Raw genomic sequence first — 144,179 nt, 5'->3', positions numbered from 1 at the left:
TCTTTTATTATGTATTAATTTCCTTAATAAAACTCAAACATTTTTTTTTTGAACAATTAAAACTCAAACATTTAAATATTCAATTGTCATTCTTTTATCTTTTGATAAAATATCTTTTTTAATTATGATTAATGCACATTAGGATTATAGAAATCAATACTTTTTTAATGATTTCAAAAAAAAAAAAAAATTGAAATTACTGTAAATAAAAAACTATAATAATCATTTATAGGTTTGTTTGAAGTCTAATTCGAAATGTTTTTGAGGCAAAATATCATATGATCCAAATATAAAATCAAACACGGTTAACTTTGACTTGGATGAATCTTTTGAAGAAAAAAAATCCAATCAAATATAATGCACTATAATTTGGATCAATATTTACATATCCAAAATAAAGTAAAAGAAAACTCTTTTAATGTTAATAACATACAGGAACAATAGATTAATAGGTTTGATAAAAAACAAGATTAAACTAATAAGTATTAGTAAAAAAAATTGGAAACCCTTTTCATTTCATTTTATCACATTTCGTTTTATCACAAGTTGATAAAATTTGACACACACACACATAAGAGTAAGATGAAGTATCAAAAAAAATAAAAATAAAATTAGCAAATAATAGATTAATGTAATAGATTTGTAAAAGTTTAGTCTAGTGGTAAAAAGACATATCTTAGATATTAAAGACATATCACCAAATTAAATCAACTTTTGATAAAATGAAATTAACCGCTTTTTCAAAAAAGATTAATATAATTATTTTAAAAATGTCTTTAGGTTTAAATTTTTTTAAAAAGATCAAAGTATTTTTATTCATAAATATTTCATTTTTTTTAATAAAAAAGTTAGTAAACAAATTAATCAATTTATTCATAAAAAATTAAATACATTGTACATAACAATTATTATTAAAATTTATCATTGAGGATAATCTTCTCATCAAAGCTAATTATTATTTAAAATCTTATAATAAAATGACTTATTTGAAGACATCATTATTCATTAAGGAAAATATTCTCATAAAAATTAATGTTTATTCAAAATATTACAATTTGATGACTTGTTTAGGAAGTTTGTATCACGTTAATATTTTTTTTGGTTACAGAGGGAAATATCGATTAATATATTTTATTAAATAATTATATTTTTATTATTACTTTGTTACTTGTATATAACACTATTATACGGTATTGTTTGAATAATAAGTGTTTTTTTTTCTAACATTATTGATAAAAAACAAATATTAAATTTTATATTAAAAGTGTAACTTTTGCAACTTTTAAGAGATTAAATGCACAATTTTTTTTTTGAATTAAATTTTATATTAAAAGTATAACTTTTCCATATTTGTTTTGCAATCATTAAAATTAAAAATATTATAATAGCTCACATTATTATTGTGAATATAAAAATGAAACAATTTTACATTTCATTAAATTCTTTCAATATCAATACTTTTAATCAAATCGTATTTTTATTATTTGACATATATCAATGATTTGATCTCTTTGACATTAAAATATTTAAATTTTATTATTTGTTTTATTATATAATACCTGAAATTAAATATTTAAATTTAAATTAGTTGATTTAAATCCGTATTATTTGAATTCAAAATGTTTGATTTTTAATTTGATATGAAATATTTGAATTAGAATTGAATATGAATTGGATTAGAATTGAAGCGAAAAATAAAGTAAAAGAACAGAATAGTATGCACAAAAAAGTACTGTTTTTTTTACTTCAATTAAAAATTAATTATAATGTGAAAAAAAATTAAATCAGTTTAGAGAGGGAAAATTAGAGAGGTTGGTATGGTAACATAGAAAGAGTAAAACTAGACCTAATCATGTTAATTAAATAAAAAATCTTCTGCTGCTTAAGTAAAAAATTAAGCAAGAACATTGTATGACCAATGTTTCTACTTTCATTGTACTAGACAAGTCCAATCTAGAGACCCCAATATTTTGAACTTTATCACCAAATTTTCCCTCCCCTTTGTACATAACCAGGCAAATTTCATATGTGATTAACAAACTCATGTCCGTTTTCGCTTCCACAATTTATTTGCGTGTGTGATTTCGCAAGATTTGAAAGTGTTCGTTTTCGCTTTCATTGTGCCTTGTTTATTGAATTCTTTGTCTGGTTACATTTCTGTTGACAAGTGAATTTTATAAATGACAAAAAAATCTCGTAGTCACTGATTTTAGCTTCCATAAGGCAATAATTTGATCAAGTATGAATTCAAAAAAGCATTTATCCCTTTTAAATAAATAATGTATGTACACTGTTTGGAATAACCAAGACACAAAATGTCTGATTATAAGCTCACCAACAAAAAACTACACTAGAGAAATGGGAAAGAGATTAATATAAAGAATCACTTATGTTAGCAACATTAGTACTAGTAGATATTGTAAAATCAAGGACAACCTCCTAAGGCTTAGGAGAAGCTATATATAACTCTTTCAACATCTGTTATTAGTTGGAATTAAGTTCAGCTCATGTGTTGGATCACCATTGTTCACTGCCTTATTTGGAGATTGATTTTTCAGGCCAAAATACATTCAGTCCCTTGCCTGTAAGTATGACCAAAATACACTCAATTCCTTTATCAAATCTTACCATACATCTAAATATGATGTGTGAAGCTAATTAGCATTATAAAGTCCTGAAGCATGCAATAAAAAGAAAGCCGACTGAAGTTTCTATATGTTCAAATCAAACTGAAAGTTTCTATATGTGTGTTAAAATCAATCAATTTGATAAGGCAGAAAATGCATATTAAAGTATTCGCTAAGATATGAACTATGTTTACCTGGAAACCAACGATAACCAGCAAAGAGATATCAGTTAAAGGAAATTGAAATCTTCAGCAGCAAACTTCACTCCTAAAATATGCTCAACAAAATCAATAAAATTAAAAAAAAAAATCGAAAATGCAAATTAAAAAAAATTAAACTATGATGAAGAAAATGACCTGAATTAGAACATTTGTAACTTTAGTTGAGCAGTGAAATATCTTTCATGTATAAAGATTCTGGTGCTCATTCTGGGGGATGGGTTCCAAAGAAGTCAAGATTGAGAAATATATAAAAATACTTTTGAATAAAAATAAAGTGAATTGAGGCAGATAAGGGGAAATAGAGATCTTACCAGTAAAATTGAATTTTGCGATGGTGATTGAGGCAGATAAGGGTAAACGTCTCTGCTTCTTAAACATCAATTAACTCTATCACTTAAACTGTATATTTGGAATATGAGCTATCTTGTCCCAATCCTCCCCTGTTCCCTCTTTGCATCGTTCCTCTAATGTTGGGCAATTAATGATAGTCAGAAGCTCAAGAGAAGTGAGGTGTCGAATACCCTCCGGCAAGCATCGCAATCCTTCACAGCTATAAATCTGTAGAGTTCGAAGGGATTGAAGACCTTCCCAATTTTGCTCTGGTAAGGACTCCAACTCATTACAACTAATGATAGACAGAGATTGAAGAGAAGTAAGGTTTTTGAACATCCCCTCTGGGAAGGATGTTATTCCTTCACCTTCATATAAGATAAGCTGAGTAAGACCACGGAAGGTAGAGATTGACCTCAGTAACTCATTGTTACATCCCTCAACATAGAGGTCTTTAAGAGATGGAAGACATGGCAGTCCAATTTTAGGGCAATAGGAGATTGTCAAGTTAGAAAGACAAGGAAACATCTCCCCTCTTTCCACTTTCAATAACCCCTCTATGTTTGGTAGGCGTTGTAAGTAGAGTACCTCCAGAGATGGGAAAACCCTCACCTCCATACCATCCTCAGATTCATCATCATCCAAGTATTTCAGATTATTCATACGATATACTCTAAGATTTTTTAGAGATGGTAGTTTACCAAGTAACTGAAGCAGCACAATTTTGTTGCAATTCCAAAGATTAAGAGAAATTAAATTACTAAGAAGGCTTATCCAACTTGGTAACGATAATCCTTCATAGAAATTTACTGTCAAGGAATTGAGATTTGAGTGAGGTTGAAGCTCTTCGAGCACTTGCTCAGCACTAATTATAGATTCCTGTTGCGATATCCACGACAAGCATAATTGATGAAGGTCTTTTTTACCCATCAAATTAGCCGCTTCAGCTTCAGATAACCTGCCAACATTGTTTAATCCTTGGATATGCAGTTTTCCACCGAGGTTTAGATCACGTAACTCTGTCAAGCTATTCCCTTTCTCTAAACTAACAATGTACACACTTAATGTTCTTAGACAAGATAATTTTCCAATGTTAGGAAACATTAGAGACAAAGACCGACATTCTTCAATGACTATATGCCTAAGATTTTGTAAGCAAGCCAAGCGTTTTGGAAGACAACTCAGTTTATCACAACGTTTTATTTTCAAGATTTCCAGTTTTTGTAAGTTGTAAATTGAGTTAGGCAACTTTTCTATGTCAAGATAAGTAAGTTCCAAATACCTTAAATGAATTAAACTCCATATTGGGATCTGCAGAGAAGATGTGCTTAAAACACGGAGAGAGCTGCTTAATGGGAAGTGATCATCTTTTTTTCTAAGAAAATAATATTTCTTCATGTCAAACAAAGTTCGCAAGGATTCAACTTTTTTGAAAGCATTTTCATCGAAGGATAAAAAGTTGTTGCTGTCAAAACCAATGTGGTGTGTGCTTTTTGACAAATTAGTCGTGTTTTTATTCTCCAAACACATACATTCTTGCCCCATTACTGATTGAGCGAGATCATGGACAAGATCATGCATCTTGAAAGAAATGTCTCCAGAATATTCATCCATCTTGCTATCTTGAAAGAACGATTTTTTGTACAATTCCTTCCAAACCATGTTTCCAACATCTTCAACCTCTAAATTCCTCTTTGCAATAAATCCATTAGCCATCCAAAGTTGAATCAATTCTTCCTTCAGGATTTCTCTATCTTTGGGAAATATAGCACAAAAGGAGAAACATTGCTTTAGGGTTGGTGTTAAATAAAAGTAACTCAAACTCAAAGCAGGTAAAATAGATTTTTCATGTGGTAAATCCCAAAGCTCACTGTCTTTAATATCAAGCCATTCCTTTTCTTCATTCATTGAGACCATTAAACCCCCCAATGCTTTTGCTGCAAGAGGCAATCCATTACATTTCTTTACTATCTCCTTTCCAATTTCCACAAGCTTTGTATCCTCTTCTTTGTTACGTTTAAATGCATGTTGTTTGAACAACAACCAACAATCACTATCAGAGAGACCAGACAAACGGTGACTTTCCCATGTCCCCATGATTGATGCAACATCCTCATCACGAGTGGACACTAAAATGGAACTACCTTTTGATCCACACGACAAAACAGATTTCAAACGATTCCATCTATCTTGTGTTAACCCAGATTCCAATTGTTCATTTTGATTCCACACATCATCCAAAATCAGCAAATATATTTTCCCTTGCAACAATCCTTGCACCTTTCCTTCCATTACAGCATAATCAAAGTCAGGACACTTCTCTAATGTGATAGATTCTATAATAGAACACAAAATCCTCTTTACCGAGAAAGTCTCAGAAACACAAACCCAAATTTTTTTTTCAAAATTGCCACTCACCCTAACATCATTGTAGACCAATTGAACAAGAGTTGTTTTTCCAACACCACCTAAACCAACTATGGGATAGACGGAAAGGAAGTCAGAGTCCTTCGCTTGGGTGAGAAGAAACTCAACAATCTTTTCTTTATCAACTTCTCGTCCAAACACTTTTGGTTCAGCAATAATGGAGCCGGTTTGGCGCCCTTCAGCTACTTGATCTGGGATTTCCCTAAGAGTTCCACCCATCTGTAGAGAAAACTTGTTCTTACGTTCAGCAATATTATCTAACCTCCTTGTAATCTCTTTCAACCTGTTACCGATCTCATGGCGAAACTTGATGTTCTTTGGTTTGAAAGAGGTAAATCCTCTCAGTCGACAAGACTCGATCGAGTACTCATCAAGGATATCATCGAGCACATAAACAGCATCTTTGAGGTCTTGTAACCATAGCTTAATAGAGAGTTCTTTGAATTGTTTCTTCTCAGCATCTTCAAGAACAGCCTTGATGTGAACTAAGTTGTCTGATAGCTTTTGAGCCTTTGACTTAATTCCAGAAATGGTTGAAAATTCATTTTGATGGAGAGCCGTCAAATTTTCAAACACAACTCCAAGCAAAGCGTCGGCCATTTTTTTGTGAAAACAAATTAAAGAGTTGAAAAGATAAGAAGACGAGAAATTTGTTTAGATAGAATGAGTGTTGAACCAAGCTGGAGGACCTTTGAAAATAAATGCAATGAAAGTAGAAAGTCAGCATGTAGGTGCTCACAAACAATTTACAAAAAATATATTAATGTCGGCATGAATGAAAAATATGTAAATGTTAACGTTATTGGGGCCCATTATTGATTCTATTTGTGTAATTGTGTCTTTTGCGTTGGTTTGATACTTGAGCACGAATAAAGAATCTACAAGTTCATGAATCTGTCAATGGAGACAATAAGATGTGGCCGACAGACAGAATAACGATCTTCAGAAAATGTTTATGAATCTAGTGCCTGCATTTTTTTATGGGTTTTTCTAACCTGTGCAAGATTGCACAGGATAAGAAGTAATTAATGCATCATATTTTATGGGTTTTCCAAACCTTATTAACGAGTCTTTTCCTTGAAAATTGTTTTTTTTCCTTCTTCTCTTCTCTAATACATTTTCTTCTTCTTCCCTTAAAAGACACATTCTACAAAGACATTAAAACATTTTATTCTCTTCTCACGTCACTCTTCAAGTTTGAAATATTACAGTTTTTTTTTAAGAGATTACAGATTGCTTTTATAAGCTTGAAATATTACAGTTTCTTCTCACGTCACAAAAGCTTTGCAGTTTGCTTTCATTCGTTTGAAATATTACAGTTTGCTTTTAAAAGCTTTGCAGTTCCTTCAAAAAAGAAGCTTTGCAGTTATACGGGTTAGTGCAGTTTGAGAGGTTTGGAATATAGTGTACTTGAGCCCAATTTTGGTTCTCCCGTCAATTTGAACACTGTGAGAAGAATTAGCCAAATTCAAAGCAAAAGAAGAACCAGAAGAAATTATTACAAAAGATATAATTCATGTTATACCTTGATTCCGATTTGGTTATTACCTGCATTGGAATGAATATTAGAGAGAGAGCTTTTAGAAGAAAACAAATATGAGAGAGAGAGAGAGAACAGTTTTTTGTTCTTACTTATTGGTGCGGTGAGCGTGGAAGAGAACGAGTTTTAAGGAAAGGCTAATAAATTTTGTCAAAAAAAAAAAACAAATAAGAAGCTAATAAATTGGCTCATTAATAGGATTTGGAGAAACCCATAAAATATGGTGCATTAATCACTTCTTATCCTGTGCAATCTTGCACAGGTTAGAAAAACCCTTTTTTTATTTACGTTCCATATAAAATTTCATTCAAGTTGGTGAAACGTCATTCACTTATATTTAATCTTTAAAATTTCATGCCACTAGTATTTAAATTTAGTACTTTGGGTCACGGGCGGATCTGATTTCACAATATTATTAGTGGGGCAAATTTTTTTTTTGTCAAACAATTAAATAATATTAAATTTAATAAGAAGATATATTAAAAATAGTTGTAGCAATCAAAATTACAAAGAAAATAATCTATTTTTTATTTGTTGAATATAAACTAAAATTATATAATTACTAATTGTTCTAAGAATATCCCTTTCTATATAGGTTACAAGAGATGAATCAAATGCTCTAACAAGATACCCGTGTGCGCTTTTTTTCGAAGTAATTTGCAATTGTGTAGAAATTTTATATATATATATATATATATATATATATATATATATATATATATATCTTTGTATTGATTTTTTTTTTAGAGCATATCTCTTTGTATTGATATATGAATAAAAAATATAGATATATGTGTATAAATTGTACAAAAAAAATATTTATTTATTAAATATGAGTACAAATATAGACACATTTATAAATAAATAAATAGGTTCTCTTATTAATATATGAATACAAATATAGACATCTGTATAAATTAAAAAAATAACATATAACACCATGTTAATATATGAATAAATATATAGATACATGTATAAACATAAAATAAAAAAAAATAGATATTTGTATTAATATATGAGTAAAATTATACAATAAATTAATAAAAATATATATAAAAAAAAAAAATTGGTGTGGCACTTGCCACACCATGCCATGTTGGGATCCACCCCTGCTCTGGCTAAGGACGATAACCAATTGTTTATGGTGCAGGACTTGTTTTATGCATTTAATAATGTATAGGACAGCTTGAACAAGTCTATTGGACAGCTTAACAAGTCTTATCTATTTTACCAATTTTTCAATAAAATATTGAGAAATGATATTTGTACAACCACTTTATGACAATTTTCTCTTTCATACTCACATTATACTTTTATTTTCTCTCTTCTTTTTTCTCTCTCCATTGTTCTTGACCAATGAAGAGAGAGAGAGAGAGAAAGTTGTCACAAGAGTTGTCTCAAATGAGTGTTCAAATATTACTCCTCTAAAATATAATATGCATATATGTACTGCTTAACAAAAAGAACACCTTGTCAAAAAAAAAAAAGACCTTTCTATTTATTTAATTAAATATAAGTTTCAATACGATTTTGAATTTTTTTTTTTTAACAAATTAAAATGAGATATATTATAGACACCAGTGACTCCCTGCACAAGGTGTGAGAAGGAAAGACACCTGCAACAGTTACAATAATTACAAAGTCAAGGTACTAATATTATGCACCATCAATCCAAGCAAGGAGGTCATTCACCGATACCTATCTATCTACTATAAATAAATAAATTTAGGAAAACAAGTTGACCAACAAATTTATTATAATAACCTTACTTGTGTTTTTTATAACTTTTTTTTTTCTATACAAAAGTTCTTTTATTTAAAAAAAAAAAACTTTTACACATTTTTATTCATTATAAAAAGTGATAAATTGTTATTTGTAAATTTTGCCTTATTTTTGTTTGTCACTTTATTAATTTGAGATTATTTTATACAGATGAGTTATTACTGAACGTCGTTCGAAGATACAATTCATATAATGAGGCAACGATCGTTGTCATTAGTCAATTTTTTAAGGCTTAAATATGTAAGTCGTCCCTATAATTTGGCGTGTTTTTGGTTTTTGTCCCTGTATCTTTTTTTGTTCTAAAACAACCCCTGTAAGTTAATAACTTTTTGATTTTCGTCCCTCCCGTCAACTTCCATTACAAAACGCACATGTGGCAAACGGAGGATGACATGGCAGTGCCTGACGTGGCAAACTTATTGATGAGTCACACAGTGCGAGGGACCAAAACCAAAAAACGAAATTTGTAGAGGGACCAAAGCCGAAAAAACAAAATTCGTAAAGGGACCAAAACCAAAAAGCGAGAAAAAAATAGCTTTCTTCATCTTCTTCCTTCCACCTCTTATACATCTTCATCATTGTCTTCATAAATCATCAAAAAACCCAAGAGAAAATACTCAGAAAAGAGATAAAAAAAAAAACTTCAAAATCATCATCTCCCTCTCAATAGACAACTTCTCACAAACCCAAACAAAATTCCCATTGACAATGGTCAGATTGACATCTCAACACTAAAATCCACAATGTTCATAGTCCCACTAAACTTTTATTGATAATATCAAAATCAAATTATAACAACAAAATCCTCATTGTGAATGCTCGAATTCCCAATATTGAAAAATTCACAAAATTCTCAAATTGAAAAACCTAAAGAATGATTTTTTTTCATTACCAACTCTCGTCTCATCATTGATCTCGCATCTCTGCTATTTCTTGGTCACTCCAAATACTTTCTTCGTCAATTCTTTGAACTCTAATCTCATCATTTTTGTTTCGAACATTTGGGTTGTGTTCTTTTTTTCCGATTGATTTGGAAGATTGTTGTGTGAAATTGGATTATAAGAGAAAGGTTCAAGTTTGATATGAATATTCTTTTCATTTGAAGATCTAGAGGGATAATAAATAGAATTGAAAAATATGTTGGAATGTTGAATTGAGATAAGTTTTATTTTAAACGATTTTAAAGTGTGTGAAATTGGATTGCACGTTGAATAGTGGGTATATTGGTTTAATTTGATTTTGTTGTTTGTGAGAAGAAATAAAAGAGAAGTTATCACATGAAGGTATAATTGAAGGTGTTGGATTGAGTTTGTTGTTGTTTTAAGTTGATGGATTTTTGAATTTTGAAGTGATGAATTTATGTGTTTGTTTGATGATGATGAAGTTTATGAAGACAATGATAGTAATGAAGAAGAAGATGAAGAAATGTAATTAAATTTGAATTTTTTGTCTTCTCGTTTTTTGGTTTTGGTCCCTCTACAAATTTCGTTTTTTGGTTTTGGTCCTAGAAATAGTCAAGTCCATCTACAAATTTTTGTGTTTGTTTGATGATGATGAAGTTTATGAAGACAATGATAGTAATGAAGAAGAAGATGAAGAAATGTAATTAAATTTGAATTTTTCGTCTTCTCGTTTTTTGGTTTTGGTCCCTCTACAAATTTCGTTTTTTGGTTTTGGTCCTGGAAATAGTCAAGTCCATCTACAAATTTCGTTTTTTGGTTTTGGTTTTGTTCCCTTTACGAATTTTGTTTTTTTGGCTTTGGTCCTTCTACAAATTTCGTTTTTTGATTTTGGTACCTTTCACTGTGTGACTCATCAATAAGTTTGCCACGTCAGCATTGTCTGCCACGTCATCCTCCGTTTTCCACATGTGCGTTTTTGTAACGGAAGTTGACAGGAGGGACGAAAATCAAAAAGTTATTAACTTATAGGGGTTGTTTTAGAACAAAAAAAGATACAGGGACGAAAACAAAAAATACGCCAAATTACAGGGACGATTTACATATTTAAGCCATTTTTTAATTATAATTTTTATATCTTTTAAATTAAAATGAGAATAACTATAATATTCTAATTATAAAAACTAGTAGAAAGACATGCACTCATGTGTCCGTCTTTCTGTTTTTTTATCACACTAACATTTGAAAATTATGATAAGTGTTTTTTGTTATGAAATTTGATTTTGATTAAAAGTAAAAATATAAATTCTTTTTAATTTCAAATTATAACAAATCAAACTAATCACGACTATCCATTTCAATGACATCAACAATATAACAAAAAAATATAATCTAATTTTTTTTAAAAAAATATAATCTAAATTCTTTTTTTTTTTTTTTTAATAAAACCAACAACAATCTTTATTATAGAAAACATTGTATAAGTGTATAATTGGGATAATGAAAAAGTAAGTATAAATATACTTATCTAGTCTGTTACGCCTTTAAAGGATAAAAGAAAAAAACTGAACATATTTACACTCATCGTGTTTGTTATACTTCATTTACTCTTATCAATTTGTTATAGTTGTTATTTATATTGAAAGTTGATGGTTATTTTAAAAAGAGAAAAAGTCAGAAAAAAAATACAACACACTATTTTCTTTATATATATAGTATAGATGAGAATAGTTATAATATTTTCATTAATTAATTTTATTGCTATGTGGACCTCTAATATCATTCTTGTATTGCATCTACATCGTTTGTGCATACACATAATTAAGATATGAAACTCTCGAGTCCCAAATAGAAAATCAATTAGACATCTATTTCATTAGTTTACATATCAACATATACAAACTTTGTTTCCCATATCACATGCTCTACCTCGTTAATTTGTCAAGTTTTAAAAGCTGCTTCGATGTACTCGAAGTGGCTATAAGGTCCCTTCTAAACAATACGAAATCAAAAAGTTACTAAAACGAACTAAAAAATGCAACATAGGTTTCTCTACAAAACATTGTTAAGAAATGTCATAGCTAAAATATGCACCTAAGAAAATGCAATATAGGTTCTTATGTGGAATATATTTTTATAAGTCATACAATGTTCGCAAGGATTCAACTTTTTTGAAGGCACCGTCATCGATTGATAACAAATTATTGGAGTCAAAACTTATGTGATGGGTGCTTTTTGTCAAACTAGTCATGTTTGCATTCTCCAGATACATATATTGTTGCTCCAGTATTGATTGAGCAAGATCATTGAAAAGATCACGCGTCTTTAAAGAAATGTCTTTAGAATATTCATAGATCTTGATGTCTTCAAAGAATGGTTTTTGGCACAATCCATTCCAAGCCATGCTAGCAACATCTAGGACCTCCAAATTACGCCTAGATGAAATAAATCCATCAGCCATCTAGAGATAAAACAATTATTCCTTCACGGCACAAAAAGCAAAACACTGCTTTAAGGTTGGAGTTAAATGAAAGTAGCTCAACCTCAAATCAGACAAACTATAATCATTATGTTGTAAAACCCAAAGTTCGCTCTCTTTAATTTCAAGTCATTCCTTTTTCTTTTTTTTTTATCACTACTTCATCACTCCTAACTCATCCTTACAAAACCGGTTTGTAAGGTGAGGATTGCCTCCTCTATATAAACTCTAATTCAGAGTCTTATCTATCCGATGTGGGACTTGGATTTTTCCCAACATATTGTTTGAACAAGGATGAGTTTTACAAGTTCCCATGATTGTCGCAACAACCTCATCAGGAGTGGACGCAAAAATGAAACTACCTTTGGATACACACGACAACACATATTTCAACATATTCCATTTCTCTTGGCATAATCCGAATTCTAGTTTTTGATTTTTGTTCCACACTCGTCCAAAATCAACAAATATATTTTACCTTACATCTAAATTGAAGCCATCCCACTTCTCTCTTATGATAGGTTCTATAATAGAACACACAATCCTATTGAGAGAGAAAGTCTCATATACACAAACCCAAATTATTATATTAAAATTTCCACTCACCCTAATATCATCGTGGATCAATCGAACAATAGTTGTTTTTCCAATACCTCCTAAACCAACTATGGGATAGATGGAAAGGAAGTCAGTGTCCCTCGCTTGGGTGAGAAGAAACTTGACAATCTTATCTTTGTCTGTAACGAATATCGAGGCCTAACTCATATCCTTGCAAAACCGGCTTGTACGGTGAGGAGTGCCTCCTCTTTATATACTCTTCTCAAGAATCATATCTATTCAATGTGGGACTAAATCGCCTCAAGTGTTGGCCTCTAACACACCCCCTCACACTTCATCGCGGTCCCAACGGGCCTGAAGCGTGGACGATGCAAGCCCAACGATGGACCCGATAGGCTTTGATACCATGTCACGAATATCGAGGCCTAACTGATCCATACAAAACCGACTTGTACGGTGAGGAGTTCCTCCTCTTTATAAACTCTTCTCAAGAATCCTATCTATCCGATGTGGGACTAAATCCCTCCCGAGAGTTGGCCGCTAACATTGTCATCTTCTCACCGATACAATTTTGGTTCAGCAATAACAAAGCTGGTTTGGCGTCATTCAGCTACTTCATGTGGCCTTTCCCTAAGTCATCTACCCTCTCTTAGATGAAATTTGTTCTTATTTTCAGCAATCTTATCTAATCTTCTGGTAATTTCTTTCAACCTATTGATCTCATGGCGAAATACAATGTTCTTTGGTTTGAAAGAGGATGAGCCTCTAATTCGACCAGACTCGATCAAGCACTCATCAAGGATATCATCAAGCACATATATATCATCTTTGATTTGTTGAAGCCATATCTTAATAGAGCGGTCTGAGACTTGCTTATGCTCAACATCTTCAAGAACAACCTTGATAAGATCTAAGGTGGTTGATAGCTTTTGAGCATTAAACTTGATTCAGGAAATGGTTGAACATTCACTTTGAACAAGAGACAATAAATTCTCAAATGCAACACCAAGTAAGGCCTCTGTCATATTTAAAAAACGCAACAGATGAAAAGAGAAGAAGATTATAAACTGTACTGTACAATAGGCTCTGAAAGTTTAAGCAGCTGGCTTATGGTGAACCCACTGGCGTTGCCAGGACCCTGGACCAGGGGGTTCAAGCCACGAATTTAGATGTTTTTTTTTTTTTTTTTGGTGGTTGAAGTTCGAACCCCGGACCTTGCGTATATTATGCATTGTCTCTACCAACTGATTAAAAATTGTAATCCTTCATAAAAAAATTGTAATCAAAATTAAAAACATTATACAATTTTTCATTATGTGGTTTATCGATTTTTTTTTTGGTCCCAAATGCGGTTTATCAACCTATTATTCATGTTATCAAACTCATCTCTCAATATAAGTCATGAGATAATAATCGGTCATCCATTACCTCCTTATTTTTTTTTTTTTTGTGGTGTAATACATCCCATTGCTTCCATTTGATTACACAACATAGTCTTTACAATCTTCATAACATAAAAATGATCATGGCTAACTTCAAAAGTTGTTATATTAACATATAAATTTTTTAAATTTCTTACACTAACCGTAAATTCTAATATTTACCATTTAACATTTAGAAAAGTAATATCATCAATCACCAATAATATAGAAAAGTAATATCATGAATAATTTAGAAAAGAAAAAGTTTTTTAACAAGGTAATAAAAGTTTTTTATGAAATATGAGTTATAAATAACACTTGCGCGCATCAACCAATCTGATTCGTATGGGCTTGGTGGTATATCTTGTTAAATTCAATAGCAGGAGATTCAATCTTGGTATTTCAGTAAATAATTATTATAATATAATAATAAGGGTTTGTCTAACATGTGCAATATTGCACATGTTAAGATAACTAAAAGTAGTCATTTTTCATTAAAAACCAACAATTATTGATTAAAAGCTACATATTTAATATAAAAAACACAAGTTCCAAGTTAAAGTTACTACTTTAAACTTCTTAACATGTGCAAATTACATGATGGAAAAACCCATATAATAATAAGAAGAAGGTAAATATAGTCGACAAGAAAAGCTGAATTGCATCGGTAATAACTAATGGCGGGTTCCAGCAGGCCAGCACATAAATAAATCCAATAGAAAAAAGATGTGTGCCTAAATCTACGAACATATTTTAAAGTCAGATGCAAAGGAGGTGCAAAATAGAAAATTGAGGGGATTCAACATAAAAATATAATAGCATAGTAGGTGCAAAATTATAATAGTGAGGAGGTGCATGTGCATCCCCTGAGGTGAACGTGGCTCCGCCACTGTCAACCTATGAAGTATGAATTCAAAGAATATTGAGGAAGCAATAACGAAAACTAATTCAGTAAGTTATTTATTAATAAAGACTAAACTACGTTTGTGGTCCTCTAAATTTAAGGTTTGTAACATCTGACGTGACAGATCTAAATCGATAAAATATATAAAAACTTATAATAATAAAAAAAACTCATCATCTCTCTTTCTTCAACCAAGTTATTTTTCATTGTATAACTTAAATGACTAATGTGAAACAAATAGAGTTTTTTTTTTTTTTTTGATCAAGTAGTTTAGTGGCTAGATTCACACATATTATGTGTGGAGAAGTGGCGAATTCGGGGTTCGAACCCCGGCCCCTGCATAAATTATCTCTGATAGCTACCAACTGAGCTACACTTATGGAACAACTAATAGAGAGTTTAATTCACGGTCTTGCTAACGAGTGTCCTTAGGACACTCTTTAAGAATTTTAAATAAAGAAATTAATTCAATGCATATATATATTTTTGAAGAATTCAATGCATATATTTAAAAGGTTAAACATTTAAATTTTCAATGCATTACTCAAATTTTTCATATAAACTTACTATTTTAAACTCTTAAAGAATGCTTTTAGGTACTCACCAACATTTTCCTTAACTTATATACATCAATGTACAAAAGTTTTACAAATACATTTAATAATGTATTGTCACGTGAATTAAACAGATATGATAAGTCATGTGTTTTTAACTCATCAAATTATCGTCGAATCTATTAGTACATTTCTTATATAAACTAGTGAAAAGACGGTCATGAAATACATTCAATTGATTTCCTTCTATTTTTTCCCCCCTTCCCATGTACGAAAGGAACATAAACCACTTGTAATGAAACCATCGCCAACAAACTTTTTTAAACATATTGTATCTTCCTTTGATCTTATTTGACTATATCACGTAATTATGAACAGGAGAGTTGCAAATTTGAATAAGAGGTGTTAATGTGTCAAGTATGAGTTAAAAATTTATATTGGATGAAATGATAAATTTTGAACAACATATAAGTGAGATGGAAGGATATCAATTTCACTTGTGTATTTTTTCTTGGTCTAATGTGGTGATAAAACTCAAGATAGGATCCCTTGGAAGTCCCAAAGTTATGATGAATTATTTGTTAGCTGGTGGGTCTCATTTATTTAATTTTTGTATGTTAAATTTTAGTTATTGGAGATCGTTCATTTTCATGCTATTTTTTTATTCAACCTCACTTATTTCAAATTCCTTCATTTTTTGTCTTTGGTAGAACTTCACAATGGAAAAATGCATATGCCGTTTTGCTAAGTTGACAATATACACGCTTATTTAAAATTTTAAATTTGAGTCTAATTTTTGGTATATTAATTACTCTAAATTCTTCAAGAAACCCATAAAATTACCAGCAACAAACAATATTCCATATACTCTCACGGTCAAAGCACACACTCCTTTTTTTTTTTTTTTTTCATAACCATTTCTCTCAAGTTAAAATTTCTTTTTCATCTTATTTCTTTTTCTGGTTTAGTTTCTTTGTTCACATGAATGAGAGGAATAGAAACATCTCTTCATAAAATCACCGCAAGTCTTTTTTTTTTTTTTTTACAATGTTGTGACTAAGTATAACTTTATTTGGTTATGTTACCAGATTGCAGATGTAAAGAGTCTCACATTTAAGAGAGAAGTTAATTTGTCATATATGAGTGAGTATGTGGTAAGAATAATATAAGTGAGATGACTCATACATAATGCTTTAAGGTTTTAACTGAACATGTGGTGTTCGTCTCACTTTATGGTTTCTATTGATGTAATGTGATTGTTCAACTCAGTTTATGTTCCCCTGAAAGTCACAACATTATGATAAACTATTTTATTTATTTTAGATGCCCGTTGTTTAAAAATTTTACTTATTTTTTTAGTCAATCTTTAGTATTTTATAGATTATAAAATTGTAGACGCGTAATACTGAGTTGACAAATTAAATGTTGAATGCTAGCAACATTCACTTTTGCACACTCTCTTTAGCACTCACTATTTTATTGGATGAAATCAATGTATGTCTCACCACTTTATGCGAGTTCTATCTCCAAAGTGTAGATCCGCAATGATTTAAACCAATAAGAAAGTGAGTATTAGAGAGAGTGTTCAAAAGAGAGTGTGCTAGCACTACTCTATTATACATTTTAAGCGTAGATGTGGTGTTAGTCTCACTTGTGTGATTGCTATTATCATAATGTGATATTTCGACCAATTCTAGGCTTCCTTTGTAGACTCAACATTATGATGAACTATTTTGTCGGTTTTTCGATGTTATTTGCTATTTTTTGAAGAGTTAATTAGCTAAAAGGTCTCTATAAATATCAAGAATTTCTTTGTACCAAAAAAAAAAATTGAAGAATTTCATTTTTAATTTCTACAAAAATAAATCGCACATCTTGGCCCTTGTAAAATTATTCTGTCAGCATTATTTTTAGTCACTGTAAAATTTTCCGTCAACAATTTGGGCTATAAAATGTTCAAAGGAAAATGTTACAACGATTAAAAATGTGACTTATTTCTATGGACTAAAACCAAAAAAAAATCTTATTTATATGCAATATTTTTTTAATTAACCTTTTTTCTGTAAAACTTTGTTGTCGGATGTCATTAGCTTTCATTGTATTTTTGTAGTCAACCTCCATTATTATAAATTCCTTCACTTCTAGTCTTTGGGGGATGTGACAATGGAAAATCCAGATGAGTTATGATGAGTTTATAAAATATATGTTTATTAGACATTTTAAAATGATGTGATGTTTTTTTAATAAAGTCATACTCTTTGGTAATACTAACCCAAAAATATTCAACTTCTTCAACAAAACCATATAATTACCGGTAACTCAAACTATTATATACTATCACCGATAAAACCCACATTACATATTTTTCTCTTATTATTTCTCTCATGTTCAAATTATTTTTTTTATCTTCTTTCCTTTTCTAATTTATTTTCTAACTTCTCATGAAATAAAAGAACGTAAATCCCCATGTATTAAATCACCATCAACCCACCTTTTTTTTTTACCATCAAATGACTTCATCTGATTTTATTTGGCTATATTACAAAATCACCGATGCGAAGAGTCTAACACGTAAAGGAAGAGATGTTAATATGTGTTATATTAGTTAAAGTTCCAGATTGCATGCAATATTAGAAAGTGGAAAACATATAGTGAGATTGCCCTTGTATCTAATGCCTTTAGAATTTGGATGAAGGTGTGATGTTAATCTCACTTGTGCAATTTCTCTTAGTATAATATGATTATCCAACTCAATTTAGGCTCATGAGAAGTCTTGTCATTACGACGAATTGTTTTCTTCATTTTTTGATGTCATTCGTTTAATCCTTACTTTCTCATGAAAGAAACGGGAAAAAAGCTCCTTGAATGAAACCACCACACAATCCCATAGTTTTTAGCATGTTGTGCATCCTTCTGGCTTTATTTGGCTATTGCTATGTTCCGTTTAAGCAAACATTTAATAATCAAAATTTGTCTTGTTTTTTTTGTCCAATAAGATCCAAGATTTGTAGCAACACCAAAGTTACTCAGAATAGACTTTTTCCTTCCTTAACTCCTTAAATTTGTAGATCAGAGTTCTTTGAACACCCAAAAAAAATTAATAGCAAAAGCATTCAATATTTTGTTGTCCGATTGGAAATATACAACTCTACAACGTATGCATTCATTAAGATATACAACTTTGTATGTATACATATACAAATATTTATGAGATGTTATACAACTTATTAGTTCTGTAAAATATACAACTCTAAAATATTTGCGGTGCCCCTAAAAAGAATATTCTTTATAGTGTTGAACTTCAATCCTTGTATTGTAGTCTCGTGCTTCTATTTTTTGAATGAATTTAAATAACTGGAAAAAAATAGAACAAATCAATAAAATTTAGACAAACCCAAAAAATAATTGGTCGAAGAACAATCAACATATTTCACTCCTTTCTAAAAAAAGAAGAAAATTGAACAAAAAAGAGACATAGTCTGAAACATATAGAGAGATAGAAAGATGTTTGAACATTTTTTTTTTTGAAGGGAGAAAGATGTTTGAACATAAAATGATGGTTTTTAATATAATGCAAACTCAGAAGAATTAAGAACCAAAGAAAAATATGCGAGATTTAAAGAAGTCAGTTGTAGCAATATTTATAGGCACCATGATGAAAAATAGGGTGGAACCAACTTTGATCGGGTTGATATGATAGATGTAATTATATTTTGGTACCACGATAATTTTTTTAAGAGTTTGACAACGCTATATGGAAGAGAAATAGGAAGATGGAATGATTGAAGAAACATAAAGCATATGTAGATAAATGGTATAAGTAAAGTGCAATTTGATTAAATAAAAAATATGATGCAAATAAACAAAACAACGTATTCTGATTGGATTATTAGATAAAAGATGCCACATGCTACATTGTTATTGGTTGAAGTGTTAAAATGTGACGACGTTATAAAATTTGATTGGTTTACTTATTTGTAGAAATATACCTTTGGTAAAATACATATACAAAACCGTTGGAAAAAAACATTTACAAACATATACTATATAAGTAGATATACAGTTGATTTTTTTTGTTTTGCAAACGTATACTATTAAACAGAATTAATAGGCTTACTTATTTTTAAAAACATTTAAAAATTTATACTTATTTGTTTCATACCATTAAACATAATTGATTGAGATAATATATGCATTTAAATTAGAAACTGATTTTTTTAAGGGTTAAATTAGAAACTGATATAATATGTATTTAAATTGAGACATTAATTTCTATTAAATATTGAGACGTATTTTTTTTTAAAAATGCAATCAATCAAATACTTATGTTTCCTCCATTAGAAAATGAATTGTATAATACAAATATATAATATTAGTCTTTATATTATATTTAATTGGCTTATTTGTTTTTTGATACCGTTAAGAATTATTATTTTTGACATACCATTAAACCAATTTTTTCGTTCATATCATTTTTGTGGCAATTGAATTTTTTTTGTTTTTTTTTTTACCATGTTAATTTTTTGTCTCTGTAACATAATAGAGTTAAGATCATTTTTTATTTTTTTGAAAAGATATAATTTAAGGTAATCAATTAGTATGGTAGATATTGTTTCAATTCAAAATAAAAATTGTGGAGATTTTATTTCTTTTTATTCCCTATGATTAATGCTAAATTACATTGACATTGTCTTGTGAAATGGATCATATGTGTAAACAATTTTTATGAGAAGGATTAGACATTGATGCTCATTAGAATGGAGAAGTGACACACGTACATTTTAAAATCATGAAGCCAAATTTTTATAATAGAGATAAAGATTGTTTGGAGTATAATAATTATTCTCAATTAAATTATAAATATATAAAATGAATAAATGTTTTTAGGAGAAATAAATTAAGATAATATTATATACCAGTTCTCAACTTGAGAGCACTCACCCGGTCACAGTCGTCGTATATTGGCAAATAAAATAACTCTAATTTAGGTACTTTTAAATTATGTCTAAAAAATGAATCTATATAATATAAATTTAGGACATATTTCATAGACTTTTATGGAAATGAATTACTATTGTTTTGGTGTTGCCACATGTCCCTTTCTTTTTTACAAATACTCTCACCATATTGATCCTCACAAAATGCTCTCACCACAATCATCCTTACATATTTGTATTTAATGTTCATGTATAAAAGGAAGTTTTACAATATCAAATTCTATTACTTGAATTTATATTAGAAGAAATCAAACATTTCGAATTCAAAAAGTACAAATTTGAATCAAATAATTTTTTTTAATAATCAAATAGTTTAAATTAAAATTCTTTCAAAAAAGATAGTTTTGAATTAAAATATTTGAATTCAAAGATTAAAATAAAACAATCGATTGAATTATTCAAATTTGTTTTTTATTAATAATAACGCATAATAGTGTTTATTAAAAAAAAACACCAAATAATGTTAGACATTTCTTACTTTTTATTTTCGTAATAATGATATTAATGGTATTAGACAAATTTTTTTTTTTTTTAACAAAATAGCGTTTCAATTAAATTTCTTATTAAGTGTGTTGCTCTATGTCATTTTTTTTTTTTAGTGATAAAAATTTAATTGCTCATTAAATGCTATTTCCATTGCTATGATATTTTCCCATTTTAATTACTCTAAACACCAAATTGAGTAATAACTTTCATCCTGCTCTATTTCAATTTTCGGTGTTTATTGCTCATTAAAATTTACTTTATTCTATTTCCATTAATTGCAAACTTATTATTTTTTTATGATATTCTATTTCCTAAATTTATATTATATAGATGGTTGATTGGCAAAGAATATCAAAAACAATAATCATGGGCTGATTGATAAGGTTTTTATTAAACTGTTCTTTCTTTTCAATAAATTTCATTGAAATGTGCTATTTTTATTTTAGGACAGAAAAAAAAAAAAGGGAATTGAAGCTGATTAATTGGAATTAAAAATTAACCTCAAAAAAATTAATTGGAATTAAATACGTATCATTAAGTTCATTAGTCAAAGAATATCATAAATGGATGATTGACAAAGAATATCAAAAATATGATTTCAGTTAATTGTATTTAACGGACTTGCTAAAATAAACCTTAAGTCATGGGCTGATTGAAAAAGTTAATTACGCTGCTTCACAAAAAAAAAATGTATTACTTAATGACTAAGATATAAATTTAAATATGAATTGTCGAGTTGAATGTGAATATTTTACGAAATTATCCTGTAAAATATACTATAAATTAGACATCTTGGCTAACACTTTCTTCACATCAGAATTTCAATTCTCCATTTTTCTTTCTTTCGATTTCGTATCTCTCTTTACACTTCAAATGGTTCAAAAAATCAATTATGTTTCTGATATTTCCCCTTCGAAAGAAAATTGGAATATCATGGTTCGAGTCATTCAACTTTGGTTTGTTAGGGATATGAACAAGGACAAACTGTCTATTGAAAATGTTTCTGAAATCATTCAGTTATTTTAATCATGTGTCTTTCTAAAATATAGTTTTTTTAGGTTTATTAATAAAAAATAATAGTTTTTCTTTAAAAAATATATAAACATTCTTTGTATAATGAACAGTACATTAAAATTGGTCCATAAACTATTGATCGAGCAAAACAAAGTTATTCCAAATTCCATTGATTCCGGCCAACTAATTTGTAAATTCCAATAAATAGTTATCCTTTCTTTATAGGATTTAAATGATAATCAATATTGTTAATAAGCCTATAATCATACCCATTAGTTTGCTCGGTCATTTTTTATATTAGCATCATTGTTTGCTATTTCAACCAATCATTTGTCATTTATTTTAATTTTCTACCAATCAAAGTTAATTATGTTGTGATTATTTGATTTCTTTGGCTATAAATAATCGTCTTGAGACTCATGCTTTTCACTAACACTACTTTCAAAATTCAACACAAATAGTATTTGAGAGTGTCGTTAGTAAACCAGTATTTTCTTGGTTTGTTAAATCGGTTTTGTTTTCTTATTCTTTTATTGTTTATCATGCTCTCATTTCATAAAAGGTTTAATTTCTAAAATTAATCATGTGAGAGAATCAAAGGTGATTGATTGTTCCTATTGTTTTGTTTTGATTTTTTTTTTGTAGAAGTTTTGTTTTGATTTATTTGTGAAGTGATAATATCTCCTTCTTTTTTTTGTTGGTACAACACAATCTTCCATTCTTACTTCTTACTAATCATTTTTAAAAATTATAATATACATTGATTTCGTTTTAATTCTAATCGATCTAATGGATGAATTTGTAGACTTCTTATTAATCATTTTTTTAATTGTCATGTTAGGGGTGTATAATTCTTGCTATTATTTGCTGAACTTTGATTAACATTTTTGCCAAACTTTGATTTACAGGTCGAATCCAGCATTAGCAGCGCTACATGTTTGAGAATTTTGCCAATTCTTGCTATTGTAAACTGAATTTGATGTATATATCTTGTGTATCAAGAGTATGATGCAAAGGGAAAAATGTATTCTATGAGTAACGTTGTTGATGCAAATCTTATGTATTTTTTAATAAGAAGGAGGAAATTGATAAAAAAGATGATTGAATATTTTAAAGAGAATTTTTTATGTGCGCGTATCCAAACATTATTGATTTGGTCTTGTGACCAAGAAAAAATACCTTGTGCTTTTTATAATTATATGGTGATTGACAAGTTTTATTTTGCAATGATTTTAATAATACTACCTTTCATTTCATTTCTTTTTTCTGTTATCTCATTTTAATACATTTTTTTTAAAGCAATTAATACATCTTTTTTGTTACAAAGCTCATTTAATATTATGTATAACATACAAAGAAAATGATAATCTTTTTATTTTAATTTATAATCCAGACATGTGTATTTAAACATATCAAACTTTTTTTTTAACAAATCATAATAGATTTTTTTTTTTTTTTTTAAACAAACAAAAGGGGCGCAGATGAAGAATCAACTGCAACACCCTAGATATATAAACATAAAAAGAAACAAGGACAAAAGGAGAAGGGGGACCTAACCAAAACCTTCTCAAATGATAAAGGCAACAAAAAACAGGGGCCAAATGCCAAACTTAAAAAGAACAAGAAAATAAAAGCATACAAACAAAGGGGAAAAGAAAACAAACAAGAACAAGAACAAGGAAAGTAACTCATAGAAAGCTCATGAATCAATCTGGTAACCTACTTGCGGAGCGAGTATTGTGAATCCGAAAACCCTTCTGCTTCTTTTTCTTTGTGGATCGAGACGCCACCTCAATGTAGGGCTCTTCCGAAGCAGCAGTGCGGTTCCTCAGATAATTGATAGCGGCCTCTCTTTCTTCTTCATCAGTGTAAAGTTGAGGCACAAAGTTCCTATCATCATTACCCTTCAAGAAATGTGGCCGCAAAATCTCCAATTCATGAGCGACGTTTGGTTTAAAACCTCAATTCTTGAGGAAAGTGTGCCACACAATGACGAGGAACCTTGAGTGTAGTCTAGATTGGTGACAACATCACTCCAATGACCAACAATGCGTAAATCAAGATATTTGTCACTCTGTTGTTCCTCTCTGTGTTGCTCAGCCAAATCAGAGGTGAGTATCTGAATTGGTTGCACATTGAGACCATCTGATATCTGAATTTGTTGCACAGGATTTGTACCTATCAAAATGGAATTTAATGTATTAAACAGATGTTATTTTAGAATATATGCGATTCAATGTTTGGGTGAAACTTAATCCCTCTTTAATAATAAGTTCTACTTGAATAATTTTTTTACTCTAAATATAATTATGAGCTCATTTGCAAAAAACTAGGTGCTTTTTTTTTTCATCAAAGCTGTCCCTTTTTTTTTTTTTTTTCTGAACATAAATAATGCAAGAATTCATTACCCAAATAAAATATGAAAGTTAAAGATACAATGGGTATTTTCCTTTAAAAATAATACAAAGGGTATTATTAAATTTTACGTATGAAATGTACACATTAAATTTACAAACCAATTTTTTTAATACATGCGAAAAAAAATTAGAGGTGCTTCTAAAAAACGATGGAGAAATTATATAGGCAATTCTAATATGCTCATTTATACCGGCGACCTCGCTTGAACGGCTTATTAACTAGAACCCATTTGTCTAAACACGTCGTATATTAAGAACACTCATTATAATTTATACGATCGAAGAAAATGTCAAATTAAAGTGAATAAATGAAATATTTTATAATTATTCTACACATTATTATTCAAATTTGAATTTGAATTCATAATAAATGTAAAATGAGGACTCGAGATAACTAAAACATACTAAACCATGGATGTAAATGACACGACTTAGAGTGCATATATGACTTTGATTTCCGTTACCATTTGATGCAAATCTTAATTCTATGAGTAATTCAAAATTCTTTCTTAAATTTCGTTTTTTGCATCCATCGATCTTAATTCTAACAAGAAACTCATGTTAATTGTTTGTAATTACTCACTCCGTCCTTATATCTAGGTACCCATTTGATTTTCTTTTTATCCCTAAATGTAAGTCCCTTTTCAAATTATTAGATACATTTTTTTTTTCATTAACATACCCTAATTAATACTACTAACTTGCATTGAAATATGAAAAGTCAAATTTAATACACACACAAACAAAGGAAAATTTGGTAATATTAACACACAAATATTGAAGCTTTTAAAAGTTTTAAGGTAAATAATGAATTAAGTTTCGATATACTTTGGTCTAGTGGTGTTGACTTAAGTCGTCGGAGTGTGTTTCCCCTTAAAGTTTCTGGTTCGATTGTCTATGATGCTAATTTGAATTAACTAATTTAGTTTCTTCATAAAAAAATGTTTCGATATACTTCAATATGCAAATGATACTATATTGATTAACGACGGATTATGGGAAAACTTGTGGAGCATCAAAACTATTTTGGAAAGTTTCGAATTAATATTTGGATGACCCCTTTATGGAGGTGGCATTATATTTTCTTTCTTGTAACATTGATAGTGTGTCGTTAGTTATGCTTTTAAGTATTTCGTTAGGTGCTAACACAAAAATTGATTATGATAATAAATTTATTGAAGAAGAAACTTTTGTGGTGGAAGGGTCAATATTTGTTTATACGAGGTAGGTTGGTCCTTGTAAATTCGGTGTAAGTAGCTTACCGCTTTTCATTTTGTCTTTCTTTAAGGCACCAATAAAGGTTGCGAAAGAAGTAGCTCAAATTTATAAAAGGTTCCTTTAAAGTGGAGGTTTGGAACAAAGAAAAAATAATTGGGTATGTTGGGATAAGGTGTATCTATCTAAATAGAAGGTAAATAATTTACATGTGTTTAATTTGTAGGTGCCTAATAGATTCAAATGTTATTTGGAGTGTGTTAATTTAATATGTATATGGTCTGATAGGAGTATTAAGCAAGAGAATGGATTTAATTTATGCTCAATTGGCAGTGATGTTGAATCGGAAACAAATTATGAAAAGTCAAAAATTTACTACCATTAACTCACAAAACAAAATATTGAATTTGAAAACCCCATAATTCAAAATGAATATTTTTTTATATTTAAATACTACATTTTTAATTTGAATTTCTAATTTGGTGTTCTATTTCAAATCCAAGTTTGATATTGTTTGTTGAAAAAGGCAATAAGAATCGTGTCATTTTCACTTTAAATGTATAATAGTAATTCCTGAAAAATTTGTGAAAAATCATAAAGCGACATTTCAAAGTTTCATCAAAATATATATATATATATATATATATATATATATATATATATATATATATTTACGAAGAAAAAAAAAAGAAGTTAAAAGTGAAAAGCATATATCATTTAAAATTATTAATGTCACTTTTAAATTGTAACATTATTTGCATATCTTCCGAGAAATCATTTGGTTGAGAGTTTCTCTTTTCAATCTCAAGAAACTCGGTTTGAGATTCGACACAGGAGAAATTGTAACATTGTTTTTCTATCATATAAAAGTGTAAAGAAAGAAAGTAATAAAAAAAATGAAAAGAAAGAAAGTAATAAAAAAAAAGTGAAAAGAATGCATTTTTTTTTTTAGAGAAAATAATATATTATTTTAAATATCATGAGTAATGAAATAATTTTTCCATTTAATTGCACATCAATTATATCGTCTTGATAATGTTATTTATTATAAAGGAACTAAGAAGCGTTTTATTAAAAACATGTTAATTATATCTTAAATGAATAAAAACCATTAATTACAATTTCAATGTGGAGGTAACAACATTGATGGATTGCAATTGTTGGTAGTTTAATATTCTACCACTATACTTGAAACAATAGCAAAAGAAAAAGTGGAGAAATTGTTGATAATGGATAAATAACTTTTCTAACAAGCAAAACATTTCATGTATTTCCTCTCAACTTTCCAACACACCAAAGTTCGGTAAAAAAAAGAGCATGGTGACATGACACTTCACCCTTGCTCCATAATATTTTTTTTTCCAAAACATTAAATACACAATGTAAGTGTTAAGGATTTCACATTATCTTTATTTAATCTCATCATGACATGTTATCTTCAATATTAATTATTACGAGCTTCTATCGTATGAACGTGTATTTTCTTACCTTGATTGTTAAATCTCATTCACCACTTAGCATTCATTCCACAAAAAGCAACCAAATTATATTCTTTTTTTATACAAACAAAAAAAACATTTTCTTCTTTCAAACAAAAAAAAACTCAAATTTTTCATCGATTAGTTGGAAATAATTATACAAAGTCAACTCCCTTTTGTCTTTTTATGTAAAATCTAATCACTACTATTATACTAATATATTTTTTCCTTTTGAAGAATCCAAAATGAAATTAACATATATGGTTACTATCTAAAAACATAGTCTGCATGAAGTCGTAACAAATAAAAAGTCATACAGATATATCACAAAGCCAACCCATCTAACAAAAAAAAACTAAGTGAGTTATCCCAGACAAACTAAGAGATTTACTCGCCAAACATGCAAATCAAATGATAAATTACAAACATTAGCTTTAAGATATTATACCGATGTTGAGAAATATCTTATAACCAATCGCTTAAACAGCGTCACAATTTTGGTTTTCAGCGAGTCATCTATGACCAATTTTTGAGGAATATATATATATATATAAAGAGTAAAATTAGTCATAAACTATCACTCTCTCACCAACTTGATCTCTAAATTAGAATCGACTGCAAGGTCCCTAAACTATACTTTATTAAATCAAATGGCATTTTTATATGGTACATTATTATTACTGCTTTATAATTTATACTAAATTTACTTTAAATATATGGTGACCTATATGTCAAATAACTTAAATATATGTTAATTGTATGTAAGATGTATTTTTTTGTGTAACTTTTTCAAGCGAAGGATATAGTAGATTAAAATAAAAAGGAAGTACAATGACTGGGGGACCAAAACCTGACCCAATAAATCTACACACCATAGATGCTAATAGAAACAGTGCTAAAATACACAAAAGTAAAACAAACACAAATGGGTAATAAACATACATCGCAAACGGGTAAAAACAGGATATGAAGAAATGAACATTAATCACGAGCACAATCCAACAGACCCACGTACATGGATGAAACTATATTCCAAAAAAAAAAAAAGTGGTGTATGAACGTTTGGGATCACAAAATTAAAGACGACCACAAAAAATCAAAACCCAACTCTAAAACATGTTGAATGAAACATTGTAGCATGCACTAACCAACAACCCACTCTAACGAAAATGACATTAACAAGAATCAACGGCCATCAAACGAACTGAAACACAAAAAAACATCCATAACGCTAAGTCAGCGCCCTTACGAGCCAAAGAGTCTGAAGCCAATACGAAGAAGGGAAACCAACAGTTGAAACAATGAATTGAATAACAAAACCGCACCAACGCAATCTAAATCGTCCAAATGGTGAAGCTTACAATCCTAGAAAACAAAGCCACTAAAGATGGTGGCATGGGCTGCAGAGACAATGATGATTCACATTAAACCCTTAACGGATTATGAAGCATGTTTAACCGACCAAATCTCAGTTTCACAAAACAATCAAAGGTCATATAAAAAAAAGGGGTATATTGAATCAGTTGAAAGAGGAGAAATGTGTCAAGAAACCCCTAGAAGGGAGAATAATAATAATAAAGTCAAATGCGAGTTTATTAATGGTATTAAGAGATCTGGAATTCCAGAGCTCTTGATGGATTTAGAAGGTTTCTCATCTCGCATATGGGTTGGTTGTGTTGTTTTTCACATTTTTAGGTTTGGTGTATCTCGCATTTGGAATTTCTTCATGGTATTAAGACCTCTGGAATTCCAAATCACCGATTGAAACTAAGGGTGGGATGTCCAATTATGCTGATGAGAAACATCGATCAAACAAATGGACTGTGTAATAGTACTAGGTTGTCAGTTACACCTAGGGAAGAGCACGATAGCTGCTACCGTAATTACAGGAAAAAGAGCTGTACTATGGTATTCATTTCCATGATGAATCTTATTCCGAGTGATCCAGGACTACCCTTCAAATTCAGGCGCATGCAATTTTCATTGACGCTTTGTTTTGTAACAATAAATAAAAGCCAGGGTCAATCTTTATCTCGAGTGGGGGTTTATCTTCCTAAGCCAGGGATAATAATGTTTGTAAGGAGACAAGGAGACCACAAATGTTGTATATCATGAAGTTTTTCAAAAAGTATGATCATTTGTTATGTTTTAGAATTCTTGTTGTTATAATTTAGAAATCTAAAGTTGCCTATTGTTTGGAAGTCGTTTTATTTTTAATTTCTTTGTAAGGCGTACTTTTCATTATAGACATGCAATTTCTTTGTCGCGGATTCTTTTTTTTTTACATCGTTGTTATCCTAAAATACAATATTTACATTAGACCATTTGTTTTGTAAAAATTAAAAACAAATAACAAACGTTTGCATTTACCGACTACGTGTATGCATGTGACACTAACTATTATATAAAAAAAATACACATTTTTTAGTTTTTATGATTAATAAAATACATTTTGTCAACAAATATTATTATACAGTACATCGGCGTATTTTTGCAAAAATATTACATATGCTAAGTTTAACAATGAGTGCATCTTATGCGACAAATAATTAGTACAAGTATAATAATCCAAATACTTTTATCGTTATATGCAATGTTTAGATATTTCAAAATATATACAAAATTAAGATGATGTTTTTTTCTTATCAAATTTAAATTATAACCACAATTATGATCAAAAAAGTTTTTTATTTCCCCGTGCTGGCACGGGTCACTATACTAGTTGTTATTATTATTATTTAACGAAAGAATGTAAAAGTTGTAATGTTATGTGGCTGAAATTTAAGTTTATACCAATAAATAAATGAGGTTTAATAAATAAATTATTTTTGTTTAATGATGTAAAGTTAGTGAGACCTGATTAAATATTTTTCATTGGAGTCTATATTAGTATATTTCCATTGGAATCATTGAGTCCTTACTTTTATTAACATAGAGTCCATTTAAGGATTCTCCATTAAGCAACTACCATTGTGGGGTAGCATCTAGCCTGCCCAAGGGCATATTTTTTGGTATGGTGCACAAAAATGAAAATAATTGGAAATACATATGATAGCCGGTTTTGCAGGTTTTATATACTTTTTGACATTGACCCCCATTTTTGTGTTAAATGTTATTTCAGACACAGCACAATATTTTCGACAATTACACATTTGGCCCCCGAAATAATAAATGTTTTTGTATTGGTTTTTATTAAAAAGGTGTGCATATTAAATGAAGGAAAGCCGATTATATTACAAAATAATTTGGATCTGAAGAAACAATTACCAAGTTCATCTTGTTTATTCGTCAAAAAAAAAAAAAAGTTCATCTTGTTTCGGATCCAAAGATCTACCTACCAAGTTCATCAAACACCACATACATCCTTGTTTTGTTTTTCTTCTCTAACCTCAAATATTATTAGTTATCTCCAACCTCCAATCTTGTTCGTAGATCTCTTGTTTGGAAGTTCAAAATTTCAGAAGGAAATCAATATTTTTTTAAAAATAAATAATGTCACAAATATTGAGAGTTGTAACGTCAATATTTGGAGGAAAATTAAAAGGAAAATGGAAATCAATTATGTGGCTGTTATGTTAAGGACATTTATCCTCACAAACAATCACTTTCACAATTGTCATACCACCAAACCCCTTTCTCAGAAGCAGACAAACCTTTCGGGACCACTTCATCCACTTCACCATCATCATGGAAGGCGACACATCAAGGTAAACTATTCCACAACTATCATGGTTATTATGGCATTAGAGTTTATTTGCATCAAAAACGCTCAAGTTCTGTAATATCAAAACCGATTTATCAAACAAACATAAAAAGGATCGATCGATTCGAACGCGGGTTTGATTGAAGCCACAAGTTCCAAACCTGCGTTTTCTTCTATAAACGTGAGTCTTGTTTTTTCTGTGGTGTTTGGATAGAAGAAAACGTCATTGTGCAGAACATGATGAAGTGTCCAAACGCAGGTTTGATTGAAGCCACAAGTTCAAGCTTCTGCGTCAAAGCAAACGCAGCTTCAACTTTTCAGTGACATCTATATTTACCAAATTACCCATAAGTTATACACCAATTTCCTACACATAAACATATTTCTTCTTCATTACTGCACATCATCAGTTCTCTAACATATTATTCTCCCTCTGTTATTTACCAATTTTGCCTGTTTTTTTTAAATGGTCATTTTTGAAGTTCTGGTTTTTTTCTTTCTCTACTATGCATTTCACTCTCTAGGTTAGAGAGGAAGAATTATTGGGCTACAATCAACCCGTTTCTTTTCTTTTATTAAACAAGCCCATAACTTCTTTTTACACCCCTTCAAATAGTGAAAAATCCAAGTCCAATGCATATTTTTCTGATGTTTTTCTCGTTTTTATATTTTAAATTGTCTCCTTGCATACTTTCACTTTTGGACTGCCTCAATTTTAATTTATTTTGAACATTGTTTCTGACAATTTCATCTTTCTAAGTGTATATATATTTGTTGTATTTGTACTCCGACTTTATCCATTACGTACTATTTTTGTGACAATTTGAAATTAAATTCTTCTGCATATGTTGTATTGTAGATGGATGTCGAAGGAAGGTATAAGAGGTGACATTCTGGAGACCATCATCTGGCCTGAACAGGTAAAAAAAACCTCGATCCTTACATACATTAATTTTTCACGGATTCACACTTAACAATATTTTTTTTATTTAGGGGAGGATACGTATTCCAAAGCAGTACTACAAGGACAATAAGAAAGAATTCAATCTAAAAGCTCCTGGAATGTTAAGAAATGATGAAGAGATAACCATTACAACACATTTTGGAAAAGATGACGTAGGTGTGTATATGACTCCGGGAGTTAGGGTTGCTAAGGTATTTGGTTGCGAAGTTCCAACAAGAGTTAGGCTAGACTATGACGGTGCAAAGAACTTCTTTAGATTGACTCCACTAGGAAACATCCTAGTTCCAAATGTATTCCCGACACGTGTTAAAGAGGAGCCAATTCAGATTGTATCTGACAACGAAATGGAGGAAGAGGAAGACGAAGACGAAGATGAAACTGTAGAGGAAGACGAAACTGAAGAGGAAGAGGAGGCAGAACATGAGGAAGAAGAACCTGAAAACCTTAATTTCTATCACTTTGAGAAGACTGTCACAAAAGCATTGGCTTCCATTAAAAAGCTTCAAGTGCTGGTATGTCAACTTCATAATATTTTTCCAATTATATGTTATTTCTCTATCTTCATTTGTTTTACCAATCATGGTTTATGGTTTACTCATTTCATGAATAATGTGAAACAAACAAATACCTAAGTATCTTTTTTTGTTGTTGTCTACCATCGGTAGTTGAACCCTATGATGATATAAGTTAATTTTTTGTTTCCTTCGTACATGTAGCATTTTCCAAATTCAGTATCAAGAAAGGTGTTGAAAAAAAGATATTTGAGAATGCCGATGGAGGATGTGGAAACACGCAAGACCTATCAATGTTGGGTTAGGACAGCCCCAAGAAAGAACCATGAGAAGAGTTTAGGTGGTGGATGGTTTCAATTTGTTGTTGACCGTGGTTTAAAGGTGAATGACAAATTGTTATTCCAACTGGAGGACCCGCCTAAAAAAATGTATGTTCGACATATCCGTCACCAGTAAGAGCATGATGAAGGAGTAAGAAGCCAAATATTAGTTATTATGTTTTATGAAATGTAATCATCTAATGCCCTTATTATGTTTTTGGATGTTGAAACTTATTTTCGGTTTGGATATATTCCAGCCTTGACTTCACCACGACTTCACCACTACGGTGGTACCCTTGACTTCACCACTACGGTGGTCGCGACTTTAACAATTAATTGGTGGCTTTTTAAGGTTTTTAAACTGGGTACAATGTAGTTATCGGTTTAGTTGCAATCAAACTGGTGTTCGCATATCAAACCAAATTGGCAACATAATAATAATTTGTACAACCTAACTATCACACCTAATGACTTTTACAAATAATTTGTTGTCGAAGATTATCAATGTTGAAGATCAACGAATCTCCATGTTTGAGTTCTTTTGCCCTAACAAACTCAACCCATCCACTTGAAACGTATTTCTCTAACCAATATCCTTTATCAACAACTTCATATTCATATTCTTGTCCATTTCATCAACAACAATTCCAACTTTCAATTATCCTACACATACAAAACAAATACAATGACTACTTTCCAACCATAGAGGCGCCCATATGCAAATAATCCAGCAAAAATAAAATTAAAACCATCCAGAAAAACTCCCAACAACATCCAAATATGATCACCGTTTTGAAAATTTTGTAATTGTGCAAATACTGGGCCATCAACTTCTTCTTCACTTGGATTTTCGTCCGCAGGTGAGTCAAAATTGGGCATCAATTCTTCCAACTCCGGATCAATTATATCGCTGCAGTAACAACAACATCTAGTAAATAACATGATTATAATATAACTCAAACATTGAAGTTACCTGCTACAACAAGACACTGCCGATGAAGAGATTTTCAAAATTCAAACCTACAAATTTCTTCACAGCCGTCGACCAATGCTAAGATTCAAAACAACCCTTAACAGAACCTTCTATTTGGGCCGTCACCCATTAATTTTTGCCCGGTCCACCTAAAAAGCCCAATCTTATTGCCCTCAAAACGGTTCGGAATACCCACTCAAATAACCTAATCTTCGTCATCGTCCATCTCAAAACGCCGATGATGGCACACCTGCATTCACCGCACATTTCATCGGTCACCATCTTCATCGTTCATCGCTTATTAAAACCTTATTAAAACTCAAATATTTGTTTGAAGAGATGAATAATTAAGGGGAATAAATAAATAATGACTTCGTCTTTAAAAAAAAAATCCATAAATTATTCATTATTCTGTTTATAAAACAACAATTATATATTTTTTTTAACAAGGGAAAAAAAAAAGGCCTAATATAAAATACTTTTCTTTGATTATTTAAAAATATAATTTTTTTTTATTAACAGAAATAATTAATTATATTAATTTCAAATTACAAATTTAATTACATTAATTTCAAGGTTTATTTCTACAATTTATAATTTTAATTACATAAATTCATAGGATATTTCTGCAATTTCGAATACTATTACGAAATACCTGCTAGTCAATTACCAGGTGTGCAATCCTGACCGTTGAATTTTTAAATATTAAATCAATGGTGATTTTGCTATTTGTGCACCATACCAAAAAATATGCCCCATTGTGGATGCTCTTGTCTCTTGATAACTAGCAATGCCAGTTTCTAGTATTGTAAGATGATAGTAATTGTTGCTTGAATTTAAACTAGTACCATCTACTGCCTTAAGCTTGTTTCACACTAAGTTTTTCGCAATGCTAGTTTCTTCTTTCTAGTATTGTCTTGCATTTGTTGGTTAACTTGAATTTGTTTTAGGGTTTTTATATCATGCTAGTTTTTCGTCATTGAAACCATACTGAAATGTACTTGAACTTGAGACTGTTTAATTAACCAATGCTCCGTACTAGGAAATTAAAGAGTGAATCCAGATACAGTGGTCAAGATCAGCCGCATATTTGTTAACATTAACCTTTTCATTCCAGTCACAATTCCGACTAATTCCAGTTGCATCATAAACCCATAAAACAATCGTATATTAAGTCACACTAATACTAACTGGGTATTTGATCTAAGATTTATTCCAAATGAGTGTGCGGTAAAGTTAGAAATGAGTGTGCGGTAAAGTTACTAGTAAACACCCTGATGTAAAATCAATTAAAGGCATTTATCAGCGAAACTTCCAACACTTATTGTTGGCCTTCCATGAATCAGTGTAATCACTTGAAAAAAATTCAATCTTAACTGGGATTATGAAGGCCAAACACATAAAAAATTAAAATGTAGCTAGAAAATAACTTAGTGACAGAGTAATGAGAAATTTGTAAACATCATCAGAAAGGATAATTCATCTCATCCACAACATATGTTGTGTAGGAAGGTGTCCTAAGATTTATTCCAAACTCATCACATGATAGTGCAAATTAAGACTCCTCAAATATTTACAAAATATAAATTAAATTAACCTACAAGCAAAACATTACGATTATAGCCCAAAATGTAGATTCAGAAACATAATAAATATATTTGGCATCACAAAATCAGATCAAGTGTTGGATTATATATATTGCTTCATCCTTATCTACAATTCAAATCAAATTAACAAACAAACATAGATCTAGAAGCAATAATTCAAAACGGCTTAAACCATTTAATCACATGGTAAAAAAAAATTGAAATTTTGTTCCCCGACGTCCATATACAGCATTAGATTTGCAGTAGTGGATAGCGAGGGGAACACAATTATAGGCTTCATAGAACATTGCAAACACAATAAATTAGGTGCAAGCATAATTAAAATCAAAATCTGAAGCCACTAAATGGATTATAACAAAAAATAAAAACAAAAATTAATAAGAAAATGGGAGATTAACTAGTTAACTCAGTCCCTTAGATGTTCAATAAAAATGCGATCATACCCGCAATTCATTACAGGTCTGTTAAAGACTCATCACAGTTAACTAGCAAAACCCATTTGCTCAAATTAATCAAAAACGAAAACCCATTGATAAAAATACGATTTTTTTTAAAATTTAGTTGTTCTTTCATGCTCCCAAAACCAAAAAAGGGGGTTTTGGAAGTGAAATGAAGGAACAACACATATTAATATTGCTTCAAGGGAACGAGTCTGAATGGGAATTGAATTGATCCACATCGACCAGATAGTGAAGCCTAATTCAAAAATTGAACAAAAAAATTAAGAAAATTGAAAAACCCTAATAATTGAGAAACCCTAATTTTAGAAAAGGGGCCAAGAGGAATAGAAGTGGATGGTAACGGCGGATGGTGAATGAGATAGTTGTATGGTTGGTTATATAATGAAAGATGGTTGATCGGACGGCTAGTAGATGAGTGATTGGAGGGTTTAGATTTATTGTATGAGAGATTGATGGGTTTTGTGTGGCTAGGTCAAAACCCTAATAAGGGCCCAAGGAAACAAAATAATTTGCAAGAAAAATATATTGAGACTTATTGTTTACACATCTGTATTTGCTAGTACTACTTCTCACTTTTATTTTGATAATGTAATCAATCTAACATTTCTTTGAGAATTCATGACTGAGACAAACTATTGTCTTGGATGGTGATTGAGAGGAACAAAGTGAGTGATGATAAAGAGTAATGTAGAACTTATTCATAGATCTAAGAAATTAGTAAAACTTTGGTTAATGTGACAAGCAGACAATTTTTCATTTTTTTAAGTATATTGAATAAATGATATATATGATCTATATTATGGTCACATATATTATTTATACAATGAATTTAAAAAATGAAAATTACTAATAATTGAGACTGAAATGAGTACCAGAGGCAGGCAGAGAGTTACAATAAGTGGGTTCCATTCATCTTTTCTTGATATTGACAAATAACCACGTCCATAATTTACTTTCCTTTTGATACCATTTTACTGAATGCGAGACTATTTTTTAAACAATGAATCGATGATAATTATCCTCTAAATTTATTTTCTCTAAGGTCTTTCAATTGTTATCAATTTTACCATTAAATTTATTTATTCTCAATTTTCATATTAATAATTGATCTTACCTACTCCCTTTGGAATGCAATATAAATAAAAGGTAATTAAAAAATTGATGTATGTGATTAAAATAGTGAGAATGGTAACAACTACCACTTTTCAAAAAACAACTACCACTTTTGTTTATATTTATTTTAGAATGAGTATTTTCATTCAATAGTGATTAATAATCTCACAATTAAAAAATTGATGTAAGTGATTAAAATTTATTCGTTGAATGGACGGGCATGAATTAGTCCTCTCAATTTATTTTCTCAATTGTTAATAATCTCACAATTAAATAGTGGACTAATTTTTCTTTTTGTGTTAATGAATTGACTAAGTTAACTAAGTTGATTTAAGAATTATACCACTTGCACTTTTTATCTTTCTTTCACCAACCAAAAAAAAATTATAACACTTTTGGGTCTGTAATTTCACAATTTGCACGAATTTGTTTGCTTTTCTTATACCTGCTAGCCTTGCACGTAATTTGCAGTGAATTCAAATATGAAAAAGATACTTTCACAATTTTGGTTTCAAGAGTTTTCATTATTACATTGTTTTTGGTTTCATGAGTTTCAACTATTACATTGTTTTTTCTTCATTTAAAGTATATGTATGCTGCAATAAAAATTGATAGTAATTTTGTTAATTGAGAATTTTTGAAGGAAAAATAAATAATCCGATGATTAATTTATGCACAGTTGAGAGTACTTACATTTCTCAATAATTCTATAAATTGGAGTGCTTTGAAATTAAGTCAATCGTATCTCACACTAAACAAACCAAAATCTATAGAATTATTTGACATACTTTGAATCAATAAATAGTTATATTAATGTAATCACTGAAATTATGGAGTACTTAATTATTGTAAAAAAGAAAGGTTAATTAATTAAATTAAAAAAAGTTTAAATTAGCTTAAGTAGAAGAACTTTTTTAATTTAGGGGCATTATCATATTTTAAAAAACTATCGACACTTCTTAATTCTTTCTTCATCTTTCCTCTACTTCTAGGATACCAATCGATACATCAAACCTATTTTATTTCTTTTTTTTTTTATAAAAAACCTATTTTATTTCTTAAACATTTATATATTCTCTCGGTATTTCTTTCTTTCTCACACAGCCAAACTATTATTATCTCATGTGCAAAAAAATTGTTCTCATCTAATATATTATTTTGGCTAATGCGTGAGTCTTGTTCACATAATTATTCAATGACAAAACTACTCCCTCCATTCTTCATTTTTTTTTTAGGAAAGGAAATCATTGCACTTCATTAGATAAAATATGCCAAATACATGTAGGTATATCATCAATCACATGGGGGCTAGGATTAGATAGGGCTGCCTGAGCTAACTCGTGAGCTACCCTATTTGCTTGCCTCCGGCTGAACTCAACATGAGAGTTCTGAAAACTATCAACTAGCAGCTGTTTACAAGCAGTGATAATACATCCAAACTCGCTACTATCTTCTAGACTAGAATTGACACAATCAACAACCTTTTTACAATCCAGCACAAAATCTACATTATCAAATTTTTGATTAGAGAGCCAATCCAAAGCCGTGTGTAGTCCAACAGCTTCCCCCACATCTATATCACAAATAGGGGCAAACCATTCTGTTCTTGCAAGTACAAAAGCGCCATCATCATCCCTAAGACACATGCCCAACCCAACCCTGTTAAGAGAAGTAGAAAAGGATGCATCCTCTTGTCTCAAAGACCGAACCTGTGGAGTTATGGTTTGGTTACTGCTGCTTGATCTAATTCTTTGGGTTGTTTGCCATTCGTCAAGTACATGAATTGCACGTTGAAGCACCTGCGAATCTGTCTCAAGTTGTTGCTGCCAAAGCTTCATGTTTCTACATTTCCAAAGGCTCCATATAATTGTTGTCATCAGCTCACATTTCCCTGAAGATAGATTTTGTAAAAGGGTGAAAATGAGAGCACTAATATTATAGTCTTGATGGATCACCCTGCCAATTGTGTCCCATAAATTCGCATTCCGCCAAACTTGAACAACTTTAGGACACTCAATAAGGATATGAATATTATCTTCATAATTATGATTACAATGAACACAATCAAGTGGGCAAGAGACTCCTCTACTATTTAAGCGAGCACGTGTTGGAAAACAACCACGACACACACGCCAAAGAAAAATTTTGATTTTAGGAGGCACTTTTAGTTTCCAAGTAAGGTTCCACCGGCCATTGACATGCATATGCGAATTGTCTGCAATTTCAGTAACACAAATTCTATAAGCACTCTTGACAGAATACGTACCACTCTTCTCCCATTTCCAAATCATTTTGTCCTCCAATACAAGTGGCTGCAATGGTGTATTGAGAATGAGCTCCGCAGTTTGCGCATCAAACAAACTGTGAATAAGAGGCGCCTTCCACATTTTAACATCTTGCTCGATAAAGTCACATAATTTCACCTGCATCAAAGGCTCAAAAATAGGATTAGTTGTGGATAAAGACAAACCATCATTGAGCCAAAGGGCTCCCAAGAAAGGTATGTTGACCCCTGAACCGATCCGCAATCGTGCACCCTGTTTCACCACAATTTTTGCACTAAAAATGCTTCGCCAAACATAGCTTGGGTTATGCCCAATTTTGGACCCAATAAAATCAGAATTAGGAAAGTATCTAGCCTTAAATAATCGACAAACAAGACTGCTAGACTCTGTTTGGAACCTCCATCCCTGTTTCCCTAACATAGCCACATTAAAAGAGGTCAAATCCTTAAAGCTCATGCCTCCAAAAAATTTATGAACAGACAATCTTTCCCAGGACATCCAATGTAATCCACGACGCATATTACCGCCATGGCCCCACCAGAAAGCATTAATCAATTTTTCTATTGCATCAACAAGCTTATTTGGAAGTAAAAAAATGCTCATAATATAAGATGGGATTGATTGTAGTACCGATTTGATCATTACCTCTCGACCAGCTTTGGACAAACACTTACTACTCCAACTGTTAATTTTGTGCCAAATACGGTCCTTGATAAAACCAAAAGTCGCCTCTTTACTTCTGCCCACCATAGACGGAAGGCCAAGATATTTTTCCGTGCCCATCACCGCTCGGACACCTAATATATTAGTAATAGTTTCCTTCAAAGGCAATGGAATAACAGTACTGAAGAAAACCTCAGACTTTGGAAGACTAATGGCCTGCCCCGAAGCAAGTTCATAAGTATGGAGAATATTCTTCATCACTTGTGCCTCATTATCATCACCCCTGAAAAACAAAAAGCAATCATCTGCAAACAATAGGTGAGAAATGGTAGGTGCATTAGTACATATAGACACGCCATGGAGGTCTCCAGTTCGTTCTGCTTTCCGAATAAGAGGGGATAAGCCTTCAGCACACAAAATAAATAAATAAGGCGACAACGGGTCACCCTGTCTCAAACCTCTACCCGGTATAATCGGACCTACCAACTCATTGTTAACGATGACAGAGTAATCAACAGTTTCAACACACATCATAATCCATTGTACCCATTTACTGTCAAAACCCATTTTAAGCATCACTTCCTTGAGATAAAGCCAATCAATTCTATCATACACCTTACTAATATCTAATTTAAGTGCAACATTTTTATCTCAAACTCTCTTACCAACTTTCATATGATGGACCACCTCAATAGCAATCACGACGTTATCAAGAATAGAGCGCTCTGGTACAAAAGCTGACTGACTCTCAGAGATACATTCGTGTAAGATTTTTTTGAGTCGGTTAGCAAGTACTTTTGCCACTAATTTGTACAACACATTACATAAAGCAATCGGCCTCCAATCCTTCATGGTTCTTTGCTCATTACCTTTAGGGATTAATGCAATGTTTGAGCCACGCACAACATTCCTGAAAAATGTCAGAATTACAGACAGACCAAAATTGTTGAAAAAATCCCGGATTAAAACCATCCGGACCAGGACACTTATCTGGATGCATAGAAAACATAGCGTCCTTAAATTCTTCAGCCTGAAAGGGAGCGGTTAGCATAATATTATCATCATCAGACACAACTTTTTCTATTATATTACCAACCGGTGCACGAGTACTATTGCTCTCTAAAAATAAAGTCTCAAAATATTCTTTTGCAACCTGACTCATGCCTTGTTCATCAGCAATTCGTACCCCTTCATCATTATCCAAAAAATTAATGCGGTTTACCTCTTTCTTGACGTGGCTGAAGCATGAAAAAATTTAGGGTATGTTTGTTTTACTTTAAGAAAAAAAATAGATTTTGTGTTAGAAATCTGGAGATTATTTTTAGAGATTTTGAAAGAAAAAAAATCTGAAGCTATTTGTGTTTATTTATTATCTAAAAAAAAGATTTTTAACTAGTTTATATCTTACCTCCTTATGTTTGAAGAAAATAGATTTTCAATTTTTATGTTGTTAGAAATATCTGGAACATGTTAAAGTCATCTTCTTCAATTTGGATTACTAGGCGGTCTTTAAAAGAATCTGTTTAGTTCTTCATCTAATTTGATTTTCATATGTCTGGGTCATTTGGCGGGAAAGAAATGTTCAGATTCGCCAACAAAAGGGGAATGCGGTTCAACATCTTCTAAAAAAAAAATAAACTTTAATCTTTTTTGTGGTTGAAAACGAATCACATTAACTTTTCTTTAAACTAACATAAGTGGTGGTTTAATTCCCTTATGTGTTTGGGAGTTGTTTTGTAGCAAGCTTCTGCTTTTTATTTTTTGTCTCTTTTTCTGTTTTCTGCTACAAGAGAATTATTATCACATATAAGTTACCAATACAAAAACAAAGAAAAAAATATATACAAAAATTTAATATCATTGGAAATATTTTGATTAAGAGTAGTGATATATGTACAACCATATGTAACAACTTTGATGACAACTTTCATTTCCTCTCTTCTCATTTGTCCAAAACAATAGAGAGAAAAAAATAAAGAGAGAGAATAATAATATAATATAAGTCCGAGATAATAAATTGTTAAAAAATTATAATAAAGTAGTTGTACAAATATCATTTTTTGTTTGATCAAAGTGTCTTAGAACAATTATCTAAAGAGAAATTTCCATTATTGAAAGAGGTTCACTCTCTATATCAACAACAACAACAACAAAAAATAATTTACTCTTTATTTGAGAAGGGCAATTTATGTGGTCTTGATTTAAGAGAAAACTAAATTATCTGACTCCACTTGTTATTTTCATCTTTTATATTTAACAAAACATTACTTCGTAAAATACGCTAACAACACTCATTTTAACGTACCTTTTAACATTCACTCTCTTATTAAAACAAAATACGTATGGATCCTACCACTTTATAAAGGATTCGTCTCCAAAGTAATATGACCTTGTTGTTTATCGAATAAAAGTGAGAGTGTTAAAATGAATTTTGTTAAGAAAGCTCACGTTAATTCTTGATGAATGTGATACTTAATTAAGGAGATAATGAATTAGAGTTTGAATCCAAATCAATCACATACGATTGATGCATAAAGAATTTTGAAATATCTAAAAGGTACTTCATATTTTGGTTTGTTAATTCATGATGATAAGAAGCAGTGTGAAAGTTAAGTGATAGGGTTCTCAAACTCATATTTGTGTCCTCAAATTTCTCAAAACACGCAATTTTTTGGCGGTGATAAACAACTAATGCAATTTTCTTAGCCAAAAATCCAGTTGCGTGTGGTCCAAGAAACACAATGAAACTAAGTATTATATATTAACAAAACTCAAACAAGCTTATATATTAACAAAACCACTTAAGGTTGAAGAATTTAAGGAGATGAGAAACATGTTAGGTGTTGTGTATGTAGGCTCTGTTTGGTAAAAATAGCGGTTCAACTAGCTGATAAATGTAAAATGACATAAAGGGTATTCTTAATTCATAATAAAAATTATATCATTAATTTAAGTATTTGTAATTTTGTAAACTAATTTTTCTTTAAAAAAATACTTTAAATTTATTAATTTAATATATCCTATGTATTATAAATTAAATTAAATTTTATTCACTAAAATTTTATTTTATATTTATTATCATTTAAGTGTTTCCACTTTATAAAAAAAATAACATTTACCTCAAAAACAAAAAAAAAAAGGTAGCACTAATAGAGTAATACTAATAACAGAGAATAAAGAAAATAACACTTACCTCAAAAAAAAAAAAAGTAACACTAATAGAATAATAGTATTTTGTTTCGTAAAAAAAAAACAAAGGTATATATTTTTTCAAAAAAAAAAAAAAAAGGTCAGCTGATATATATACAAAAATTGGAATAACGGGATAGTAGTCTTTATTACGTAGTTTATTATAAAAATTATAATGGATAAAAATACAATTTAAATGAAATAATAAGGGTAAAATTGGAAGAAAAAGTGAGAAGCTATAAGCTATAAGCTCAAACGCTACTTGGAATAGCTTCTGAAAAATAGCTTATAAGCTCGTGAAATAAGCTATAAGCTCATGGTGAAAAAGTGTTACCAAACAGAGCTTTTTTTGTCAAACGAGCTTATAAGCTATAAGCTAAAAGCTAAAAACTCTTTTTTTGGGTTAACTAAACAGACCGGTACTAACTTTGAATTTAAGGGTCTAATAGTGAAAAGTATGCGAGAGTTGGGGTGAAGCATTAGAATTTAGTAGGGGTGTGATGGGTACATGGTATTATTGTGAAGAAAAATAAATCTAAAGACTAAAATCATTTGTGCACCATATTTTTAATTTGTCACACCTGTTGTTTTGCTTATATTTTGAGACAAATAAAAAGCTTTTTTTTCCAATAATTTGGGATGGAGGGAGTAGCCCTTTATTTATAAGAGGTGTATATAATAACTCATATTTACCAGTAAAATTGTATAATCTCATATTTATCAGGAATTTTTTATATCATTTAGATTCAACAAAGTTATTTTTTTCCAAGCAAAATATGCCCTGTCTCAAACTAGTAGGAGTAGAAGGCTAAATATAGGGGTGTGGAATAAATTCTTTAGGCACCTATGAATTGTTCATATGCACCTTGAACTTCCGAAAATACCTCTAGCAGTAATTAATTATCGTTTGGTTGATTAATGATAGTTTTTTTTGACAAAAATAAAATGATATTCATTCATTTAAATCGAGATATTAAATCATTCAACACCGCTAAAAACGTAAAGGATGAATCTGCGAACATACTCAGAACATCCAAGTTAATAGCATATAACGGCATAATGCCTACAAAAATATATGATAAAATTAAAGTGACCAGAATATCCATGGCATCCAGATCTGCAATGTTGACGCCCATACTTTTAATTTGTGCACCATACTTTTAATTTGTCACACTTGTTGTTTTGCTTATATTTTGAGACAAACAAAGAGTTTTTTTTTTCTTCCAATAATTGGGGATGGAGGGAGTATCCCTTTATTTATAAGAGGTGTATATAATAACTCATATTTACCAGTAAAACTGTATAATCTCATATTTATCAGGAATTTTTTATATCATTTATATTCAACAAAGTTATTTTTTTCCAAGCAAAATATAGGGGTGTGGAATAAATTCTTCACATGGTTGTATTAAGACCCACTTGTTCATTGTCCGTTGAATACACTTTGTTTTCCGAAAATTGCTCTTTAGCACCTATGAATTGTTCATATGCACCTTGAACGTTCGAAAATAGCTCTAGCAGTAATTAATTATTGTTTGGTTGATTAATGATAGTTTTTTTTATTGTTTGACAAAAACAAAATGATATTCATTTATTTAAATCGAGAGACTATATCATTCAACACCGCTAAAAACGTAAAGAATGAATCTGCGAACATACTCACAACATCCAAGTTAATAGCATATATAACAGCATAATGCCTACAAAAATATATGATAAAATTAAAGTGGCCGGAATATCCATGGCCTCCAGATCTGCAACGTTGACGCCCAAATCTTTGATTGAATAATCAATCTTCAATATGAATCAAATAAACACCGCAAGAAGACGGAAAATCAAACAGCGCCGCACAAGACGACGAACAACAAACCACCACACTTAGATGATGAAATCATAAAGAAAAAACCTAGATCTATGTGAAAATCACTTATTTAGATTGAAATATAGAGAAAACGTTAATTACTGTTTCAGGAACAAAAGTTATTTTCCGTTTCTAGGAATGACAATTTAGGTCAAATGCATCTAAAAGTCATTTAAGTTTTTCGTTTTTTCCAAAGTGGTCCTTTAAGTTTCAAAAGTTCCAAACAAGTCCTTTAAGTTTCAAAAGTCCCAAACAAGTCCTTTTAGTTTTTGAATCGTTTCAAACAAGTCCTTTTAAAGGATGATGGTGATGATTCAGATGATAGCAACAAAGAGCATTATCCACCATTTGTCATGCCTAAAAAGATGACTAATTTTAAGTGGGTGCTAGGAGCCAGATTTGGTACCAAAGATGAGTTGAAGGAAGCAATTACCAACTATGCTATCTACAATAGGACTTGTTTGAAACGATTCAAAAACTAAAAGGACTTGTTTGAGACTTTTGAAACTTAAAAGGACCACTTTGTCTTTAATTATGAATTTTATTCCCCATAATTATGAATTTCTTAAACAATTTATAATTAATTTGTCTCTCGTTTAAAAACTGAAAAAATTCATTATGTTCTGACCATGCCTACAAAATTAGGGAATAAAATTTGACATGTGAGTCGCTTAATAGAAACAAAATTTCAATTTTGCACGTTTTAGTTGGAAAACAAAAATAAATTGAAACTTCTTCTAAACGCTATGAAACTTTGTAGATCCTTTTTGTGTATTTTTATAGATGCCTCTACAAATAGTGAGCTCACAATTTGATTTATAGGTTGAGATTTTCATTCTTGTTTTTTGAGCTTTTGACGCTTTAAAAATTCATAATTAAGTTGTTGCTTATCGAAAATTTCTAATTTTTTCTGTCAGTTCATATTTTAACTTTCTTAACATGCCTCTAAAAAATCATGAAAAAATTAAATCTTTAGGTTGCTTTTTTGGACTTTACGTATATCACATGATCATAAATAATAAGAATCTCGAATTACAGGGTTAGAATATGTGATTTTTATTTAACAACGTCATTTTGAGACTTCGTTTATATTACATGTCAATTTCAATAATTAACCCTAAAAATAATAATAATATAGGTGTGTAGATAAAATAGAGTGTCAATTTAGTTTGGAATAATTGATAATTGAATTCAAACCGAATTTTACAAGGACTTGAATTTGAATCTCTCTGTTGATGTGATAATTTCATTGTTGGATAAATGTAAGTACATTTGTTAGCATTTTGAGTTTTTTTTTTTTTTGCTTCTCAAGAAAGTTGATGATGCCACTTGTTTCTCAAAAGAGTAGAAAAACAATGCGGTTTTCTTGCTTGACAATACATATTTCATAAGGCCATTTCATGATGTGGAAGACAAACAAAGTGATTGTTTCACTTTGTTTGCTTATTTTTTTGGCAATTGTCCGCAAAGTTGTTTCTTGAAGTGTTAGACAAGCAGAGTGATACCCATATATAAAAGGCTCCAGTTTTTAGTTCTAACAATGAGGTGGGAGTGAGGCAAAGTAGGCCTTATCAAGCAAATTAAGATACATAAATATTGTTTCTTTTGGAATAGATTTTAGGGTTGGAAAATACTTGTGTACACCTAGAGAATAAATCATTGAGTCTTTTGACCACATCAAGAGATTCAGACAAAGGATAAAAATTATGACCGTCATTGTTGATGTTAATTTCTTGTAATTTTTTTTGTTTCTCTTTTTAAAGAATTAAATGTATGTCAAATTTAAACTTAACCAAATGAGCAAATATTAATGTGAATTTTGATCTGAATTCACAACATTAAAACTTCTAAAAAAATTCCTGATCATGGTTAGTATATGAAACCCAATCAACATATTCTCAATAAAAAAAATTAAGGAAAATGGTGTGACCCAATAAATAAATAAGAGTGCTATAACTAACAATTCTCTTGCCACGTTTTTTTTTTTTGGCTAAAACTCTCTTGCCACATTATCATCCATCTCTTTAAATTGTCCCTTCCTATTGATTCAATAATATCACCATTTCTTCAATTGAAGCATAGATAAGGTGGTCCATTATCTACTTTTAAACCCCTAAAATGCAAAAATTAAGTTTAACTTTTTAGACAAGTAAGTTGAACATGAACCAAAAACCAAACCATATTCAATCCTTCAAAATACATGTCACTCTCACTAACCTATCTTGTTATAATTACATACGCAACTTCGTGTCGCCGCACACTAAATTATTCGATTGATGTCACTCTTTTGTGCTTTCATTTTCAAAGCCAGCATGATTCATTTTGGATCTTAGTCACCCCATGTTAGCTGTGATATTTTTTTTAGTTATTATATTTATGTATCTAATTATGGTTGTGACGATATTCTCAAAGAAAAATCATATACAAAGATAAAGTGGGGGAAAAGAAGGTTTTGTTTTATTGTTGATTTTTAAAATGTATTGTTGTTAATTGTTTTTGTTGTTGTCTATACCTACAACGTTTTCATGTCCCCCACATTTGATGTCATCCATTGTGGAAAATGAATATGATAAAATGAGAAATGTGAAATTTTTTTTTAAAGAAAAAAATGTTAAGAAGTTGTTCGTGTAACTTGTTAAAGAATCAAATATAATAAAAATATTTTAAAATATATGTAGTCGATATTTTAAAAGTGTAAAAGAAGTTTGTTAATAAATGTTTCAAAGACATTAGTTAACATCATCAGTTAAAGTCATAAACACCGTTTAGCTTAAGATGTTAGACTCTCATGATACATTCACATTTAGTGTTGGATGATGTATCAAATAGAATTATAAAAAGACATTATGAATTGATTGAATGTTTCTATATGTAGAAAAAAGATTTTGAATTACATCATCGATTTATATAAAGAGTATAATCATAGTTTTATCCGTTTATTCTTGACATGTTCTACTTGACAACAAATTGCTATCGCTGTTGTTACTTCTAGCATCACGTATGCTTTCAATTAAAATTTGGCAACTTGAATTCCTCTCCCTTTTCTACAATTTTGATTCTTGACTTATTGCCTATTAGGGTGTGTTTGAAGTAAATAGGTTGGTTAATTTAAATTCTTATTTAATAGGTTTTTTAAGGAGGTCAATCATCAAAGTCTTCCCTAAAAAAAAGTCATATCAAAGTCTAAGTACTCATCTGAAAACTTGTATGACCTAACACATCCGAAGACTTTTTTCAGAGAAATCCGTTATAACTAAATGTGGGTTTCGATTCAACTTTTTTCTTATACTTGTCGAGACGGGATGGGGGTATTGTTATCCCGCCCCTCCTTAAACACAAGGTCTCCTTGCTAGCACATTTTTAAAAGAGAAATAATATTTGTACAACTATTTTTCGACAATTTTTTTTTGACAAATTTCTCTCTCATATTATTATTATTATGTTTTTACTTTCTCTCTATTGCCTTAACTTTATCGAGTACAAGTTAGAGCGACCTTTAATTTATTATGAAACATTCACCACCTTTAATTTATTATATGAAACATTTGTCAAAATATAAATCTTTTTCCCTCCGTCGATCTATGATTGACAAATCTACTTTACTTCACAAATTGTAGCATTCAGTTGAAGTTTTGCAACAAGAATGCATTCATTCATGGTTGAAAAGCTGCATCTGTAGCTTCCAAGAAATAAAACTTAAATGAAGTAATTATCCATAAAAAAAATGTTTCCAAAATAAAAACGACAAACTTGAATGTATAACGCACCTACAGCATCTATACACGTGGTTGTTAGGATGTGCTTGGGGGTGCCATATCTTAGCCAAAGCAAACAATGAACAATGTAATAATTTAGTCATAAAATATATGTTTGATCTTTTTCGTGGAATTCAATTTTTTAAGCAAATGAATAAGCTTATGGATCTTTCTTCATCCTTCCCATGATGGAAGAAATAATTTATAGAATATCACCCACTAACACAACAATGTCTTTTAATTATAATGTCATGGGAGGATTGTGATTAATTGATAAAGGGATAACCTTAAACAAAGATATATTATATTATAGTTATATAATAGCATTTGCCTAATCCTATTCCTAGTCACATATCAAATCATAAGAGGGAATCATATCATGTGCAAAAGATAAGATGAGGCTTGGATATGCCTATGAATTATGAAACATGATAAAGGTGATAATTTATGAGAAAAAATTGATTTTATTTTTATTTTTTTCAAGCGAAAAATTTATCCGTAATGGTAACCAGTGCCCTAAAGGAGGGCACTGGTTAACCATTCAAAACAAACAAGTTTTCATGAAAAAATTATGTAATCATTACTTGATCAAAAGTAACATCTTATATTTTTAAGACAAAATTTCTATTTGTAGATTCTTTAACCAATACTCTAAGGGCACTGGTTAGCGAGATCCAAAGAATAAAATACATAAACCTGAGGTGATATAAATCAAATTCAAGAAAAAAAAAATGATAAAAAAGGTAAAACAAGAAAAGGAAAAACAGGAAATTGGGTTTATATTATAAGAACCCCCAAGAGCATATCATGAGCAACTAGAAAGCTCCTGAAATCTTTGAACAATCCCTTGAACCCAGCTATGCATTCACTGAATCGTTTACATTTATACATCGGAAGCACTATCGTTGAGATTAAGGATGGTTACTAAAATTTGAGGTTGTTCTTCCTTGGATACATAGGCAGAAACATAATACTCCATTCATTTCAAAATATAAGTAAAAATGAGTCAACATATGTTGATGTATTTGATATAAATTTTGAATCAAATACATTGACTTTTGTTGATCAAATTTTACTTATATTTTAGTACGAAGGAGTACATTCTAAATGTGCATAAACATGCTTCCACCCCATGGTTCATGATTCCAACAAATAATTTACCAAGTTAGGACAGACCTCAAGGTTAAAAAAGTTAACTACTTACCAGTTGAGTTAGCCTTCATTGACTTCATTCTTATTTCTTTTATTGCCAACAATTGTTATGATAGAAATAAAATTATTGTTTAATTGCATGTTTTTTTTATGCCGGTCCCTTATGTTATTGATGTGAGCATAAGTTTGTCGTTTCTGTCAAATTTTGAATTAACCCTTTTAAAACAAGTGTAATTTTTGCAATTATATATTTTCTTATAATAACAAGTGTTTAATTATTATACACCACTCTTTTTTAAAAAAAAATCGGGAAGGAGAAATTTTTATTAATTCAAGTAATATTGATGGTCATTTTACAAGCTATCCCCAAAAGGATTTCTACTCAACACCTTTCTCAAATATAAAAAAATAAATATATAACTCATTTAATGGTCTCAAATATAAACAAAACTTAACTTACTTTACTTAACACATACTTAACACTATTACTTAGAGCTGAAAAGGAGAATACTTAATTTTCTTAATAAGTGTGAAAATAGTTATTTATGCTCATATAAAATCGAAAGATGTATTATGTAAAACAATTTATACTATTAGAAAATATCACATAATCATGTATGAAACACCATCATTCAGTGTCACTTTACCCTTGTATCTAAGGGGTGTGCATAAAAACTGGAAAATTGTTGCGCTCCCACATCAAAGTTTGCTATAAAATATCATGAAATGACGAATATAACCTCATCAACAATTAATTACTTCCGATTAAGTTTCAACAACGGTTAACACACCATCAATTAGCTTTCAACGACAATTAACTGCCATTGCGCATGGATACTGTTGATTACAAAAACCTACTCCTACTTACTGTTCCATCATCACCTATTTTCCCCTTCCATCAAATAAGTTATTATTTACACCTACTATTGCACTTTTGTTGAATTTCGAACATTCGTGTAATTTTAACGAAATGTCGAATTGATTTAATTTTGGTCAATTGTACAAAATTATGTATTGTTCTTGCTTGTGAGTGATTATAATTGGTTTAAAGGTTGTACTACCTCTGGATTGTTGTTTTTTTGAATTACAGGTAATAAAGAAACTGAATTTTGGTTGATTCTTAAAACAGAACATGTTGTGTGAATGCTTGATTGCAAGTTGCAACGGTATTTAACTACCGTTGAAAGCCAACTGACGGAGAGAGTTAACTGCTGTTAAAACCTAACCGACGGCAGTTAACCGCCGATGAGGTAATGTTTCATAGCAATTTCATTTTAACTGATCCAGTCCATTTTGACAAAACTTAAAACGGGTCGGTTACCATTGAGTTAACCGGTTATTATCCATTATCCATTAACCTTCACAATTTCCATACACCGTATTCTCCTTTCAGTCTCACAGCCGCTGTCGTCACCGAACCGCCGCAATAAACAAAACATTGCCGGGAACCGCCGTCGGAGTTGATCGTCGCCGGCAGCTGAGATTTTTTGTATAAGGTATATGAAAGAACTTGTTATTATCACTGAACACCAAACTTCAAATTTAGTTTCTTTGTTGTTTAATTTGAATACCCTTTTTTGATTTTTTTATGTAGATGAAGGTTAAGAAACAAAAGAGACATAGGAAGAGTTTAACGTTTTACACTGCATGTTTTGGTTTTCGAAAACCTTACAAAGTTCTATGTGATGGAACATTTGTTAATCACCTTATTGTCAATCGTATAACACCTGCTGATACTGCTCTTGCCAATATTCTTAGTGCCACTGTCAAGCTCTACACAACAAGGTTTTTGTTTTTATTTTGTTTTGTTTTGTTTTGGGTGCTTTTGTTTTTGTTTTGATTTTTTTTTTCGTGTTGTTGATTTGAGTTTTGGATTGTGGTGATGTAGATGTGTTGTTGCTGAATTGAAACGGCTTGGGAAGTCGTATTCAGAGGCTCTTGATGCAGCGAATGATCTTATAATTGCAAGGTATACACACTTCTTACTGCTGTTTGAATTGACTTGTGTATTTGAGCTTATCTAGTGATATAGGCACTGGTGAGACTGTTTAGGAGACTTTACGAAAACAATTTAACGTTATTTATACTTTTGTTATGGAAATAGGTTATGCATAAGCGTTTATCATGATAAGTGTTTATGCTATAAGCTGCAAATTAAGTTGGTTATCCAAACAGAGCCTAGTTGTTTAACAAACTTTTCCTGTGTCATTAAGATAGATGTGCATGATGAATGATACCGGATTGAGTAGGCTGAGACCCTTTAAATGTAAATTTATTATACTAATTTTATTTAAGAGAGGGGTCAAATGGGCTGGTTCCGAATAATTCGGTCAGCATGTTTGGGTGATGTAGTTTTGGAAGGCTTGGTTAGGTTAGTGTTGTTAAATGGTGGCCACTGGCAATATCGGAGTTTTTGACAATCCCCATAGGCAATTTGTAAAGGGGTTCCTGCCATGGCTGCACCGTAGGCTGCAATGGCATCTTTATATGATAAATTTCTGCCCTTTTTCTATATTCCACCATTATCAACACTATATTAGGTTGAGAAAACACAAATTTGAAGAAAGTGGGTCTGTCTAATTCAGTCCAATAAGTTTTTGTTAGACACAAAGCAACACCTCCTTTTGCCTCAATGAAGAAACAACTTTGAAGTTTCAGAAGAATTTAAGCGTTTTAAATCCTTTAGGTTTTCATTTACTCTTGTTGCTCATATTTGAAGTTCTTTCTAATTTTTTTCTGCCCCTTATATTGTTATTTGGCAAGAAAGCCACCTTTAGCTCCTCGCCCAATTGATTAATCATCAGTATCTAATATTGCGGATCACCCAAATCACTAGTGTACTTACTTTGTTACCCTCATTGAGATCTGTTATAAATGATATAATTGCATTGAGAATTGATATTTATAGACCCAAATATGTATAGAACTGACCTTGACATTCCTACTCTGAATCACTTTTCTGGCCGACTGAAATGACATGTTAAAAGGCTGCCTAATGTGAAGAATCGAAGCTGTTAACTTTTTAAGTCTTAATAATCAGTATCTAATATTTGATTAGTCCACTAGACTGGAAAGGATTGTTGTTTTGGGTTGAGATATTTGAGCACAAGTATTGCTGTGGTGATGGTTTTATAATTTGATCTAAATTCCAATTTGCAGATGCGAGCATGATAAATGTGTGAGGGCCGATTCCTGCATCATGGAGGTTGTTGGAGAAAATAATTCCGAGCACTTCTTTGTTGCTAGTCAGGACACTGACCTACGGAAGAAGTTGGAAGAGGTTGGAATATTTTTTTTGTAATGTTGATTGTACCAATTCAATATGTTGCTGTCACTTTGTAAACATGATAAAATGTTATTTGCATTAATGGCATGTTCTGTGTCACAGTGCCACTGAACTTCTGCGTATTTACGTCTAAAATATGTTGACTTTGTGTAAATTTGTCCCATTGTACATATGTTTAGTCTTTATCCGCTTGTTGCAGGTACCTGGTGTGCCCCTCATATTTGGTCTCAGAAATGCTCTTTTCCTCGAATCTCCATCTGCATTTCAGAAGGAGTATGTCAAAACTTCTGAAGAAAGACGATTGCATATGACCGATAAAGAGTACCAGATATTTAAGGATAGGGCTATGAAGAAACTGGCTGATGGTGAAGCTGATAATTCCAATGCTGAAATAGTGGAAAACAATGATTTAGGAGATTCGATTGCAAGTGCACAGGCAATAAAAAGAAGCATAATTTCAAGGAATCAGAATGGCGTCAGGGATAAACCTCAATTCAAGAGAAGAAAAGCAAAGGTTATATTTTAATTTTGTGCTGCGTCTTTTTTCTTGATTGGTTATTGATTTTCACATGTCTAAACATAGATAGGCTTATAGCTTACCATTTTGTTTGTAGCTGATAGAGGTAATGAGAGAAACATATAGGAAATTTAGAAACCAAAGGAAATGATATAACTTGAGAAAGATGGTCTATTATTCTGTGATATCTTAGCTGATTATAACAGTAACTATGTAACTGAATATTTTAGGGACATAATGCTGACAGAACTAAAAGACTCCAGCTTACACTACCACATGGAAGTGACTGTTAACTAACTGACAGTATTCTTTTGTTGATAAAACAAGCTGGTAGCAGCCAATTAGAAATTAATTTGTTCATACAGACTTGATATATTTTTGCCACAAATTAATTTCTTTTTCTCTCCCCCTCTCTTACCTGCAGCACTTGATGCACTTTGATAATATAGTTATATGGCCGTGTATTTTGGATTTTGGCTTTGAGTGTTCAAAATTTTCTATAACTTGAACGGTTTAGTAAAATAAAGAGCTATGGTTTTCTCTCCCTCCATTTACTCTATGTTATCCTACGATAATTTTGTAAAAATGAAAATATGGTCATGTTAATGGGTATTAGGAGGGTAACTATAAAATTTGTTGCATTTGGAAAACATTTGATGGGTCAAATAGTTTTAAGAACATTTATTGATCATGATGTCCCAGAGGTAGATTTTTCTGCAGATGTATTATGTTTTGATTTTAAGTTGTGTTCTATGATGTTTCCTTGAAACTTAACAAATATAAACATGTTCACATGTATGCTGGGATGATTCATATTAATTTATTGTTTCCAACAGTTCCCCTATAAAACAGAACAGTTATTGCATTGATTATGGTGTAATTTGATCTATGTAGCCAACCATACTTAGTGGGATACTATTTGGTTGTTGTTGTAACAGTTGTATTGCGTCACTTTTTGATGATATTGCTATGAACTTTGCAGGGTCCAAACCCACTTTCGTGCAAGAAGAAGAAAAGTCGTGAAAACCAAAATAATCCTACAAAGGTAGGGTTGTTGGCAAAATTTAAATGTTTCTTCAATTTGAACTTGAAAACACTAATCTGTTAACTTTTCTTCAATTTGTCATGACTCTTAAAATTGCAAATTAAGGCTGCTTATGATAGGCCGACAATAGTTCCAAGCCGAACCCTTCTGCTAACCATGTCTTTTTTAGAATACCGTCTAACCTGAAAAACTGAATTCTGTAATGCTAGTTTTCTTTTCAATTTAAGATAGCGTTGGCTGTTGCAACTGCGCAAAACAGTTTAGATGCTATATACTTAGCTGTTCTGGTTTTGTTTATGCATGCATATTAAACAAATTCCAAACCCCTTAGTTTAGTTCAGCTATTTTATAGTATATAGCATATTTTAAATGTGTCTTATCTGCTGGAACTTATATTTTGCATGCTTCTTACTGATCTGTTAGATGTTTCCTTTACTTGACTCTTACGCAGGAAACCAAAGGAGACAACACAGTGAAGAGAAGCAGGAAAAGGAAGAGGTCGCGGAAAGGACAAAAATCAACAGAAACAGAGAGTTAAGTAGGTCATTAGTTATATGGATTAGCTCCTCGAATGAGTTTAGAGAGAATGCCAAATTTTAATTTATGTTGGCATGGCACGGGAAAGTACACTAGTTGTATTTTGTAATTTTATCATACTATGTTTCTATTTGGCCATTATTGATTTTTATCAAAGTTATCGGTAATGTTGAGTATCATCAATGCTAAGTTTGTAAGGAACTTTAGATTCCATTACTAGTTACTACTGTCTGAGTGTTCATCACAGTGACACATTATAATTAAGCAGCTCATATATTTTAATTTTAACAGTAAGAAGGATTTTATGAAACCCTTCGATGCTGTATTTATGCCATATGATTATGAAATTACACAACATTTTAGTCGTTTATCACGTTGATATACTTGGATAAGTAACTTAATCTGCTGTTCATGGTAAACACTTGTGTAAAAAATATTCTTACAACAAAGATAAAATAAAGTTAATTTACTTTGTATAAGTCATAACTGTTATCATAATTTTTCTTAGAGTTTATGAAAGTAAACTGAACAAATAAATTCAAATAAGTCAATTTAAACTGGCAGATAGATGATAGAAAAATCATCAAATTTCTTAAGTATCTTGTTTATTTTATATAAACCGACGTAAACCAACACATGTTGGGTGTCGCAGACCGACGTACACCTCAAATATGATTACCTCATATAGAGAGAACCTATTAGACAATTACGTACCTAATGTTCAAAAACAAACTTCTCAAAATTATATATGTAATTCAGTTGAGTTCAATAATGCTGCGAAGTTTTTTATTTGATTTCTATTTTAACTTTATATTGGTGCTTACAAGTAATTGTATTCCATTAATTGATTTGAGAGTGAACTAAACTAACATTTCTATTATTGTATATAAACAGTATGCTGTATGCAACTATATGAATTGAGGAGGTTGAGAAAGTCTTTATCAATCAAAATCTTCACTTATGTGGATTAGGAAATAATGAAAATAAAAATTGATAAACGACCTAACAGAGCTACCAAAAGTCATAAACCAAACTTGTAAGGCATAAACCATGTTAAATTGTCATGAAGTGAAGTATCAAAAGAACTCTATGTAACCTCTAAAAGCCACTAAGATTTGGATGCTAAAAATCGATATCGTATTCAGAAACAAAGTTAACCATCAGATTATGACTTAATTCTGTGGACAGGGACTTCGTAGGGTTTTGAAGGCCCCAAGTTTTTTTTTTTTTGCTCAGCTTAATATTTTTAATTTCATTTTTATTGTTGATATTAGTTTTATTGTCTAAGAGAAGAAACTAATCTGGAGGATACTGCATCCCATAACATCAAACTAAAGCTTAACCTCTAGTTTTTAAAGATTGTTCAGCCAAATATCGAATTCGAAATTCCCTATCAGTTCGTTTTTAACTAAAATTTATTAATCACTTGAATCTTGCATGTCATTCATTAAATTTATAACAATTATTAACAATTTTATTTTATTTTTCTTCATAAATCAAACATGGGTGATCCTCAATTTTTGTCCACCATGAAAACAAATTAAAGGACACCCACTTGTCAATCAATTATAGTCCTCCACTTATTTTATACGAACTAGAACCTCAAACTTAGATTAACTATACACATGCAAACATAAATGAGCCCTAAGATCTGCCTAAAAGCCAAGCCACAAAACCCATCGAACTTAATTGCACATGATGTAATGCACACGGGCCTCATGTTCATATATCTCAAATTTAAGCCATGTTTATGTTGATTAGAAAAAGAAAAAAAAGATCTAGTGTGAGCATAAAATAGCTCAACCATATATAATTGGTTAAAAATTATATAAAGAACCCTAATGTAAATAAATTAAATAATACACTTGACGTAAAGTTATGGGGAATTGGGGATCCATTCATTCATTCATTCATATGAATTAAAATTAAGTAGATTCACGTTTCTTTTCTTTCTTCGACAAGTAAAAGCATTACATTGCAAGGAACATAACACAACTTAGAAAACTAACTTTTCTATTTCTGTTAAATTTTTTACTTGAAAAGAAATAATATAGAACCTAATTTAATGGGTCAGTTAAGGTTATTATCATTTTCCACATGGAAACGTAAATATGAATCACTGAACTAGAAAATGGTTGAGATTTGATATTGAAAGATTTCAGAAAAGTAGTGGGACTAAAATACATGCGTGTGTTTTTTGTTGCATGTGATATTTTGATAAGCGTATAGAAGAGGTTTATCTGTACTGATATCCAATTTTCGGGTTGCATGCAGTTTTTGGACAGACAACTACTTCATTGGCTTCATATATACTTGTCTCATAATCGATCATTCATCCCATGCTTGTCTGCCAGGATAAATTATTATTAGCAACATATAAAATATTCTATTTATATTATAAATATAACACAAATAATTAAAGAAAAATAAACGATTTTGATTGTCATCAAGTAACTCTACCCATATTTTATCAGACATATATGATTTGACACAACCGATGAGAGAGCAACTATGAGAGGCCTGCACTATCCTCATCATCTTTAGGTTCATAGATTAGGTTTCACAGTATTTCTAAACGTCTTAGTGATAAAGTTTTAATAGTTAAACGATTCAAGATAGAGATCTCTTATTGAACTTATTAAATCGTCAAACCCATCACGGTCCATTTATAATCAAATTATTTATCCATAATTAGTGCTCAATAACAATTGACCATATTTTTTGGTAAAATAATTGACCATATTTTATATTAGTAATAATTATAAATAATTCGACGCCAATTATGCACATATCATGTTTCTGGACTCAATCCCATCCTATTGTTGTTTAAAAAACTACTAGTTAATACAAAATATTAAAATAAGTTATTTAACTAAGTCTTAAGCTTAATAACAATACTAAATCTTTAACTAAGAAAAAGAAAAAAGACCAATGCCATATTTACCGGACAAGGTTAATGAGCTTGTAATCTTTGGGCATGAAAATATTGAGATATATTAAGACCCCTAAACAAAATTATCGATCACAAGTGGTTTTGGATTATACTATGAGGAAAATGTTGTACATTTACTAAATCTTTGTATCTAATGAAACATCTGAGAAGTTATAATAATTCAAGAGTAACGTGGAGTATTAACTTAGAAAAAGTATTTAATATCCTTAATAGCACCAAAATATTAAAATGTCTTTGATGATGTGTGTAGCTGAAGCTCCGATACTTCAAAATGGATGACGTACCGTATCCCCTGCGTATCCTGCACCGATACCTGCCTGATACTTCCCGATACGTATCAGGAGAGTATCCGAAGATTAAATTTTATTTTAAAAAAAATAATTATCCGATACTTCCCGATACACGTACCAGGAGAGTATTCAATAATTATTCTGCACCGATATCTGCCCTGATATTTCCCAATTAATGTTAACTAAAATAACTTAACTCCTGAGTAGTGATGTGTTCTTTTTTGAATATAGTGCTTTTTTTGGATCGATATAGTATAACACTAACAATGTTCATTTTGGATATAGTATAGCACTAATGGTGTTTTTTTTTTTTTTGTGGATATATTGTGTTTCTAATTGACTAATCATCACTCTCTTAATCGTCAATATTATTTATATTTATGTTGATGTGCTAGGAGCCTATGACCGGTTTCTTTTGCTTGTTAATATATTTGCATATTAAAAAAAATGGTTATAACTATATTGTACATTTAATTATATAATTTTTTTATTAACGTATCCCAACCGTATCGTATCTTGATTTTTAATTTTTTTCTGTATCGACGTATCGGTGCAGTATCGTATCTGGTATCCGGGTTTCACAGGTGTAGAGTGTGAAACCAGAAGCATGACTAGATATGTAACTTCATTACTAAATCTCTGATGATTACACTATAGTAGAAAAACATTAAAATGTCTTTGATGATTTACATTGTAGTCATATTTTTTTCTACAATGTTAATGATGTGTGCAAGTGAATTTTATTTGCATAATAAAAAATTATAATAGATTCAATAGTCCACATCATAAAAAACATTCACTTGAATTACATACACTTGTATGTATAGTTATTACTTAAAATTAGCAATTCCTTGTCTACACCATTTACAAACGAAATGCATATAAATTAACATGTAAATATTGTGTACTTCTAGAGTATTAGTATCAATATATGTTACATGTTAATATTTAATTTAATTATCATTAACTATAACCTATTAGTTAGCCTGCTTATTAGTATTCTATTCAATTGTATTTATACATGTTGATTAGTCTTCTCTTTATTTTAGTGTATAAATAAACCTGTCATGTACTTTTACACACAGATCAATGAGAATTATATATCACTTGTCTTTCTATTTTCTACTGTGTTCTAAATATTAACATGGTATCAGTTGTGAATCTCTTCATCAATTTCTCTTGTTGATCGATTCATCTCAAGAATCCTCTTTATTATTCAATTTCTGAATTTTTATTTTCAGTTTTCATTCCGCTGTTCATTTGATTCCTTGATTATTTGATTTCTTTCATCTCTATGGAGAATCCACCATTTTTTGATTTTGCAACCAATCCTTCAAATCCTTACTACTTGCATCCTAATGAAAATCCATCACTTGTTCTTGTTACTCCATCATTGGATAACAAGAATTACCAGACTTGGTCGCGATCTATGCGGGTCGCCTTAATTTCCAAGAACAAATTGAAATTTGTTGATGGCACCCTAAATCCTCCTCCTGTTTCAGATCTCCTTCATGAACCATGGTTAAGATGTAACAACATGGTTCTGTCTTGGCTTCAACGATGTATTTCTGAAACCATTGTGAAATCAATCATTTGGTGTGATCGAGCCTCCGTGGTTTGGAAGCGATTGGAGAACCGTTTTGCACAGGGTGATATTTTCAGAGTTGCTGATATTCTTGAGGAATTGGCTAAATTTCAACAAGGTAATCTTGATATCTCCTCCTATTTTACACAATTAACCACTTTGTGGGAAGAAATTCAGAACTTCCGGCCAATTCGTGATTGCACTTGTGCCATCCCTTGCACTTGTGGTGTTGCTTCTGATCTCAAAAAGTATAATGAGCAAGACAAAGTAATTAAGTTTTTGAAAGGTTTGAATGAGCAATATGCACATGTGCGCTCTCAGATTATGCTAATTAATCCTTTGCCTGAACTGGATAAGACTTTTTCTCTTGTACTTCAACAAGAAAGACAAACACATATTCCTGTTTTTGGTGAAATTCCTGTTGATCAACAATCAGCTGTTAATCAAGTTCAGCAAACCAATTCTAACAAAGGTTTTGCTCGTGGTGGTTCTTCTAGCTATAGAGGTCGAGGTAAAGGATCTTATAATGGAACAAGAGGACATAATCAAGGCATTACTCGCACTTGTAGTCATTGTGGAAGACATAATCATACAATTGAGACTTGTTTCCTTCTCCATGGCTATCCTCCTGGTTATCAAAACAAAGGTCCTAAGTCAGCGAATCTTGCGGTTTCTGAACAAAAGTATACTGATGCTGTCCAGAACCAAGGATCTGTTAGCAGCCCTTCACTGAATTCTATCCATGAGCAATATAATCAGATTTTGCAGCTTCTACAACATTCAAATTTGCAAGCTTCAACGTCAAACACCAATGCTACTATGCCTCAGCCTGCTGTCAATTCAGTTATCTCACTTCCCGCAGCTTATACTTCCACATCCACTCCCATAATCGGTAAGAAATCTACTCTTTGGGTCATAGACTCAGGAGCAACTGATCATATCACTCACTGTTTGCAAAATTTTTCTTCTTTCTACAACATTCCACCTATCTCCATGTCACTACCAAATGGTAATAAAATAGTGACAACCATAGCAGGCACAGTATCCTTATCCAATTCACTTATCCTTCATAATGTTTACTACATTCCTGATTTCAACATCAATTTATTTTCAATATCTCAATTTTTGAAAACTTCTAATGCCAGTTTCTTGTTTTCTATTGATACATGTTCTATTGTGCAGATTTTGAATCAGAGAGTGATTGGTACAGCTAAGAAGTTTGGAGGACTGTATGTGTTGGATTCTTCACTGCTAAATAAATCTCAAAATAATGGTTTAGTTTCTGCTTCAATTTGTAATTCTGTTTTTCCAAGTTTGTCGTCTAAGTCAACTGATTCTGCAAATGTTTGGCATTATAGATTGGGTCACATTTCGGATTCCATACACAAATGTATTTCCATTCAGTTTCCCATTGTAAAATACACCAGTACCCACTCTCCTTGTGATATATGCCATTATGCAAAACATAAGAAAACATCATTTCCTCATAGTCTTATTCATTCCACTCAAATATTTGATATACTACATGTTGATATTTGGGGACCCTATGCTACCCCTTCTGTTTCCGGATTTAAATATTTTTTAACCTTGGTTGATGACTTTAGTAGATTTACATGGGTCATTTTTATGAAATGTAAAGGTGAAACAAGAAATCATCTCATGAATTTCATTTCTTTCATTGATACTCAATTCCATAAGAAACTTAAATGCTTGAGAAGTGATAATGGACTTGAGTTCATCATGCCTTCATTTTATCTTTCTAAAGGCATCATTCATCAAAGGTCTTGTGTTGAGACTCCTCAACAAAATGGTATTGTAGAAAGGAAGCATCAACATATCCTTAATGTGGCTCGAGCCCTCTCCTTTCAATCTCATATCCCTACCAATTTTTGGCATTTTTCAATTCAACAAGCTGTCCATATCATTAATCGAATCCCAACTCCCCTTCTACAAAATAAATCCCCATATGAATGTCTTCACCAACAACAACCTTCTTTAATTCACCTAAAAGTCTTCGGTTGCCTTGCTTTTGCCTCCACCATCCAAAGTCATAGAACCAAATTTGATTCTAGAGCAAGAAAATCAGTTTTTCTTGGATATAGAGAAGGCACCAAGGGTTACCTTCTTTATGATCTTCATTCACATGAATTTTTCTTATCAAGAAATGTCATCTTTCATGAATCATCTTTTCCATTTTCTACATTGCATGAACGATGTTCCCCTGATTCCTCTACACCTCATGTCTCCGTTGATAATTCACATCTTTCTTCCTATCATGAACCCATCCAATCATCTGTTATTCCAAATTCTTCTTTTCCTCTCTCTCAAAACCTTGATAATTCTGATACTTCTACAACACATAATTCTACCCCTCCTAATGCTACATCTTCTGCAACAGCTATTCCAGATCAGACCACAACAGATGTACCTATTCGACGATCTGCACGACCTAAAACAACACCGGCATATCTTAAAGACTATCACTGCAGTCTCCTTACTTCTTCTGAATCACAATTACTCTCTGACTCAGGTAAATCGGCATATCCTCTCTCTTCTGTTTTGACATATGATCATTGCACTCCTTCATATAAAAATTTTTGTCTAACTGTTTCTTCTAACCCTGAACCTAAGACCTATAATCAAGCTTGTAAGATTGAATGTTGGAAAGAAGCTATGAAAGCTGAGTTACATGCTCTTGCAGCCACAAATACTTGGTCAATTGTTGATTTACCACCAGGAAAAGTTCCAATTGGATGCAAGTGGGTTTACAAAACTAAATACCACTCTGATGGTTCTCTTGAAAGGCATAAAGCCCGGTTAGTTGCAAAGGGTTATACTCAAATGGAAGGAGTTGATTACTTTGATACTTTTTCACCGGTTGCAAAAATGACTACAGTTAGAACATTACTTTCTTTGGCAGCCATCAAAGGGTGGTTTCTTGAGCAATTTGATGTCAATAATGCATTTCTCCATGGTGACCTCAATGAAGAAGTTTACATGGTGTTACCCCCTGGTCTGAAGCTTCAAAATTCAGATTCTAATGATCTTAAAGTTTGTCGGTTAAATAAGAGTCTCTATGGCTTGAAGCAAGCTAGTAGGCAATGGTATGCCAAACTTTCTGCAGCGTTGGTTTCTCTCGGATACACTCCTTCTGTTGCTGATTCTTCTTTGTTCACTAAGCTAAAAGGTACCAATTTTACTGCCTTATTAGTTTATGTGGACGACATAGTTTTATCAGGAAATGATTATGCTGAAATTCAGCATGTTAAGCAGTTTTTGGATCAAAAATTTCGCATCAAAGACCTTGGGAAGCTAAGATTTTTTCTTGGCTTGGAAATAGCAAGATCAAACAAAGGAATTTCGGTGAATCAACGCAAATATACTCTTGAGCTTCTTGAAGATAGTGGTCACATGGCTGTTAAGCCTAGTTCCACTCCCTATGATACCTCCTTAAAGTTGCATAATTCTGATTCCCCTCCATATCATGATGAATTCTCCTTCAGAAGTTTGATTGGTAGACTTCTCTATTTGACACTCACGCGGCCTGACATTGCTTTTGCTGTTCAACAACTTAGTCAATTTGTTTCCAAGCCCCGTGAAGTCCACTTTCAAGCTGCTACAAAGATTCTGAAGTATCTCAAGAACTCTCCAGCCAAAGGGTTATTCTATTCATCTTCATCTCCCGTCAAACTTGCAGGTTTTGCTGATTCAGATTGGGCTAGCTGTCCCTCTACTAGACGATCTGTCTCCGGTTTTTGTGTGTTTCTTGGCTCTTCCCTCATCTCATGGAAGTCTAAGAAGCAAACAACTGTTTCTAGATCCAGCTCTGAATCTGAGTATAGAGCCTTGGCCAGCCTTACTTGTGAATTACAATGGCTCTCCTATTTGTTCAAGGATCTTCATATCAACTTTCAACAACCAGCTTCAGTATATTGTGACAATAAATCAGCCATATATCTTGCTCATAATCCAACATTTCATGAGAGAACAAAACACATTGAGATTGATTGTCATGTTGTGCGCGAAAGAATTCAAAGTGGTCTCATTCATCTCTTTCCCGTGCCATCTTCTTCTCAAATAGCAGATTTGTTGACAAAACCACTTCTGTCTCCAGCTTTCAATTCCTTGGTTTCCAAGCTTAGCCTATGTGATCTTCATAGTCCAGCTTGTGGGGGGATGTTACATGTTAATATTTAATTTAATTATCATTAACTATAACCTATTAGTTAGCCTGCTTATTAGTATTCTATTCAATTGTATTTATACATGTTGATTAGTCTTCTCTTTATTTTAGTGTATAAATAAACCTGTCATGTACTTTTACACACAGATCAATGAGAATTATATATCACTTGTCTTTCTATTTTCTACTGTGTTCTAAATATTAACAATATACTTCAACATAGAATGTTTTATCCAATAAACCGAGGGTCTTATCTTATACTCTAAACCCACTAAAACAATGTCTAGACTTACAAGCCATAAGCCTAATAACAATACTACACTAAATCTTTAACTAAGAGTTCATAATTCTTACATTATCTTAAATACGTCTCATTGTGGTTATAATTCAAAATTAAAAAAACCAATATATATTCATAATATGTATCTAGTGCCAAACGAGGATTAAAATATCTCCATTTTAAGTCTGTTAAATATTAAAACATCTTTTAACTCAATTGCTTTGAGCATTTATTCTAGGGATTATATTAAAACTTATGCCCTAGGTATTAAAACTTGTTGCAATATGTATCTAGACCAATGCTCTATTCATGAGACAAGGTTAAAGAGTTTGTAATCTTTTGGGCATGAAAATATTGAGGTACATGAAGACCCCTAAACAAGACTATCACAAGATGTTTTCATTATACTACGAGGAAAATGCTGTTACATTTACTAAATCTGCGTATCTAATGAAACACCATCATGAAAGATATGAGAAGTTCTAATAATTTAAGAGTAAAGTGGAGTATTACCTTAGAAAGAGTATTTAACATCCTTAATAGCCCCAAAATTAAATAAAAATAATTCTTTTACATTGCAATCAAATTTAATATCCAACAAAGCTATCATAAGGTTAATCTAGACCTTAAATCATACACAATGGAACTCCGCATTTGGATGTTTAAACAGATCTTGTTTGTACAAGTCACTAGTTTTATAACTAATACTTGTTAAACACTTAATCTCTCAAACTCAGCATTTAAAAAAAATTATTAACTGATTTCTAACAATAATCCTATATCATTAATTTTTTCAATGATTTATCTATTCATTTATTCATAATTATCTAATTTTTGAAAAATTAATTTAATTCAATTATAAATTATAAAAATATGTACTATTTTTTCCCACTTTTATTAATAATTTGAAAAATAATTAAAAATAGAAAATAATAATTTAAAATGATGGTAAATTACCTAATTTAAATAACATCATGCTTCTGATCAACACTGTAGTAAGGAAAAATAAAAATGGTCTTTGATTGAAAATAAAAATTGAAGGTTGATAAAATAATCAATCATTTGCATCAATTATTTTATTTATTTTTTAATATTAAAATATTATAAAATGGAAGAGATTTACAATTATTTGTGTATTATAGATCCGCAAATAAGAGGAGAGAGACGATGCCTATAAAAACACCAATATTTATAGACACCAAATTATTTGAAGCAACAATAAGGGTATCTTTTTACCATAATGTTAAATAAGAGAAAGACTTTCTATCATAAACAATCTCGCTCATGACAAAGACTTAATTTAGTCACCCATTTTTTCACCTTTTCTTCCATGAAAAATAATAATTTTTGAAGCATTGTTACCGCCAAATATGACCACTTCAAACCACAAATCAAAATTCATTCTTCACGTTGTAAAAGATTAGCCCATTCAATTGAGTGGTGAAGTATGACGACCTACTCATACAATCAAGCATTTGATAGATAAAATAATAATGATTTCTTTTATTTGTTGGAATATTTATTTTAAAAACAAAAACATAAGGATCAAATTAAAAAATCTAACATAGTTTAAAAGGTTCATTAGCTTTTGTAAAAAAAAAAAAAAAAAAAACCTTCATTAGTTCATGATGAAAGATGAAGTTATCAAGTTAACAACTAGCTGCCTAATACACATGAAATTTACTAACAAAAGATAGTATTTTGATAAGGAACAAAATTGTAGCATGTGAACACAAACTAGAATAAAAAACCAAAAAATAATAATGATATATTACTGGATATTTATTTTACACTTAAAAGAAAAATTAAATAACAAAAAAAGTCTATACCAAGAACGAACCACGTTTCACCACATGGCATAATATACTTGGTACAAGATGTGGGTCCCATGTCTAGTGTCATGGACCAACTAGTAGCAATAACAGTACATTGAATGATAGAAAAACGACGTCGTTTCACCGTCAGCATTTTATGTCTATCATTCACATTATGTCTTATAAATACGTGTTGTAAGAAGTGTTATGTATCCTAAATTATTTCCTTTAAGCCTTCAATTTCAAAACCATTACTACAACTACTACATGTGGTTGTGTTCTTCACTTATCTTTTCTTCTTTATTCTAACTAAGCTAAGCTTATTCTAAATTATTTCTCTCTTTGATTTCTTCATCATATAAACATATACTACAATGTGTGGTATTCTTGCTGTGCTTGGTTGCTCTGATCCTACTAGAGCTAAGAGGGTTCGTGTCCTTGAGCTTTCACGCAGGCAATTATTCTCTTTCTATTCTTGTATTCTTAATTTCATGTTTTACACATGATACTTTTGTCGGATTTAATCTATATGCACTGGTCGGTATAAAGATTTTTTACACCGTTAATCAATTGTAACCAAAGTTTAACTTTCATCATATCTAACTTCAAAACCATGCACACGATCTTGTGATTAATTGAGAGTGTAATAGTATATTGATCGTGCATCAAAATCATATGTTTACTATCTAAATCTTTTACTACTAGACCAATTATAGTGGTTTCGACCTGATTAGATTTGAAAAATTCTTGATCACATTAGTCGTTCACGACAATATAAAAAATAAATGGACCGATGCAAAAAGACTAATGTGAACGAATGTTTGTTTATTTTTCATTAAAATTTGTTAAATTTTGCAGATCAAATTGTTCATTCTTAATTGTATTTACTTAGCTTTTCATTATGGACTTTCTAAAATCAATCAGGAAGACTTTAATTATTAAATAAAATATATTAGATAATATGGATAAATTTATATCCAACCATGACTTTTTGGGTGTTTCTATTTGCAAATTGGTGCTGAATATTACTATGTGCAGCAACAAATTCCTTGTTAAGAGTGGCTGATTTGGATAGCAAGACAGAATAATACTCTTTGTTTAGCAGGGTCGTGATGATCTTGTCATTTTGGATGATGATTAAGAATAAACGTGGGACCCAAGTGACATAATCCATATTCCTTGTTTCAATCGTCATATTTGTAATTAGACTAAAAAAAGAGACATGTCATATTCATTAATTAAAAATAACCAATGATTGAAGTTTTTAACTAATTTTATAATTTATTTATATATAATATGATTATAACTTCAACAGTTGTAATCATAACACTCCACTTTATTTAAAAGTCACTCTTTAATTTATTATAGAGAACATAGAATGTTTATTTTAAATTTTTTAATTAGTTTAATTAACCATGGTAACTTTATATTGGGTCACCATGCCCATCAAGTTAGATTAAACAACAAGAATTTTATAAGATAAGAGGGCAATATATATTCCAATCAGATCACTGATTGTTTATCAATTAGGACCAACAAGTGGTATGTGGGGTCCAGTTTGAAATGGAATTATTGGTAAATTTTGTAGTGGGAACTATGAACAATTCAAAGGAGCAATGACAATTGAACAACAAAAGATTAAAAGGAGTTAAATAATTGTAGAACTATATTCTTTTTTCCATATGATAATACTTAATCGAATAGAATATATCTACTGAAAGTTACATTTTTCATAAGCTCAAGTTTTATTTTTTGATAAACTAATATTGGTTCAATTATTAATTATGTGACTCATCTTATAAAGATTTTCTAGGTGGTGCGTAATATATGCTACAACATTGTAAAGTCCAAACTCAACTCATATAAAATGTAATTTTATTAAAAAAATATGTGGTGACATAGTAACATTGAAAGAATATTATTGTCCTTTAGTTTAATGTGTCTGAATATGGATAATTGATTGATTATTGATTATTTGTTTGTTGACGTAACAGATTGAAGCACCGTGGCCCTGATTGGAGTGGGCTCCACCAACATGGTGACTGCTTTTTGGCACACCAACGGTTAGCCATAGTTGATCCTGCTTCTGGGGATCAACCTCTCTTTAATGAAGACAAATCTGTCATTGTCACGGTAGGCCATTTATATGACATATGCTAAATCAATTACAACACATGTAGCATCGACGCTTTATATTGAAGGCGTGAGTGTCAGACAACAACAGTATAGATACAACGCTAACACATGTGATAATATGCAGTCATTTTTATGTTATCATTGATATTTACGTGTCAGTGTCATTGTCGTATCTAATGTTCATGTCTATGTGAGTGTCCATAACAATAATGATTATGTTAGTACTTTACTAATTTAATGTTGGTAAATTCTGTCATTATTGGAAAATCAGGTAAATGGAGAGATTTACAACCATGAAGCTCTCAGGAAACAGCTGTCTAATCACACATTCCGAACGGGAAGTGATTGTGATGTTATTGCACACTTGGTTAGTAATCTTTGATGTAATAATTTGTTTGGTTTGGATTCTTGATTAAACATGTGCTTATGAACTGTTTGTTACTGATGTTAAACTTTTGATTAGTACGAGGAATATGGAGAAGACTTTGTGGACAAGTTGGATGGTATCTTTTCCTTTGTTCTATTGGATACTCGTGATAACAGTTACATAGTGGCTAGAGATGCTATAGGAGTAACTTCCCTATACATTGGTTGGGGATTGGATGGTAATGTTATGTTATATCTTATCTTATAATTTAATTTATGGATTTTTTGAGTTTGTATTTGAACATGTTTTGGAATGTGTCTGGATTCAGGTTCTGTTTGGATTTCATCAGAAATGAAAGCCTTGAATGATGATTGTGAACATTTTGAGTGTTTTCCACCTGGTCATTTGTACTCTAGCAAAGATGGTGGATTTAGAAGATGGTACAATCCTCCCTGGTACTCTGAGGCTATTCCATCAGCTCCTTATGATCCTCTAGCTTTGAGGCATGCCTTTGAGAAGGTATGATTCATAAAAATCATAGCACATAATTGGATTGAAAGTTTTAGACTTACGGTGCATAGTTAACATGATTGATCTTGCGTCATGTCATATATGATTTTAGTGAAAACATTAGTATATGGTTTATGTCAGTTGATTTTGTCGTCAAACCTCGTTTGACTAGAAAAGATAAAATGTATTGGTCGAGAGTGTTCAAGTTCAATTTCTGACTTAAACAATTTTTGGTTAGATTTTACTTACCTCTTGGTTGGTTGTGATTACAGGCAGTGATAAAGAGGTTGATGACTGATGTGCCTTTTGGTGTTCTACTATCTGGAGGTTTGGACTCATCATTGGTTGCATCCATCACTTCTCGCTACCTAGCAACCACTAAAGCTGCTGAACAATGGGGATCAAAATTACACTCATTCTGCGTTGGCCTTGAGGTGCATATATACACTTAAATTTTTGAATCACTTTCGCAAACTTTATGTAATTCTTTTATTTTTAAAAAGAATACCTTCAATGTTGTCTTAATATCTTGTCTTCTAATTTCAAATAGGGCTCACCTGATCTTAAGGCTGGAAAAGAAGTTGCAGATTACCTTGGAACTGTTCACCATGAGTTTACCTTTACTGTTCAGGTAACTGCTTGAAATCAATGTTTTAAAAATTTGACTAGAGATCGAACCGACGAAACCTTCTAGGTCATGGTTCAAATGATTTAATCGGTTGACTGTTAAATAAGTATTAAAAAGAACCGATTGAACCAACCAACAGTCTGGTTCTAAAAACACTGCTTGAAATAGTACTTTTTTAGCTTACAGTTAGGGCTACTTCAATTTTTGAAATCGAGATTATGAAATGATTAATATATAGTTTTATGTTATATAGGATGGTATAGATGCAATTGAGGATGTTATATACCATGTTGAAACATATGATGTGACTACAATTAGAGCAAGTACACCTATGTTTCTTATGTCAAGGAAGATTAAATCACTTGGTGTCAAATGGGTGATCTCTGGTGAAGGATCTGATGAGATATTTGGTGGATATCTGTACTTTCACAAGGCACCAAACAAGGAAGAGTTCCACCAAGAAACATGCCGCAAGGTCATTTAATTTAGAATTATGAAGTTCAATGTTAGAAAATAATAAAAGAAGTTGAAGTATAATGATTAATAGATGTATTTTTTTACTTTTTCATATGCAGATCAAAGCACTCCACCAATATGATTGCCAGAGAGCAAATAAATCAACCTTTGCTTGGGGTCTAGAAGCCAGAGTTCCATTTTTGGACAAGGAGTTTATCAATGTTGCAATGAATATTGATCCTGAGAATAAAATGGTATGAGTAATTAGTGTTACTCTGTTGATTCAATAATTCTACATGAAATACCGAAAACATAATAGTTGTTTTTAGTGTTTCTTGTACAAATCTTGGAAAACAGGAAATGTTTTCGCGGGTACTAACTAAGCTGGTTTGTTTAAAACGTGCAGATAAAAAAAGATGAAGGACGAATTGAGAAGTATATTCTGAGGAAGGCCTTCGATGATGAAGAGAATCCTTATCTGCCAAAGGTACTACTAAGTAATTTGCTGCAATGTCTATTGATTTATGCAAAATTGGTTTGCGAAACTAACATTGAAACATTCATTTTCATGCAGCACATTTTATACAGGCAGAAGGAACAATTCAGTGATGGTGTTGGTTATAGTTGGATTGATGGCCTTAAAGCTCATGCTGCAAAACATGTATTTGAATCCAACCTTTTTACTCTACAATTTAGTGATGGAGTTTTCTATTGTCACAAAGTTTATGTTACTTATAATTGGTTCTTCACATTTTCCATTAGGTGACTGATAGGATGATGCTTAATGCTGGCAATATCTACCCCCACAACACCCCAAACACCAAGGAAGCATACTACTACAGAATGATCTTTGAGAGGTTCTTCCCCCAGGCAAGTTATTCAATCAACTCTTTTTAATCGGTTGTAACGATATAAGCTTTGTAGCACTGCTACTTCAGATTAAAGGTGTATATGGTGTTTGACACGTGATGGTGTTGGCCGCTGACATATATGATTACATTCAATCACTTCTATATTCTTAAATCATTACTGGTGTTTACGTGTCAGTATCAGGTCGTATTTGGTGTTTGTGTCTGTGTCAGTGCTTCGTAGACCATAAGACAACATAATTTAACAAGGGTTGATTAAAATATTGATGATTTTTTTAATTGTTTTGCAGAACTCAGCAAGGCTAACTGTTCCTGGAGGACCAACTGTTGCATGTAGCACAGCTAAGGCTGTTGAGTGGGATGCTTCTTGGTCCAAGAACCTTGATCCTTCTGGTAGAGCAGCACTTGGAGTTCATGATTCAGCTTACGAAAACCAGAAAACCTTGGTCAACAAACCTGTAGAATTTGAGAAGATTATACCATTGGAAGCTTCTCCAGTTGAGGTTGCCATTCAGAGCTAGTTTGAGCTGTGGCACGAAGCGACTGTGCTAGAATGAAGATAATAATTAACATGAATGAAGAATTCGCCTGCTGTATTATTTATCTGGGGCAATGAAATGATGCTATATAATATAATTATAAGGCTTTAAATAAGTATTGCATCTTGTATCATTTGGAATTCTGTAATTTGAACTGTTATCTTAATCTATTTGGTTTCAAAGCAATGTGTTGCCTATATACAAATTGCATCAAGTTTTACTTATTGGAACAGTTTCGACTCTTACTGTCACATTAAGCTGGCTTAAAGCTGTTGATATTCACATAAAAGTTATAATTTAATTTATCTGATACCTTTACCTTGGCCGGCGTGAGCATGTTATATCCTAGATGATCTGCGCACCACACAGATAAACTCATGAGGATTAATCACGTCTCATGCTACTTGTTCAACGGTTTGTGTTTGTGTGACATTGACTTAATTGTGGCTTGTTGAGTTTCCAGACGATGGTTGATAACACTTGACTGAGATAATGTTATGAAACAAAAGACGAGTTTTGAACAAGACAGAATTCTTTAGCGAAACAAGTTGAAGTCGAAACCGGTCAAGCAAATCTAAACGTGATTATGAAAGAAAGATTGCAGAAAGTAAAATCTTGAAAACACAAAGATTACCGAGGTTCGGAGCAACTGTCTCCTTTATCCTCACTGAGGTCGATCCCATCACTATGATCAAGCTGAATGCAGCAACAGTTTGTAAAAGACTTTCTATGAAAGGAAAATCTCAACTCCCTGAGTTGTACCTCTCTATTTTCTCTCTTGATCAAAATGGTTCTATAAAATGTATATATATAACTTCACAGCTATTAAGAGTAATCATACAGTGTTAATTAAAGCCTTGTAAAATACCTAATTAAGTACTAATGAACTTAATAGAATAAAGCAACATAGAGCAGTTGATTCCAAGTATCAGGCAAACCAGGAAGACACCAATGGCTACAATCAGCTGAGTGATCAGGGTCAGTTTTCTGCTGGGAACTCAATTCACCACTGTAAATTGAAGGGTGTCCATCTTTCCTCATTTCTGATAACATTGTGATGTCAAGAAGATATGCAGGATCGCGCATTTCTCGAATCACCATGTTAACTACTCTCATTTGTTGATCAGTGTATGTTTCTCCTCCTCCAAAGTCTGTTGTTGTGCCACTGATTGGTGCTGTTTCACCATAGCAATTCTTTGTCGTCGTTACACTTGTTGCTCTACCAACAGCTGAATTCCATTCATTTTCGCTACATATAAATATCAGTGTTCAGTGCAACCAAATCTTAGCATAAATTTGTTTGAAAAACATACATACTAGCTTAACCAAATATTAATGTAATAAAGCCATGTTACATTTTTACTGTCAAATTTGAAAAGCACTAATTCCTGTTTTAATTATTAGGCCCTGTTTGAATACACAATTTAATTATGAACTTATAGCATAAGCACTTATCATATAAATTATTTATATAGTAAAATACAAAACAAAGCAAACTGTTTACATATAAACTATAAACTTTTTCAGTCATAAGCTAACCTGAAAAGCTCATGCAAATAAGCTAAAAACAACTTATGGGCATGTTATAAGTTGTTTTAATAAGCTCTCCCAATATTCTCACGAGTGTTTATCGCAGTAAATAAATGAATCCAAACGCCCTTATTACATATCAATGCTTGATTTCTAAAAAAGCTATTTTTAGCTAAGGTCAGTGCCTCAGTGAGTTAATGCCACAAGTAAAGAAGCAATTCTTTTCTTCATACTCAATTGGGCTGATTCTTTCATTCAGTGTTACATAACTTAACATCTTCATGTGTGATGTTGCTACCTTGGCTCATCAGATTAAGACATAGTTTTCATAATTATATATTCTTTTGGTAATGCTAGTAAAAAGATGTATCTTAATTACCTAGAAATTTATTCAGCATACTTTATTTTCTAACCAATTTATTTATTATACTTGTTTATACTAAAAAATCATCAAAAAATATTTCCCTCAATATAAAACAAGTATATCTATCCACGTATTGTAGCTCAACTAGCGAAAATGCCGAAATTGTTAGGTCAGACATCATGACCAGGGTTCGAACCCCAACACTTCCACTTGTGTGTGAGTTTATAATGACTTTGTCATTTTATCTATCTATTAAAAAAGATGTGTATATTTGCGTGCAATTACAAAGACTAATCTCTTAAGTCAGGTAGGTCCAAATTAGATAGTAAAGCTTTCTCTAACAGGTTTAACATTATTGCATTCTCCGGTCTGAATTTGAACCAAGAACTCTCTTGAAAGAGTTTAGAACCATCTGATTCATGTGATCTTACATGATTTAAAGATTTCTTATCACAACCATTTTTTCTTCCTAATTCTTTATCTATTTTATGTGTTTTCATTGGATCCCTTATAACTAGGCTGACATATTTTCTTCTAAGCTCAGCACATTGAAGTGCGGATTCATAATTCTGTGACAAGATGGCACCAATAAACAAGCCAAAAAATTTCAGCCTCAGGATAGAAATAGAATAATCAAGGATAGTCAAAAGCAAGGTCCTACTTCCAGATCTAGAAGCAGCTCATCAGATGAATGCAAATGAAAAAAAAAAAAATGAAAATTTAGTTTGACTTCAGGGAAAAAGTTAATTTGGCATCTTGCTTCAAGAGTCTGATTAATTATGTAACTTGTTAAATTTAACCATTTTTAAATCACTAAATTAATATTGACTGCCCTATTTTCAAGTCATTGATAATCAATTATAGCTTAGTAAAAAAAAAAAAAATCAATTATTAATAATTGGTCCAAAATAGAGACATAGAAGAGTCCTTACTCATAATGTGTGGGAGAAATTGCCTGAAATAACACATGGGTTCTACTTCTGTCAATATTAGCATCCACCCAATTAGCCCATGTTTTCATACCCCTTTCCAAAGCTACCAATCGATCCATATCAGGGTAAAAATTCCCTCCTAATTCTACATAATCCCACCTGCACTCAATTAATCAACAAAAACAGCCCAAAAAAAAAAATCAATTTTCCTATAGTATTTTCTTGAATAAGCTTAAAAAAGAGAAGATACTATTCTTGCCTACCCTTGAAGTGATCCTTGATGACTCCACCAATGTCCTGTGTTGAACACCAACACATCAACATTCTTCCATGTGTCACCATTCTTATCTGCCTCATCAAGCCTTAAAATTCTTTTCCCTTGGACCACATCAATATCTACTAAATAAGGAACTCTATGAAATGAAATGTTCACATCATAGTCCTGCATATACCAAATCATATTCAATTTTAACATCTCTAAAATGTTTCTCTTGTTTGCATAGTCAATATTCTACAGGATAAATAATCAAAATTCTTGAAAATATTTTGAGGCCCCTCATATCTATCTAATGATTCAATTGACACTGTTTTACAAACACTTTTTTCAACAGCTTCTTTGTCTTATACCAAACAAATACGACCCTACCTCTTTGTGATATCATGAATGAAACTTTACAAAGAGGGGAACAACTATTTTATTGCTGGAAATTAGCATAGCTATTAGCTCTTATCTACCTCTTCCTTTTGAACCAAAATCTAAATCTTACCAAACAAAACTTGGGCAGTGTCATTATGGTTTAAATCTTACTAGCAGTAGAAACAGTGTGAAATGCCAAATTGGGTATTGGTATTTGGTATACCTATGAAGCACCTACGTAAACACGATCACACAAACACGACACTGATACATGATACCAGTAATAATTTGAGAAAATAATATAATTAAATGTAATCACAAGTGTTAGTGTGAGAGACTAGCACTGGTCAGACAAGCAACTGCAATTAAGGCTGCATCAGATCGATACATTTGACCGCAATTCTTCCGAATATATCAATGATCACAGCCACAATTTAAAACTTTTTGTTAGCAATCAACTTAAAGCTCAGAAATTTTTTCTAGACTCACCAAGAATGTGAAAGTGGAGAGAGGATCTCCCCTAACCAATTGTGTCTCCACATTAGGTGCTGCAGCAGATATCATACAAATCAAAGACTGCCATTGGTTCCTTCCTAACGAATCACCAACAAACATCACACTTTTTCCTTTCATCTTCAACAAAAACTCAACTCCATTGAACCTGCCATTACAAAACACCACAAAAACACCATCATTCAAATTATACTAAGCAACCACACACTATATCTTAAAAACACTATATTTTGCTATGAAGCACAAACCCAAACACGAACACCAGACACGACATTGACACTTGAGAAAATGAATTATTGAACATAATCACGTGTCAGACACCAGACACATCTTTGATCAGACGTGTTAATGCTACATATGCTTTTATTATTTTTTATACCTTGGGAGCTCACAATTGAGTGGTTTCCAACGGTATTTAAGGTAATCAGAATCAGGACGACCATTCATTTGACAATTAAATTCTGGGTCTATAATTTCACAGCTAGAAGATTGATAAAAAGGGTAACTTTCATCAAAAACCCAACTTCCTACAAACAATGCACAACTACTTTGATTATTGTTTGCTTTCAAACTGGGTTTTTGATGATAAACTTGTTCATGATGATGATGATGATGATGATGATGATAATGAAAAGAAGAAACTATTTGGCAATGAAGAGAAAGAAGAAAAAGAAGAGAGAAGAATGAAGCAAAAACAGAAAAAGAAAGAGACATTGAGAGAGAATAGAAGAGAGGGAAAATGAAAATGTATTATTAATACAAAAAAGAGGTAACTGTTTTGAGAGAAAAGGTATAGAAACTGTGTGCATGTGAAGGTGGATGAACGTGAACGTGGTCACTCACTCACCATGCAACTTTTTCACGCGGTTTAGTAAAATTTGAACAATGGTGGTGATATATGGTAGGAAAAAAGATTTTGTTTTTCAAATCCAAAAATCCGGTGTGAGTGATATGATTAAGGGTAGAAGAACAAGATCCCATCCAAACCAATTAAATAGGTTCGATTTTGTTAACGTATTCTACGCCATACCATTATATTTTGATTTGGATATCGATTTTATCGTCGTGTTTTATGGATGTTGTGTAGCTCAATGTTTTTTTTTTAAGGAAAGAGAAATTTTATTTTTGAAAAGGTCAAGAAAGAATGTATTAAAATGGCATAGTCATAACACAAGAAGTGTTAATATTGAAAATACAATAGTAAAGATTACAAAAGAGGCAACAAAGCAAAGTCACCAAACCAAAAGAAAACAATAATCAACTAGATGAAAGGAAACATGTTAGAGGTTGAATTTTTTTTAACGTTTAACTTAATTTGTGACCATACTAATATATAGTTTAACCGTTTCAAAAGATGATCCGGATAAACAATTCTTATCGCTAAACCCAATCTAGTTTGAGTTAAGATTACAGGGGTGTTCGCGGTGCGGTTTGGTTTGGTTTTGAGCATAAAAATCATCTAAACCGCAAGATAAAAAAACATGCAGTTTGGTTTGGTTCGGTTGATTTTTAAAAAGTCATCAAAACCAAACCAATGCGGCTTGAATTAGTTCGGTTTGTGCGGTTCATCGCGAGATAAAAAAAAAAATTACATTAACTCTAATATTGCCAACTTATTACAAAATAAACATAGGACATTTTATTTTGCTGTTTATATGATAAAATATTAGGTAAAACTTATATCAAAATAGGTAAAATTAAGAAGAAACATAAGAGCATGAAACAAATTATTGGGAAGTAAAGGAAACAAATTCATCACTGGAAATGAATTGAAAGAGATGGAAAATAATTAGAATCGAACTTGATGGTGCAACAATGGAAAAATCGAATTGAAAGCGTTATTTTTGAGCTATGTAATTGGGCTAGCACATGATTAAGTAATATTCATTATTCTTGCGATTTGGTTTGATTTGGTTCGGTTGCTGAGATGCAAACCGCAAACCGAACCGTACGGTTTAGTGCAAAAGTCATCTGAATTCATCCGAATCAAGTGCGATTTTTTACGATTTCGATTTAAATTGGTTTGGTTTACAGTTTTTTTAATGGGTTGGTTCAGTTTTGAACATAACTGGTTAAGAATTAAAGAGTTGGAGGTTGTTATTTCATACAATATGTTACATAGTGTTATTTTAAAAATATGTATTTGTAGAGGTAAAAAATATGATATCTTCATGTATCATTATATTTTAAAATCATTTATTTAAAATTTTTCAATATCAACCCAACTGAACTGAATCGTATGTATCGACCCATTCTTCGAAGATTTAATTCAGATTTTGCGAGAAAATATTATAAAACTAGATTGATTATTTTATTGGTTTCATTTTTTTCTTCTCAAAGATTGAAACAAACCAACTTATTACACTCCTGGATTGTTTTCAATTGTTTCTTCTGCATCTTAGAAATTATGGTTGTACATAACATAGCTCCGCAAAATCGGTTTGTGAGGTGATTATTGCTTCAATTTATAGACACATTTAACACATCCTCTCACAATGAAGATTGAACATCTGGAGTGTGGATATAAATAGTGGATAGTCCAATAATAAAAATCTGATAGCAGGTGATCCAACAAATCTTGGAGGAGACTCTGATACGGTAAAAATTGTCACCACTTATAAACATAACATTGTTAGATGATCTCATATCCCATGTGGGATTCTTTAACATTCATATCGTTTTACAAAGAAAGAAAACTACACGGAAAAAACATAATTACTCCCTCCGTCCCTATATCTAAGCACTCTTTTATTAGAGGCAAATGATGCTTATATACAGAGATGGATGAAGTATATATCATTCTTAAATATAGGTTTGGTCAAAACAAATATCATGTCTTTTAATTTATTTTTCCTATCAAAAAATAGTAATAACAATAGATAGTGTTTGGATATAAATTATAATATACTATAGAGTACTTGTCACTATATGCATGCTGTTTGTGGGAAACTAGCTGCTTATCATATCCTTACATGTTAGGTTATCCCGACATCCCCAGCCATAATTTCTATTGTTCCAACATTTCTTTATATAGAATTATGATTTCTGACAAAAGAGAGTATATATAAAATCATGATCTTGTGCAATGGTAAGTAGCCATTCAAAATAAAAGGATGGAAAAAATTTTAATGTAAAAAAAAAGGAGAGAAACCACCGATATTAGATCCCAAAATATTGAAAAAAATGTTGCAGCTTATCCAATCCAATTGTCCCCATTCAAGAGGCAAACCACCGATTTTAGATCCCAAAAAAGTAACCATTATTTTTTTTTTGGCTCTTTATTGACATATTCAAAATTAGTGATGGAAATTAATAGAGACTAGCTCAATAGTTCTTACAATGAGCAAATCTAGTGATAGGATCTTGACCCCAAATCTAGAGCCAAGGCTCCATATACAAAACTAGGTTTTAATTTCTCTCTCAAAAAAAAAAAAAACTAGGTTTTAATTTATTCGAATTTCTAACTAGAAATTGTTTTCTCCTGCTTACCTATTGGACATGGATGTCCAATAGGTAGTAGAAATCATGGTATGGTTCATGAATGGGAAACAACAAGAAGAAATCCAAGGGGTTCCAAAAGAACTTAGACACTTTTTTTTTTTAATAATATGATAGATATATGCATTTACATGTTCATTACAAATTTAAAAAGTATTTCTAAATATAAAACTGTTTATGGGAATAGACAAAAATTCCCAAAAAAAGAGTGTGAATAAAGTTGTCTTAAAAATGAGAATAAAGTCATGTATAAATATCTATTAACTTACCTATTATAAAATCCTTCAAAAAAAAAAAACTTACCTATTATAAAAGCTTTCAAAAATATTATAATATTAATCAAACATCTTTCTTTTAAAATATATAGCAATACAATTTTATCCTTACATTCCTAGGAATAAATGTAATAAACTTAAAATAAACACCCCATTGATTTTAACTTTTATTTTCATGAGAATGAATCAAGATCCTATAATATATGAAAACAAATATGAGCATGTGAATGATCTAAACTATTGAAATATAAAAAGGGGATAGTATTGATAGAATGATAGTATTGATTTTTTATTTTAACTAGGAGAAAAGATGGTTAAGAGTTTTTTTTAGAAAGAATTGGTTAAGAGTTGAGATGTGAAACTTAAAACAAACACCCCTCTCTCTAGCAAAAAACATGTTTTTTAGTAGTAAAAAAGTTACTAAAAATATTTTAGATATATTTTAAGCTGACCCGATTTCATCTTAAATAAATTTGAAATTTATTATTTTATTAACAAAAAAAATTATGTCTAAACTATAGTAGGTAGGGTTTAAGAGACTGCTTATGATTTTTTAAAAGGAGGATGTTAACAAGACCCTTTCTAAAATGAATATGATTGATTACAATAATCCATCTCAAACTCTTCCCTTGCTCACTCTTAATTAAATTCAACGGTTGAGTTAAGTTAGTGAGTCTATTGATTTAATGAGTTATTAAGTAGAGTAACTTTACACAGATTTACTTAATTATGGAATTATTTGAATTTGTAATTATTTTTTAGATAATCATGTAGGCATATCTTTTATTTATTTTTCATAAATTTCTTGTAGACATATTTTTTGTAATTATTTTGAAGATAATATATAATCTTTAAGGCATATCTATAGTAAAGATGAAAACAAATCTTCTTGTTATGATTTTGTAAAAAAATATATAATAAAATCTTCTTCTCATGAAAAAGAGAGGATAAAACCAAATCTGATTTACATATTGAGTTGATTACATAATAGAAACGGGACATCTTGTTTTTATTCCGAAATTTCCCAGTCTTAATTCACACTCTCTTTTAATCAAATGAACTCATTAATTGATTTTTTTTTTGCATAAAGCCATGCTCCCCAATAAAGCCATGCATATATGGCGAAATTAAAGGACATATAGTACCTACTTGTGGGGTTAGGTTCAACAGAAGAGACTAGTCTAGTCTATGATAATATGATAAATTAAGATTTGAATTTTGGCTGAGAAATATACTCACATTTAATGTTCGATAATGTCAAAACTCTATAGTGATTATAATACACTTTAAACAAGTATATGTTCACTTTAAAGATTCTTGTTCATTAGGAAAAATCCCATAACAAAGACATTATATAAACAGTACATTAGTTAATCATTTAAATAAAGACCAACATTATTTTTCAATCATGAAGATAAACTTAGCCTAAAGACTAAAATTCCTACTTTACATTTAATATAATTGTTCAAATGCAATTTTCTTGTACAATTTTTCTTATTCTCCTTTTCTTTCCCCCTCCAATACTCCATGTTTGTCTTTCTGTCTCTTTCACAAAAATCAAATTTATTTTCTTGTTTGATTAGGAAGATCTCCAAACTTGTAGATCCATCATTCCTCTTTTGCCAATCCCTTCTGCTTGATCCACTTCAGATACTGGACTAGCCTTTTCAAAATTAATTTTACATTTAACAGAGAAGCTACCATCTTTTTGTTTTGGAGTCGCGTCTGCAATATGAAAAAATACGGTTATAATCCAATCAGCGAGGAAACTGTTTAATTATGTGCATATTTAGATTGTCGGTGAGTTTCGCAATATCACAATGACACTAAATTTGTTAAAGCTCTAAAGTGTAGTTATTGCGACAATAACTTTACCGCATTGTGATTATGCCAAACTAACGGCTAATACAGGAATCATAAGAAGCTACGAACCTCTTGTTACAACCGATTCCGGAGATGGAAATCTTGTCAAAAGTTTCTGACACATGACAGTTCCTTGAAAGTCTAGGAAAGAATAGTCCAGAAATTGTGACCTTTCAAAATTCGTCATCTGCTCAAAACCAAAAGAATTCGTCCATGTGTCTAGCACACCGGGAACAGCAGGCAAGACTAGTCTTTCCACTCCAAGTTGCTTTAGCTTCTGATGAAAGAAAAAAATTAAAGTGAGAAATTTGATAATAAACTTGGAATAACTTACACAATAGAAATGAATTACAATTCAAATGTCACAGGCCATATCAAGATGATTTAATATAGTTCACAAAAACAACCAGATAAAATGACAAACTTTATGATTTTTATGTCACCTTTTCGAGCTCATCCATTAAAACGCGGCACATTCCAAGTCGTCTGTACTGAAATCTGGTACCTACGAGGGGCACTTCTGCTATCTTCTCTCCAAATATCCTAAAACATGAAATGCCAAGTTACGGAAACTTGAAATGCAATCACTGAATCATGCATAATCTGTTATTGTATTTATTCTTAGTAGTAGCAGATCCTATACTCACCTCACAGTCGCCACACTAATCAATTCTTCATTTCTCTCTAGAAGTACAGTATAGAAACCCTGGAAGTTTAGTCGATTGAGCTCAGACCTACGAGGTTCCGAAGTACATACATCAGGCATTGGCGCAAAGTGAATGTAATAATAATGCCGGTCAAGTTAGAGGTAAAATACCATGATTACAAACAATGTAAACCTGGTAACAAATCCATCAGTGAATGGACTCAAAGATGTACATACAATCAAAACTAAGGTTTCGAGGTGCAAACATGGATGGAATTTAAAACCTATAGTGATACTTTTGCATGCCATCTTGTTTGATCGAAAAAAAGAAATCTAAGCACAGAAGGAGTTAAAAGCTATATGATATATCCATTAGAATCATATTTGAATCAAATAACCAAAATCGCAATAAATACTCAACATGAGCCGAAATACTTTGTTTACTCCTCAAACACTAATCATGATGCCATCTATATAGGCATAGATTTTGCAGGATAAGTTGGACGACAAGAAATGTGTACATAAAATAAGGAAACGTTTTTATTAGTATCTTCAAATAAATATGTTACGGTCCAAGAAATTCCATCCTGCATGATAAACGTAAAGCCGCAAACTTTGCCCTAACACTATATATGCAACAAAAGAAATCCTAAATTCTAACATATCTATGTATTGTATAAAAATAGTAGAGTTTGTTTATTTTTATTTTTTATTGATGATAAAGTTGGTAGATCAGAGAATTGATTACTTTCAGTTGTTACCTGAATATTACCACCATGGTGTAATGGAAAAGGCTCAAAATTGAAGGTAAGCAAAGCTATTTCAGCAGGTTCAACTCATGATGTTATATGCATGAATTGTGAGTATGCGACAAACAAAGTTTGCAAACAATCATAAAAAAAAATGATAAACATAAATTGAAGGATAAGAATGTCTAACCTTTGGTTGAATATAACATCTTCCACGATATCTCTGCTAGAGAAAGGGTTATGCAGGGGCTCAAAACATTCATGCATCACCGAGAGTGCAACACTCAGTTTGCTGTAATTCTCCACCACTAAGTCACTTTCAGCACCGCCAACACCGCAAGTCTCAGAGTTGACATACTTCACCAATGTCCAAGTTAGATTGTCTGCCCCCACTAAAACTGGCTTTCCTAATAGATTCTGGAGCCCAGTATAGACCTGCGAAAAGTGCATACGCGTAAATGTAGAGTAAAACCATTGTCATAAAACATAATTCTAGCAGTGTATATTTAAGTTACAAGGCCTTAAATGTTTCACTAGCATCAAACTTAAATCTGTTTTGCTTTTGATGTCTTAACACTTACCAATCACCAAAAATCATGCATTGTCGACTTGCTACTTAGCTATTAAATGACAGCCATTAATAGATGCAACCATGATCTGAATAAAGAGCTCATTGTTGGACTAGAAAGTGCTAAGTGTTTGAATTGGATGTGGAGTAGTTAGTTTTGATAAAGAAAAAAAGAATGGTTAAGTAATGCTTCCAACAAATGTCAAATCAGAATAAATAGAAGCAGAAACCAATTCTTCATGCAAAATGAGATGAAAATATTTCTAAACTAGAAGAAAAAAGGGAGGTGGAATTAACTTACCCGTTCACACTCTTCTCCACAGAACCAATTTTTCATACATCGTCTTGAATCATCTTTTTCTCCATTTCTGAGGCACTCAACATGATCTACAGAGTTGAAGACATTTTTCATTGGTCAAATTTTTCATTGGTCAAAATATGTAGTTATTCACACAAACTAAAACACATCACAAAGGAATGGATGGAATATTGGATAAAATCTATATATCAGCTCACATTTATGTTCACACTGAATGCAAGTAAGAAAGTGTCCATCCTCAGTCTCTTCAATTTTATTTTGGCCGCAAATCCCGCAACGGCATGATGGACAAAACCAATCACCATCAGGGATGCCCTTCACATGCAGAATGAAACTTAATATGGCATGAAGTACTGAATTGAAGGAGTTACATGGAAACAAAAAGGAAAGGAAATATAGCGACAAGATAGAACTTAATATGTTTGATTGAAAAGGAAACTTGTTAATAATCTACCTCCAAATTAAGACAATTCTTATGATACGCCGAGGGGCATTGGTCGCATAAAATGAGTTCACCACCGTAGTTACAAACAGAACAAATGTTGTCATTTTCACCTTCAAACAGATCATTGTGCGGTTTCTCCGTAATTTCTCTTGTCCTGTGATCTTGCATTACTTCCATCATGCAATCTAACAGTGACCTACCATCCTTCAAAAATATACAAGCCGAAGGCCTGCAGTTACTGCTTCCACCAGCATGGTTTGCAAAGCCACTGAGTCCATATAGATTCTGACAACAGGTGCACCTAATTCCTTCGCGAGTTATCCTCCCTTCAAACATAGGAGAGTTTCCTCCTTCGGTTTCCCAGTAAAAGACCTTGTACTTTGGCAACACAATGTTGCAATCTATTAACCAAGACAGAATATTTTGAGGCTTTTGATATGACGAACCCAAAACCTTCTGCACCCTTTTGCTTGATCTTAGCACCCGGGTAAGTACTTCACTCTCTAAGTCCTTTTGTGTGCTAGCCTTTGAAGTCCTTGCGCGTTTATGGTTTCTCTTTGCAGTTGGTGGTGAACCATCTATAGTACGTAATTCAGGCTCTTTTTGAAGCAATTGGGACACACTCGAAAGTAGATCATCATCATCACCATGATCAGAATTAGTCCATTCGGGAATCTTTTCTTTAAGGTATAGTCTGCATGCACCTTGAAGTGTGCCTAAACACTGATCTTGTGGAGACTTGTACAAAGTAGTCTTCCTTCTTTCAGTTGGGTAGTCAAACATCCATCCTTCTGATAACAGATGTTTTTTCGCCTTCAATTTCCACTTTCTCTTATCAGACGAGTTTCTCTCTAATGAGTGACAGTAGTATTTCACGATGGCTAGAGGACAAAATTCTGGTTCAACTTGAAATTTAACTGGAGAAGGTTCATTGGTTGGAGGACAAACGTTGAAACCTTGACTCATTTGGGGTGGATCAGAGAGCAGATGTGAAAGATTGCTGTCAATTTGAGGTGGCCCAGAGTTCATGTTAGGATCCTCTTGCAAAATTTTAGTAACTTGAAAAATGGAAGTGTAAAACTTTGGATTAAGTTTATCCGGAGACTTGTACCGGTATCGTCTATGTGGAGGAGTATTGTTTTCGGTCCATTCAATTGTCCATCCAAGATAAACAAGATGTTTTCTTACTTTCGTCTTCAAAAGCTCCCGAACCGTCTTGCTCCTACATCCAAGTGCATACTCATCAATAACTTCAGGACAGAATTCAACTTCAGACAGTTCCAATGGCTTCCAAATTATGGACTTAGAACGTCTCCGTTTTCGATTTTTATCTGATTCAAGCTCTTCATGTAAAAGAATGTCCTTCTCAAATTCCACATCCACCATTTGATTTTTATCTGATTCAAGCTCTTCATGTAAAAGAATTTCCTTCTCAAACTCCACATCCACCATTTGACTTTTATCTGATTCAAGCTCTTCATGTAAAAGATTTTCCTTCTCAAATTCCTCATCCACCAAAGGAATGATGCTTGTGCTGCCACAGTTTTGATCAGTAACCAACAAGTTTAAGGAGTCAGCGTTTTCCTCAGGCTTATCAGATATTCCAATGTCAGAACCAAATGCATTACCTTGATTAGTAGCCTCACACTGAACATTATCAGTTGGTTCAAATGACTCTCCTTCGAGTAAATTGTTTGGAATGTTTAAGGCAGGGCGAACTTCGCTTAATGTGAGGGTATAGTAATCACCAATTACCTCAACAACAAGGTCTCTCCACAACTCCTTCACATTACAAGTCCATTCTCTAATGGTTTCAGCAAAATCCTTTCTCATCCTAATATCATACCAAATCTGTTTCACTGAGACTGCAACATAGGATACCCTCTCACACTCCTCAAACAACTCGAGAAACACCCATTTCCCTCTCGGTAACCAATTCTCAGTTGACTCATCCCAATCCTGAGTGATCCTCAATTGTTTAACTCCAACCTTCATTTCATCACCTAAATCTGGGAAGAATATGCTCCTATCCTTCATTCCATTGCAGCGATCGAATATCACACCTTCCCACCAAGCATCCTGATATTTCACATCAACACATTGTCCGAATGGAAGATCCTTTATCAGTAACTCAATTGGAGGCGGTAATGGTCTAATCAGGCCTCGCTGATAGCTACAATCTAAAGCAGATGAAGAATTAACACCATCCAAAACACTAGAAACATCCACCACTTCAATAAGATAATCCGATTCTTCATCATCAAGAATATTGTCGTATTTGACATAACGCGTCTTCCTCCCGCAGCGGAGAATTTTCCCCGGATGCCACGATCCCAGAAAACCATCTTCCAAACTTCTCAACTGAAAAATTAAAAAAAATAAACTTTTCATAAAAAATTCTTTCAAGTGGAAATTTCAGATGAAGGAAATCACCATTCACACAACATGCATGTATCTCAAATCAAAAAACAATTGTTAAAAAAATGCAAAAGTGTTGATAAAGGAAATAACATTTAGTCCACATTACCATAAACAGCATTTATCCTATTCCCAATTCATCACTTGCATGAAATCTAAAACAGCGTAAAACAAGAAAAATCAAAACAATTTAAGAAAATGAGAATTATGAAAACAAAAATCATAGATGAGTAACATCAAAATCCACCGAAACCATAAATCAACAACAGAATTACAAGAAAATCAAAGGATCATAAACAGAGAAACAAAGAAAATTCTTGATACAAAAGAATCATAACAATTGTGTAAAAAAAAACCTCAAAGAAACCCTAAGAACATCAAATCACAAAACCAAAAACAAAATCAACAACCCAGAAATTCATAACCAAATAAAAATAAAATCTTTATCAAAAATGAAGAAGAAAAAACCGAAATCACAAATCATATTACATTACCTCAACTTTTTCATTGACAAGAAGCTTTCTCTTCAAAAATCTTCTTTTCCTTTTTCGATTTCCATTATCACTCTTATCACCATCAACCTCCATTGATGATTGATGTAAGAAAATTCAGAAAGAAAGAAAAAACTTATCAATGCAGAAGAAACTGTGATTCATACGTACCCTTTTTCAAGAAAACAATGAAAAAAACACAGAATCAAAGGAAACGACAAAAACCACAACGTTAATCCATCGAAAAAAAACTTAGATTATTTTTCTGTTTCTCTCTCTTTCTGTGTTTTGTTTCAGTTCAGTTCTGTTTTATGAGAGTGTTGAAGTTTGATCACTTCAACATAACATAATAATAAGGATTCTGAGCTTTGTTGTGATTGGTCCACGTGTACAAAAACCATGCACGTTACTTATGTGTTTTGATGGAACTGTTTAATAACCATGTTCCTTTCCTCATGTTATTTTTGTTTCAGTTTAACGGCTTATTATAGAGTGTGGTCCAGTGTGTGAGGGTGCAGCGTATAGGCGACGCCGTTTTGAGAGTGGACCCTACCCTACTATAAACTCTAACGTACTTTTTGAGACTAAAGGAAAAGATTTTGTTTTTATTTTGTGTAGATGGAATATATTCTTTTTTTGTCAGGTAGTTTATTGGTTATAATTCACTTTTTTTAAAGTGAATAAGTGTGGTGTTTGGGGTTCGAACCGCAGCGCCTGCATATAACAATGCATGTCTCTACCAATTGAGGTATGCTTACGAGGACGTAGATTGAATATTTAATGAAGAAATAAAATTAATTAAAGCATTGATGTAGTAAATGGGATGTGATAAAAGAGGGCGGTTTAGATTGGAAACTAGAAAGAAAAAAATTTGATGTTTGAACATTTACGAATATTTGTTTTGATAATTGATATATGCTTAAAATAAGAAAACAATGTCATAATAATATTTTTGACAAAAAAAAAATGTCACAATAATATTTGATGGTGATTTGATTAATATATATATATTTTTAAACTGATTTGATAAATTAATGTTTTTGCATATACTTTTTATTCAATTACATAATTTATATTCATTGTTGGTTTTTAAATTTTATTTTTGGTCAATTTGATGATCAGGATAATTATAGATATAATAAGAGATAAGTCAAGATAAATATTATAAAAGTAAGTGTGTATGATGTCATGTGTTTGATGATCATCTGATAATAAATTATCACATAGTGTCATATTTTATGTACATGATTAATTGTTATCTTATGCAACCCAAAAAAATCAAGATAGTTTATCTTATGATATCTTTTTTTTTTTTTTTTTTTTTAAAAAACGACTATAGTTAGTTATCAGTTGTTAGGAACAATTTTAAAAATCTTAGGATTGGGTTGAGTTGGTATTAGTAACAATTTTAGTTTGCAAAACCACGTCCATTTGTACCATCAGCAGTGGGACCTACACCACTTACACCACCATCATCATTTCAACCCTCACGAGTGGGACCTAAACTAGTGCGACCTTCATTTGTCTCATTCCTAACAGGTGGGGCCATACAAGGATATTTTATCAATGGGTTAAGAACTACAATTTCAGGTTGTGACATAGGTGAACAACATACAAATGGACCCTATCAAATTGATGTGCAATATTCTGCATCCTTCTACAACCATTATCACTATTCAAAACAATCATTCCATCTTCCAAAGCAGGATCATAATACCACAGAGATTGAAGAGTTTGGTAACCTAATCTTTTTAATGTTGTTAATAATGCAAAATAGGAGAAATAATTTGGGTCACATTCTAGTACTTCTTCTGGACCTACATACTCAAAGTCCATAAAACTACAAAAGTCCCCAACATGATGTATGACACACTCAAAGATTTGGTCCATCTCTTCTGAGCCATTAAGGAAAGAAAGGAATAAACCCTAATCAAATGTATGCATAAAATCCAACACAACAGACAAAAATCAACTTTTAAGAAGAAAAATAATAATAGAATATCCAAATTCATGCATACAGAACCTTAAAAGGTAAAAAAAATCATTCAAATTTCAAAACCCTATAAAATTTTCCAAAACCCTAGAAAGTTTTCAAAACCCTAATCAGAACAAAAATACTTTTTCTACTTGTGATTCACAACGAAGATGAGGAAACAAACCTAGAATTGGATCCGAGTTGAAGATTCGTCTTCGTTTCTAAGCTTTCCTTTCTTTTTCCTTTCGTTTCTTCTTCTTCTATCTCTGCGTTTTCTTCTCCTTTCTCTCTATACGTTTTCTTCATTCTCTCTCTATCTTCTCCGAATTGTAAGGGTTATGCCAATGTGGAGAGTCACATGTGCAAACATAACGTTTTTTGAAAAAAACTTAACAAAATGGACCAACTAAGTAAATGGAGGAAGACTTATGAGACCAAATTGACACACTTAATAGTTGAGGGACCACACTGAAAAAATAAAACAAGTTAGGGGATCAGATGATGTATTAAGCCTTAGTTGTTAGATAAATGTTTTTTTCCCTTTTCCAATACTTGCATATGATAAAATAAGTTTTCAATTCTATCACGTTAAATTATATTTTTGAAGAAAAAAATTGTTGTTCATGTCTTGATGTTCTAGACACATAAAAATTATAAGTTAAAAAGAACATTCAAATTAGCAATTGAATATAATTGTATTATTATATTGATTAAATTTACTTGACTAGAAAAGTATGAAAACTTGATTTAAGTGATTGAAATTAGAAATGTAATACCCCAAAGCTCTGATTATTTATGTATTAGTTTTGTTGGTCAATTGTTCTAATTGTTAAATGTTTAGACATCTGAACATCAATATGAGATGGCTAGAATAGTTTAGAACTTTTTTTATGACAATTAATCGATTAATGTAATGAAGTAATCAAATAGGAGGAGTTAATAGATTGATCTGTCTAGATAACCAATTAATATACAAGTGTTACCAAATTTTCCTGTTTTCATTCACTTATGAGTCTTTAATGTTTTTGTTAAAAGAAACAATATTTAAAATTTTGTACTTATTTTTTCTTAAAGAAACTTCTACATTTATTATGAAACCATATTTATAATAAACTAAGACCTTCCACAATGCAGCACCTCGTTTGGGTGCTTAAACGGGTCCCGACTGTACACATCACTCATTTCGTAATTAATATATAATAAACACATAATCTCTCCAACGTAGCACCCGAAATAAATTATTAAATGAGTCTAAGTAATAACTATATATCATTAAATTTTAACAATAATTTATATATTCACTCATAATTATATAATTTTTAAATATTGAATTAATTTCATTATAAACAATAAAAAAGTGAATTTTTTAATTTTATTAATAATTCAAAAAAATTAAACTTGAAAAAAAATCAAATTATAATAAATTACATCAGCTTGATTTCAATTTTTTAACTTTAAGATGAATGAATTATTTGATGTAGTAAAAGTCTTTCATTGAAAATTCAAAAAGTTAATCGATTAAATATAAGACTTATAAGTATTATTTAATTTATTTTGTTACTATTAAAATAATTAATAATTGAATAGAGAAAAAAATTACAATTAATTATATATGTGGGACCCACATGTAATATGGGAGAGATGGTGCCTATAAAAACATCCATCTCTATAGGCACCCAATTAATTGATGTTATAATTGGGGTGTTTAGTTAGCTTGACGCTAAAAAGGGGAAGAACCCCTATTATAGATGGTCTTAATTTTGTAATAAATATACCAAACTTATGTGAAGCAATCATGAACCATACATATTAAAAACAATCTTAATCGTGTTTTTATCTCTACAACGAAGATTTTATTTTGACCAAATGGGGAGACAATGAAGGCAATTGTGGCTATGGAGAAAACATATAATAGTATCTTAAAAAAGGGTGAAATTAAAGGCTGGAGTGTGGATTGTGATGTTTGGTTAATAATAGTAGATTGTGAAATAAGAATAGGAGAATTCTAACCATTGCATTTGAGGTATTGGTTAAAGTACTAAAATAAATATATTTGTATCGAAAAGTGGTGTAATTATTGCTAAGAAAAAAGTAAAGACTTGTATTTCCAAGACAAAATTTCTATTAATGGAATCCTTAACCATTGCCCTTAGGGCACTGGTTACCAAGACCCATATGAATATTGTGAGTTATAATATTACAAAGTTATTGAATGATGTGGTAAAAAGAGGCACCTAAAAGCTTTGATTAGTGCAATATATCTGTGTCCAATGGATCGCAACTACCAAGAAAAAATATTTTTTTTGGTTCGACCTGTAATTTTATATGAAATATCGGACAATATCGATTTTGTAAAACTTTTTCCCCGAGATCTATTCCAGGAAAGGGATAATCTGGAACTCAAAGTTGTCAATTATATTCTTTATGGAAATGGAAAATCCATTCGGGGAATTTCATATTGAGTTTGTATAAAGAAAAAATATATGGAAGTTATATATGAATTTTTGTGTGAAATATTGTGGGAATCGAAGAAAGTGAGCTTTTATTTCAGATCTTCAAATGATAGATCAGCGAAGAGTTCTCATGGGTCAAAGGTGTTCTAGATTGTCAAAATATCCACAAACGGTTCACTTTTTCCAAAGGGGTTTTCCCTAGCTTTCATGCTAGAATTGAATGGAAGAATCTTAAGGTTGTGGAAAAAAAAGTGCTCTCTAATCCATGGTGTAATTTATGTCTTGTAAGAACCATATGATCCTGGAACCTTTCACCAGGTTTACTTAGAATATAGTTTGGACTATTGGGTTTAATCCTTAAATAGTGCACCAAACTAAGACCTAACTATGGATAGTACACATTTATGGACTTACTCGCGAATGTTAGACGCTAAAATTTTGTTTGAAAATCTAGGGGGTTTTCGACATTCCTTTGACTTTTGATGAGGCAACTATTATGAGGAAATCAGCCACTTTGCACGAGTGTTAATATATATATGTTGATTTAAATTTTGAATTCGCGTGAATGAATTTTTGTTGAAAAGGAATGAATTTGATTTTTATGTGGATGTTGAGCATGCGAAAATTCCACCTTTCTGCAACTCATGTAAGATAATTGGATAATCTTATAAGAATTAAAAATATTAAGACTCTAAAAAATTATTTCTGCAAGTTCAGTAGTTGTGCACAAGTAACACAAAGTGAAGACATTTTCTGAGCTTACCACATTAAATACTAAAGCTGAGAAAATTGATGAAGTGACACCACACTTCTTACAAGTCTAGTTCCTATCTCTCGTGTAATTTTTCGGAGGTCAAGCTATTTGATTAGTTTTGACTCATTTTTTATTTCGCGACTGAACTTTTAATTTTTTCAAAAGAAAGTGGAAAAAGGTTTAAATACCACATTTTTAAAGATTAAGGGTTCAGGGGTTGGTTATATTTAGGGAAGGTGTTAGCACCCTAAATATTCGTAGTACTCTACGAGAACCTCTTGATTTTATTTAACTTTTTGTGCTTAAACTTGCTTGCTTTCTAAAAGAAGGAATTAAAGTGATAAAAGGAAAAGGAACATTTTTATTTACATTTTTTTATTGATTTGGAAGGACATGGTCCTTTGCCTACGTACCCGTAAGGGATCAAAACCTCGTAGTTCGGGGTAGAAATTGACGTTTGATTGGTTTTGTGGTTTTTATTAGTTTTGAAAAAAGTTTTAAAGAGAAAAGCCAAGTGTCAAAAAGAATTTGTTCGTGTTTTTTATATTGAAAGAAAAATGACTCAAAGTAGAATTAAAATTGATTTGAAGTTTGATTAAGAAAGAAAATAAAAAGAACGACCACTTGATTGAAAATCAAGGTTTATTATGAAAATATTTTGTGATTTTTGATTATTTGAATGTTTTTCTTGTTTTTGATATTAATTAAAAAATTAAAAGTAAACTAACGTAACAAGAAAATAAAAGCACGAGGAATTTTCGTAGTGACGTTGGATCACCACGAAAAACCCTTTTCTAACCTAATATTTTTTGCATTTTTTTAAATATATATAAAAGGGGAATAAATAAAATAAAATAAAAGAAAGGGACATTCGAAGGGACAAAATTACCGAAGGGACAAAATTTCAAAGGGACAAAATTACCGAAGGGACAAAATTCCGAAGGGGCAGAAAAAAGAGGGAGAAGAAAAGAATAGCTCGTCAACACAAGCTAAGTAGGGAGAAGAGAGAAAAGTTCTTTGACAACTCAAGAGAACTTTTGGTGTGTGAAATTGTGTGGAATAAGGGCTCTATTTATAGGTGAGGAGGTTGATGAAAAATGAAAAATTGGTTTAATGGAAATGATGAACAATTATGGTGAATTTTGAAAAAGGAATGTTAAAGTTGACACTTGACTTGAATTTTTTTTTAGACCTTGGACATTTTATTTTTGGACCTATTGACACTTTGTTTTTTTTTTTGGACACTAATTAATTAAAAAAGAAATAAATAAAATAAATCTAATACGAAATAAAATAAAAACAAATTAAAATAAATTATGTAAAGTAAAATAAAATTAAAAGATGGAAAATAAAAGGTAAGATAAAACTAAAAGACTAAGAAAATAAAAAAGATAAAAAAGTGAGAAGAGGGGTCGGAATCGGTACAAAGATGAGGTATTTTAAAATACTTTTCTGCCGATTTTTTTTGAAAAACCAGAGAATATTCTGAGTCAGACGGTGTATGAATGTAGGTTCCTAGGTCAAAAATTGGGGTACGAAACTATCAATTATGCATGTTGAAAGGTTCTTGTTTTTATTGATATAATAAGTTCTAAAGAAAAGGTAACTACTCCTCATGTGGGAGATATAATTAATCTTGAGGAATCTATACCTCATATTGTTGTTGGAACAATTTTTGTGCAACCAGTGTAGGTAGTGGTGGAGCCAGGAATTTTACAGAGTCTGGGCAAAAAATTTATCGCAAAACGTTGCTTTCTTCCTGCAAATAATTTCACATTTTCTGCAGATAATTTCACATTTCCTACGGATATATCTTTCCTGCGGAACCTAAATCCTTGGCAAAATCTGCAGGAAATGTGTTTCCTGCGGAATTTACACAAAAATCCGCAGAAAAAGCTAAAAATTCTAGTAATAGTTGGGCTTGCTACAAAGAAAGTTGGAGCCGAGCCTGGGCACTAGCCCAGGCTAGCTGGGGGGTGGCTCCGCCCCTGAGTGTAGGTTAAATTATCTCAGTTCATGATAGTGATCTGGCTGACAAATAGAACGAGGAACAACATAGATGCGAGTTTCCTTATATTTTGTATCATTGGTTCTTGGTATGATGGAGAAAAATAAAATCTCAACAACATAGAGTAAATATCATATCTCAAGATACATCATCAAAATGAACGCAAAGGTTCCACCAATAAAACAATAATAACATAAAAACCCCACACCGTCTTAATCACAGCACCACTAAACAAGACTCCAAAAGTAAGCGGTAAAATACGAGTAGGCACCAAATCCATCCTTGAAAAACTCACGGCAAATATGCGTCATCAACCTGCAAGTATGCACCACAAGGGCGTGGACATTCAACCCGCAACACGTAGTGTGAGATATATAATCAACCCGTGCTTAATTGCGCTCAACTGCAGAAGAGAAGCAAGGTACGGTTGCACGATTTTTTGGTAGGTTTGAAGGTTATTTTAGAGGGCGTTTAGAGTTTGTTTTTGGGAGATGACTTTATGGTTTTGGTGTTTAGTTTTTATTGGTTTCGGAGGCCCTTAGTGGAGGGTGTTTTTGGTTTGTTTGTAGACGTTTGTATTTGATATATGAGTGTTTGTTTGAGTGTTTCGCGTATGGCACACTTTTTCTTTGTATGTTGCTATTTAAGTCTCATAGCTTAGTATTTCTCGTGCTAGTTAGGATTCTTTGCGTTTTGAAAAATTTCATTTTAACTTCTTAAAAAAAAAAAACTAATGCTCTATTTGGTAAAAACTAGCCGGTGGTTGATATCTAGGTGCTCTATGATGAGTTTATAGCGGTTAATAGATAAGCAATTTAATAACAGATAAACTAGTTTTGTCAACAAAAAAAAAAGATAAACTTATTGATTTTATTTGAAGTATGTGATAAAATTAACCGTTGAACTAACTAAAAAAAATATAAAATGACAATTTTGTAAAAAAAAAAAAAGAAATATGAAAGGATATTTTTTTAATTAATATATTCTTTTCACAATAAGATAATAAGGGTATAAATAAACGAAAAATAGTATTTTATAAGTTCAAACGCTATTATAAGTTATATAAAAAGATGCTACAAATAAAAAGATGGTAAACTAAACTGATCCATTTTTTTTTGGTATGAATAAGAACAAGCCAAATATATCATGTGAACGAAAGTAAATTACAGTGTAAATCCAAATACATAAATGGTTAACTAACAATAATTGAAACAATAATGAGACTGTAAACTCCGATACATCATGTGAATGAAAGTAAATTGTTTCATGTTAATATATAGAGCAGAATTTTCTGACAAAAAGTTGCTATCTTATAACTTAATTTACATAAGAAAGCAAATTGAAGCTTCAACCAAAGGGAGAACTGTGCAGCACTATCTGTTGAAGAAGCTCAATCAACTAATGTCTTTGCTTCCCTCACTCAATATATGTTCCAACAACAGTGTAATAAGCAAGTGATTCCAGCACATGCAGGGAAGAGAGAAAATTAGCTCTTCTCACATTCTTTAACCAATGGTTCAATGGGAACAAGAGAATGAGCTCAAAGTATTCATCATCTAACAATTTCCCGACAACTATAGCAGAATTTGTTCGATTGACCTAGAAGCAAGAAATATAATCTTAGAAAAATGGACATTTAAGATTGTCAAAGAATGATTCTAAATTAAATACAACCGCAACCAAAAACTTTACCTTTCAACGTATTTGAAGTAAATATCCGGAAGCTTGGCTTTCATCATACAGTTCTTTGTCATCTAAATAAAACATTAATCGATTCCCATGTTACATTCTCTACACCTTAATTTGTCCAGTTTTAGCAGCTACTTTAATGTAATTGAAGTGAATATCAGGATCAACAACTTGCTGCTCAAAATGAAAAGGCTTATTATGATAAGAATACATAAGTCCTAATACATTACCTGCGCGATTATTTGTATATTTCCCCTAAGGTTTAACAATGAAAGATCTTTCATGCTCTCCAGTACTCATTCTTCGGAAAGGGTTCCAACGAATTCAACAAAAGCCTGAAAATCACTCCAACGAATGCAACAATGTTTTGAATGAAAATCCATTCAATTGAGAGCATAAAATCCAAGCATGTGGTTCAATGGAATGTGTATTCAATGTGGCATATTTGATATCAGACAGCTCGGCATAAAGATGTTCAAGAGACAAACAAAAAGCTTCAAGTAATTGTTCTGACTAGAAATTACAGTCAGTCATCAAAATCAAGAAGCCAACAACCTAAATAGCCCTAATGGAGGCAAGCCTTTTCAAAATGTTGAGAAATATTGTTACAGTGATAAATTCGTAATGGCTAAACATGCCATTATATATTTCAATGCCCGAAATAAAAAAAGGATATTCAGGACATGTTACTGCACTGATAAGAAGTAAGGAAATAAGATAATCCAAACTTACCTATGATAGCCAAAAGATAAAGTCGCATAACAAGGAAACCAAAGTCAAGAGACATGAGAGGCATATCCTACAAAGAGACTACCAAGAAATTGTTACTGCCCTGTAAGAAACACAGTCAATAGAAATAAAGACGGAGGGAGATTAGAGAGCCTACCAATTCAGGTGGAAATGTGGCAAGCCAGAAGCAGAAACACCAAATCAACTGCGTAATTCCGGAATATGAGATATCTTGTCCCGATCCTCCCATGTCTCCTTCTTGCATCGCTCCTTTAATGTTGGAGAATGATGAATATTCAGAACCTCGAGAGAAGTGAGGTGTGGTTTCGAGTACCCTAAGGAAAGCATCTCAATCTTCTACAACCATTACAGGCAAAGATCTATCAGTTAACTGAAATTGAAAACTTCTGCAGCAAACTTTACTCCAAAAATATGCTTAAGAAAATCGCCAATTCTGAATATTGGTGTTTAGGCTGATTAAACTTGAAATGCCAACTCTTCCATAAACATCTCATACATGAAAGACCATCATCGCCTGCATGTTTTCATGAATATATGAATTTAAAATGAAAACAAACAATATGTGTTAAAATATTATAGGAACTGAAGAATGGCCCAGGTTTACCTTTACGTGATCAAACATCTGGATCATCCACGAAAAGCTGAATATTTTGAGATACGGAGTCAAGTGAACTTTTACCAAAATCGCAGAATGAAGTTTCAAATAAATGCATAATTGTGTTGTATTTTGTAGAAGCTCAATCAACTCATGGGGAACTTCAGAAATCGTAAAAACTTTCTTTGTAGATCTTCTCCATATTTTCCACAACATGTCTATCAGACACAAACATAATTAAATAACATGAATATCCAAGTCAAACTAGAATCATGAATACAATGACACCTTCCTAATGAAGAGCTGTATACACACCTGGCTAATAGCATGAACCAAGAATTTTTATTTGTAACATTAACAAACACAGCATAATAGGTTGCCTGTGACAAAATGCTGGAGTTGCTGTTCTGTCGATGATAATTTTACCCATAGACATTACACATAGAAACTGAGAAAGCAAGTGATTCCTGCATATAGAAATTTAAATTAGAAAGTAATATATGGTGATAAGACGATCCAGAGAAGAGATAAAACTAGCATACAATATAGGTTCGTCTAGATAACTGTCTTAAGAAATACCTAGAGATCAAATATGCAACCAAGAAAAAGTTTAATCCTTCACAGGTTGGCCAAAGAGTTTGGTGCATGCATCGACACCCGTCAATATTCCTTAAAAATCTGCAAATAACGTACCAGCAAAATTTCAGTACTACGAAATTCTTAACAAAATTCTGACTTAAACCATAGAAAGATAATTCTCAACTAAATTTCTCCTAAAGGATCAACTAAAATCAGTACTAAGAAATTATACTTATTATGTATGCAAGTCCACTCATCCTAAACTAAGTTTCTATTCAAAAAGTCTTACAAAATTGCGTCATCAATGCTCTAATCATAGTGCTGTAAAAATAAATCAAAACATTTCATAGAATTATGAAAGGGACAATACCTCTGGAAAACATTGAAAACCTCCACTCATTGCATTTAGCAAAGCCAAGGAGAGAACTCTATCAAGAACTGTTGCTGCTATTTTACAAACTATCATAGATCCTGTTTCAATAGGCAAACATATTTAAAAATAAACACAAACAAAAAAACTTAACCTAACCAAATCGTAGGACAGACCATCTGAATTTTAACTAAATCAAAAAGTAAAACAGACAAAAAAACACACAAAATAGAAACCCATTGAGTGCCCAAAAACATGAGCCTTTTTCGAACCTAAATGATCCATCAAAGTAATTGCAACCTTTGTTCTGCACCAAACAATCATTCACCTATACTCAAAACTTCACATCGATGACATGTCTGATGTTTAGATACTGATATGACACCAACCCATATAATTACATTCAAAAACTTTTATTTCTGCAAATTATTATCAAAACTAAGCAAAGAGGAAGCCAAACAACATATAACTTAAATAAAGAAGACCAACAAAAACTTATAAAAATGGAATAAACCTTGATGATCAGACTCGCTAATGGGCATTGAGCTCCTACCCACACCCTGATAATCAAAATCGCAATCCTCGATGCCACGACTGGACTCGTTGTCACCTCCTCCACTCCAAAAGATGTTCTCTTCATCATTAGGTACGTTTGTTCCGGTTAATCCATTTATCTGTCGACCCCATCCCTGTGTGTCGAAAGCAATCCTAACCATTCAATTCAATCTCCACGAAATCAGCAAAATTAAAAATGAAATCAAAAATCAAAAAGGAAATTAAAAAAATAAATAAACTATGATGAAGAAAATTACCTGAATTAGAATATTAGAACATATATCTTTTGGGGGATGCGTTCAAAAGAACTCAACAGAAAAGCCTGCAAATCATCCTATAATGAGAATATATAACGATTTTTTAATAAAATTCGAGTAAATTAATCACTTAAAATCCAAACATAAGAAGGGTGTATTTTAGGGGGAAATAGAGATCCTACCAGTAAAATTGATTTTTGCGATGGTGATTGAGGCAGATAAGGGTAAACGTCTCTGCCCTTCTTCATTCTAAAAAATCACTCTTTTTGGAATATGAGCTATCTTGTCCCAATCCTCCCCTGTTCCCTCTTTGCATCGTTCCTCTAATGTTGGACATTTATAAATATTCAAAACCTCAAGAGAAGTGAGGTGTCGAATACCCTCCGGCAAGCATCGCAATCCTTCACATCTATGAATCTTTAGAAATCGAAGGGATTGAAGACCTTCCCAATTTGTCTCTGGTAAGGACTCCAATTGTGGGAAACTATTTACAGACAGAGATTGAAGAGAAGTAAGGTTTTTGAACATCCCCTCTGGGAAGGATGTTATTCCGAAACCGTGAATTAGTTTAAGCTGAGTAAGACCACGGAAGGTAGAGATTGACCTCAGTAACTCATTGTTACATTCCCATACAAAGAGGTCTTTAAGAGATGGAAGACATGGCAGTCCAAGTTTAGGGCATTTCCAGATATCCAAACTAGAAAGACAAGGAAACATCTCCCCTCTTTCCACTTTCAATAACCCCTCTATGTTTGGTAGACAAGATAATTGGAGTACCTCTAGAGATGGGAAAACCCTCACCTCCATACCATCCTCAGATTCATCATCATCCAAGTATTTCAGATTATCCATTTCGAATAATTCCAGTTTTTTTAGATATGGTAGTTTACCAAGTAACGGAAGCCGCACAATTTTGTTGCAATTCCGAAGTTCAAGAGAAATTAAATTACTAAGAAGAATTATCCAACTTGGTAAGGATAATCCCTCATAGAAACTTATTTTCAAGCACTTGAGATTTGAGTGAGGTTGAAGCACTTCAAGTACTTGCTCAGCACTAATTATAGATTCATGTTGGGATATCCATGACAAGCATAATTCATGAAGGTCTTTTTTACCCATCAAATTAGCCGCTTCAGCTTCAGATAAACTGCCAACATTGTTTAAGTGTTGGATACTCAGTTTTCCACCGAGGTTTAGATCACGTAACTCTGTCAAGCTATTCCCTTTCTCTAAACTAACAATATACACACTTAATGTTCTTAGACAAGTTAATTTTCCAATGTTAGGAAACATGAGAGACAAAGACCGACATTCTTTAATGACTATATGTCTAAGATTTTGTAAGCAAGCCAAGTGTTTTGGGAGACAACTCAGTTTACGACAATGTTTTATTTTCAAGATTTCCAGCTTTTTTAGGTTGTAAATTGAGTCAGGCAAATTTTTGATGTCAAGAGAACGAAGTTCCAAATACCTTAAATGAATTAAACTCCCTAGTGATGGCATCCGGATAAAGGATGTGCATAAAACCCGAAGAGAAAGGTATGTTGGGAAGTTATCATGTTTTTTTTTGGCATAATAACTCAACTGAAACAATGTTCTCAAGGATTCAACTTTTTTGAAAGCATTCTTATCAAAGGATAACAAGTCTTTGTAGTCAAAACCAATGTGGTGTGTGCTTTTTGACAAACTGGTCATGTTTTTGTTCTCCAAATACATACATTCTGGCCCCATTACTGATTGAGCGAGATCATGGACAAGATCATGCATCTTGAAAGAAATGTCTCCAGAATATTCATCCATTTTGCTGTCTTGAAAAAATGATTTTTGGTACAATTCCTTCCAAACCATGTTTCCAACATCTTCAACCTCTAATTTCCTCTTTGCAATAAATCCATTAGCCATTCAGAGCTGAATCAATTCTTCCTTCAGGATTTCTCCATCTTTGGGAAATATAGCACAAAAAGAGAAACATTGTTTTAGAGTTGGTGTTAAATAAAAGTAACTCAACCTCAAAGCAGGCAAAATTTCTTGTGGCAAGGCCCAAAGCTCGCTATCTTTAATTTCAAGCCATTCCTCTTCTTCATTCCTTGAGCTCATTAAACCTCCCAATGCTTTCGCTGCAAGAGGCAATCCATTACATTTCTTTACAATCTCCTTTCCTATTTTCACAAGCTTTGTACTCTCTTCTCTATAATGTCCAAATGCATATTGTTTGAACAACAACCAACATTCATCCTCGGAGAGACCAGATAAACGGTGAGTTTCCCTTGTTTTTGTGATTGTTGCAACAACCTCATCACGAGTGGATACTAAAATGGAACTACCTTTGGATCCACATGACAACACAGATTTCAATGTGTTCCATTTCTCTCGTGTTAACCCTGATTCCAATTGTTCATTTTGATTCCACACATCATCCAAAACTAGCAAATATATTTTACCTTGTAACAATTCCTGCACCTTTTTCTGTGTTACATTTAAATCAAAGCCATCATACTTCTTTTCTGTGATAAATTGTATAATGGAACACAAAATCCTGTTGACAGAGAAATTCTCAGAAACACAAACCCAAACTTTAGTATTAAAATTGCTACTCACGGTAACATCATTGTAGACCGATTGAAGAAGAGTGGTTTTTCCAAGACCACCTAACCCAAAAACGGGATAGATGGAAAGGAAGTCGGAGTCCTTTGCTTGGGTGAGAAGAAACTGGATAATCTTCTTTTTATCGTCTTCTCGTCCAAACACTTTTGGTTCAGTAATAATAGCGCTGGTTTGACGCCATTCAGCTACGTCATTTGGGCTTTCCCGAACAGTTCCAGTACCTTCCTGCAGAAAAAACTTCTTCCTCCTATCAGCAATATCATCCAACCTCCCGTTAATCTCTTCCAACCTGTTACCGATCTCATGGCGAAACTTGAGAGAGGTTAATCCTCTCAGTCGACTAGACTTGATCGAGCACTCATCAAGGATATCATCGAGCACATAAACAACATCTTTGAGTTGTTGCAGCCATACCTTAATAGAGCAGTCTGTGACTTGTTTCTTCTCAGCATCTTCAAGAACGGCTTTGATCATATCTAAGGTGTCTGACAGCTTTTGAGCCTTTGACTTGATTCCAGAAATGGTTGCAAATTCATTTTGTAGGAGAGACTTCAAGTTATCAAACACAACTCCGATCAACGCATCAGCCATTTTTTGGTAAAAGAAAGAGTTGAAAAGATAAGTAAATGAGAAATTGGTTTTAGATTGACTGAGTGTTAAAAGTAAACAGAATGAAGAACTTTGAGAATAAATGCAATGGTAGTAGGAAGTCGGCAACTAGGTGATCAATAATTGTGAGCAAACATTCAAGTAGGCATATTTTTAACCACAAATTTATGCAACTTGCTTGCAAGGTTCCATTATTATTGATCGGGGTCCATTAAGAGATGGGGTGTCCCTACTGGCATGTATAATTGTTGGAAAGAATTTTATTTAATTTCTTTGTTTTCATACATGAACACTAATAAAATTTACTTTATAATAAATTTGAGGTATCTTTTGGGACAGTTATGATGTCATATGTATTTGTTTTACATTCTATTTATTTGATTAAATGTAAAATTTCATTCCAGTTCTGGTTTAAGATGGTCATTCACTGATATTTGTTTTTGAAATCTCATGTCATTGGTATTTTAATTACATACTAGCTTGGGCTCAGTTCAATAAAACTCTTAAAAGAAATATCAAACTTTGTTCAATCATACTAACTCAGGCTACATGTAATTTGTTTTATACCTTTAATTTAATTTTGTGCATTTCTGGAACAAGTTTTATCTATTTTTTTTTTTTAAAGGATCTGTTTATCTCTCTATTATCTTTATTAAATTAGACCCCAAATTTTTTCGTCGACACCTCATCACTCATTTTTTTTTAAAGAAATAAGTTTATAGCTTTTCATTATTGATTAAAGTAGTATTACAATGTGGGCGCAACCCCACAATACCGGGTTGTAAGGTGATACACCCTCTCACGACCAACACTATTGAGTTTAGTTCATGGACATAAATAGTGGGTGGATATATAAGATGGTATCACCTTACAAACCAGTCGTAGACATAAATGATGGATGATCCGATTACGAAAAACCTAATAGCAGATGACCCAATATATCTTGGAGTAGAACTTGATTCTAGAAATGACTGCAAATTCATTTTGAACAAGAGACAATAAATTATCAAACGCATCACCAAGTAAGGCCTCAGCCATTATTTAGATTGATCTAACGTGGTTGAATGAAAATGGAAGAGGGTGGACTGTGATGAGTTGAATAAAAAAAATGAAATGTATGGTGAGTTTCTTTTATTGACTGACTTTTTGTCTCTTTTATTGTATATTTTACATCAACATTTTTTAATATATATAGTCACCACTAGCTGGTACAATTGTTGGGAAGCGTTTGATTAAGCATAAAAAACGATAGCCAGCTCTTTGTGGGTCCACACTTGTTTTATTGTTTAATGCATTTAGTGGTGAGAGTATTATTATGGTCACAAGATTTAAGCACTCACAAAAAAAGTAAAATGTATAATTAAGTTTTTAGTCCCTATAAATATTCACAGTTTTGTTTTTAGTCCTTATAAAATAAAATCACATTTTTTAGTCCTTGTGACATTTTCCTTAAGCATTTTAGGGCCTAAAAATGCTGATGGAAAAATTTTATAGGGACTAAAAATGCTGATGGAAAATTTTATAGGGACTAAAAATGTTGATGGAAAATTTTATAAGGACTAAAAAGTATGATTTTATTTTGTAGGGACTAAAAACAAAACTGTGAATATTTATAGGGACTAAAAACTTAATTAACCCTTGATTATTTTACCTGACCAAAAAAAAAAGTTATTGATTATTTAATCAATGAAACACTATAACTTAGTTGGTACTCAATCTCCAGTCATATACAAAGAAAATTTATGACTGCCAATTTTCAATGTCTTAATACAAATCAAAATAAAATGTGACACTCGCACTAGTATCTTTATTATGCAGAATGTATCAAATACAAGACCCAAAATGATCTCACTGAAAGTAATTTCCAATCCATTGATCACAAAATGTATTCTCCAAGACATATCAGAGATACTAAAGTATTGCCAAAATGTATCTTCTTGTGTTCCATATTCCTTACTTCCTACATTGTGAATATATTAGAGAATATGCAGTGTTACTAATTGGATACATTAGTATTCTGTAATGTAAATATATTAGTGCAGCTCTACGTTAGTATTCTCAATTTGGTAAATTCTGACTCCTGCCCAATTTGTCATTTGATACAAGAAATTAATTTGGGGGTGTGGAAGGAGGACCATCAGCTTACACTGTGTGTTCACTTCACTGAAGGTAATATTGTTTGTTTGACAAGTTTTACAGAATAGGGATCTTAAGTAGTGAAGCTCAGTTTTGTATTGGTGGGTATGATATTGAAAAAACAGTTCTGTTGGAACAAAATGTGTTTCACAATGAACCTTATTGAGTTTTGATGATAACAAGGTATTAAAAATTGTCAATTGGTTATTACTAATAATTGTTCAAGTGTACAGGACCAAAGGCTACTCAAGTCATTTCAATAGGTCTTGGAAGAACAATGGAAAGAAAAAGAAATTCTGAGCATCTGAAGAAAACTGCTCCTGAAGCTAAACTGCTCCTGAAGAGATGACGTCATCAGAAGCAGAAAGTCATCAGAAGCAAAAGTTTTCATCAGAATCAATATCTTCACCAGAAGCTACATTTGATCCTTTAATCAAACTGAAGATTCAAAGTAGCTGATTTTCAATTCAGTCTTATCAAAGAAGAACGAAGAATTGAAAGGGAGGTATCAACGGATATATGGATAGCACTAAGCTCTTGTCTCTCGTTAATAGAGTTGACAAAGTACAAGTGTACAACCACTACCTCCACTACTCTGTTTTCTGTCTACGCTACAAGACAAAACAACAGCCATGCCTGCAGAATTGTACACTCAAGATGGGAAGGAATTTGAAGTTTATTCTTCAAAGGACTACACCCAAATCAGGCAAAGGATCACTGGTGGATAATCAAAGGATTTCAAACGACTCTTTAGACGTGCTGATTATCTCAACGTCTCTTTCACGCCTCTATAAAAAGGAGTGAAGACTTGAAGATAAAAGAGAGAAATACATAAGTTAAAAAAAGCGCCAAAACTCTGTCAATTTGATTCTACAAAGCACACTGAATTTCTGCACTGATTTGATACATCTTAGAAATTCAAAGTCTAGAGTCTTTTCTGTATTGTATTGTGAACACCACTGATTGTATATCAAGTGTTCAATTCAAACTCAATTCTCTGTATTTTTGTTTGATTAGAAGTCTCTCGCCTGCGTGCTTGAGCATTAGAAGTCTCTTGCTTAGTGCTTGAGCATTGGAAGACTCTTGCGTGTGTGCTTGAGCATAGTTTTGTGAAGTCTCATACTTAGAAAGTATTGAGCAGTTGTAATCTTTGTGATTATAGTGAAATCTCCTTGGAAGTGCAAGGGGGACTGGACTACTTCCGTGTTGTGGAAGGAACCAGGATAACTGCTTGTGTCTTTGTCTTTCTTTTCTCTGCTCTGTTCTTTTCCGCTGCAATCTGACTCTGATCATTTCATCAGAAGCAATCAAACTGCTTCTGAAGTTTTATCAGAAGAAGTATTTTTTAAGAGAAAAAGAAAACACAATTCAACCCCCCCTTCTTGTGTTTTTCACCTTCAATTGGTATCAGAGCTTGCTCTGTTATCACAGCACTTAACCGTGTTACAGTTCAAGATCTATTAGAAAAACATGTCTGGAGATGAGGAATCAGTTACTCCAAAATACACAAGCGTCAAGCATGACTATGATACTGCTGACAAGAAAACAGACTCTGGAAAAGCTCCAAGGTTTAATGGAGATCCAGAAGAGTTTTCTTGGTGGAAAACTAATATGTACAGCTTTATCATGGGATTAGATGAAGAGTTATGGGACATACTGGAAGATGGAGTTGATGACCTGGATTTAGATGAAGAAGGAGCTGCTATAGATAGAAAAATACATACTCCTGCTCAGAAGAAGCTTTACAAGAAGCACCACAAAATCAGAGGGATTATTGTGGCTTCTATACCTCGCACCGAATACATGAAAATGAGTGACAAATCTACTGCGAAGGCTATGTTTGCTTCTCTATGTGCAAACTTTGAAGGCAGCAAGAAAGTAAAAGAGGCTAAAGCTTTGATGCTAGTTCATCAGTATGAACTTTTCAGAATGAAGGATGATGAGAGTATAGAAGAAATGTACTCAAGATTTCAAACTTTAGTTTCTGGATTGCAAATACTGAAGAAAAGCTATGTTGCTTCTGATCATGTTAGTAAGATTTTGAGAAGCTTACCTTCAAGATGGAGACCCAAAGTAACTGCTATTGAGGAAGCTAAGGATCTAAATACTTTAAGTGTTGAAGATCTTGTTAGCTCACTCAAAGTGCATGAAATGAGTTTAAATGAGCATGAAACCTCTAAGAAGAGTAAATCCATTGCTTTACCATCTAAAGGAAAGATCTCAAAATCTTCCAAAGCCTACAAAGCCAGTGAATCTGAAGAAGAATCACCTGATGGAGATTCTGATGAAGATCAATCTGTAAAAATGGCTATGTTGTCCAACAAGCTTGAGTATCTGGCAAGGAAGCAGAAGAAATTTTTGAGCAAGAGAGGTAGCTACAAGAACTCCAAGAAAGAAGATCAGAAGGGATGCTTCAATTGTAAGAAGCCTGGTCATTTCATTGCTGATTGCCCTGATCTTCAGAAGGAGAAGTTTAAAGGCAAATCCAAGAAATCAAGCTTCAATTCCAGTAAATTCAGAAAGCAAATCAAAAAGAGCTTGATGGCGACCTGGGAAGATTTGGATAGTGAATCTGGTTCTGATAAAGAAGAAGCTGATGATGATGCTAAGGCAGCTGTTGGGTTAGTGGCAACAGTATCATCAGAAGCAGTATCAGAAGCTGAATCAGATTCAGAAGATGAAAATGAGGTATATTCCAAAATCCCTAGACAAGAACTTGTTGATTCTCTAAAAGAACTTTTATCACTGTTTGAACACAGAACCAATGAGTTGACAGATTTAAAAGAAAAATATGTTGATTTGATGAAACAACAAAAGTCAACTCTATTGGAACTGAAAGCTTCTGAAGAAGAACTCAAAGGGTTTAACCTCATATCAACAACATATGAAGATAGACTCAAGAGTCTTTGTCAGAAGCTACAAGAAAAATGTGATAAAGGTTCAGGCAATAAACATGAGATTGCCTTGGATGATTTTATTATGGCTGGAATAGACAGAAGCAAAGTTGCTTCTATGATCTACAGCACATACAAGAACAAAGGCAAAGGGATTGGATATTCTGAGGAGAAATCCAAAGAATACAGTCTCAAGAGCTACTGTGATTGTATCAAGGATGGATTGAAATCCACCTTTGTGCCTGAAGGTACAAATGCTATAACTGATGTTCAGTCAAAACCTGAAGCTTCAGGTTCACAGGCTAAGATCACATCAAAGCCAGAGAATCTTAAGATCAAGGTAATGACAAAATCTGATCCTAAGAGTCAAAAGATTAAAATTCTGAAAAGATCAGAACCTGTTCATCAGAATCTGATTAAACCAGAATCTAAAATTCCAAAACAAAAGGATCAGAAGAACAAAGCAGCTACTGCTTCTGAGAAAACAATACCAAAAGGTGTCAAACCTAAAGTATTGAATGATCAGAAGCCACTCAGCATTCACCCTAAGGTACAAGGGAGGAAAAGTAAAACCTCCAAAGCTAACCCAAAAGGACCCATGAAGATATGGGTACCTAAATCTGAATTGGCCAAAAATGCAGGTGTGCTTAAGGGCAAGAGAGAAACAAAGGTCATGGTACCTAGACAGCGGATGTTCAAGGCACATGACTGGAGAGAAAGCTTTGTTCCTTACCCTTACAATGAAAGATGGAGGAGAAGTGAAGTTTGGTGGCAACCAAACTGGAAAGATCATTGGTACAGGTACTATTGGTAATTCCTCCATCTCAATTAATAATGTGTGGCTAGTAGATGGTCTGAAGCATAACCTATTGAGCATAAGTCAATTTTGTGACAATGGGTATGATGTAACGTTCAGTAAGACCAACTGCACACTAGTTAACAAGGATGACAAATCCATTACATTCAAGGGAAAGAGAGTTGAGAATGTCTATAAAATAAATTTCTCTGATCTGGCTGATCAGAAGGTAGTTTGCCTTCTGTCAATGAATGATAAAAAATGGGTATGGCATAAAAGGTTGGGACATGCTAATTGGAGATTAATTTCTAAAATTAGCAAGTTACAACTGGTCAAAGGATTGCCTAACATTGATTATCATTCAGATGCACTTTGTGGTGCATGTCAGAAAGGGAAAATTGTGAAAAGTTCGTTCAAATCTAAAGACATTGTATCAACCTCCAGACCCTTAGAATTACTCCATATTGATCTTTTTGGTCCAGTTAACACTGCATCCTTATATGGAAGTAAATATGGATTAGTCATTGTTGATGATTACAGCAGATGGACTTGGGTAAAATTCATTAAAAGTAAAGACTATGCATGTGAAGTGTTTAGCAGCTTCTGCACTCAAATACAATCTGAAAAAGAATTGAAAATTTTGAAAGTCAGAAGTGATCATGGTGGAGAATTTGAAAATGAGCCATTTGAACTTTTTTGTGAAAAACATGGGATTCTCCATGAGTTTTCCTCTCCTAGAACTCCACAACAAAATGGAGTTGTAGAGAGAAAGAACAGAACTTTACAAGAAATGGCCAGAACCATGATCCATGAAAACAACTTAGCTAAACATTTTTGGGCAGAAGCAGTCAATACTTCATGTTATATTCAAAATAGGATCTATATCAGACCTATGTTGGAGAAAACAGCATATGAACTCTTTAAAGGAAGAAGACCCAATATCTCTTACTTTCATCAGTTTGGATGTACCTGTTACATCTTAAACACTAAAGACTATCTGAAGAAATTTGATGCCAAGGCTCAAAGAGGAATCTTTTTAGGTTACTCTGAAAGGTCAAAGGCATACAGAGTGTATAATTCAGAAACACAATGTGTTGAAGAATCTATGCATGTAAAATTTGATGATAGAGAGCCTGGAAGTAAAACTTCAGAGCAAAGTGAAAGTAATGCAGGTACAACTGATTCTGAAGATGCATCAGAATCTGATCAACCTTCTGATTCTGAAAAGTATACAGAAGTTGAATCTAGTCCAGAAGCTGAAATCACTCCAGAAGCTGAGTCTAATTCAGAAGCAGAACCTAGCTCAAAAGTACAGAATGAAATTGCTTCTGAGGACTTTCTAGATAACACTCAGCAGGTTATACAACCTAAATTCAAGCACAAATCTTCACATCCTGAGGAGCTAATCATTGGAAGCAAAGATAGTCCTAGAAGAACTAGATCACATTTTAGACAAGAAGAGTCATTAATAGGACTGCTTTCAATAATTGAGCCTAAAACTGTTGAAGAAGCTCTCTCAGATGATGGATGGATATTAGCTATGCAAGAAGAGCTAAATCAATTCCAAAGGAATGATGTGTGGGATCTGGTACCCAAACCTTCTCAGAAGAACATTATTGGAACAAAATGGGTATTCAGAAACAAGCTGAATGAACAAGGAGAAGTAACCAGAAACAAAGCCAGACTTGTTGCTCAAGGCTACAGTCAACAAGAAGGCATTGATTACACTGAAACATTTGCTCCAGTTGCAAGATTGGAAGCAATCAGGTTACTTCTATCCTACGCAATTAATCATGGCATAATATTATATCAAATGGATGTCAAAAGTGCCTTTCTTAATGGTGTCATTGAAGAAGAAGTGTATGTTAAACAACCTCCTGGGTTTGAGGATCTTAAGCATCCTGACCATGTTTATAAACTTAAGAAATCACTATATGGCTTGAAACAAGCTCCCAGAGCTTGGTATGATAGACTAAGTAATTTCTTAATTAAAAATGATTTTGAAAGAGGACAAGTTGACACAACACTCTTCAGAAGGACTCTTAAGAAAGATATTTTGATTGTGCAAATATATGTTGATGATATAATATTTGGTTCTACTAATGCATCTCTTTGCAAAGAATTTTCTAAGTTAATGCAGGATGAATTTGAAATGAGTATGATGGGAGAATTGAAATTCTTTCTGGGAATTCAAATCAACCAAAGTAAAGAAGGAGTATATGTTCATCAAACAAAATATACAAAGGAGCTTCTGAAGAAGTTCAAGCTAGAAGATTGTAAAGTGATGAACACTCCAATGCATCCAACCTGCACCTTAAGCAAAGAAGATACTGGAACAGTAGTAGACCAGAAGCTATACAGAGGTATGATTGGTTCTCTGTTATACCTCACTGCATCTAGACCTGATATTTTATTCAGTGTATGCTTGTGTGCAAGATTTCAATCAGATCCTAGAGAATCTCATTTAACTGCAGTTAAGAGAATCTTCAGGTATCTGAAAGGAACAACTAATCTTGGACTCCTGTATAGGAAATCCCTAGATTATAAGTTGATTGGATTCTGTGATGCTGATTATGCTGGTGATAGGATTGAAAGAAAATCAACCAGTGGAAATTGTCAATTCCTGGGAAAGAATCTGATATCCTGGGCAAGCAAAAGACAAGCAACTATTGCTATGTCTACAGCAGAAGCAGAGTACATTTCAGCTGCAAGTTGTTGCACACAACTACTTTGGATGAAACATCAGTTGGAAGACTATCAGATTAATGCTAACAGTATTCCCATTTACTGTGATAATACTGCTGCTATTTGTTTGTCAAAGAATCCAATTCTACATTCAAGAGCCAAGCATATTGAAATCAAACACCATTTTATCAGAGACTATGTTCAAAAAGGGATTTTAGATATACAATTCATTGATACTGAACATCAATGGGCTGATATATTTACAAAACCTTTGTCTGTTGAAAGATTTGATTTTATTAAGAAAAATTTGAACATGCATTTTGTGTCTGATTGAAAAATTGCTTGCCTCTGAATAAGAAGTTTGGTTCTGAAGTTTATTCAGAAGCATTTTGGTTCATCAGAAGCTCTTAACTGAGGTTCTGAGGAAAATGTGCTTCTGAAGATGACGTCAGCACTAAAACTTCAGAAGTGTTATTCTTTGCTTCTGAATAGCTTGGCTAGTGGGAACGTTGGCAGTTACTTTATGTAACAGCTGTCCCATTACCCAAAAGGTAGTTTTCTGAAGAGTCTCTGACGTGGTCTATTTGTATTGGAGTATAACAAAAAGGGCAATGATGTTTTTATTCGCTTTTTAACATACTTACACGCGCCCCCAATTTGTCATTAATGCTGTGTTTGTTTGTCCCCTCTGAATTACAAACGTTTTAATAAAAACACTAAGTCATTTCACACACTTCTCACTTCACAACAAACACTTTCTAATTTCTTCTCAACCCTCTGTGTAAGTAAGCACATTCTCTCAACCTCTCAAAACACCTTAGAACCCTAATTCTACTTCAAATCAATGGCATCTTCAAGTTCTGCCGGTGGTTCTTCATCGAATATGGATATAGATACTCCTGCTTATGAAATCAAAGGAAGAACTATGTCTATTGAGGAATGGGAGCTAATCATTCAAGCGGAAAATCCTGTGGATTTCACTTCTCTAACTCATCATGGATGCGACTTGGTAAGATTCTACAAGAAGCAGAAGCTAATGAGTTACTTCAGTCTTCTCAACGGTCCTACTTATGAAGTGCTTGTCAGACAATTCTGGGTAAGAGCTTCAGTGTTTGACAAAGTTGCTGCTAAACAGGAAGAAGCTCAGATGATTCTGGTTGATCCTACTTTGGAGGGAAAAACCAGAGAAGAAATGGGTCTACTCGCCTTCACTGGGACTGAGATTAGATCAAACGTCATGGGGATTCCTGTAACAATCAATGAGCAAGTGATTGCTCAAGCTATGAGGAGAGATGCTTCTGGGACATACGATGGAGAAGAGATTCCTAACCCCAGAACAAGCCCATGGAAGGAGATAGTAAACAACACTATCTACGGATCAAAGGATGCTAAGCCTTACAGCACCTTAAGCATGGAAAAGAAAATGCTGCTGAAGATCCAGAATGAAAACATTTTTCCCAAAGGTGGAGGAAATGATCAACCTTCACTTGGTCACAAAGTCTTTCTGCATCACACCATCTCTCAGGAAACAACAATGAACGTTCCCAAGTATATGTTTAAATACATGATCAAGGAACTCAAGAAGAGCCAGATGGAGAACAGGAAGTTTGTTCCCTATGGAAGGCTGCTCTCCATAATCTTTCAAGAAGGAGGACTCCTAAGTGCCCTGAAAGACGTGGGTATTTATGATAATCAGAAGCTGGGAGCAGTCACAGGAAAAATAATCAATGGGGCAACTCTAGTCAAGATGAGGCTGATTTCAACATGCAGGAAACTAGATACAGATATGCATGAATCTGATGTCATATCTGATCTAGTCACTCATCACATCCCTATCTGCAAGAAAGATCCCCTGGATGTGCAGAGGGCCTACATCTTAGACTACTACAAGAGCTACAACAAGAAAATCAGCCTGAAAGATATCCCAGAAGAAATGTATGGTGGTGATCTGCCTGTGGCCAAAGGCAGAAAATCTAAAAAGAAGCAGATCACCAAGGAAGAATACCTTGCTGAAGATGCTACTGAGGTGGGTGCTCAGAAGCATAAGAAAGCTAAGAAGGAAAAATCTGCTATGTCCACCATTCTTGAGGAAGTGGAGGATTTGGATGATGTCCCTCTTATCAGAAAAAGGACAAGGAGTACTCAAGAAACAGCAGAACAGCCTGCTTCTGAACAAGCTGGTTCTGAACAAGCTGCTTCTGATCAAGCTGCTTCTGAAAAGCCTTCAAGTCCCAAAAATAAAAGAGAAGCTGCTCTTCAGACCATCAAAAGGAAGAGGTCTAATTTAACAAGAAATCTGAAGACAGCTGAAGGAAGAAGGGAAGAAATGTTGAAAGAACTGGAAGAGAACTGGGATGAAGACTCAAGCCCCAAGAAGGCAAAAAGGACTGCAACTTCTGAGCCCATAGTCATGCCCAGTTTTGAAATGACTGAAGAAATGAGGCAGTATACTAGGGAGGTTTCTGCATCCAAGATAGCAGAAAAGAAAAGGATGAAGATTTTGTATGAAAAAGAAAGGGATGAGCGTCTCAAGGCTGCAGGGTATGTGCCTACTCCTGACATTGCTGCTTTAGCTTCTGAGTTAGAGCAAGAAACAGTTCAGTATGGAGCAACTCTGCTTTCTCAAGCCTTGAAGAATAAGCAAGCTTCAGGAACAACTTCATCAGAACCAGTTTCAAAGGCTCCAGAAGCTCAGTCCTCAGGTAATCCATCTAAAGCTCCAACTAATACTCAGTCTCTATCTCTACCCTCTTCACCCTCTTCATCATCCACAGAATCAGATGACCAACCCCTTAGCCAACATATAGACAAGCTTCTAAAAACCAAACCTACCAAACTAACAGAATTTGGAACACTTGACTATGAGAGTACTCAAATAGAATTTTCAAAAAATAGGATAAAACTTTGTGAGAAATTCAATTTGCCTACTACTCATCCACTATATCCAGATATTCCAGAGCCTGTTAGTATACAACAACCTGAACCCAACCAAGAACCTAACCAAACTCCACAAAGGGCCTCTGAAGTAGTTTCAGATGCAACTACTTCAGAAACCCCCCAACACCAAGAATCCTCAACCCTTCACAACTTAGAAAAACATCTAGGTGGTGAAATGCAACCAACACCCACTAAGGCCTCTAAGACAGTTTCTGAGAAGACTGTCTTGGAAACCCAAACAGAAACCCAAACCATCCCTGAGCAAACTGTTCAGGAGCAAACTGCTTCTGAACAAGTTGCTCCTGACCAAACAACTTCTGACCAAACAACAGAACAACAACAACAACCAGACTCACCCACTATAATAGACTTAACCTCTGACCAACCTTCCACATCAAATACAACTCAAACTGAACCTTCACCCATCCCTGACCATATCCTGGAGTCTGAGTATATAGAGGAACAACTGATCAGACTTAGTGATGAGATTCAGGCACTGATTCTTCGCAGAACAGTTCCTGCACCTCCTATTCACTATTATGATCAGTGGATGGATCTACAGAAGAGCTTTGATGAGCTGCTGGATCAGCTTAGAACTAAATGTGTGTCATCTCACTCTGCTATGCTGAAGAAGCTTTTGGAAGATATGCATGAAGCAGCTAAGGAGAAAGAGCTGAATTTTGTGCCTCTGCTGGACATTACTCCTTTCTATCCAGAAGAAGAGTACATCACTAGGGCTGCTAGAATTCAGGCTGGATATAAAAGAAGAATGAGGGAAAAGGATGAGCTACTTCAGAAGAAGGATGATCAGATCAAGTATCTCTTAGAACAGTTGTATAAGCAAGCCCAACCTTAGTTGCACACCCAACTCTAGCTTGTTTTTTACTTTTGTTCTTAGTAGCTGTGTCTTTGTATCTTAATCTTTCTTTATATATATTATCATTGTTTCTGGATCTTGTGCTTTTTCACCTTCAATATGTTTTACAAGCTTTAACTCTGATGATATTTACTGTTTTTAATGCTGTTTGCTCTGATACTCTTTCTTTTGTTTCTATTCTTTTTGTTGATGACAAAAGGGGGAGTAAATGTATAGTATTTTTTAAGGCACTGAGCCCTACTCTAAATTTCTTTTAAATACTTCTGATTTGATTTTATAAGTATTTTATTGAAATTTAATTAATAAGAATAGAACTTAGGGGAGCTTACAAACCTCACCTTAAAGATCTATTAGACTCAGGGGGAGCTTACAAACCTCTGTCCCAGTAGTCAACTTATTAATTAGATCAACAACAATTGAACATTTTAAATACTATTGTTTGTCATCATCAAAAAGGGGGAGATTGTTGGAACAAAATGTGTTTCACAATGAACCTTATTGAGTTTTGATGATAACAAGGTATTAAAAATTGTCAATTGGTTATTACTAATAATTGTTCAAGTGTACAGGACCAAAGGCTACTCAAGTCATTTCAATAGGTCTTGGAAGAACAATGGAAAGAAAAAGAAATTCTGAGCATCTGAAGAAAACTGCTCCTGAAGCTAAACTGCTCCTGAAGAGATGACGTCATCAGAAGCAGAAAGTCATCAGAAGCAAAAGTTTTCATCAGAATCAATATCTTCACCAGAAGCTACATTTGATCCTTTAATCAAACTGAAGATTCAAAGTAGCTGATTTTCAATTCAGTCTTATCAAAGAAGAACGAAGAATTGAAAGGGAGGTATCAACGGATATATGGATAGCACTAAGCTCTTGTCTCTCGTTAATAGAGTTGACAAAGTACAAGTGTACAACCACTACCTCCACTACTCTGTTTTCTGTCTACGCTACAAGACAAAACAACAGCCATGCCTGCAGAATTGTACACTCAAGATGGGAAGGAATTTGAAGTTTATTCTTCAAAGGACTACACCCAAATCAGGCAAAGGATCACTGGTGGATAATCAAAGGATTTCAAACGACTCTTTAGACGTGCTGATTATCTCAACGTCTCTTTCACGCCTCTATAAAAAGGAGTGAAGACTTGAAGATAAAAGAGAGAAATACATAAGTTAAAAAAAGCGCCAAAACTCTGTCAATTTGATTCTACAAAGCACACTGAATTTCTGCACTGATTTGATACATCTTAGAAATTCAAAGTCTAGAGTCTTTTCTGTATTGTATTGTGAACACCACTGATTGTATATCAAGTGTTCAATTCAAACTCAATTCTCTGTATTTTTGTTTGATTAGAAGTCTCTCGCCTGCGTGCTTGAGCATTAGAAGTCTCTTGCTTAGTGCTTGAGCATTGGAAGACTCTTGCGTGTGTGCTTGAGCATAGTTTTGTGAAGTCTCATACTTAGAAAGTATTGAGCAGTTGTAATCTTTGTGATTATAGTGAAATCTCCTTGGAAGTGCAAGGGGGACTGGACTACTTCCGTGTTGTGGAAGGAACCAGGATAACTGCTTGTGTCTTTGTCTTTCTTTTCTCTGCTCTGTTCTTTTCCGCTGCAATCTGACTCTGATCATTTCATCAGAAGCAATCAAACTGCTTCTGAAGTTTTATCAGAAGAAGTATTTTTTAAGAGAAAAAGAAAACACAATTCAACCCCCCCTTCTTGTGTTTTTCACCTTCAGTTCGACATTTATTTTGAGTGTCCGTTTTTTTCTAGGGTTTGGGCGAAGATAACCGGTTGGTTAGAAGTACAGACGGTATTTCATAATGCAGGTAAAATTCATGTTTGGAACTCCACCAGGTTAATTCGAGTTTCGAGGTGGTGGAGTTTTGGAGGAGAAAACATTAACTCTTTGGTTTTCTTGCAATTGGTCAGTTTGTCATTAGGATATTGCTGCGATGCACTCTTGAGAATAAAATTCGGAATGGAATTTAGTATCTTTCAGTTTCAGTTGAGTTTTAGCATAATATAAGAGTAAGCTAAGATAATATTCAAACTCAAAGGATCACATGCAGATAGAACATTAAATACTGATCATAAAAATAAAAGATTGGATATTGACCGGAATAACAACACACTTGTTTTAATCAACAATTTATCTGCTACTTGTTACATTTACTTGTAACCCAATCTTCTACTTTCAACAATAACAGAGTTCATTAACTTTCATGTAATGAATTTGAGCCAAATATATTTCCTTGTCCTCAAGGAAGACGAAAAAAACTACATTCCATGTTTTTTAACTGTCTGTTTTGGTAGCCAGCAGAAACATCAAGGTTTTGAATTTGCACAAAATATTCAAAACTATATAAAAGATGGTAAACTATACCAACCTAATCATTTAAATCGTTACATACCAACCTGTACATTTAAAAGATGGTAAACTATTATGTATGTAATTGGTAAACTAAACTGAATCATTTTTTTTTAGTATAATAAAAACAATCCAATCAAAGTAGATCGATCAGTCAACGTTATGTGTCAATACAAATTCTAGTAAACCCGAATAAATAAATGGTTAATTAACAATCATTGAAACAATAATGAGACTAAACTCAGATACATCATGTGAATGAAAGTAAATTGTTTCTGGTTTATATATAGAGCAGAATTTTCTGACAAAAAGTTGCTATCTTATTTTACATAAGAAAGCACCCTAAATTGGCTGATCGAAGTTTCAACCAAAGGCAGAATTGTGCAGCACAATCTGTTGAAGGAGCTCAATCAACTAATGGCGGAAATCAGCAATCATAAGAACTTGCACTGCAGAGCATTACACACATTTATGTCTTTGCTTCCCTCACTCAATAAAACATTAATTGATTCCCATGTCACATTCTCTACACCTTAATTTGTCCAGTTTTAGCTGCTGCTTTAATGTAATTGAAGTGAATATCAGGATCAACAACTTGCTGCTCAAAATGAAAAGGCTTATTGTGATAAGAATACATAAGTCCTAATACATTACCTGCGCGATTATTTGTATATTTCCCCTAAGCCTTACCAATAAAAGATCTTTCATGCTCTCCTGTTCTCATTCTTCGGAAAGGGTTCCAACGAACAAATTGAACAAAAGCCTGAAAATCACTCCAACGAATTCAACAATGTGTTAAATGAAAATCCATTAAATTGAGAGCATGAAATCCAACCATGTGGTTCAATGGAATGCGTATTCACTGGCATATTTGATATCAGAAAACGCGGCATAAAGATGTACAAGAGACAAACAAAAAGCTTCAAGAAATTGTTCTGACTAGAAATTACAGTCAGTCATCAAAATGAAGAACCCATCAACCTAAATAGCCCTAATGACTAAACATGCCATTATATATTTCAATGCCCCAAATAAAAAAGGGATATTCAGGACATGTTACTGCGCTATAAGAAGTAAGGAAATAAGATAAGAGAAAGTCACGTAACAAGTGAACTTGTATGTAAAAAATCTTTCAAAAATTTAGAAGTTTAAGCATAATTAAACAAATTTTAATTTAACAGGTACTAAAAACACTAATAGAAAATTTTGTAGGGACTAAAAAGTGTGATTTATTTTTATAGGGACTAAAAACAAAAGTGCAGATATTTATAGGGACCAAAAACTTAATTAACCCTTATATATATAATTTCATTTTGTAATATCCTCCTTGACTAGTACTTGAGAGACACCGGTTAGTCTTTCCTTTATTTTTTTAATAGAATAAATGTTCACAATTAATTTCCAAATTCCAAACGTTTCAATTTTATATTTCCAAATTCCAAACGTTTCAATTTTATTCTTCTACTTCATTCTTTTTGTTTCTTTCTCTATTTCCTAATTCTTCTATTATCTTTTGATATATACTCACAAGCCACAATCATCATACTCGCTATTTTTACCTTTCAAGAACAAAGATTTCACCATCTTCTTTCTCGGTTTACGTTGATGATAAGCTCTCATTTTTCATCAAAAATTTTGTATTATACTGCTATTTTTTCGTGAGTTGCTAATCACTTGAACATTTGTTTTAACAAGAAATATTTTACTAAATTGTATTGTCACCAAGACACGTCCAAAATCAAGTTAGCAAAGAAGATGAGATGATTTACTTTTGCATAAGACATCATATATAAATTTGCTCATGTTTATGTATACATTTACATTACAAGAATTTGGATAGCATTAGTTGGTGTATATTCTATTCTCAACAAATTAACTAATCTTTTATTTCCGCATTCATCTCAATATCTTCGTTTTCTAGGCAATTTACATTAAGCTACAACGACTTACTTGAATCGTTTTAATTAATGTCGACATATATTTTTATTATTATCTTCGATTTCATATGAGTTAGTTTTTTTGTTTTTTTCTTTGATTGAATCTTTGTTTTTAGATGAGCTTAATTGCAGTTTTGATCCCCTTATTTTTATCATTTTGCATAATTGGTCCCCCTATTGTAAAAATCGACAGTTTTGATCCCTCCATCATATTTTAAAATTTAAAAATGTGATGTGATAAATTTTAAATGTCGTGGAATATGATCTGAAGATGAAAAAATATTAACATGGATGAAATTGTAACAAAATTCCATTGAAAACTTCATTTAAAACATTGATATAACAATATTTTAGACAAAATATTTGATAGATGGACCAAAACTGTCGAATTTAAAAATTGAGGGACCAATTTCGCAAAATGATGAAAAAAGGGGATCAAAACTACAATTAAACCTTTTTAGATGAGATGGTGCAAGCTATTCTCAACACACCATTGTTTGCGGAAGTTCAGAATGAAAGAATAGAGTGGATGATGGAACGTAACGAAAGGTATACTATTAAGACGGGTTGCAAATGGCTATGATGGAGTTGTTACACACTGATTGGTTCCATGTTGACGGAGAGTGGTGTAGGATCTGGAAGGTGAATCCCCCTCATAAAACTCGTAATTTGTTATGAAGGATTTACAGAGGGTGTGTTCCAACCCGCCTCTGACTACAATCACGACATGTACAATGTAAGGTGATATGTTCCTGGTGTGATACGATTGTTAAGGGTGATTGACATGCTTTTATGGGTTATATGGTGGCGCGTGAGAGTTGGTATTGGGCAGGGCTTTCGACTGTGTTGCAACCGCGAGTTGGAACTGTGAGCAGTTTGACATATTTTGTTTTTGACATATGTTGTTCAGAAAGCTGAGACATTGCTGGTCGGGTGGCTTTGCTTCTTTGGCAAATTTGGGAAGCACGTAATGAAGTCATTTAGAATGACGCTCATCATACTTCAACAATTATTGGAAGAACAACACTAGATGCATGACAACAATGACAAGAGGTTCATAAACAGCCCTCACCAACAGTTGTGCAACACGGGCAGAATAGAGTGCAAGGTAACAACTCTGTTTGGGAGAAACCGTGCGAGACGTGGTCAAAGTGCAACATGGACGTCGCGTTCCATGACTGTAACCATATTACATCTTTTGCGTGTTGTGTTAGAGACTTCCATGGGCAATTTATTCGGGCTCAAACGAATTTGCAGCAAGCGAATTTGACAGTTTTGGAGAGGGAGACAGTAGCTTTACTTGATGTCTTCGAATCTGACTCAGCTACTCTAGTGCAAGCGCTATCGTCTTCGGGTCACGGTGATTCGGAATTCTATGCTATTGTTTATAGAATTTTATCAATTATCTTTACATTCTAACTTTGATGTGAAGTTTGTTAAGAGACATGCAAACATGATTGCTCATACTTTAATTAGGGCGGCCTGTTCTTGACATAATTAGCGTATTTTTTTAGTCTTATTCTTCTTATATTGAACATTGATTGATTTAATGATAATACTTACCTTTCCTTTGCTAAAAAAAAAATTGATAAACTTCAATCTCTCGTTTCAACTATGATGTATTAGCATCTTCCGAGTTTTGAAATTTGTTATTTTTTATTGTATATATATTTTATGAGCACCTGGACAAAAAAGACAGTATGTGATGTACGACTAGTAGTCTACATGAATATTCAAAGCAATAATAATGTCAACAATCTCATCTCATTACATCATTTGATCCCATAAAAGCAGACAAGCAGCCCAACAAAGTTGGTGACATTATCAGTCAACTCAATATGATCTGATCATCCCATCCCATCAGTCTACATCTTTGGAACTTCATTTCTTCTTTCTTCAACATCTCAAACACAAACACACTAACCATGTCTTTGTTTAGAAACCTCTCAAAAAGTTACTTCTTCACCACGAAACAACTTTTCAAACCCCCCAACTCAACCAACCCTTCTCACCTCTTCCCATCTCTCACTCTTCTCTCTCGCTTCTCCACTTCAACACCCGGTTCAACCGCTCCGGTTCGTTATGCGGCTCTCGGACCAACCAAACCACACGAGAAGCCACGCGTGGTGGTTCTCGGCACCGGTTGGGCCGGATGCAGATTCATGAAAGGATTAGATTCTAATATCTATGATATCGTTTGTGTATCACCGCGTAATCACATGGTTTTCACACCTCTTTTGGCTTCTACTTGTGTTGGAACTCTTGAGTTTCGATCTGTTGCTGAACCTGTTGCAAGGATTCAACCCACTATTTCTAAAGAACCTGGTTCTTTTTTCTTCCTTGCTAATTGTACTGGTATCAATGCTGATAAACATGAGGTATCTTTATTTTTCTTTTTATTGTATTGTATCTAAACTTATTTGTACATGTCTATCAGGTGTTTGATTTTTTTTCTCTTTTCAATTCATGGTATGTTTTATCTAATGTAATTGGGAATATTTATATGGTTTAGTAATGGTGGGAGGGAAAAAAAATGATTTTTACCGATTTCATTGGATTAAATTATAATATTATAGTCATTTTGGGTCATTCAATATGTTAGATGGTGACACTATAATCTCTGAATGCATCAAAATTATATAAAAAAAAATACCCTCGAATGTGTCTTTTGTTAGACAGTTTAGTTGTTAAATGTTTTTTTTTTTTTACTTAAATTGGTGCTGGTATGTGTCTTTTGTTTGTCAGTTTGGTCCTTGAAATTACTCATTGTAACATTTTGAATTCTTGGTTGGTGGGTCATCGTTGGAGAAAAGCTTAAACCCCATGTTGCTTAGAGCTGTGACATAAATAGAGTTTTGAAATTTTGAGTGATTCTTACTTTACAAGTTGGTTTTGAGGATCCCTCAAAAAAAAAAAAAAATATTGGTTTTTGAGGAGTTGAGTTAGACCTGATATCTAAGAATCAGAATTAGCAATTAACTAATCGAGGCATAAATATGTAAAACCCCTAGGGCTTGGTCTGGTGATGTAGGATCAGGACCTTTGAGTATGCTCCTCTCAAAGTCTTGGGTTCAATTCTTCCAATTGCTAACAATTCCTGTGTTGGGTCAGTCCCATAGTAGTTAATAGCGGATAGCGGCGCATAGTGGCCGACCCCAAAAATGCTATAGCGGGATAGCGCATAGTGCTATGACCGCTATTTCATAAAAACAAAAACAACAAAAATAAGGAAACAGAGAGAGCAGAATAGAGTTTTATATGAACAAAACAGAGGATTGTTTGTACAAACTACAAACAAAAACAGAGAGAGCAGAATGGAGTTTGGAATCAATAATAGCAAAGAAAACTAGAACAAAAAAGTAACAGGACATCAGAGTTTTGAGATTGTTAAACAAAAAAATAACAGGATAACAGAGCAAACACGACAAAGTAGAGGAAGATTTACAGCAGAGGTGAAAAGTTTTACAGAACAGCAGAAAAGCAGAGGAAGATTTACAAAAATACCCTTCTTTTTTTTTTAAACCAAGGACAATTTTGTATTTTCTCTTAAAATGAAATAGCGGTTCTAAACCGTAAAACCGCTACGAAGCGTTGCGCAGCTATCTCACACCGCAACACTATGGCTTGTTGCGTAGCGCTCCGGCACCGCACCGCACCGCGCAGCCGCTATAGCGGCGCTATTGGCCGCTATTGACTACTATGATCAGTCCATACAAAGTTTTGATTTCATTTCAATTGACCCCCCAGCTAGTTAACGGTGGGATTAGTCTCGCGGATTTGCCGGTAATTGGGCAGGATATCGAGTTTTACAAAACAAAAAAAAAAGGCATATATATATAATGTTTGTCTGAAACTTTAGGAGTGGTAGATTTTATAATTCAATTTTTCACATGAATGTGTTTCTTAATAAGAATGATGAGTGGTTGGAAGTGATTGAATTCAATGTCATGTTAATGTGACTATGATGTGGCAAACAAGTATCATTATGAGTTACGATCTTTGCCTTTGGCATGTGATTCTGCAATGGTTGTAAGTTGGAATTTCCTCTGCCAAACTATGTATTGAGGATTTAGCAATGCTGTGATATATTTGATTTTAAGATTAGAAGTTTGTGCTGCAAAATGCGTTTTTGGCTATGAAAAATCATAGCTATTATTATGTAGAGAAGAACTTTAGAATGTTCTGAAGCTAAGTGGAATTTATTTGAGGTTTGAAAATTCAAACCATTAAAAGGTACCTTATTTGGGATTTGGAATTTACTATAGATGTTTATTTTTTTTCTTTTTGCATTTTTGTAGGGTTGAAATACGTAGTATCCTTTTATCCTACCCTAACTAGTGAGATAGTTGGTTATTGTTGTATTGGAATCTTGACTTTCAAAGCAGTTCCTGTCCCTGACACCGGAAGCCCCAATGGAAATTCAATTTCATATATAAATTGTAACCGACCCGAGTAAATAGTCATTTGGGTTGTTTAATATGTCTGATGGTGCCACTAAAGTCCCTGAATATATCAATTATAAAAACACTCTCAAATGTATCTTTTGCTAGTCAGTTTGTTAAATTGGCGCTAGAATCAATGTGTTTTCGTTTGTCAGTTTGTTCTGTGAAATTACTCATCCTAACATTGTGACTTCTTCGTTTGGTGTTCATTATTGGAGAAAAGCTCAAATCCCATGTTGCTTAGGGTTATGACATAAATAGAGTTTATAAAGATTGAGTGATTCTTATTAGAAACTGAGATGCATAAACAGTAAAGGAAAGTGTAGAAAAGAAAGAAAGGTCTAGAAATCAGATTTGAGAGAGCCTTGTATATTCCATTCTGATTTGCATAAGAGCACAGTGGTATATTTATAGTGCAACTAGATGTAATTAACTTGTTACTAAATTCCTAACCGTGACTAACAAAATTGTAACAGAATTCTGACTTTGGGAAAAGGGAAACTCTGAATACAATATATTCCTAATAGCCTAGGACTTGGTTTTTGCAGCTAAGAAAGAAGGTGGGATTATGTAACAAGCCAAACCAGGAGGAGTGTTGAACTTTCGATTTTCCTTACTGTTTCCTGGCAGTTTAGTTAGGATATTTTGAGAAATATAGTTTTTTATGTATAAAACTACATTCCATAGCCGTAGTACTGTTGTGTGTTCTGCTTTATGTATCTTACTTTGTATAAAACTTCAATTTACAATTCTTATGAAAAATTGGGTGAAACATCGTAACTTTCCTGGTTTTTATAACACTGTTTTAGTCTTCTTCAAATGCTCTTACTCCTTTAGACAGCAACGAACAAAAGGGTGTGATACTAGTATTGGTTGAAATAAATGTAATCACAGTGCAGCTTAATTTGGGAGAGTCTGACACATTGTTTTGAAGGTACAATGTGAGACTGTAACTGAAGGAACACAGACACTGGATCCTTGGAAGTTTACAATCTCCTATGATAAGTTAGTAATTGCACTAGGAGCACAACCCACCACTTTTGGAATTCATGGAGTTTATGAACATGCAATTTTTCTTCGTGAAGTTTACCATGCACAGGAAATCCGTCGCAAGTTGCTCCTCAATTTGATGATGTCTGACGTTCCAGGTTTGCGATAATTTTCCTGTGTTTGAAAAATAATGCTTTTTATGCATTACCTTTGTAATCTGTAACTGATTTGGATGCAGGGATTTCGGAAGAGGAGAAGAAAAGGCTGTTACACTGTGTGGTTGTCGGAGGTGGTCCTACGGGAGTTGAATTTAGTGGTGAACTTAGTGATTTTATCATGAGAGATGTTCGTCAGAGATATGCTCATGTGAAGGACTATATCCATGTTACTTTGATTGAGGTATGCTTAGTATCATTAGATATGTGATGCAATTAAATAGATTATACACATGTTATAGAAATTAGCAACAGTCATCTTGCTCTTGCCGTTGTCATTTTCGGCAATTCATTGTAATAATAAAATGGTTAGAAATACCTTAGAGTTCATAGAAGCCAATTTTGTGGTAAATTTGTAACAATATTTCTTCTCCATCCAAAATTTGTCTTTCACAATAATTTTTGTTGCTAATCAATTTATTCATGTCTCTTCAGGCTAATGAGATATTGTCTTCCTTTGATGACCGACTCAGGCACTATGCCACCAACCAGTTGACAAAGGTGAGCTTTATGTTGTAAGTGTTTCTTTACTTTTTGTTAAATATGTTCGTGTTGTACCTATGAATATCACGAGAAAGTCCCTTTACTGTTTGTTCAATATGTTCCTTTCCTCATGTTAAGATTTCTATCAGTCAGGAGTGCGACTTGTTCGAGGCATTGTGAAAGATGTACAAGAAAAGAAGATTATACTTAACGATGGTACTGAGGTTCCATACGGATTGCTGGTTTGGTCTACTGGAGTTGGTCCATCACCTTTTATCCACTCGCTGGATCTCCCTAAATCTCCTGGTGGAAGGTTTGTTTACTCAACGTAGTAGTTGCATTTATTTTCATTCCATGGACAACCGTTGCAAAATTTACAATTGGCAGCTGATTTCTATATGGATACATATAGTATTCGGATCTGTATTATCATGAAAGCAGGATCACATTGGTCCAAATATATTATTATTTTTATCAATACTCCAAATATATTATGTTTTAACACTAAAGCGTGTAAGTATTTATGTACAAAGTTCTCTCTTCACAGGATTGGTATTGATGAGTGGCTTCGTGTTCCTTCAGTACAAGATATCTTCTCAATAGGTGACTGCAGTGGATTTGTTGAAAGTACTGGAAAACCAACACTTCCAGCTCTTGCCCAAGTAACTTACATTGGTTTCATTAGTTTCTCCAACGCTCACTTTCATTTCTTGAATTCCTGTCAATGTGTAGGTTTGGTTTTAGTTTAACACTAAGGACTTAGTTAGTCCCTAAACACATTCCATTCTGAATGTGTTACTCCCTTTACTTGGTAGAGGTTCATGTATTGTATCTTCCTTTGCCTGAAAGCTTATTCATGTCAAATTAGGGTCTATTTGGACCGACTTATTTCAACTTATCTTCCGGTATAAGCACTTGTGAGACTGTTTAGGAGAGCTTATGGAATTATCTTATGCATGTCCATAAGTTGTTTTAGGTTTATTTCCATAAGCTCTCCAGGATAGCTTATGAAAGCAGCTTATAGATTACGTGAAATTAATTAGACTTTATTTTATCTCTTGCGATAGAAATGGCTTATACATACGCACTTATATGATATAAACACTTACCTTATAAGTGCCTAATTAAACAGGGCCTTAATGTATTGCCACTTGAATTCCACAGGTAGCAGAGAGGCAAGGTAAATACTTAGCAGCCTTGTTAAACAAAGTAGGTGAAGCCAATGGAGGCCGTGCAAACAGCATGAAAGATATAGACTTGGGGAATCAGTTTGTGTACAAGCATCTTGGAAGCATGGCAACTGTTGGAAGTTACAAGGCTCTAGTAGACCTCAGACAGAACAAGGTAATTTTTATCATTCCTTAACCTTTTGGTGAGGCTTATCTGGTTTTCACGCATAGTATCCCAGGAGAAAGGGACCACTAGACTTATCAGTGCTCGACCTAAAGGTCCTTTTCTTGGTGCTCTTAAAAACATAGAACAGTTTAATTCACTAACTTTTCTCCTACAGGATGCAAAAGGATTGTCTCTAGCAGGTTTTCTCAGTTGGTTTGTTTGGCGCTCAGCTTATCTAACTCGTGTCATTAGCTGGAGGAACAGATTCTATGTAGCTATTAACTGGGCTACAACTTTTGTTTTTGGCCGTGATATAAGCAGAATATGAAAATTTTTAGGTAAAATACTTTCAGAATGGTTAGGAGTTGTTCCAAAGAGCTTAAACCTATTTAGTTGTGACATTTTATTAAGGCTTTGAAATGCTAACATACTTAGCTTTATTTGTTTGCATCGCAGGTCATTATTAAAGGGATAAGTGATGAATTCCAGTTAGCTGAACAACAAGGAACTGTACTTGTTCATGATATTTGCTTCGTGTATGTTCAATTTGGTAGAAATTGGTGGCACTTGAAAGGAGATTACACAAAAGATAGCTTGAAGAGGAAGGCAATAAAATATGGCAGTCTTTGGTCTTATTATAATCAACAATGTATACACATCGAGATTCAACTCTAGGCATCACGTATATTAGTTACTGAGCACAACAAACCAGTTTTCATGTTTATATCAACTGTTCATCATCAAGCAAAAATCATAATGAACTGTTCACCAATTGTATGTTCAAAATAATGTATGAAAAAATTATGCCTAAAATTGTACGAGACAATGAGTTAGTCCCTCAAATAAAGAAATTGACTACATCTTTGAAATTATATTGTAAAATAATTTAGTCATGTCTCACTATCTTTGATAAGAAATTTGAGATTTACATAACAAATATGAAGACTACTAATCTGATATTCATAAATAATTTTAGGGGTTAATTTAATTTTAAATATTTAACTTTAGATATTAGTGTGAAATATTTGTCAAACAAAAATTAACAATAACTTTAGGCTATGATTTCAAACATCTCCAATAATTGCATGACTTCAGAAAGCAATTTGATGATGCACTTGATTTATTTTTTTAACAGAATCTTTGGCCAGACAAGTTTTCCGTCATTTCAGGGCTATTAACCGAATGAGTTCCTCGCATTGCCATTGATAATATTCATTTCTTAGATCTATTTTTCATTTATTACAGTATCTCGATAATTTGATTTATTAATTTCTATACACATTTAGTTCAGAAGTCATATACTTCCAGTTAGATATATGGTCAAAATTGTCCTTAATATCATTCTATTTTTCGCGTGGTAAGTGGAGTTTACTTGAGCTGAGCTGACAATAGCACAATGTCAGAATGTCGAAAAAAGAAAAATGATAGTGTAAGGCTGAAATTTACGTCTGAAGCAAACTTGAATTAACCAATATGGCTTCAGAAGTTACATGGTTTACAGTCAATTTTCCAGTATGGAAACATTACAATATTACATTCCTATGATATATCTGTGAACCAGCCTCGGCTTCACAATGCAATGGTAGGTCCATTACATCATCTTTGCCTGTTCAAATTAGAAGTCTTCATGAGATGCAATTCGACAAAAGAGCTAAAGCCCCAATTCTGAAGCGCTGCTGACAAGTCTAGAATTTGTCATCCTTTTGGTGATCAGATCCTTCAACTCTATCTCTCCTGGAAACCTTCCCTCTTTTAATTTAGAGAACACCTTCAATGACAGATGAAGAATTTCAACGGGTTAAGTTCAGAAGCATTAAAGATGCCATTTACATTCCATCTACTCTAACCAACAACTCAGTAACATTATAGTCGCAGAAGTGCACAAATGAAAGCAACAGGGAAGTCAAAATTTGCTTCAGATAACAAGCTTTAAAACAGAGAAGACGACATGTTTATCACAATTTATTTACTATCAGTCCATTTCATAGGTGTTTTCCAAATAAACCGTAATAGTAATGATATAACAAGTTATATACCAAAAAACTCTAATGAAAGAAACCTAATAATCAAAACAATCTACCGACTAACCAAATGACTTGTTGAGAGTCAAACACATGGCGAGAAACAACTTCCCAGTAAAAGCATGTTCAAATGATTGCAATCTGAAAGTAGATGTTCTAAACTACGAGTACAAAGGTTTTATATAATAAATCAAAGGGACCACCATTTTTAATTAGCACTACTAGGTAACAAAACTATTTCTTGTTTTTCAACTAATATTGGCTATTTCTCATTTTTCAACTAGTCTTGTCAAGATCAATGATCGTTGCTAACATGTTATATGATAGTATTTCATAATGTCAGGTGAATATCCAGTAAAATGAAGTGAAGTGGTCAAAATGTTGATAAAACTAGTCATGCAAGGGACCTATTCCATCATGATTGATTGTGAGTGCTTCCAAAAGAATCACATGATATAAGTAAAAGATAGAAGAAGAGCACCAACCAGATTGCCGTTGAAGTAAACTTCAAATGCCCCGGAGCTCTGCAAGAATGATTGCACGGCATTTCCAAGAAGCCAAGTAGTAGCAATGGTTCCAAACCTATTAGCACGCAAACTAAAATACCAAGGAGGAGGTGCAACAAAACCCAGCATTGGAAATATCTGTTCCCCTGCCACTACGACACCTATAACACCAATTTGAACAACTGGAACCACTTTGCTTAGCAGACGTTTTGGAAGTGGTGGGGGATAATTTGCAGGAATAACCTCAATTCCAGGAAAAGCAATCTCCAACATTTTTTTCACTGTTACTGCTGTTCCCCTACATACGTAAAAAACATCCATTTACACTGACTATCCCATTCTATACATAATCATGCACAGAAAGACAAGCAATCAACCAACAACAACAAAAACAACCAAGCCTTATCCCACTAAGTGGGGTCGGCTACATGGATCAAATGACGCCATAGTGTTCTATCATACACCAAATTTGGATCCAACTCATTGACAAACAATCAACCAACAAGCAATCTACCAACTATAAGAAATATGATTCAGCAAGCAGAGCAATGATAAGTAGATCAAGGAAAGTGAACAAAGGAATTAATATCTAGTTCATTAAGGAAGTCCACCATGAATTTCATGATAGTAATTACTTTAGTCAATAGTGCGCTATAGCGGCATAGCATAGCATAGTGGTAAGAAACCACTATGGTGGGCGTCATAGAGATGCAGTTCAAGATAGAGGACGCTATAGCTGCTATAGCGGGCAGCGGATTTTGATCCACTATTAGGTTTTAACAGGAAAATCCCACATTGACCCTAATTTTAAAACCATTTTAAGGGCATTTTGGGGATTTCGTATAAGCCCTAACATTTTGTTGTGTGCAAACATTTTCCTGACTCTTCTCTCTTCTCCGCTGCAAAACACGATCTGCAAACTGATTTGCAACCCTCACACGATCTGCAAACCGATTGCCATCGTCGTCCACTATTCATGTTCCATCTATCTTTTCCTCTATTCTTTGTTTTCTTTTTAGTTCCTCTGTCCTTTGTTCTTTTGGATTTAATGTTTTAACTAAGACTTGTGAAATTTTGTTGGAGACTTGAAAGCTTTCATAAGCTTATTTATATCCTTGACATTTATTGGTATTTGGATTTGAATGTAATGTTCTGTGGATGTTTGAGTGTTTTGATTTATGAATATTTCATGAGATTTGAGTGTTATATTTAATTTTATATTAAATATATGTTCGTTTACACTTTATAGTATCATTCAGTAGCGTCTTCCCACTATACACCCGATATCCCACTTTTGGGGTCGGCCGCAATCCAGGATTGACTGGTATTTTAGTAACTTAGAACATCTCAAAATTGATATGCATGGAATGATTTGTAAGGATGAATTAAACTCAATATAAAAACCTAATACAACATTTCTCTAGCTAATTAACCACTGAGAATCAAAATTTCAAAGCATAAAATACACATCAAGTGTCTAACAACCCGCATAACATTTTGCATTGTAGATGCATAAATAAAAAAAGAATAAGGCATCAATTTTGTCTTTAATATAATTCCTAAAAATATATAAATATAATAAGTATTCTGTAAAGTATATTACGTACTTGTAGGAGCAAGAAGAGCAGAAATTGATATTAACAGTGTTGCCAAACCCTGCACCTCCAATATTAGTAGCGAGTTTCTGAGATCAAATACAAACCGAATAATAATTAGACATGTTGTGATGATGAAAATATAACAGTGATGAAGTAAATTGGTTGAAGGAATAGAAAATTACCTCGGAGTCGGAAGGGAAGGGTGTGGTTACGGGGTTGATTACTGGTTGTGGTTGTTGATGGTGGTGATGGTGGTGGTGAGATGGTTTTGGCGGTGGAGGAGATGATGTGAAGAGGGAGAAGAGGTCGGAGCAGAGGAGGAAGAGGGGTAAACCTACTAAGAGAAGCTGTGCGCGATCCATGGCTGAGTTGAGTTTTTTTTTTTTTGAAAGAACACAAGTATATGGTTATTATTTACTTATTTTTCTACTATTATTTTCTTTTGACAGAACAATTTATGTTGATTTAAAAGAAAAATAAACCAACATCAATATTGTGTCTCAATCCAATGTCTTGGGTGAACTAATGTTATCAAAAGCATGAATAAACTCTAACTTCTCTTTTACGGTTTGATAATTTAATATTCCTAAAAGAATTATCTAATGAACAACGGGTTACAAAACCTAAGATTAGTAGTGATTTATTCTGGAATTCAAATCAATATTATTTATTTGCAAGTAGTATCAAATGCATTTGATTTGGTTTAGTGGATGAGTAATTGAAGTAGTATAAGCCTTAGACATGAGTTTGAAACTAGTGTTATACGTTTTTTTTTTTTTTGAAGGGTAGTGTTATACGTTTTTATCATGTATTGAAAAATAAAAGTCTACCAAATATAATCCTCTCTCCGTCCCGCAATAAATGACCTGTTTAAAAATGTGCAATTTTGATCTAACTTACTTTGACCATATTTTTCTACTAATATACAAAGATAAATAATATCATATAAGATGTCGTTAGATTCGTCTCGATGAGTATTTTCAAAATATCAAATTTTTATAATTTTTTCCAATATATTATTCAAGATATTTAAACTCAAAATTACGCATTGGTATTCCTAATTGGATCAACTGTGTCACTTGGACGGAGGGAGTAGCAGCATTAAAAGTCCATTTGGAAAATTTAACAAACATTCAAATTCAAATGTCACCGGTTCGACTCGTCAGTCTTGATTGATGAGGTGCAAAACAAAAATCTCAAGGCGTGCAAATATTAGTAAAAATAAGAATCGTTTTATGTTGTTTTATTATTGACATTAGTAGGGTGTACGTGAGCAATTGCTTTGGTGAGAAAAGCAATTCTCAAGAGTTAACGACTGAATTGGGTTCCTTCTAAATATCTAAGAATTGGGCTCTTTCTAAAAATAAATGTCTTATAATATGTTATAAGACTTTTCTTTGGCAATTAAATTATTTTTTTGGATTTCATTAAAGAATTTTAATGGTACACAATTTGCAGACTTCTAGGAATATTATGAGCAATTGAGTGTTGAAGCATGCATCAAACTATTTGAAGAATCCAAGTCCTATGAAGAACTAGTATATACTATTTCTTGGATGCATATTTAATAAGCTCTAGGCCTATATATATTGCATTTATAGTGTTTTTTTTAGGGAACTTGCATTTATAGTTGTTTTTCGCTTTTGTAATATTGGCTTTTGATTTTGTATTGTTTAGTGAGAATCCTGATATTCACTTCTTCAAGTACATTGAGCTTTATTATGAAGGCCAAGCTTCTAGATGCACACATGCATGTGTTATGAAAGGTCTTATACTTTCAGTGCATTCTCTCTTCCCTGCATCTGCTTATCACCCTACTATTTTCTCATTTCAATTTCCATGTGCAGGAATCACTTGCTTACACAGTTGTTTGAACATCTTTTGAGTGATGGAAGTCAAGATGTACATGTCCGTAATGCTGTGGGGCAAAGTGATCATCGACAACAATAACAAACTCAAGCACTTTCTCACAAGCAACCCTATATTATGATTTTCTCGTATTGTTGGTAAATATTGTGACAAATGGGGCTCTACATTTGCCATTGTTGCTTAGCAAAAGGCACAAGGTGATTCTGAGCATGCTACCAATGAAAATTCTTTGTTCAAGCTATAAACCAGGTGTTTATACAAGTCTTCATTAGGAAGGTGTCATTGTATTACATAATGATAGTTTCGGTGGGACATTCATGTTATTTCGTTATGTTTACATCAGATAAATTGTGAAACGTATGGATGCTGCTGATCTCCGAGAGAAGGTCCTAAATCCCGACTATGAGTTTAGAGGGCATTTGATCGATCTAGTTATGTCCGCTCCTTTGCCTGAACGTTCTTATGATTGCTTTTATTTCTGACAGGGCTAAGTTAGCAGTGATTTTGTTGTGAAGTTTGAAAATTCCAAGGTGCTTCCGCTGGTGCGCTACCAAAGCAAACAGTTCAAAAACATGGAATGAAGTCTGTTTCACCTCCCTTGATGTTGAGGAAATCTGCTTAGCTCATATTTGTGGTCTAAATGTTATAATTCAATTAGCACTGTTTTTTGTTAACATTTTTTTTAGTTCCCCCTGCCTTACTCCAATTTTGGATATAAAGATTTACCACTCATATTGAAACTTCTTTAAATGCAAGTTAATGAGATTTGTTATTGTGAAATGTAGAAGTTAGAACAATGAGTTATTAGTAAACACTTATATAATTTATAACATTGTGGTTTGTCTTTTATTATCCTCCGGAGGAGTGTCCTCAGTTTCTTTGGATTAATTATGTTGGGATTATATTTTCCTATGGTGTTATAATTAACTGGCATTAGGATCTTTTGCTAATAAAATAAAATAAAATGAATTCAGGGACCTTCTTTTTCTACCCTGGACATGTACTTCGAATGAGTGAAGGAAAAAAAAAAAAATTTTTTATCCTTAGCCTAGGATAGGTAAATCAGGACAAAAGTGTTTCCCGTCCGAAAAAGTGTACTTCTTCAGTTAAAGAAATCATTGGGAGGAGTAATAGAAACTCCCATGAATTTATTTATGGTGAAGTATTATAACCTCGTTTGATCAATCCGCTTGAGAAAAATACAGATTATATTTGTTGTCATACTTGTTAGCTATAGAAAAAAAAAATAAGGCGCGTAAATAGAGCACATGCGCGTAAGAAGAGTACATGGTGTGAAAAATAACGGTAATTGTTTTAGCCATTCATTTTAGGCCATTCAATGTTTTCTAGACCTCCAAATTTTCAGAGGGTATCTATTTTAATTGGACTATTACTTTTTCCATTCTATAAATTTCTCTTGCGCCCTAATTTTTTACGAAAATGAACATGAGATTTTTAGATTATATAATTCAAATTGAGTTTTCCCTTGATTTGGGGTGGGAAATGTTTTTCACCAATTCAAATTTTATAATACGAACACCCCAAAAAATAGGGTGCATCTTTTGCTTTTTATTGGATTATAAAATTCAAACAACCCTCTTGTGTCAAGAATTTAGGGGAAACACGATTCGTATTATATAATCCATATTTTTCCGGATTAGGGTTTAGGGACAAATTTTTCGTATGATAACATGACTATTTATAATAATTCAAGAGCTCACTTGGTAGGGACAAATGCATTTTATATGCAGGGGTCGGGGTTCGAACCTCGGGCACCCCACTTCTCCATATTTAAAATGTGTGATCTCCAACCAGTAGACTATCTGACAAAAAAAAATCAAGAGCTAAGTCATTCATTAATAAATAAAAACATTGAAGACCAGACCAAGAAAAGCATTTGAAGAAAACTTTATCCATAAATATGAACTTTTATGCAATTTTCTAGATACATTTATTATTATTTATTTTAAATATAATGACACAATTATGTTGAAACATGAAAAGTAAAAACTTAAGAAATCAATATGCAAGTTTAAAAAAAAGATTTATATACAAAAGTCAAATGCATCTAAAGGTCTTTAAGTTTTTCGTTTTTCCCAAAGTTGTCCTTTAAATTTCAAAAGTCCCAAACAAATCATTTAAGTTTCAAAAGTCCCAAACAATTCCTTTTAGTTTTTGAATCAAACAAGTCTTTTTAGAGGATGATGGTGATGATTTAGATGATAGCAACAAAGAGCATTATCCACCATTTATCATGCCTAAAAAGATGATTAATTTTAAGTAGGTGTTAGGAGCCAAATTTGGTATCAAAGATGAGTTCAAGGAAGCAATTACCAACTATGTTATCTACAATAGAACTTGTTTGAAATGATTCAAAAACTAAAAGGATTTGTTTGAGACTTTTGAAACTTAAAAGACGATTTTTGAAAAAATGAAAAACTTAAAGATGCATTTGACCCAAAATTAACTACAACCGTTTGACTTTGATATTCAATAAGCTTAGTCATCCATACTTTTCGTGGATGCTGCTTTTGAATAAAAACAATCAGCATTTCATATTCATTTTCCATTCTACACTCTGATAATTCACCACTCCTTTTGTTATATCTTTTTCTCTTTTTTCAACACTTTTGTTACTGAATATGGCTGACGCCTTACTTGGAGTTGTGTTACAGAATTTGAAGTCTCTTGTTCAAAATGAATTGGCCACCATTTCTGGAATCAAGTCCAAGGCTCAGAAGCTTTCAACCACCTTAGATTTGGTCAACGCTGTTCTTGAAGATGCTGAGCAGAAGCAAGTCATCAATCGCTCTATAAAGGTATGGCTACAACAACTCAAAGATGCTGTTTATGTGCTCGATGATATCCTTGATGAGTGCTCGATCGAGTCTGCTCGACTTATTGCCTCATCATCTTTCAAACCAAAGAACATCATTTTTTGTCGTGAGATTGGCAAAAGATTGAAAGAGATTACAAGGAGGTTAGATGATATTGCTGAAAGTAAAAACAAGTTTCATTTAGGAGAGAATGGAACTTTTAGGGAAAGATCAATTGAAGTAGCAGAATGGCGTCAAACTAGCTCTATTATTGCTGAACCAAAAGTATTTGGGCGAGAAGATGATAAAGAGAAGATTATCGAGTTTCTTCTCACCCAAGCGAGGGACTCCGACTTCCTTTCCGTCTATCCCATTGTTGGTTTAGGTGGTGTTGGAAAAACAACTCTTGTTCAATTGGTCTACAATGATGCTAGGGTGAGTAGCAATTTTAATACAAAAATATGGGTTTGTGTTTCCGAGACTTTCTCGGTCAAGAGGATTTTGTGCTCCATTATAGAATCTATCACAAGAGAGAAGTATGACGGCTTCAATTTAGATGTAATACAAAGAAAGGTGCAGGAATTGCTGCAAGGTAAAATATATTTGCTGATTTTGGATGATGTGTGGAACAAAAATCAGCAATTGGAATTCGGATTAAGCCAAGAGAAATGGAATATACTGAAATCAGTGTTATCGTGTGGATCCAAAGGTAGTTCCATTTTAGTGTCCACTCGTGATGAGGTTGTTGCGACGATCATGGGAACATGCCACGCTCATCCTTTATATGTTCTCTCTGATAATGAATGTTGGTTGTTGTTCAAACAATATGCATTTGGACAAAATAGAGAAGAGCGTGCAGAGCTTGTGGAAATAGGAAAGGAGATAGTAAAGAAATGTGATGGATTGCCTCTTGCAGCACAAGCATTGGGAGGTCTAATGAGTTCAAGGAATGAAGAAAAAGAATGGCTTGAAATTAAAGAGAGTGAACTTTGGGCTTTACCACATGAGAATTATATTTTACCTGCTTTGAGGTTGAGCTACTTTCATTTAACTCCAACCTTAAAGCGGTGTTTCGCTTTTTGTGCTATGTTTCCCAAAGATACAGAATTCGTGAGGGAAGAATTGATTCATCTTTGGATGGCTAATGAATTTATTTTATCTAGGGAAAATATGGAGGTTGAAGATGTTGGCAGCATGGTTTGGAATGAATTGTGCCAAAAATCTTTCTTTCAAGACATCAAGATGGACAACGGTTCTGGAGACATTTCTTTCAAGATGCATGATCTTGTCCATGATCTTGCTCAATCAGTAATGGGTCAAGAATGTATGTATTTGGAGAATTCAAACATGACTACTTTGTCAAAAAGCACACACCACATAAGTTTTCACTATGATGACGTGTTATCATTCGACGAGGGTGCCTTCAGGAAAGTTGAATCCTTGAGAACATTGTTTCAGTTGAATCATTACACCAAAACAAAACATGATTACTCGCCAACAAACCGTTCCCTTCGGGTTTTATGCACATCCTTTATCCAGGTACCATCACTAGGGAGTTTAATTCATTTAAGGTATTTGGAACTTCGTTCTCTTGAAATAAAAATGTTGCCGGACTCAATTTACAACTTACAAAAACTGGAAATCTTGAAAATAAAAGATTGTCAAAAACTTAGCTGTCTTCCGAAAGGCTTGGCTTGTTTACAGAATCTCAGACATCTTGTCATTAAAGATTGCCATTCATTGTTTCACATGTTTCCATACATTGGAAAATTAACCTGTCTAAGAACATTAAGTGTGTACATTGTTAGTTTAGAGAAAGGGAATAGCTTGGCAGAGTTACACGATCTAAACCTGGGAGGAAAACTAAGTATCAAAGGTTTAAATGATGTTTGTAGTTTATCTGAAGCTCAAGCAGCCAATTTGATGGGTAAAAAAGACCTCCAGGAATTATGTTTTTCGTGGACCAGCAATGACGGATTTACGAAGACCCCTACTATTAGTTTTGAGCAACTATTTGAAGTGCTTCAACCTCACTCAAATCTCAAGAGGTTGATAATTTGTCACTATAACAGATTATTCTTACCAAGTTGGATAAGTATTCTCAGTAATTTAGTTGCTCTTGTACTTTGGAATTGTGAGAAATGTGTGCGGCTTCCGTCATTTGGTAAACTACAATCTTTGAAAAAACTCGCTTTGCATAATATGAATGATTTGAAATACTTGGATGATGATGAAGAATCTCAAGATGGTATTGTGGCGAGGATTTTCCCATCTCTGGAGGTACTCATATTAGAAATCCTACCAAACTTAGAAGGGTTATTGAAAGTGGAAAGAGGTGAGATGTTTCCTTGTCTTTCTCGTTTAACCATCTCCTTTTGCCCTAAACTTGGACTGCCATGTCTTGTATCTCTTAAAAACCTAGATGTATTGGGATGTAACAATGAGTTGCTGAGGTCAATCTCTAGCTTTTGTGGTCTTAACAGCCTTACCCTCGCTGGAGGTAAAAGAATAACATCCTTCCCGGACGGGATGTTCAAAAACCTTACTTGTCTTCAAGCTCTTGATGTGAATGATTTTCCAAAAGTGAAGGAGTTACCAAATGAACCATTTAGCCTAGTTATGGAGCATCTGATAATCTCTTCATGTGATGAGCTTGAGTCTTTACCAAAGGAAATTTGGGAAGGTCTGCAATCCCTCCGAACTCTAGATATTTGTCGTTGTAAAGAACTGAGATGCTTACCGGAAGGTATTCGACATCTCACTTCTCTGGAGCTTCTGACAATTCGTGGTTGTCCAACACTAGAAGAGCGATGCAAGGAGGGAACAGGAGAGGACTGGTACAAGATATCGCATATTCCGATATTAAAGATTTTGTGATGCTGGTGTTGCTTCTAATTTCAACAGGAATCAAGAAGCAAAGATGTTGGTGTTTTTGCTTCCGGTTTGTCTCATTTCTACCTAAATTGGTAGGCTCTTTATTCTCCCTCCTTCCATCTTTCTTTTGATTGTGTTTCTTACGATCTCTTGTACTCTCTTTGCAAGATGAGCCACTCTTGTCTCTTCACAATGGTCTCCTTGTTATGTTAGTTTCTGTGTTGTCTTTCAAATGTGAGTTTGGATTCTTTTATTTTATTTTATTTAATTCGTCTTAGTTTAGTAAGTGCACGTGTTCTGAAATCCCTTTTTGTTTTGGGAATTGAAATTTATAATTGCATGTTTAATCGCTTTCTGAAATCCCTTTCGATTAAATTATTTTTTTGCGCTATTATAAAACATTTTTACTGGTACATAGTTTTCAGATTCAGAGCAGCTGGGTGTTGATGCATGCATCAAACTCTTTGACCAATTCAAGTCCTATGCAGGATTATACTTTTTCTTGGATGCATATTTGAGCTCTAGGTATTTCTTAAGACAGTTTTCTAGACGACCTTATATTGCTTTTTCTAGTTCTTATTGTTTTTATAACTCTGGCTTTTGATTTTCCATTGTTTAGTGAGAAGAGGTATTCTAGTTTTCCCATATTACTATATGATTTTCTCATTTTAATTTGTATGTGCAGGAACCACTTTACACAGTTGTTGAATCGTCTTTTGAGTGATGGGAGAACTGGGGCCATTGTCATTGTTGCTTACCAAATTTTGCAATGTGATGCTGAGCATGTGTTACCAATAAAAATAAAAATTCTTAGTTCAAGCTACAAGTCAGGTGTGTATACAGCTCTTCATTAGGAATGTGTAGTTTTATTTCATGATTCTAGTCGAGTCGCTCATGTTATTTTATTATGTTTGTGTCAGATATGTTGTGGAACGTCCGGAATGCTGCTGAATCCCGACTATTTTTGTGTCAAACAATGTTAATTGATCAAGTTATGTCCACTGCTTTTTCTGAAAGCAAGAGGAAACGAATGACTTCGGAGGATACGAATGAGAAATCAACAGTTTTATTTGATAACAAAGTGAATTTGGCATCTTTTAACTCCATATATTATAGCAGATTAGCATTAGCCATTTCACTAACAGAGAGCCTTTTCCTGTGGAACTGAACAGGTGCCATTTATTTTTCTCTTCGAACTATGGATATTGTTGAGTATGAGGAATTAAGATCCTTGCCGGAAGGTATTAGACGCCTCACTTGAGTTTTTGAATATTCCTGGTTACCCAAAATGAAAGGGTCAGTGTTAGAAGAGAACAAGAGAGGAATGGGACAAGATAACAGACATTCCAAAATTTGTTTACTGGAATGAAGAAGAATACATTTTTTAAGAGCATTGATTTATGTGAACCTTATGATTTTTGACTGGGACAAAATCGATTATTATGCCAACCTTATGCGTCAGATTATCATTCTCGCGTCTCCACTCTCATGGATGCTGGAATAGATATGGTATAGATCTTCAATTCCGATAATAATTTTACATCAATTGGTTGGTTTCATTTTAAATATAGTTATTCTTGAAAATATACAGGTGATTGCCCTTTCTTGTATAAAATATTTAGTCGGCATTTCAATCAGATAATATATCAACAGCCAGAATCGGTGATGTTGTTGAGCTCTGGTATGGAGGTGAGGATTTTGGAACGATGATGGTGATGATGAATCTCACAATGGTATGGAGGTGAGGATTTTCCCATATTTGGAGGTATTAAATGATTTACCAAACTTAGAGGGGTTGTTGAAACTTGAAAGTGGAAAGAGAGGAGATGTTTCCTTGTCTTTTTCAATTGGATATCGCCTTTTACCCTAAACTTCAACTGTCATGTCTTCCATATGTTAAAAACCTTTATGTAAATGAATGTAACAATGAGTTACTGAGGTCGATCTCTAGCTTCTATGGTCTTACTTCCCTTGACCTTGAGAGAAGTGAAGGAATAACCTCCTTCCCAAAGGGGATGTTTAGAAACCTTACTTGTCTTGAATATTTGAGAGTAAGTGGTTTCCGAAAATTGAAAGAGTTACCAAATGAACCCTTCAGTCTAGCTTTGGAGCATCTAAATATCTCTTGTTGCAGCGAGCTTGAGCCTTTACCAGAGGAAATTTGGGGAGGTCTACAATCCCTACGAAAAATAACAATTGGTGGTTGTGAAAGATTAAAATGCTTGCTAGAAGGTATTAGACACCTCACTTCACTTGATTTGCTGACAATTTTCGGTTGCCCAATATTGAAGGAACGATGCAAGGAGGGAACAGGGGAGAACTGGGACAAGATAGCACATATTCGGGAAGTATCCATCTTTTGTTTCTGAAAATTAAGTATAGGCATTTGAAGAGCATTGATTTAGCTTGTTTACTCTTATCTGCTTCCATCAACATTGAAGTTCCCTTTGTTTGTTGCTCCTAACGGTTTGTCACATCTCCACTTAAACTGGTAGGCTCTTTATTCTCCCGCCATCCTTTTGATTATGTTTCTCATATTACATTAACAATCTATTGTAATGTGTTTGCAGGATATGCCACTCGTTCTTTTCACTATTTTATAGCTGTCGTGTTAGTTTCTCTTTTGTCTTCCATAGGTAAGTTTCGATGATTTTATTTTATTTCATTTTCTTACTTCTTATCTATTTAATAAGTGAACATTTACTCTCATCAAAGTAAAAATCAAAATAGGCGAACATTTTATGAATATCTCTTTTTGTTTGCTTAACTTTGTGAAAAGGCTCTTCAGGTTCTTTGATTCTTTATTCGAACAATTCCTTTCAAGCTTCTTGTATGTCTTTTGTACAACGTTATAATGGCTTGTCTAGTTTCAAGTGCTCAATTGACTGGTTTTCATAAAAAAAATTGTTATATATTCTCATCATGGAGTGATTTTTAGGATTTTGTTGAGTTCTTTGCAACCTCTTAGGGACAATATTCAAATAATTGTTCAGATAATGTTCTAGAGCTTGTATGTTGTTTCTATAAAACTTTTGTTTCTCAATTAATTTTTTTTTTTTGGGATTTCATCAAAGAATTTTACTGGTACATAATTTGCATACTTCTAAAAATATTACTGAGCAATTGGGTGTTGATGCATTCATGAAACTCTTTGAAGAATTCAGGTCCTATAAGGGACTACACTTTGTTTGGGTGCATATTTAAACTCTAGGCCTATATTGCATTTGCAGTTGTTTTTCGTTTTTATAATTTTGCCTTTTGATTTTGTATTCTTTAGTGAGGATCCTGATATTCACTTCAAATACATTGAAGCAACTGCTAATACTGGGAATCAAAATTTTATCGAGAAGACAAAGAACTTTATAATGAAGGCTAATCTTCCAGATGCACAGATGCATGTGTTCTTAAAGGTCTTATACTTTCAGTTCATTCTCTCTTCCTTGCATATGCTTATCACACTACTATTTTCTCATTTCAATTTCTATGCATTCACAGTTGTTGGAACTTCTTTTGAGTGAGCAAAGCCAAGATGTACATGTCTGTAATGATGTGGGTAAAATTATGATTGACATCGATGTCAATCTTAACCATTTACTCATAACCAACCAATATTATGATTCTCGTATTGTTGGTAAATATTGTGAGAAATGGGGCCCTACATTTGCCATTGTTGCTTACCAAATGGTGCATTGTGATGCTGAGCACGTTACCAATAAAAATCCGTTGCTCAAGCTACAAACCAGGTGTGTATACAACTCTTAATTAGGAAGGTGTCATTGTATTTTATAATGCTAATCTAGGACACTCATGTTATTTCGTTATGTTTGTATCAGATAAATTGTTGGACGTATGGATGCTGCTGATATCTGTGAGAAGGTCCTAAATCCCAACTATGAGTTTAGGAGGCATTTGATTGATCTAGTTATATGTCCACTCCTTTTCCTGAAAGTTCTTATGATTGCTGATCTTTCCTATGAGTTGATTGAGCTTCTCCAAAAGATATTGCTACATAATTCTGCTTTTAGTTTGAAACTTCAATCTGCTAAGTTGGCTGATTCTTACTGCATTGAAGGAAGATCCTTCAAGGGTAATGGATTACATAAATAGGTTGGAATGGAGACGGCTTGTACGATTAAGAATTCTGTCATGCTGCAAAATTTGTATATGCTTTTATTTCTGACAGGGCTAAGTTAGCAGTGATTTTATTGTGAAGTTTGAACAATTCCAAGGTGCTTCTGCTGGTGCTACCAAAGCAAACAGTTCAAAAACATGGAATGAAGTCTGTTTCACCTCCCTTGATGTTGAGGAAATCTGCTTAGCTCATATTTGTGGTCTAATTCAATTAGCACTGTTTCTTGTTAACATTTTTTTTAGTTCTCCCTGCCTCACTCCAATTTTGGATATAAAGATTTACCACTCATATTGCAATTTCTATACATGCAAGTTAATGAAGTTTGTTATTGTGAAAGTAGAACATTGAGTTATTAGTAAATGCAACAAGTAGAAGATAAGTTGTTGATTAGTTTGTCTTTTTTCTTTCTGTTGATAAAACTATTAGTTTGTTAATTTCTGTGTTGACTACTAATCACTTTGTATATATAGTTTTTACCTTAAAACAATTGTATTATTATTCCACTTGTACGACTTTGGAGTATGCTCTTCTCAAGATCTCAATTCGATTCTTCCAGGTGTCAATTTTGGTGGAGTACTTTACCTTCTTAAAAAAAAAATATATATATTGTTCTTTTTACTTAATTAATTACCATCCTAGATTTGTTTAGAGGGTGGACAACCAATGTAAAATCTTGTTAATGGCGCGCAGAATTGGGTCTTTGCAACTGTAGTAAGTAGCCATTTGCTGATGACACAAGACACATTATATATAGTTGGTATACTATTTGTTCCGTGGGTATTTAGTTCCACCGCATTCAGTATGTGTTTGAGAACAAGCTTTTAGTCCACCCAAGCCTGGTTTGAATTGCCTTATTTGAGTTTAATTAATGGCATAAATATTTGTGAGACTATTTAGTTTGACTTTTTGTCAACAAAAAAAAAATAGTTTGACTTTATTTTATCCTTTGTTGTCATACTTGTTAGCTATAGAGAAAGAGAGGGTGGAGGTATTTATATCAGAAGAACTGCAAAAATTGAAATCTTAAATCATACCTTGAAGTGTAAGAAATCAACAAACAAATTACATTATTCATTCTCGTAAAGAAAATTATTATGTTGATCAGAAAACCCCACCAAACAATTATTCAGAGTATACAGGTAATCATGCTCTCACCTGATTACATTCTGCTTATTCAGATTACACTAAAATTTGAAACTCCTTGCAACACTTCTCCAAATGCCAAACTGATGTTTTGTTCAAGCACTGCGGATCAGAAACTCAAAATAGCTTGAAAAGGGAGGACCTTGAAGTTTTCTGACTTCCAAGCCAGTGTTGCATGTGGATCCCAATAGCATCCAAGTACAAGCTACTCCTCCCATGGAAACCCACCACCTTTCCCTCTGTAGTGGTTGAGGTGAAGAATTTCCCTACTTCCTCACCATATGGACCATACTGACCGCGGCTGGTGTGGAATGTCAGTGATTTTATGACTGTATGCTTCTCATCCTTTGTGATTGACCCATAATAGCCAGATATACAAGTCAATACCTCATGTGGAAACTCCAGTTGTATCTAACATCATAATTAGCACGAGTAAGTATAAGAAATACATTTTGTATTAGTACATACACATATTACATACATATTAGCTTATTATTTCATACATACATATCTACGTATGCATGCTTGAATTTTTTTTATCAATGTATGCATGCTTGAATTTTTTTTATCAATGTATGCATGCATGTATAAATACATATATGTCTATATGTACTTTGGGTGGGAATCAACTTACTCTAGGAGTAACTCTTGTTACTCTGCTTAATAAATCAGTTTAGACATTGAACTTACCAATCCAACCGTTGAATATCGTCATATTATGATCAAGCACATCAAATTTCAGATAAATTCTATTTATAATTTAACTAATTCGATG

General features: G+C 32.6%; 11 protein-coding genes and 4 non-coding genes across 29 annotated transcripts in view; 5 read left to right on the top strand and 10 right to left on the bottom strand.

Annotated features, from left to right (window-relative positions):
- Window positions 1–2,242: 2,242 nt before the first annotated feature.
- Window positions 2,243–6,365, bottom strand: LOC11405514 (putative disease resistance protein RGA1). Of its 2 annotated transcripts, none has more exons than XM_003615673.4 (4): window positions 3,160–6,365; window positions 2,984–3,055; window positions 2,822–2,894; window positions 2,243–2,582 (listed from the first exon to the last, which is right to left on the bottom strand). In XM_003615673.4, the coding sequence occupies exon 1, from the start codon at window positions 6,203–6,205 to the stop codon at window positions 3,239–3,241; it is 2,967 nt and encodes a 988-aa protein (XP_003615721.1). In that variant the 5' UTR covers window positions 6,206–6,365; the 3' UTR covers window positions 2,243–2,582; window positions 2,822–2,894; window positions 2,984–3,055; window positions 3,160–3,238. The 2 variants fall into 2 exon arrangements, with proteins under 2 accessions (XP_003615721.1, XP_024639721.1); XM_024783953.2 differs by having other exon boundaries at window positions 2,822–2,886.
- A 24,768-nt stretch (window positions 6,366–31,133) lies between these two features.
- LOC120580491 (uncharacterized) lies at window positions 31,134–33,176 on the top strand. The gene is made up of 3 exons (XM_039834108.1): window positions 31,134–31,972; window positions 32,046–32,528; window positions 32,733–33,176. The coding sequence occupies exons 1-3, from the start codon at window positions 31,898–31,900 to the stop codon at window positions 32,982–32,984; spliced, it is 810 nt and encodes a 269-aa protein (XP_039690042.1). The 5' UTR covers window positions 31,134–31,897; the 3' UTR covers window positions 32,985–33,176.
- Window positions 33,177–35,065: 1,889 nt separating this feature from the next.
- LOC112422291 (small nucleolar RNA snoR83) lies at window positions 35,066–35,204 on the bottom strand. Its single transcript, XR_003012659.1, has one exon. It is a non-coding gene; the product is annotated as a small nucleolar RNA snoR83 (small nucleolar RNA).
- A 248-nt stretch (window positions 35,205–35,452) lies between these two features.
- On the bottom strand, window positions 35,453–35,537 carry LOC112422294 (small nucleolar RNA snoR31). The gene has a single exon (XR_003012662.1). It is a non-coding gene; the product is annotated as a small nucleolar RNA snoR31 (small nucleolar RNA).
- A 91-nt stretch (window positions 35,538–35,628) lies between these two features.
- LOC112422311 (small nucleolar RNA snoR136) lies at window positions 35,629–35,769 on the bottom strand. Its single transcript, XR_003012678.1, has one exon. It is a non-coding gene; the product is annotated as a small nucleolar RNA snoR136 (small nucleolar RNA).
- A 59-nt stretch (window positions 35,770–35,828) lies between these two features.
- On the bottom strand, window positions 35,829–35,914 carry LOC112422349 (small nucleolar RNA SNORD25). Its single transcript, XR_003012711.1, has one exon. It is a non-coding gene; the product is annotated as a small nucleolar RNA SNORD25 (small nucleolar RNA).
- A 15,321-nt stretch (window positions 35,915–51,235) lies between these two features.
- LOC11426314 (rRNA-processing protein UTP23 homolog) lies at window positions 51,236–55,628 on the top strand. Its single transcript, XM_024783422.2, has 7 exons — window positions 51,236–51,403; window positions 51,502–51,692; window positions 51,796–51,876; window positions 53,067–53,187; window positions 53,393–53,707; window positions 54,693–54,755; window positions 55,207–55,628. The coding sequence occupies exons 2-7, from the start codon at window positions 51,502–51,504 to the stop codon at window positions 55,291–55,293; spliced, it is 858 nt and encodes a 285-aa protein (XP_024639190.1). The 5' UTR covers window positions 51,236–51,403; the 3' UTR covers window positions 55,294–55,628.
- Window positions 55,629–66,607: 10,979 nt separating this feature from the next.
- LOC11426313 (asparagine synthetase, root [glutamine-hydrolyzing]) lies at window positions 66,608–72,126 on the top strand. Its single transcript, XM_003615663.4, has 13 exons — window positions 66,608–66,851; window positions 68,392–68,530; window positions 68,805–68,900; window positions 68,997–69,138; window positions 69,229–69,419; window positions 69,683–69,844; window positions 69,961–70,041; window positions 70,292–70,513; window positions 70,614–70,748; window positions 70,901–70,981; window positions 71,069–71,155; window positions 71,257–71,364; window positions 71,654–72,126. Exons 1-13 carry the CDS (start codon window positions 66,772–66,774, stop codon window positions 71,882–71,884), a joined length of 1,755 nt encoding a protein of 584 aa, XP_003615711.1. The 5' UTR covers window positions 66,608–66,771; the 3' UTR covers window positions 71,885–72,126.
- A 567-nt stretch (window positions 72,127–72,693) lies between these two features.
- On the bottom strand, window positions 72,694–76,900 carry LOC11410634 (protein PMR5). The gene is made up of 5 exons (XM_003615662.4): window positions 76,258–76,900; window positions 75,855–76,026; window positions 74,992–75,170; window positions 74,729–74,887; window positions 72,694–73,151 (listed from the first exon to the last, which is right to left on the bottom strand). Exons 1-5 carry the CDS (start codon window positions 76,590–76,592, stop codon window positions 72,791–72,793), a joined length of 1,206 nt encoding a protein of 401 aa, XP_003615710.1. The 5' UTR covers window positions 76,593–76,900; the 3' UTR covers window positions 72,694–72,790.
- Window positions 76,901–80,956: 4,056 nt separating this feature from the next.
- LOC11410633 (uncharacterized) lies at window positions 80,957–87,451 on the bottom strand. The gene is made up of 9 exons (XM_024784936.2): window positions 87,154–87,451; window positions 84,251–86,602; window positions 83,994–84,111; window positions 83,779–83,864; window positions 83,100–83,344; window positions 82,162–82,248; window positions 81,958–82,057; window positions 81,584–81,791; window positions 80,957–81,376 (listed from the first exon to the last, which is right to left on the bottom strand). Exons 1-9 carry the CDS (start codon window positions 87,244–87,246, stop codon window positions 81,231–81,233), a joined length of 3,435 nt encoding a protein of 1,144 aa, XP_024640704.2. The 5' UTR covers window positions 87,247–87,451; the 3' UTR covers window positions 80,957–81,230.
- An 8,033-nt stretch (window positions 87,452–95,484) lies between these two features.
- Window positions 95,485–102,457, bottom strand: LOC11407885 (putative disease resistance protein RGA3). Of its 5 annotated transcripts, none has more exons than XM_024784678.2 (12): window positions 99,318–102,457; window positions 99,136–99,200; window positions 98,838–99,031; window positions 98,324–98,424; window positions 97,954–98,052; window positions 97,690–97,841; window positions 97,384–97,592; window positions 96,916–97,293; window positions 96,762–96,839; window positions 96,260–96,364; window positions 96,033–96,094; window positions 95,485–95,939 (listed from the first exon to the last, which is right to left on the bottom strand). In XM_024784678.2, the coding sequence occupies exon 1, from the start codon at window positions 102,328–102,330 to the stop codon at window positions 101,038–101,040; it is 1,293 nt and encodes a 430-aa protein (XP_024640446.1). In that variant the 5' UTR covers window positions 102,331–102,457; the 3' UTR covers window positions 95,485–95,939; window positions 96,033–96,094; window positions 96,260–96,364; window positions 96,762–96,839; window positions 96,916–97,293; window positions 97,384–97,592; window positions 97,690–97,841; window positions 97,954–98,052; window positions 98,324–98,424; window positions 98,838–99,031; window positions 99,136–99,200; window positions 99,318–101,037. The 5 variants fall into 5 exon arrangements, with proteins under 5 accessions (XP_024640446.1, XP_024640442.1, XP_024640443.1 ...); XM_024784674.1 differs by having other exon boundaries at window positions 99,136–99,212; window positions 99,318–101,042; XM_024784675.1 differs by having other exon boundaries at window positions 96,033–96,160; window positions 99,318–101,042.
- Window positions 102,458–120,746: 18,289 nt separating this feature from the next.
- LOC11405511 (internal alternative NAD(P)H-ubiquinone oxidoreductase A2, mitochondrial) lies at window positions 120,747–127,317 on the top strand. The gene is made up of 9 exons (XM_003615655.4): window positions 120,747–121,358; window positions 124,357–124,570; window positions 124,651–124,811; window positions 125,063–125,128; window positions 125,260–125,423; window positions 125,658–125,772; window positions 126,275–126,454; window positions 126,621–126,783; window positions 126,902–127,317. The coding sequence occupies exons 1-8, from the start codon at window positions 120,906–120,908 to the stop codon at window positions 126,771–126,773; spliced, it is 1,506 nt and encodes a 501-aa protein (XP_003615703.2). The 5' UTR covers window positions 120,747–120,905; the 3' UTR covers window positions 126,774–126,783; window positions 126,902–127,317.
- A 533-nt stretch (window positions 127,318–127,850) lies between these two features.
- Window positions 127,851–130,987, bottom strand: LOC11406323 (selT-like protein). Its single transcript, XM_003615654.4, has 4 exons — window positions 130,753–130,987; window positions 130,580–130,656; window positions 128,952–129,270; window positions 127,851–128,213 (listed from the first exon to the last, which is right to left on the bottom strand). Exons 1-4 carry the CDS (start codon window positions 130,930–130,932, stop codon window positions 128,097–128,099), a joined length of 693 nt encoding a protein of 230 aa, XP_003615702.1. The 5' UTR covers window positions 130,933–130,987; the 3' UTR covers window positions 127,851–128,096.
- A 3,987-nt stretch (window positions 130,988–134,974) lies between these two features.
- On the top strand, window positions 134,975–142,759 carry LOC11405844 (putative disease resistance protein RGA3). 10 transcript variants are annotated; one of them, XM_024784276.2, is made up of 11 exons: window positions 134,975–138,221; window positions 138,298–138,363; window positions 138,555–138,654; window positions 138,815–138,960; window positions 139,050–139,210; window positions 139,302–139,638; window positions 139,721–140,620; window positions 140,700–140,765; window positions 141,407–141,539; window positions 141,625–141,872; window positions 141,963–142,759. In XM_024784276.2, the coding sequence occupies exon 1, from the start codon at window positions 135,082–135,084 to the stop codon at window positions 138,130–138,132; it is 3,051 nt and encodes a 1,016-aa protein (XP_024640044.1). In that variant the 5' UTR covers window positions 134,975–135,081; the 3' UTR covers window positions 138,133–138,221; window positions 138,298–138,363; window positions 138,555–138,654; window positions 138,815–138,960; window positions 139,050–139,210; window positions 139,302–139,638; window positions 139,721–140,620; window positions 140,700–140,765; window positions 141,407–141,539; window positions 141,625–141,872; window positions 141,963–142,759. The 10 variants fall into 10 exon arrangements, with proteins under 10 accessions (XP_024640044.1, XP_024640041.1, XP_024640043.1 ...); XM_024784273.2 differs by having other exon boundaries at window positions 138,548–138,654; XM_024784275.2 differs by lacking the exon at window positions 138,298–138,363 and having other exon boundaries at window positions 138,548–138,654.
- A 509-nt stretch (window positions 142,760–143,268) lies between these two features.
- Window positions 143,269–144,179, bottom strand: part of LOC11411972 (pentatricopeptide repeat-containing protein At1g19720) — a 6,687-nt gene continuing 5,776 nt past the window's right edge. Inside the window, exon 7 of the mRNA XM_024784102.2 lies at window positions 143,269–143,815. Within this exon, the coding sequence (XP_024639870.1) occupies window positions 143,522–143,815 (294 nt within the window). The 3' untranslated portion in view covers window positions 143,269–143,521. The remainder of the gene's footprint in view (window positions 143,816–144,179) is intronic.

Source organism: Medicago truncatula, chromosome 5 (genome assembly GCF_003473485.1).
Source record: "Medicago truncatula cultivar Jemalong A17 chromosome 5, MtrunA17r5.0-ANR, whole genome shotgun sequence".
In the NCBI taxonomy this organism is placed as follows: domain Eukaryota; kingdom Viridiplantae; phylum Streptophyta; class Magnoliopsida; order Fabales; family Fabaceae; genus Medicago; species Medicago truncatula.
Note: the sequence above shows the minus strand (reverse complement) of the source record. Positions and strands in the feature narration are given on the sequence as shown.

Bases quoted from the DNA above. Each gene is read 5' to 3' on its own strand.
- LOC11405514 (XM_003615673.4), bottom strand. From the start codon at position 6,205: ATGGCCGACGCTTTGCTTGGAGTTGTGTTTGAAAATTTGACGGCTCTC.
- LOC120580491 (XM_039834108.1), top strand. From the start codon at position 31,898: ATGTTGTATTGTAGATGGATGTCGAAGGAAGGTATAAGAGGTGACATT. The intron at 31,973-32,045 runs GTAAAAAAAACC...TTTTTTATTTAG, and splicing joins CCATCATCTGGCCTGAACAG to GGGAGGATACGTATTCCAAA. The intron at 32,529-32,732 runs GTATGTCAACTT...TCGTACATGTAG, and splicing joins TTAAAAAGCTTCAAGTGCTG to CATTTTCCAAATTCAGTATC.
- LOC11426314 (XM_024783422.2), top strand. From the start codon at position 51,502: ATGAAGGTTAAGAAACAAAAGAGACATAGGAAGAGTTTAACGTTTTAC. The intron at 51,877-53,066 runs GTATACACACTT...TCCAATTTGCAG, and splicing joins AATGATCTTATAATTGCAAG to ATGCGAGCATGATAAATGTG. The intron at 53,708-54,692 runs GTTATATTTTAA...TGAACTTTGCAG, and splicing joins TCAAGAGAAGAAAAGCAAAG to GGTCCAAACCCACTTTCGTG.
- LOC11426313 (XM_003615663.4), top strand. From the start codon at position 66,772: ATGTGTGGTATTCTTGCTGTGCTTGGTTGCTCTGATCCTACTAGAGCT. The intron at 69,139-69,228 runs GTAATGTTATGT...GTCTGGATTCAG, and splicing joins CATTGGTTGGGGATTGGATG to GTTCTGTTTGGATTTCATCA. The intron at 70,749-70,900 runs GTATGAGTAATT...TAAAACGTGCAG, and splicing joins TTGATCCTGAGAATAAAATG to ATAAAAAAAGATGAAGGACG.
- LOC11410634 (XM_003615662.4), bottom strand. From the start codon at position 76,592: ATGTCTCTTTCTTTTTCTGTTTTTGCTTCATTCTTCTCTCTTCTTTTT. The intron at 75,171-75,854 runs GTGAGTCTAGAA...TGGTATATGCAG, and splicing joins TCTCCACTTTCACATTCTTG to GACTATGATGTGAACATTTC. The intron at 73,152-74,728 runs GTAAGGACTCTT...ATTTATATGTAG, and splicing joins ATTTCTCCCACACATTATGA to CGAAAATGAATGGAATTCAG.
- LOC11410633 (XM_024784936.2), bottom strand. From the start codon at position 87,246: ATGGAGGTTGATGGTGATAAGAGTGATAATGGAAATCGAAAAAGGAAA. The intron at 86,603-87,153 runs GTAATGTAATAT...TTAATTTTTCAG, and splicing joins TTGTCAATGAAAAAGTTGAG to TTGAGAAGTTTGGAAGATGG. The intron at 83,865-83,993 runs GTGAGCTGATAT...TCAACTCTGTAG, and splicing joins CATTCAGTGTGAACATAAAT to ATCATGTTGAGTGCCTCAGA.
- LOC11407885 (XM_024784674.1), bottom strand. From the start codon at position 101,037: ATGGCTAATGGATTTATTGCAAAGAGGAAATTAGAGGTTGAAGATGTT.
- LOC11405511 (XM_003615655.4), top strand. From the start codon at position 120,906: ATGTCTTTGTTTAGAAACCTCTCAAAAAGTTACTTCTTCACCACGAAA. The intron at 121,359-124,356 runs GTATCTTTATTT...ATTGTTTTGAAG, and splicing joins TCAATGCTGATAAACATGAG to GTACAATGTGAGACTGTAAC. The intron at 124,571-124,650 runs GTTTGCGATAAT...ATTTGGATGCAG, and splicing joins GATGATGTCTGACGTTCCAG to GGATTTCGGAAGAGGAGAAG.
- LOC11406323 (XM_003615654.4), bottom strand. From the start codon at position 130,932: ATGGATCGCGCACAGCTTCTCTTAGTAGGTTTACCCCTCTTCCTCCTC. The intron at 129,271-130,579 runs GTACGTAATATA...TTACGTATGTAG, and splicing joins TGCTCTTCTTGCTCCTACAA to GGGAACAGCAGTAACAGTGA. The intron at 128,214-128,951 runs GTTGGTGCTCTT...CTGTCATTGAAG, and splicing joins TTTACTTCAACGGCAATCTG to GTGTTCTCTAAATTAAAAGA.
- LOC11405844 (XM_024784275.2), top strand. From the start codon at position 135,082: ATGGCTGACGCCTTACTTGGAGTTGTGTTACAGAATTTGAAGTCTCTT.